Source organism: Carex rostrata, chromosome 4 (assembly GCF_964058835.1).
Source record: "Carex rostrata chromosome 4, lpCarRost1.2, whole genome shotgun sequence".
NCBI lineage: Eukaryota > Viridiplantae > Streptophyta > Magnoliopsida > Poales > Cyperaceae > Carex > Carex rostrata.
The window spans coordinates 9469767-9613945 of record NC_135921.1 but is presented as its reverse complement, the minus strand read 5'-3'; the positions used below and the strand labels follow the sequence as shown (position 1 = coordinate 9613945).

The 144179-nt window shown below is 35.0% G+C and overlaps 10 protein-coding genes and 4 pseudogenes across 15 annotated transcripts; 7 read left to right on the top strand and 7 right to left on the bottom strand.

Annotated features, from left to right (window-relative positions):
• Window positions 1–16097: 16097 nt before the first annotated feature.
• LOC144552605 (uncharacterized) lies at window positions 16098–16753 on the top strand. The gene has a single exon (XM_078300594.1). It carries the CDS (start codon window positions 16172–16174, stop codon window positions 16502–16504), a length of 333 nt encoding a protein of 110 aa, XP_078156720.1. The 5' UTR covers window positions 16098–16171; the 3' UTR covers window positions 16505–16753.
• A 1805-nt stretch (window positions 16754–18558) lies between these two features.
• Window positions 18559–23588, top strand: MAP1D (methionine aminopeptidase 1D). The gene is made up of 10 exons (XM_078301240.1): window positions 18559–18785; window positions 19192–19261; window positions 19343–19574; window positions 20220–20381; window positions 20466–20507; window positions 21235–21306; window positions 22034–22113; window positions 22266–22363; window positions 22579–22626; window positions 23278–23588. Exons 1-10 carry the CDS (start codon window positions 18674–18676, stop codon window positions 23421–23423), a joined length of 1062 nt encoding a protein of 353 aa, XP_078157366.1. The 5' UTR covers window positions 18559–18673; the 3' UTR covers window positions 23424–23588.
• A 2655-nt stretch (window positions 23589–26243) lies between these two features.
• On the bottom strand, window positions 26244–31450 carry LOC144553143 (uncharacterized). Its single transcript, XM_078301239.1, has 4 exons — window positions 30922–31450; window positions 28283–29613; window positions 27098–27285; window positions 26244–26620 (listed from the first exon to the last, which is right to left on the bottom strand). The coding sequence occupies exon 1, from the start codon at window positions 31354–31356 to the stop codon at window positions 30925–30927; it is 432 nt and encodes a 143-aa protein (XP_078157365.1). The 5' UTR covers window positions 31357–31450; the 3' UTR covers window positions 26244–26620; window positions 27098–27285; window positions 28283–29613; window positions 30922–30924.
• A 1920-nt stretch (window positions 31451–33370) lies between these two features.
• On the bottom strand, window positions 33371–36582 carry LOC144553142 (dimethylallyl, adenosine tRNA methylthiotransferase). Its single transcript, XM_078301238.1, has 7 exons — window positions 36210–36582; window positions 36042–36133; window positions 35813–35954; window positions 35227–35319; window positions 34990–35109; window positions 34595–34857; window positions 33371–33767 (listed from the first exon to the last, which is right to left on the bottom strand). The coding sequence occupies exons 1-7, from the start codon at window positions 36352–36354 to the stop codon at window positions 33657–33659; spliced, it is 966 nt and encodes a 321-aa protein (XP_078157364.1). The 5' UTR covers window positions 36355–36582; the 3' UTR covers window positions 33371–33656.
• Window positions 36583–42774: 6192 nt separating this feature from the next.
• Window positions 42775–51987, bottom strand: LOC144553151 (presequence protease 2, chloroplastic/mitochondrial-like). Of its 2 annotated transcripts, none has more exons than XM_078301248.1 (19): window positions 51595–51987; window positions 50934–51111; window positions 49982–50156; window positions 49745–49877; window positions 47886–47956; window positions 47674–47757; window positions 47390–47480; window positions 46777–47297; window positions 46466–46630; window positions 45749–45967; window positions 45538–45665; window positions 45258–45447; window positions 45074–45157; window positions 44880–44977; window positions 44501–44765; window positions 44245–44407; window positions 43978–44158; window positions 43192–43263; window positions 42775–43109 (listed from the first exon to the last, which is right to left on the bottom strand). In XM_078301248.1, the coding sequence occupies exons 1-19, from the start codon at window positions 51866–51868 to the stop codon at window positions 42968–42970; spliced, it is 3234 nt and encodes a 1077-aa protein (XP_078157374.1). In that variant the 5' UTR covers window positions 51869–51987; the 3' UTR covers window positions 42775–42967. The 2 variants fall into 2 exon arrangements, with proteins under 2 accessions (XP_078157374.1, XP_078157375.1); XM_078301249.1 differs by having other exon boundaries at window positions 50934–51105; window positions 51595–51975.
• Window positions 51988–52724: 737 nt separating this feature from the next.
• LOC144553141 (putative carboxylesterase 7 pseudogene) lies at window positions 52725–54175 on the top strand (annotated as a pseudogene). The gene has a single exon (XR_013511328.1). The product of XR_013511328.1 is annotated as a putative carboxylesterase 7 pseudogene (transcript).
• Window positions 54176–59929: 5754 nt separating this feature from the next.
• LOC144553140 (putative carboxylesterase 2) lies at window positions 59930–61468 on the top strand. The gene has a single exon (XM_078301236.1). It carries the CDS (start codon window positions 60097–60099, stop codon window positions 61351–61353), a length of 1257 nt encoding a protein of 418 aa, XP_078157362.1. The 5' UTR covers window positions 59930–60096; the 3' UTR covers window positions 61354–61468.
• Window positions 61469–65834: 4366 nt separating this feature from the next.
• Window positions 65835–67171, top strand: LOC144553139 (tuliposide A-converting enzyme 1, chloroplastic pseudogene; annotated as a pseudogene). Its single transcript, XR_013511327.1, has one exon. The product of XR_013511327.1 is annotated as a tuliposide A-converting enzyme 1, chloroplastic pseudogene (transcript).
• A 3703-nt stretch (window positions 67172–70874) lies between these two features.
• On the top strand, window positions 70875–72028 carry LOC144553136 (tuliposide A-converting enzyme 1, chloroplastic pseudogene; annotated as a pseudogene).
• Window positions 72029–72636: 608 nt separating this feature from the next.
• Window positions 72637–76459, bottom strand: NDC1 (NAD(P)H dehydrogenase C1). 2 transcript variants are annotated; one of them, XM_078301234.1, is made up of 11 exons: window positions 76261–76459; window positions 75883–76079; window positions 75592–75687; window positions 75163–75229; window positions 74878–75067; window positions 74675–74768; window positions 74365–74580; window positions 73541–73909; window positions 73354–73430; window positions 73150–73253; window positions 72637–73055 (listed from the first exon to the last, which is right to left on the bottom strand). In XM_078301234.1, exons 1-11 carry the CDS (start codon window positions 76355–76357, stop codon window positions 72916–72918), a joined length of 1647 nt encoding a protein of 548 aa, XP_078157360.1. In that variant the 5' UTR covers window positions 76358–76459; the 3' UTR covers window positions 72637–72915. The 2 variants fall into 2 exon arrangements, with proteins under 2 accessions (XP_078157360.1, XP_078157361.1); XM_078301235.1 differs by having other exon boundaries at window positions 75883–76076.
• Window positions 76460–92100: 15641 nt separating this feature from the next.
• LOC144553134 (uncharacterized) lies at window positions 92101–93947 on the top strand. Its single transcript, XM_078301233.1, has 2 exons — window positions 92101–92294; window positions 92341–93947. The coding sequence occupies exon 2, from the start codon at window positions 92345–92347 to the stop codon at window positions 93653–93655; it is 1311 nt and encodes a 436-aa protein (XP_078157359.1). The 5' UTR covers window positions 92101–92294; window positions 92341–92344; the 3' UTR covers window positions 93656–93947.
• A 6643-nt stretch (window positions 93948–100590) lies between these two features.
• On the bottom strand, window positions 100591–103389 carry LOC144553133 (C2H2 and C2HC zinc fingers superfamily protein). The gene is made up of 5 exons (XM_078301232.1): window positions 103227–103389; window positions 102576–102776; window positions 102075–102195; window positions 101189–101284; window positions 100591–101100 (listed from the first exon to the last, which is right to left on the bottom strand). Exons 1-5 carry the CDS (start codon window positions 103233–103235, stop codon window positions 100793–100795), a joined length of 735 nt encoding a protein of 244 aa, XP_078157358.1. The 5' UTR covers window positions 103236–103389; the 3' UTR covers window positions 100591–100792.
• Window positions 103390–110842: 7453 nt separating this feature from the next.
• On the bottom strand, window positions 110843–126550 carry LOC144553132 (putative dipeptidyl-peptidase 5; annotated as a pseudogene). Its single transcript, XR_013511325.1, has 19 exons — window positions 126374–126550; window positions 120555–120591; window positions 119642–119823; window positions 119290–119395; window positions 119131–119202; window positions 118886–119033; window positions 118281–118363; window positions 118141–118196; window positions 117879–118015; window positions 117684–117774; window positions 117537–117602; window positions 117003–117225; window positions 116161–116262; window positions 115957–116042; window positions 115202–115324; window positions 114919–114988; window positions 114734–114825; window positions 114460–114564; window positions 110843–111160 (listed from the first exon to the last, which is right to left on the bottom strand). The product of XR_013511325.1 is annotated as a putative dipeptidyl-peptidase 5 (transcript).
• A 2906-nt stretch (window positions 126551–129456) lies between these two features.
• Window positions 129457–137619, bottom strand: LOC144553131 (dipeptidyl-peptidase 5-like). The gene is made up of 18 exons (XM_078301231.1): window positions 137275–137619; window positions 134771–134952; window positions 134570–134674; window positions 134417–134488; window positions 134122–134269; window positions 133879–133961; window positions 133735–133790; window positions 132512–132645; window positions 132330–132420; window positions 132161–132226; window positions 131091–131313; window positions 130896–130997; window positions 130736–130821; window positions 130526–130648; window positions 130338–130407; window positions 130146–130237; window positions 129927–130031; window positions 129457–129815 (listed from the first exon to the last, which is right to left on the bottom strand). The coding sequence occupies exons 1-18, from the start codon at window positions 137445–137447 to the stop codon at window positions 129702–129704; spliced, it is 2025 nt and encodes a 674-aa protein (XP_078157357.1). The 5' UTR covers window positions 137448–137619; the 3' UTR covers window positions 129457–129701.
• Window positions 137620–144179: the final 6560 nt, after the last annotated feature.

Here is a 144179-nt window from a genome sequence, read left to right as displayed (position 1 = left end):
CTGTCACTTGAAACCCTAGTTATAATGGCACCCAAAGTTGGAAAAAATAGAGGAAGAACTGAAACCGAACGCGAAGCAAAAAGAGCACTCATTAATAATTTTTGGACGGCTGAAGCCTACGCGATGAGGAATTTGGAAAGATTGTTCTCACCCAGAAATAATGAAGAATTTCTGAGCACTCTTGATCCATCAATTAGAAAAATGCTGATGGAAGGCTGGGTGGACAGGGTCCCTCCACCTGGATGGGGACAGTGCTGCTTATGTGAGATGAAGGGAGATATCGTGGATATGTTCTTCTGTTATAAATGTGGCAAAGCTGTTCATCCCAATTGCATGGACCCGCATGCAGATCCGCTGAATGATGCTCGTCTCACTACGTGGGAGTGTCCTGCGTGCGTCCGTCGGGCTGAGGAAAAAAAGGGAGCAAGCTCGTCATCTCGCAAGGCTTAGACCCCAATTGAATGTTGTTGTAGTATTTTATGTTTTAACTGTAACGGTTTGTATAATTGTTATTTGAAGTGGTTGTTGCTGTATGAATTTTATGTTACCTTATTATATTGACTCGACGGTACTGTATTATTTAGTAATGTATTTGGATTTTATGAAATTTAAATTCCTGATATTTATTTTTGAACATGGGCTGCATTATTTTTGAATATGCTAGAAATAAGTGTATGTGTATGTGTATATTATACATATAGGTCACCAAAAAAATAAAAATAAAAAAAATCAAAGTTATAAAAATTTACGACATCACTTCGTAAATATATCAAATATTTTATTTTTTGGCATACAAATACACATATACCTAATATTTTATTTTTTGAACTGTTTAATATTTTTTTTTGTAAATGTAGTATGCCTAAATCTAGACGGTGGGGACCACGGCCTACGCCTGGAGCGGGTCCGGGTGGAGCGGGCCCGTCGTCTGATGGAGATATGGCTGGAGATGGAGCAGGATTTGAGCATCCGACTGGAGCGGGTCAGTCGTCTGAGGCTGAGCCTAGTTATCGCTGCCACGATCCTGACACCTTCAGTCCTCTTCTGTGGACCCATCATGTTAAGCACCGTGTCTCATTGGCATCTCTTGAGGTACGTGATTATTATGAGTAATGTATATAACACTAAAAAAATAACACGATTTGAGACTTATAAATTTATAATAAATACAGGACGATGGCTTACTTACGGTGTGGCACCGCAGGTCTGAGATTCCGTTTGTTCCCCATCCGTTGATGACCCAATGCATCTTGCAGCTTGGGTTATATCAGATTGCCACGATGCCACAGAGTAATATCAATCCGTATCTGATACACGGTCTAGCGGAGAGATGGCGACCTGAGACGCATACATTTCATCTCCCGCCTGGGGAGATGACAGTCACCCTCGGCGATGTGAGCGCCTTGTGGGGATTGCCTATCGATGGCGAGCCCATCGGTGGCGTCTCAGACCATCCAGACCTGCAGAGGATGATACCGGAGTTGTTAGGGTGTCATCCGAATCAGCTACAGAAGAAGTTCAACAAGAAGAAGGGGGAAGAGGAAGAGGCCCGGTCTTCTGGTTACTGTATTTCTCTGAAGTCACTCTGGTTACTATATTTTTTTCTTTCCTTTGTAATTATTTTATAATTAGTCTATGTTTACTGTACAATTAGTCTATGTTTGTGGTTCTGTTCAACAGGATGGACAATAGCGAAAGATGTACTCATGCTGCCAAATGTCACTGTAATGCAATACTTCTTTTGAAAAGAGTTGGTGTCAAATGTCCCATTGAAAATCCACCCCTTTCAGACGATGACTTTGTGGAAAATCCATATGGATATGGTCTGAAAAAAAATTCGGCAAGCACATCGTCGGGTGTCACCAATCAGAAGCCGGCGGCTAAGAATACTGCTGTTAAGAATTCGGCTGCTACGAAGTCAGTTGGTAAGAAGCCGACTGCTAAGAAATAGGATTTTAAATTCGTCAATTTAGTTTTTTCGTTGTGAGATGTTTCTTAATGTATTTTATCAGCTTGTCAGACAATTTATCATTTATCTCTGAATTAATTATTGAATATGCTAGATAATATAACTGTAGTTCTAAAGTAGTCTAACATAGTCTAACAAGTAAAGTTCACGAATACAATTAAAGTTCAATGATACAACTGAAGTTCACCATCTCTTCCACCCTTCTCGGCTTCTTCTTTTTGCAATTACGTCTGAATGTTTCTAGGACCCAGCTATCGTTTCTGGTTGCCTTGCTAAGGTTCTCCGCAACGTGTTGCATACACAACCTGTGCACACACTCGCCAGTATGTGTTGACCAAACGTATTCTTCACGATCAAAAACATATTTTATTCCTTTGTGCTGGTCTGATATTAAAGAGAAAAACTATGTTGGCCCAACCACCCGTCTTCTTAAAAATTGCATAAAGAATCCCCAGTTCTCACCATCCTCTTTCCGAACAATTGCAAACGCCAAAGGCAACAACTGGTTCTCAGCATCATATGCACATGCTATCAGTAGCCTCCCCTCGTAACGGCCAGACATGAAGCATGCATCAATGCTGATAACGGGTCTGATGAATGGCACAGCTTGGATACAAGGACCAAAAGCCCATGCTATGCCCTTGAATTATTGAACTCCCTCTATTAGTACTCCATTCTTGTCATAAATGGGGCCATGCCACCGCTGAAATACAGTGCCGGGATTTGTACTTGCCATAGCCTGGAGCAATGGTGTCAGATAGTTGTATGAATCCTTCCAACTACCGAATATTCTGCAAATCGCAAGTTCATGACCTCTCCACAACCTGTTATATTTTGGGATTACATGTATGTATTTGTGTCTGACGGCCATAGCCACCGCCTTGATGCTCATCGATGGATCGAACTTAATGTCTGCCTCAATTGCATCGGCAATTAGTGATGTTGTCAGGTTTGAATGGTCTGTCCTTGTGGACGCAGACTTGCATGTATGAGGTGGTTCACACTTTTTAATTATCCATGCTTCCCCCGAACCCGCAGGGGTTGCATAAAGGCGAAACTCGCAACGAGGGGCATTTTTGCATATCACCACCAATCTTTTTGATTCCCTTTTTTCTAATATACATTTCCAGTTGCCGTGAATGTGAGTCTCGTGGATTTTCTTTACAAGTTCATCTATGTTGGTATAGACTTGCCCTGGGGCAAGTTCACGATTGTATACAACACGAGGACCAAAGAAACTAATGTCAGCCTCTTCAAAAGCTGTGGTATCGTTGAATGTGGCGACAGGATGCCTATTCCCCCGACCCCTGATTGGGAATTTTTGTTCCCTGGACAAACCTGGTACATTTGCATCACCATCTGATAAGTCATCAGATTCCCAAATTCCTTGGTATTCATCTCCGGTTTCCATTTCTCTTTCCGGCATGGCATCAATAGCATCAACATCAATATTAGTATCATTTCGATTAACGGATAACTGTATCGGTACTGACTCTGGTATAGCTGGAAATGTAGGGATTATGGGTGTCTGTCTGGGCGGTGGTGGTGGTACAACTTTAGTAAACTCACGGGAGTTATGGTACCCCGGGTTGTCACGAGGGGAGTGGTGGTACCCCTGGCTGTCATGAGGGGAGTGGTGGTACCCCTAGCTGTCATGAGCCGAATTGTCATAACCTGAAGGTCCAGCAGGGGGAGCCCTAGAAGGTCCAGCCCCAGCCGCACTAAAAGGTCTAGCCCCGGCCTGGGGAACCCTCCTGGAATATAAGTCTATCATAGGGACCCCCCTAGACTCAAATTGTTGGTACACAGCCTTCCACAACTCCTCATCTGTTATAGGAAAACTCACAAAGTAAGGTCTACCCGCCCCAGCCCGTTGTGTGTCAATTCGGGTAGCCAATTCTAATTCATACCGGTTGGGGTTCACACCAGTCTTTTCATATACTAGTTGCTTAAGTTCAATAAATGTGGTTCTTTCATTAACATGCAAGCCGAATGAGGCATCTTTCGAGTAATACACGCCCTCTACACCCTTAATTAGCCTACCGCCCACGTACAGTGCAACCAGCATTTTGTCCTTAACAAACTACATTTAAAAAAAACATTCATAAGAATTACAGTATAATAGATTCATTATTTTTGGCAATTTAAAAGTTAATTATAATATTAATTAAAGTCTAATTTATAGTTTTTACAGACTGCGGGTATAATAATTCTTAATTAAAAATTAAACATAAAATAATTAAATAAAAAATAATATACCTGTAGCAATCGCCTCTAAATCTCTTAAAATCGCTTCAAAATCGCCAAAATCGCTCTCTCTTTCTCTGTGGTTTAATAAATGATACTGTGCTGGTAGCTTCACGGACTATATGGCAGCATACTGGACCGCCAGAATCACTGGCAGTCTGGTCCATAGTGGACCGCCCAGATCCCTGGCGGTCTGGTATGGAAGTGGACCGCCAGCGATCCTGGCGGTCTGGTTAGATTTAAAAAAAAAAAAAATTTCAGGTTATTTTGGTAAAAAAGTTTTTTTTTTGGGTTATTAATAAAAATGGCCGAGAAAAGTATAAATGTATCACTAATATATTGTGATTAATGGTTATATATACAAACATTGATATTCACCTTATGTGATTAGCACCATCTAATTATTTTAGTTGGAAACTTATGATATTGGTAAGGAATAAAGAAAGAGTGAGTCTATGGTACTATGCATATCACGGGTTGTTACCGTGCTACGGCTCTATATTCGAGTTTTTAAATCCTAACGGTCGATCCGAACCGTTCATCTTGTTCTCCATATTAATATGTGTTTGGGGACCAAATTTTACATTTTTTGAAATTTTTTTTACTATTTTTTTAGATATTTAGAAAATCACTTGATCTGAAAATTCTGGACCATCCAAAAACAGTGATTTTCAATAAATCTAAAAAAATAGTAAAAAAAATTAAAAAAATGTAAAAATTAATCTCCAAACACATATTAATATGGAGAACAAGATGAACGGTTCGGATCAACCGTTAGGATTTGAAAACTCGAATATAGAGCCGTAGCACGGTAACAAATCGTAATATGCATAGTACCATAGACTCACTCATAAAGAAATATCCAACCTTATTTTTTCTTTTTCCTCGCAAAACTTGTGAATGAATGAATAAAATTTTTGGAATATATAATATAAGAATGAACTGCAAACTTAGTATAGTGATGTGAACTTCGCTTCTTTACATACAAAGAGATACAAATTCAATTTTCACGAAAGCATCTAAAAGATGCTGGAGTATATGAGGACTCTTTAGTAAAAAAAAAGAAAAAAAAAAGAAATACATGATGCAAGAGAGACAATTGTTCTACAATAAAAATATCTTTGTAGGTAATTGGGCCAAAAATAAAAACAATATTTTCAAAAACAGACAAGGAAAGATTGCAATTTCTTCATATATTGATCCGTTCCTTTTTTATATGCTAGAATAGCTTTACCTTGAATTTTATAATTCAAGAGATGAGGCCAGAAAGCAAGGCAATAAAAGAACTTTAATTGTCATTATATGTTGTTAGCACCATGTAATTTTTTAAGAGACCATTTATGACGTTGGTAAGGAAAAAAAAAGTATCCAATTTTTTTGTTTCTTCCAGCAAAAATTATAGATAAATGAATAATTATTTTTGAAATACATAGTTAAAAAAATAAATCGCAGACTTAGTGTAGTGATAGGTTGTTAGTACCATGTAATTTTTTAAGAGGCCACTTATGACGTTGGCAAGGAAAAAAAAGCATCCATTTTTTTGTTTTGTTTCTCCTAGCAAAAATTGTAGATAAATGAATAATTATTTTTGAAATACGTAGTTCAAAAAATGAACTGCAGACTTAGTGTACTAGTGTAGTGACATGAACTTTATATCTTTGAGAGAGACATCAAATTGTCGCGAAAAGTATCTAACAATTGTTAGAGTGTATAGGACCATTAATAGAAAAAAAAAAACAAGAGAAAAAGTTTTTGTCCACCATCTGTCCACAACCTTATCCAACTCCCGTTCTAACTGTCGGTCCCCACCTTCTTCTAACGATTTCCTTAAACAAACCTTCATTCTTCACCAGCAATTCCTTTTTATAAATTTTTGATCTCTCCACTAACTCTTTTCTCTTCTAATCTCTCTCCCCGTTCTCTTCTCTCACCATTCTTATGGATTCAGATCTGATCTTGCCTCGTTTACACACTAGCTTTTGCCCCGTTTCTTTTGCATCCAGATCTAATCTTGACAGAAACATACTTTCTGCTCTTTCCGAAATCTCTCTTCCGATCATCAAATCATCACATCGACCTTTACTTCTGCCTCTAAAACACCATTGCAAGATCGAATCTGAAGAATCGATGAATAATCGATGCTAACTCGGTCGACAATGGAGCAAGAGGAAGAGAGGGACGAAGGGGCCCTTGACAACGACATTAACTTGCTCAGAGAAGAATGGTCTGGAGGATAATCGGGTTATTTTACAGTATTCACTTTGTAGTTTTACAGTATACAAGATTTAATTTTACTGTATACAAGATTCAACCCAGTGAACAGATTTTTATTGAACAGATAATGGATGTATGTATAGATTTAGAAATTTTACAGTATACATGGTATTATTTTATGGTTTATATTTTGAAATTTTACAGTATACATGATTCTTTGTAGATTGTAGTTTAAGCTGAAATGTAGCATTTTTTACATTTTATCTTACAATATACATGGTATTATTTTATGGTTTAGATTTAGAAATTTTACAGTATACAAGACTCAATTGAAAATTTACAGTATTATTTGAAAATTTTACAGTATACAAGATTCAATTTTACAGTATACTAGATTCAATTGAAAATTTTACTGTATACAAGATTCAATTTTATAATATACAAGATTCAATCAAAAATTTTACTGTATACAAGATTCAATTTTACAGTATACAAGATTCAATTTTACAGTATACAAGATTCAACCCAGTGCAGACGCTAATAACTAACTCTAACTGCCAATAACCGCTAATAACTAACTCTAACTGCCAATAACTTCCTATAACTGCAATTTCTGAAAGTACAGTTTGAAAATACATTTCTTTTCTCGTTGCAATCTTTTTTTAACTATCATGGGACCACTTCAAATAGTTGCTGGATGTTTCGTGATTAACTGATATATTTTTTGTGATATATTGTATAATTATAGCATGTAGAAGTCAAAGCTGTGAACAAATGGTGGACAAAAGGCTGTGGACAATTAGACGCTTCCAAATGGGCCAAAAATGAAAGTAATATTGTCAAAAACAGACAAAGTAAGATTTCAATTATTTCAGAAATTGATCCCTTTTTTTATGCTAGAATAGCTTTACCTTGAATTTTATAATCCAATTAAGAGATGAGGCTATAAAGTAAGGCAATAAAAGAAGTTTAATTAATTGCCATTACATTAAAAATCAATAGAAAAAAATAGTATGGGCTTTTGCATGGAATATATAAAACTTTGTCAAATTCCATAAGAAATGATATGGCACACAAACTACTTAGGTACATTAATGAATAATAAGTTAATGTTATGTTTGATTGTGAAGTAAGAGATGGAGTAAACCTCTTACGCTTAAGGAGTTAAACGAGAAATAAATAGAAGAAATAAGATCGAGTAAGAGATAAGTTAATCCGGAGTAAATTAGTTCATCTCTCGAAGTGAATTAACTTACTCCGCACTTCACCTGTAAAGTCCACTATCATAGATTTAAGTTTATTTTTCAACGTCTCATGCATTTCTTCATATGGATTAATTTCATACATAACATAAATTACCAAACAAGATATAAAATATAAATAATAAGATGAAGTAAGCAACTCAGAGATTTTTTTGATAAACCATAATTAAGAAAATGTTTTTTACTGATCCAGCATGATTGCTTTTTTTTTTTTTCAAAAACCAGAAGGACCGGAGCGCTCCTCCGGTCTTAAAATTTTTCTTTACTCAAGACCGGAGGGCTCCTCCGGTCTCCAAAAATTTTAATCTGTTTTATCCATTACAATTGCATGTGTCACAGAAGATCGGAAAAATTATAAACAAATCAAGACCGGATGGCCGGTCCGGTCTCTCCAAAAATTCATAACCAAGACCGGAGGGCCGGTCCGGTCTTAACTAATTTAGTTTGAATATCCTCTCCGTTATGTGTAAAAGATTCCTTTCACTTTATGGTTTGAGATTTACTCTCAACCGGTGCCTATTCGGGATTTTGCAGGGGGCTCAATATTATTTGTGCTTTGAGATTGGAGCGAAGTTAAAGGAATGGTCCAGATTGGTCCGGTCTTAATTATTTTTTTTAATACTTTATTTAGCATTTGTATGTAATTTGCATGTAGTATAAATAAATTAATTATGTAGTAATTGTAGTATAAGTGATTTTTGTAGTAATTGTAGTAATTTATATTTATTTTTCTAGTGTAATTTAAGTTTATATAGTTTAACTATTAATTGTAGAATTATTTAGTGTACATGCATGTATTAATTGTTGAATGATTTATTTTTTGAGTATAATTTAGATTTTTATAGTGTAATATTAGAATAATGTAAAGTAATAAAATGAATGTTACTAGTTAATTAGATTTTTATAAGATTAAGTTTTCTGAATTTATGTTAGACTGATGGGAGAGAAGATGATTTATAGCAAAAAAAAAAAGACAATAAAACGTGACTGCACAGTTGCCGCACCGACTCACCCAAAAAATAAAAATTGGTGAGAAATTGTGAAGACCGGAGGAGCCCTCCGGTCTTGAGAAAAGGCAAAATTTGAGACCGGAGGAGCGCTCCGGTCCTTCTTGTTTTTGGTTCTGGTTTTTGGTGAGAAAAAAAGGTGAAAAAAAAGAAAAAAAATGAGTCGCTGCACGATCCGCCGCACCACTATCAATCAAAAAGGTAGAAAAATATGAAAAATTGTTAAGACCGGAGGCTCCTCCGGTCTTGAGAAAAGGCAAAATTTGAGACCGGAGGAGCGCTTCGGTCCTTCTGGTTTTTGAAAAAAAGAAAGCAATCATGCTGGATCAGTAAAAAATATTTTTTTAATTATGGTTTATCAAAAAAATCCGCAACTCAGTCCTTTACTTTACAACCAAACATGACCTAAGAAAGCTTTTTTTTTTTTTTTTTTTTGAAGGGAGACCTAAGAAAGCTAGATTGAATAAATTGGAAAGGGTAATTTAGGTGACGAAGGGAGACAATAATAGCTGTTGAGGCACAAAAACAGAGATGGATTGGCACTGAATGCGATGCTTTTCAAGTGGTGTCATTTCTGTCTCTGTTTTTTTTTGGTACAGGTCTACAGGAGGAGGCTTATATAAATGGATTGATGCTCTTCATATATTAATTTTATTATCTCCAGTATTACCAAAATATATTGCACATGTCCATTAATAACAAGAGATAGTATATTTAATTGCAATATTCCAATACTTCTTGGAATATATACCATGGTTATTAATATATAAGTTTAACGGTGGAGACTAAATAAGTAAATAAATATGTTGACATTATATGTGTTACACATCTGCATATTGTTAGAGAATGTACCGGAATGATGTTTGATTTTTACATACATATACTATAAAATCCAATTATACAACTTGTCAAGGGCTCATTGCGCAAAAGGGTAATAGAGAAATAAATCAATAATTGAGAGAAACAGTACTAGTGATTGAGGTGGCAAAGGCTTACACAAAAGCCTGCATTGCAGCTAAATCGTGGGACAAAAAAGGAGGTGACTGCTCAAATCTTTTCATGCAGGACGAAAGGTTAAAGAGCTCTGACATGGAAATATTCTAAACCCTAGTCTTTGATGGGATAGTGTTTACAATCCCTTTTCCTCTTCCCTTGAACTCCTTGTATAACTTCAACCATTCTATCACAGTACAATCATGCATGCAATTCTGATGCTTACTTTCCATCTCTTGTCCTTTTACCATTGCAAGGAGCTTTAATTAATGGTTCTAAGGCTGGCAAAAAATTTCGTAGTCTGTGATTCGATTCGAGTTTGATTCGGGTTTGATTCGAGTTAATTCGATTCGAGATTAGTTCGAACTGAAACGAATCAAATTAGATTCGGATCGAAATTAATTCAAACCAAATTCAAACTAGGTTTGGTTTGATCAAAATGGGTTTGCGAACTTTTATGGTTCGAATCTCATAATAACATCAGTCGTTCATTTACCTGATGAAATTAGAACTCAAGATAGAGAGTCATAATTTAACCTAGCCGACGCTCCCTAGCTCTCAAAATATTGTTCTTGTACGATTACTTGTTTTACTAAATATTTCAGTTTTTGTACTTAATTATCTTTTTACGATTATTTGTTGTGATGTATTTTTTCATGAACAATTTTTCAACTTAAAAACACTCATTTCATACTTTGATATCACACTGAACCTCTTTTTTGAGTACCCTAGTGGCAATTGTAAGAGTTAATGTAGCAGCTATCAGTCTTGCACTTGTCTATGCTCAGTTGGGAGGATTATAGCAGCTAATAACTAATAAACTAGTCCATAATCCATTAGTGTGAATTCATGAAAGGTAAAAGAAAGCTGTGTGAATTGTCCCGCGAGAAGAAAATTAATGTATAAACTATCGGTATAACTAGGGTTGCTAAAAAAAATTTAGTTCGTAATTCAATTCGACTTCAATTCGAGAAATATGTAGTTTGCAATTAATTCGATTCGAAATTAGTTCGATTCAAAACAAATCAAACCCAGTTCGGTTCGAATCTTATTCAAATCAAACTCAAACTAGAGTAGGTTCGATTCGGTTTGATTCGTTGCCATCTAATCAATTTTTTATTAAGCATTTATTTATCTCTAGTGCCCTTGTGGATTATTGAGATTTGAGACAATTGGTAAGTGCGTTGTTACACTCTCCAGCACCAACATTTATTGCATTATGACCCACTTTTAATTTCTCACCATTATCTTGCTTGTCCTTTTACTTTTGTCGTGATTTATTGGATATTAGGATTTCTTTTCTTTTTTTTTGGTACGGTCGGTAATGACATTATTTCCATATTGAAAGTTTTTTAATCCACCTTATTATTTGTCATTTTTTACAGTTATAACAAGCACTACAGATTTATAATTAAACCATACATGCATATACAATCCAAATTAAAAAAAAACAAAAAAAATAAATAACAGATCAAGGACATATTATTTGAGTCTGAATTCTCTGGGGCATCTCAAATTTGAGTTTAGTTTCAGGCTGTCCAATAAGAATTTGGATCAATCTGATCTGAGATAAAACGTACGTAATCACTTTAATATTCGTACCAAAGCAGATTGAAAGGTCCGGATCTAAACTCAAGAATTGAGTTACCTTAGGTGATATGAATTCTATTATTGTTGGGCTTGAAATTAAATGAGGGAGAAAAGAACAACTGAAGAGGGGCCTGTGCCAGTGCCAGGGAATAGTGTAAGAGCAACAGTCATGAAAGGTTACATAGAGAAAGGACAACGGTAAATTTCATGCAAACTTTTTGGAGTGATCCAAGACAGCATGCATGCATGTGTATATATATATACCGTAGTAATCAATCTAGTTAGTTTTGAGTATGCATTAAAGGTCTGACCAATTGAAAGAAGAACCCTGAATGCATGTCAATGTCAGGTAACTCCTGTGCTTTCATATGGGCTATGAGCAACACCTTAAGAGAAGTTTCTATATGTTTGTTTCTAATGCAACTTGTAATCAATTCAGAAAATTATTAGGTATCTGAATTAGGACAGATAAAGTTAATTAATAGAACATAGTATAGAGCCCACAAAATCCTTCTTACGACAATACCAAGAAAAACAGAACACAAGTTAATTAGGTACCAATATTCCCTAAATAAATTAGTTTAGCCCATATTAAAAAAAGAAAAAATAGATGGGGAAGGATTTGGCTTTTCCTTGAAAATGTCCCTACCCACTAATTGCTAATGACATCCATAGAGCTCTGACAATTAAGTACCAATACATATATAATTAATATTGGTAGTATGTGTGTTAAATTTTAAATTATTTTAGACATTGACATAACTAAAATTTGTACTGTAAGGCAGAATTAATTTAAATTAAACATGTGTAAGGAATCAGTTTTTTGTCTTTTGCTAAAGAAAGTGTCTTCTGTATGGGAGGTCATTCAAATTCGGATGGAAAATTTCTTATAAATATTAAATATAGTTGGGTAGCTTGACTTTTAATCTTTACTATAAAATAATTATACTTGTGTAAATTGTTAATTGAGTATTAACAGTACTGATTAAACGCTTGTAAAATACTAGTCATGTCCTATACAATCTTGAAGTAATTTTGACACATTTAAGCTTAAACTATTCATGTGAAGAGTAATGATTGATTGTCGATGCAAGTCTCAACAGACTAACATTAAACGCATGTAAAATACTAGTCATGTCCTATACAATCTTAAACTTAAACTATTCATGTGAAAAGTAATGATTGATTGGGATGCGAGTCTCAACAAACTAAAATTATTGGCGATGGAATGAAATACCAAAACTCTAGATAATATAGAGTTTAGGTTAAAGAGAAAAAAAAAAAAAAAGATTCCAAATCTCAATGTAGTATATCAAATTTATATGCGTAGATTTAAGGGACTTATTTGCCAATAGTCTTAAAAGAACTTTTTTGTCCATCTAGAACTCAACAAGTCATATGTAAAAAATTACACCTTCAAGTGAACACATTACACTACGGTACAATGACATGACACATAATATGTGCACATGCTTTGATCACTCCTAAGAAAAAGAAAAAGAATAAAAAAAAAACATTGTACAACACATCACGCGCAAACTAACATAGTCACAGTACAATATGTAATTATGCTTAACTACATAACTATACTGAGGACGGTTCAAATGCCTCCATTTTTAAAAAATTAAATAACTCAAATTTTAAAACTTAAACGTCAAAATAAAACCGTTAGAGGTAATATATGTTATTTTCTCTATGTGTCCATAAAAAATTATCACATTTTGATTTTGCTTTTATATGAATCAATAAGTTGAAAAATCAACGTCTAGAAATTATCCACATTTGTATACATTTTTACAAGCTCAAGATGACAATCAAAACAAAGTTGAAATGCCATAATTTTTTACATGTGCATAGATAAAATGATATAGTTCATATCCAACGGTTTTATTTTGAATTTTAAGATTTAAATTTTGAATTATTAAAGTTTTTAAAAATGGAGGCATTTGAACCCTCCTCAACTATATTTGACCAAAATAACATAACGTTCATGTTATTATTTGTCTCAAACAATATTATCTTGAATTTGGATGAAATGTTAATAATTTATGTACAAATATGATTAATTAAGTAGCAACTAGTCTAAGAACACAAAACAAAATTAAGATAGATAGGTTGAGAGTACCATAATTTTCAAATAATATGTTCATGCATGATGCATCTCTTGAGATTCAACAGTTGAGATCGTTTTTTGTTTTTCTGAACAGTTCAGAAACTAAAAAAAAAAATGCATGACATTTTGTGCTGCAACTTGCAAGTATTAACTGAACTCATAGTGACAAACGAAAAGTTCAGGTTTGGTTCGGTGAGTTCACAAATTCATAATTCGGATATAATTTGGGAATGATTCAGTAAAATAAGGAAGCCCCAAAAAAAAATCTCCAAAGAAAACCCCAGCAAATAAAAAAAAAATTGGCCTTTTTTTCGCGAATAATATGTGGCTCCCGTTTTATTCGCGAATAAAACGTATTATACATTTTTTTGCGTTTTATTCGGAGTTCGGTTTGAAAATGTCAAAAAAAACGTTTAATACGCAAATATCTCGTATACTACGTCACTATGACTGAACTAAGAAGCTGGCGTGGCGCAAAAAATAATGGTGCATCATAGAGACTACAATTTGTAACGCCCCAAGAGAACTCACACACAGTAAGCTCACCTGCTCACGTGGTGGGTCCTGAGATCGCGTCTTACTCCAATTACAATAAGAAACCTCCTCAACTGGATCATAATAAAATCTAAGCCGTTGATTCAAAGGCACTACTTGCTAGAGAACGACAACGTAGATGAATTGTTGGATTTATGGTGTTGCGTTTCTTGTGTTCCTGCTGTAATAATTGTTTGCCTAAATGTGTGGCATACAGATTAAACAATTAAGCTTCACTTGGTTTCTGTCATAGTGACAATTGAATTATTTGAATTCGGATATAATTTGAAAATAATTTGGTACCACAAGAAAGCAAAAAAAAAAGAGAGGGAGAGATCATGTTTTATTTGCAAATAGTTCGCGATTTGCATTTTATTCGCTAATAAAACGTATAATGTGTTTATTCACGTTTTATTCAATGTTCGATTTGAAATATTAAAAATATATTTTATTTTAAAATTATTTGCGAATAAAACACGTACCTTGTTACGGTTTCTGCTGAGTATGCAACAACACAAAAGTATATTGTAATTCACCTCTGCGTGTATATATATAACACGACACAGAGAGATTCGCAGGCACAAAGAATGCCAAATATGCCACGGCAAGCTTTAGTTGAAAAGCAATATTGCCGAGCAATGATATATATTACCTAGCCAGATAACTCAAGACTTTTGTACTTGAAGAAAGATGCTGGTTGACTTGTTGCCACCTTCATCAATGATATCCAGAACACATTGTAGATGAAGAAAAGCTGTTTGTTGCCAATTTTATCTATGATCGATGTCAACTATCCAATCCAACGTGTAGACAGAAAGCCGGAAGATGAGTATATAATCTGCTAAATTTTGGGGAAAAAAAAATTGTATGCCTTTGTCGCCTAAAGAAAAAAAGATGCTATGATGCTCCTCGTCACCTCGCCTGAAAATCTTTTTGTTCGTATTTAAAACTTAAATTCTCATCTTGAATAAAGAATATTATAACAAATTGAACTTCTAGATAAATGATGATGAGCCTTATTTTTTTGTTGAGAAATACAAGGTTAATTCCTCCAAAAATATTTGGAAATATCGTAATTCTTATTTGAAAGATATTTTTTGAGAAACTTATTTGAAAGATATTTTCAAATGTCAGATCTTTCACCACCTTCATCTAATAATATTTTCTCTATCAATGTACCTTGGTTCCGTTGGATTTTCAACTTACTTCTCAGGAACTCTCTATTTTTTTTTTTTTTCTTTTTTTTTTCCAATGAGCAGACCTTCAAGAATTGAAATTGGCAAAAAAAAAAAAAAAAAAAATTCTACAACCAAAATTGGGCTTAAAAGGCTACTCTTAGACTGTGTGGAGTCACTATTATATTATGCCACTGCATTATCTCTTATTGTGGAGTATGACTAATATAACATCAGTGTCATTTCAGTCTATATAACATCTACTCTAAAACCTATCAAATCGAGTTCAAATGGTGAATCCAAACCGTTCAAACCGATATACTTCATTAGTTATGCATTTACATGTAAAGTTTATAAGTTTTTGAGTTTATTTGATATCAAGTCAAGCGGTCAAATGTATGAGTTTTTAAGTTAATTTAATACATTCATTTTTCAATTTTTTTGCCGCTTTATTTGAGACTAAAATAACTCGAAAATATAAAAAGTTTGCATGTAAACGCATCACTCATAAAGTAAATTGGTTTGAACGGTTTGGATTCGCCATTTGAACTCGATTTGATAGGTTTTGGAATTGGTGTTATATAGACTTAAATAACATTGATGTTATATTAGCCATGACATTCAAGTTATTTATTTATATTTAATAATGACTTACTCTTAATATAATGTAGACAGGTGCCATACTGGACATAATACGATCTGGAGATAATGGATAAAATAAATACTTTATAAATTAAGTTATAATTAAAAAATCAACAAATTGAATAAATTTGTGATTTTTTTAAATTTAGAAGAATAAATATCATATTATAAATTTTAAAGAGAAAAATATGTAATTTTCAAACTTTTTGAGAAATACACATGAAATTTCATCTAAAAAAAAATAAGAGTCGTATTGCTTGCACCTACGAAATTACCACCAAAATATTTGGGCCTCGGGCTTTTATGGGCCTTGTTTCTTCCGCTTTCATCCAGGATCCCTCGCCATCCAATCAACCAAAACCCCAGAAAAAACCTTCATTCATTCGGCCTCGCAAATCCCTCGTTTCCAGTCTTACTCTGACCCAATGGCGGCGACTCCTCCGCCTCCCTCCGGCGGCTACGCCACCTCGAACGTCCGTGCCAAACGACCTGGTTTCATGGCGCTCGCGATGAAGAGGAAGGACAGCTACATCCAGCTGTTTATCATGACCGGGATCATCATGCTGAGTGCCCGATCGCTCAGCCAGAAGCACCGTATCAACGATCTCTCCCAAGACAACGCTGAACTGCGCCAGGAGAGGGATGCTCTGGCCCACCGGATGTCCCACCTCAAGTCCGAGCTCCGCCGTGAAGCTGAGCTTGATAGATCGGGCGCGCTCACTTCCCACCTCACGCGACTCTTCGGCGAATCTGAGTGAGATATGGATAATAAAGGGATTGGTTTTGGTTTGGTTCTTTTTTTCTTTTGTAAGTTTTTTGTTTTCTTTTATGACAAAAAAAAAAAAAAAACTGAGGATTGTAGTTCAGATTGTGAAGAGAGCTTAGGTTCGATTTCAATAATGGAGATTTGGTGATGTTAGCTTGCTTAAATTCGGATGCTTTGTCTGCATCATGGTTTATATTTGCCATTTTGGTGAGAAAATTGCAATGACAGTGTTGATTTTTTTTTCTCATATTATTTTCTGAGATTAAAGAAAAAATAATGGAACGTAGTTTTTTTCTTCTGTGTTGCTTAAATTCAATGTTGTTTTTGCCACTTGATCCATGAGCCTTCTACGACTCTCCTCTCTCTGTAGCAATTGAAGGCAATTCAGGATGGGAGAATTTGATGACTCGTTTAAATAAAGAATCAAGAGATGATAGGAACAAATAAACATTTTCTTGAATTGATTTTTTTTCTGTAATTCACTCAAATCAACTGTTGGAGTCTGGTAAACAACAAGCATTCTAATTTAGATCTCAAAGACCCAACAAGTTCAGTAATCGGTTGGTTCGGTTGTTGTTTTATTTGAATTAGTTGTTGTCTTAATATGAAGATATGGACATAAATATTCTGTTGTTCCTTCCCACATATCCTTTGAATTATTATAGTAAATAAACAAACTAGATATTTTTTATTCCATCGAATTTAAAAGCAAGACATGATTACAATATCAATTGAATGTCATTCTTCCAATTTATTTTGATAGTTTAGATCTTTCTCATTAAATTTCGGACGAGAAACTTCACAGTTTACCCAGCCAAACTTTTCTTTTCCGTGAAGTGCCATTAGCATTGTACGCGGCTAAGCTAGGTAGTTGTCACCATTGAGCAGCATTGTAGAAAGGCTAAAAGAAGAATAAAATATTTGAGCATTTGTAATTGTTTGCAGAGGAGGTTTTCAATACCTCATGTTTTTCATACCTTATCATATCTCATATTTTATATCTTTTATTTTTAGAGTTCAAATTGTCAATTCGAACTGCTCAACATGATATCCATACTAAAAATATGTTTGAGGATGAAATTTTATAATTTTTTGAAAAAAAAATATTATTTTTTAAGATATGTACAAAATCACGGTTTATGTACCGTTCAAAAATAGTGATTTTGTATCTATCTTAAAAAATAATAAAAAATTTCAAAAATTATAAAATTTCTTCTCCAAACATATTTTATTATGGATATCATGTTGAGTGGTTCAGATCAACAATTTAAATTTTAAAAACAAAGATATAAAATATAATGTATAATGAAGTATGAAAGACACGAAATATTATAACTCTTTGTTTTTGCAGGAGGCTGAACTATGTTCTTAGGAGGGCTCACCATCAATTACTTGGGCTGTTTGCCTCAATTTGCAAAAATAGACTCAATTTGTCTGTTGTGTTTTTAACTCCGATACCATGTAAACTTTGCTAAAAAAAAGAAATCTCTGTTACTTTTATTGATTATGTTAATAAATATAACAATGCAATTATATATACACTTTGATAATATAGCCGTTGGAACTAGTTAAGGAAAGAATCGGAATTAATTAAGAGAGATTACATGGCAATATTATAGATCATCTTGAAATCTTCTGTAATCAGCCAGAATCGCCAGTGAGAGCAGTATTATCAGAGAGCAAATGTGTGTCATCTGAAAATTTCTACAATCCTTTGATATGTGTGAGTCTGTGAGTGTGACATGTGTCCCAAGAGTTTCATCTCTGATTAGTTATTTTTCAACAGATTCTTAGTACACTTGTCATAATAAAAGCAGCACTGACTCTCCAACCAATAGTCAGAGAAACTTTTGGGCTCTGTTTGCTACTAAACAACATGTTTTGCAGTATTTTGGGCTGCCGAATTAATAATGAAGAATTATGGGCCGCTTTACATTCTTTTGTTAGCCAGCTCGCGTCAGAAACCCATAAAAATCCATCTATTTTTTGACATTTTGTCGAGCGGGATGGATGGTGATAAACCTAAATCCATCCCATCACCCAAGACATATTATCTTTCTTACTTTTTCGACATTTTTAGCATTTTGTCAAAAGAATAGAATATCCACCGTTTGCCTCTTGTTCTCTGTTGAGAGACAGAGACTAGAGGAGGCCGCAACTCATGGCCATGGCGTGCTCGAACTCATGGCAACCTCGTCTCTGGTCATCCTTCATTGGAGACCGCTTCGTCTGCTCTGCTAAGCCGCTTCGACCCCTTCTCTCCTTTAATCCAAGTACCTTATTTTCCTTTTTGTTATCACAAACTTTCTATTTTTTTTAGGTACCGATCTGTCAAATTGAAGTTCTTAAAAAAATATGATCTGACGCTACGTTTAAACTTGTGAGCTCTAAATAGTCAATTGTGATCGCTCTCAATTTTCATTTATAAAGTAGTTCGAGGGTTCAAGGAAACATTGCATATAAGAAAAACCGTTTGTTTGATTTTTCTTGTGCTGTTATTTGCCATTCGCAAAGTAAAACTATTATAAGAAGATTGTTCAATCCAACCCAAAAAAAGAAAAATGCTTACATTTTCGGGTCAATTCTGAATAATACAGTTCAGTATTTGTTTCTGTTGATATGGGTATACTCTCGTTTCTCACTTGTGAAGTTTTATGCTAAATTTCTTCAAAATTACAGGAAATAACCGTGCATCAGTTCAACAAACAAGAATATTATGCAATTTGGTTGATATTCTCTTTAACCGAAGGTATAATTATTCCCCAACAACTTATTCCATATAGTATTTTGCCTATATTTGCCATCTCAACTTTTTTATAATTTAATTTAGTAATAAGGAGGATGACATATCAAATAGCAAGCGCAAGCGTCTGAGACCGGGAAAAGTATCACCTCACCTCACTGTCCCAGATCATATAATGAGGCCACCATATGCCAATTCGCGCGGGTCACCACAAATTTCAAGTGGGCCTGAGATCCATGACGAGAGGGGCATAGAATGCATGCGTGCGTCAGGACGACTAGCCGCACAGGTTTTGGAGTATGCTGGGACTCTTGTCAAAGTAATGTACAAGTTTTGATTTGTTATTTGTGTTTTAATTTTGATGAAATTGTTTGATTTCAATTAAAATGACATTTAGTTGCTCCTTTTATGTTCCTGGCTTGTCAAAATAAATCAGCAACTTTTGTCTCCTTCTTTTAAGCTCGTTTCAGGCCAAGTGAAAAGCTTACCATTTTACATAGATTATTATTTTCTGATATTGTCATTTTATACAATGTTTTGAAGTATCTGAAATATTTGAAAATTACTGGTTCAAAGAAAGAGCACAAGCAGAAATGAAAAGGTATATTCTGACAAAACATTGGCACTACCATGTATATCCCTATAGAATGAGAAATATCTTATAGCGCCATGTTTATCAATGGATAGTGAGATATATTTTTCCTCATCTGCATTAAGCAGTATAAAGGATGGCATATTTTGGTCATCTTTATATAAATATGGGTAAGGTCATATTGGATAACTTCAAATTTTGGAGGTATATGTTATATTGGCATGCTTTGTATGGTTATATATAATAGACTGATATGTAAATTTGCCGTAAAATGTATAAATTTTCAACACAAGCAGTTGGAGGTCAATGTACGAACTAGTGTTACGTTACTATGTGTCTTGGCAGAGTTATAACTATTGTTTTCTTTGGCAGCCAGGCGTAACAACTGATGAAATTGATAAGGCGGTGCATCAAATGACGATAGAAAATGGCGCATATCCTTCGCCATTAGGGTATTTTGGCTTCCCTAAGAGTGTTTGTACTTCAGTTAATGAATGTATTTGCCATGGTATACCTGACTCACGGCCACTCGAGGTAACTATTTTGATTTAATAAATTTCTGCATTTTTTTTTCCCGTATTATGTAATTTAAAGACTTTTCTTTTCTTTTTATTGTAGGATGGTGATATCATCAACATCGACGTAACTGTGTATCTCAATGTATGTTCCAGAATTACTCAGATAAATTTAAATCCTTTTGACTTAGTGGTTGACCTTTTGATTGATTAGATTGGGTTTACCATTTTTCCAATTATTAAAAATTGTTGGATACTAAACATCAAGATATCCATGCATTTTATGGGTAAGTCAGACTATTTAAAATGGACAAGTTAAAGTTAATTAACAAAATTAATTCAAAATGGAGTAGGGTTCAAATGCCTCATGTCTTTCGTGCCTCAATCATGCCTCGTATCCGTATCTCCGTTTTCAAAATCCAAACAACCAATTCAAAACCGCTCAACATTATCTCCATATTAAAAGGTGGTTGGAACAAAATTTTATATTTTCTTGGAAATTTCTCACTATTATTTTAGATAGGTACAAAATCACTGTTTTTTGGATGGTCCGTAAACTTCTGAAAAACAGTGATTTTGTACCTATCTAAAAAAATAGTAAACAAGTTCTATAAAATATAAAATTTAGTCTCCAAGCATATTTTAATATGGAAATCATGTTGAGCGGTTTGAATTGACTGTTTGGACTATGAAGATAGAGATAAGGATGTGAGGCACAATTGAGGGATGAAAAACGTGAGGCATTTGAACCCTACTCTGGTTAAATACTCTTCCATTGCTCCATTTTTTTTTTCTTTTTGTTTTGTTATGCTGCATTAATTTTCTTTCTTATTACTTCTGGAGTTCTGATCGATTAATGTTTTTTTTTGTAGGGCTATCATGGTGACACATCCGCAACATTTTTTTGTGGAGATGTAGATGGCAATGCTAAGCAACTGGTGGAGGTATCTTCAAAAGGACTTGTCAAATTTATGTTGTTGGTCCATAATATTTACTTCGTATTTATTAGTGGAGGAGGATTCTAATGCCTCCATTTTTTGTGTCTCCATCGTGCCATCATTTTTTAGACCTAAAATAACTTAATTTAAAACTTATGTCAAAATAAAACCGTTAGATATGATCTATATCATTTTCTCTATTCACATGCAAAAGATCATGACATTTCAATTTGATTTTGATTAGTATCAAGAGCTTGCAAAAATACACCGAAGTGGATAAATTAGGGACATTGATTTTTCAACTTATTGATTTATATATAACCAAAATCGATAATTTTTTATGTGCATGTAGAGAAAATAATATAGATTGCAGTTGACAGTTTTATTTTGACTTGTAAATTTTATATTTTTATTATTACAAAAATAAAAAATGGAAGCATTTGATCTCTTCACTTGTTAGTGATAGAAAGTCCTTGAGCCTTGTAATTGTAACTATGATGCTAGTTAAGAAATAGCATTTGGTCTGCTAGCAAAGGCAAACGGTCTCGGTCTCCATGTGGAAAGTCATGGGTTCGAAACTTGGATGGGAGAAATTCTTTGTTGTAATAACAAGGGTATAAAATTTGAAGGCTTACCTTCATCTTTCTTTCAAAAAAAACTATGATGCTGGTTTTGTTCTATACATTTCTGAACTCATTTTATTGGTAACAAAGGATATTTTACTTTTTTTTAGGTAACAAGGGAATGTCTACACAAGGCAATATCAATATGTGCACCTGGAGTGGAATTGAACCGAATTGGCAAAACCATACAGTACGTGCACTATAAAATGAATATTGCTCTTTGGTAGCATTTATCTAATTTTGTTTTTATCTGAAGATTATAATTTGTTTAATGTTAAGTCTTGTTTTCCCAAATATTGACAAGGCTGACAAATTTCTTTTGTTTTGCTTGTCATGTTTAAGAAATCATGCAGATAAATACAAATTTGGTGTAGTTCGGCAATTTGTGGGCCATGGTGTTGGTCAAGTTTTCCATGCAGAGCCTACCGTCCTACATTTCAGTGAGTATTAAAATCTATGCAAGCATTCCCCTTACTAGGTTAAAGCATGATCAATATTCCAAAAATTATATTAAATTTAGTTCCAATGGTGCATCAAGCTCTGCTGTTATTACTCAGCTGTTTGGTGATATTATTTTCATACTGTAATGCAAGCCTTTAATTCTGGACCCATCTATCAATTTTTTCACCTTACCAAGTAACGGTTAAATTTGCAGGAAATAATGAACGCTGGCGCATGGTGTTGGGCCAGACATTCACCATAGGTACCTTCTTTTATCCACTGTTGTAACCCGAAATTTTTATTAATAGGAAATATATTAAAAAAAATATAGAGATTAGAGAACGTTTTTGGTATTTTTCGAGATATAGGGAAAACGTTTTGATCTATCACGGCCTTTGGCCGTTATGGCTTATCACGGTCAGAATTAGCGTAAATCTCTACACTTACACTTATTAATTAACTTTAAAAAAAAAAAAATTCCTACCCATTATAGACTATCACGGCCAGGAATTTTTATTTTTTTATTTTTTAAAGTTAAATGGCTGCATTTGATGAATGAAATGGCTGGCATTCCTGGCCGTGATCATCAATAACGGCCAGGATTTTTTTTTTTGTTTTTTTAGTTATTAGTAAGCGTGGTGATTAGTATCGTTAATCTTGGCCATGATAAGCCATAACGGCCAAAGGCCATGATAGATCAAAACGTTTTCCCTATATCTCGAAAAAAATCAAAAGCATTATCTAATCTCGATATTTCGATATTTTTTTAATATATTTTCTATTAATAAAAATTTCGGCTGTCGTAACACCCTTTTCTTGTTCTTTTTTCTCTTTTTTGTTTGTTTGTCTTTCTTTACTCTATGGTTTGGAGTCAATCTAAAGTCTTTTTTTTTTAAATGTTTTTGTTTTACAGAGCCCATGTTAACTATTGGGAGCATAAATCCAATTATTTGGTCCGATGACTGGACAGCCGTGACCGAAGATGGGAGTCTATCAGCACAATTTGAGCACACAATTCTAATAACAGAAAATGGTGCTGAAATATTGACTAAATGTTGAGGGATGATTATATGGTGCTTTTTGTTTTTTCGGTTAGCGACATTTTTCTGTTTAGTAGGCTAATTTTGCTTGTACCATCGAATTTTCTTGTTGTTAATTCCTTGATTAATTGCTCTTCATGCAACAATACCTCTTAATATTTAATTTACAAATTGACATATGTTATTTCATGTCATAAAAGAAAATTAATATGCTTTGTTTAAATAAGTTTTGACAATAATGAAGAATTTGAATAGTCAAATTATTGAAAATTATGAATGTAGAATGAGGAGGGATTCGATTATCACAATTTTGAGTTACAACAATAATTTTTTACATTTTCAAAGTCCAAATTGTCGATCCAAATCGTTCAACATGATCTCCATAATAAAATGTGCTTGCAGATTAAATTTTATATTTTTCTTTTACTAATTATCAAGTATTTTATAAAAATTAATTAAATTTAGACTATTGAATTTTGTTTCGTAATGAAACAGGTGGAAATCCATGTTTCCAAAAAAAAACAAATGATTTAATCAGACAATGTTAAAATTTGATCAAGATCTTGTGAAATTTAATAATTTAGCCAGTTTGAATTTATCCTTTCATATTAACATGTACTTGGTGTGCAACAATATCACTAGAGTACTATGTATAGCGTGGATTGGTCCGTACTACGGATTAATATTTTTGTTTTCAAAGTTCAAATAGTTAATTTGAACCATTCAACATGATATTTATATGAAAATGTACTTGGAGATTAAATTTTACATTTTTCATAATTTTTTTACTATTTTTTTAGGTATGTAGAAAATCGCTACTTTTGAAATGATCTAGAATCTTTAGATCAAGTGATTCTCTACATTTCTAAAGAAAATCTAAAAAATATAAAATTCGATATACAACAATATTTTTATATGGAGATCATGTTCAATGGTTCAGATCATTTTTCTAAACTATAAATATTAATCCATAGTACGGACCAATATGCGCTATGCACAACACCATAGTAACCAAAGTAACAGATACAAACTTAGTATGTGTTTAGAGGAAAAAAAACCAGATGGTCCAAGCAAATTTACTTTTTAGGGGAAAAACATAGTCCAATCACTTGCCACCTCTGAAGGAGAGAAATGTCTTCAATCAACTATTCCAACAAATTAAGATTGCAATAGTTGTACAATCACATTTTAAAGCATATAAACATGTGTTTACAAACATTGAAAAATCTTCATTTAATAGATTAATTGTTCAAAATGAAGACTATTTTTTTTATTAAATATCAAAAGCTGTTAATTTGCATAATTAAAATTAACATGTGCATATAAACATGTGTTTACAAATATATTTTAAAGCATATAAACATGTATTTACAAACATTGAAAAATATGTGTTTACAAACACATTTTAAAGCTTATTCTTCAAACACATTTTAAAACATATAAACCTGTGTTTACAAATATTAAAAAATCTTCATTTAATATATTAATTGTTCAAAATGAAGACTATTTTTTTAGTTATTAAATATCAAAAGTTGTTAATTTGCATAATTAAAATTAACATGTGCATACAAACATGTGGTTACAAATATATTTTAAAGCATATAAACATGTGTTTACAAACATATAAACCTGTATTTACAAACACATTTTAAAGCTTATTCTTCAAACACATTTTTAAGCATATAAACTTGTGTTTACAAACATTGAAAAATCTTCATTTAATAGATTAATTGTTCAAAATGAAGACTATTTTTTTAGTTATTAAATATCAAAAGTTGTTAATTTGCATAATTAAAATTAGAACAAATTCCCCACCGCGTCCCCGAGCTAACTGGGTTTAAATTATACTTTAAAGTACACTAAAGTACTTATAACTAGTTTAACTAGTTAAAATACTTAATTAGTTAGAAAATGATTAGAGGACCGTTAACAATCTGGGAGACTAATTCGGGAATTGGTGATTACAACTGTTCCTAACAAACTGTCCACGAAATTAAAATACAGTACAAAAGCATGCAAAGCTAATGTTTAAAACAATCAAATTAAAACAACAATTCGTTAATTAATGGCAAATTAATAAATTATCGTTATTAGCGGACGGTTAAATCCAACTAAACCAGTTCGGAAACGGGCTCGAATTTGGTGGCTCGGGTACAAAAACATTTCTCTTTATAAAAATATGCTAAAAGCTTACAAGTATCTATGGATTGATTCTGTCGGTTTGCTAACAATTCTGTCAGTTTCTTTTTAGAATTTTGAATCAATATTTTAATTGTTCAACTTGATTCCTTTATTTAAAACAACGTTGAAATCAAGTATAAATGGGTCATCTTTCCGAGACTCAAACAACCCAATAATGATTTGAATACAAATCTATACATCTTTAATGGCATCAACATAATAATTTTTAATAATGAGTACCAGTCTACCAGAGCAGTTGAATCCTTTGATATACAATAATGTTCGCACATTATTTTTAGATCATAATATGCTATTAATTGTCAACATCATCAGATATTTATAATATCAACTTTGATATCAACATCGATATCATTTAGTTGTTCTTCAAACACTACAAGAATGAAACAGTATATGTAAAAATAAAAAATACTATCACCGAAGATACACTGATAAAGACGTGCTATATCTGAGTGTATTATTATTACCGACAGGAGTATTTGCGAAGATACCATTGACAAAAAATAGTTTTATCCTTGCAAATACTGTCCTATTCTTATAATGAAATTCTAAACTCTAAATCGGATGATCTTCTCTTTCAAAAATATTTAAATTTTAGAAATAAGTCGGTAACATTTTAAATGAAATTAAAAATTGATTCATTACCATAGCTTTAAGCCACATCATTTATCTTTTATTTCTTTTAGATTGCATTACAAATAAAACTTTATGACCTAAAATCTTGGGCAATGCTTTTGTTTTGCAGCTTTTGTTAGAGCACTCAGAGGTATATGGAAACTAAAGAATATAATACCAAGAGTACGAGTGTTTTTGTGGAGAATCCTACAGGATGGATTGACAACGGCGGTGGAAATGGCAAAAAGGTTCCCAAGGATACCGCCGGTATGTCTCCGATGTGGCAAGGAAAATGAATACACTATGCATCTATTATTCTTCTGTGATATAGCAAGGGCTACGTGGTTCATGTCTCAGATTCCTCTGAGAGTGGAGAATTTGCCACTAGATTTAGCGCAGGCACTGAAATATATAATGCAAACACTATCAGGTTCACAAATACCTATATTTTGTAATATTCTGTTGAATTTGTGGAAAGCCAGGAATGAAGAATTATTCTCTACCACCAAACCAACACCTACTAGAATACTGAAAAAGGCATGGCCATACACACACAAGGCTCACAACCACAAAAAACAAAACAAATAGGGGTAAAGGAGATTCATATAGCTCAAGGGGAAAGAATATTGATGGTAGATGGATATTGGGATCCAAAGTATGGAGCAGGAGTGGCAATGGTTGTTTACAATAGAAGGGGAGATCTAGTCTATGTCAGTTATGCGCATGTTGAGGTATCAGACCCTTTTCATGCTGAGACAGAAGCAATGTGGAGGGCTATGAGGTATATGTCAGAAGGTGAAAACAATGGACCTATCTGCATAATCTCAGATTGCAAAACACTGGTACAAGCCATCACAAAAAAGAATACGGAGGACCTACCTTCATGGAGAGCAAAAGAATTGGTAGAATGCTGTATCCAAAGGCAGACAATGAACCAAGAATACATGAGAATTGAGCATGCACCAAGAGAGGCAATGCAAACACCGCATCGTTTGGCTAACTGGGCGAGAAAATCAGGAAAAACAGCGTCAGGAACACCACTGCAGTGCTATGTAGCAAATCTGGAACTGGAACATACCATTAACCCACTGTTTAAAATACAGAGGTGATAAGAATGGAAAAGGACATAAGCGGTAATAGGAAGATGTTTTATTGTTTTCTGGTAAGCTGTAATAGGAAGATGTTTTAATGTTATCTAGTGTCTGTTTTTCAATTACCTTAAGGTGTATAATTTATGAACACCATGTAAGATCGAATAGATTATAATGCAATACGCCTACGGGCTTTCACTAAAAAAAAAAAAAAAAAGACCCTGCCATGTGGAAGGCACGTGTCAAGCTTTGTGGGTCTTATAGTCAGATTTTCACCTGCTTGGGTGCTTGGTACAAAATTTGATATATTAAAGAAAATATCAAGTTGTCTAAAGGGTTGGCACGAGTACGATCTTGCACTCTCTGCTTGAGTTAGGTGGAGCAAGTGCAACTGAAGCTGCTCTTGACTTGCTATAGTAATATTGTCTCTTTGTTAAAGTGAGGTCTTTTTTTTTAAAAAAAGATTGTATTTGTTAGATATCTTGCATTTTGGTCCCACTTTACACATCAGAAATATCTTGAGATTTGCATTTGCAATTTCAACGCCATTCAAGGTTATTTCCTTAAATGGAAATGTAGGGTGTAGTTGTCTGAATATATCTGTCATTTTTGTATCAAACAAATGAACATTGAATATTATTATCTCATAATACTCCTATCATGTTCATCTAAAATATATTATTACTTGATGCTTATGCAGTGGGGCAGGAGCCAGAACGTTAGATTACAAATTCCATTTTAACACAATGAGTACATTTTTTTAGTCGTTTTAACCCTTATACTTCATATGCATTAAATCCCCCTCTATAACCCAAATGAACTTTCCAATTAACATCTACCTGATTCAACCAATCCAAAATAAGCCTACAAGCAGAAGTAAAAGCCAATTTTGCCCCATTGACTTTACTGTGAATGAGATTTAAATTACATTATGCAAGATGGAAAATTTTTTCTGATGAGATTAGAATCATACCATCTTGTAGAGGCCATGACAGTATTATCTGTACGACATATATTCCAGGTGAGGTACAAAGTGCCAAAGCTATCTGTAAGGCATATAGCAATTCCTGAGTACACCAAACGAATATCGGAATGTGAGTTTTTATTCCCTACTAGACCATCATTAAATGATCAAAATCCAGCCTGTATGGAGTAGTGCACTTTGCAGAGAGCTTTTATAATTTTTCAAGAAACAAATGCACTGCATGCAATAGTGCACTTTGTGCAACATATACAAGTATTTTCTCCTTGTTTTCTAACAACAACAAAAAATAGTGCACTGTTTCAGCCCGTGTACACTGATAATGGAAAAAGGCGATAATACTGGGATATGTATTGATTTGTATTGCCTGAACTTAAGACAGCTGATAAGAGTACCAATTCATCAGAAACACCTCACGCACAAATATCAAGCACGTTGCTTAATACTAAATTGATGAGCAATTTTTGAGTCAATATGTAAACTCAAGTTGATATTTCATATTCCAATTCATAATGAAAAAAGTTATTTTCTGTGATCATTTAAACTGTTTAATAATAATCAAAATTACATTAATCAATTATTGTGTGGCTGGTGATATAGAGATACAGGTAGCAGTACATTACTGGTGCAAGTACTGTTACACCAGTAAGGTGTTTGGTACCAGTACCAGTACATTACTGGGGTAAGTACTAATTACCTTTTTGTTTTTCAAAATACTTGATAGCTTGGACTTGTGAATGATGCTCGTGTTTCATTTTGTTTTCCTCTACTATGCTGACATGGAGAGCTATCCAGTATTTGGGTTTATTTGGTGTTTGCTGAATTAGTTTTGTACATAATTTCTTGGCAGCTACAAGCTGCTAATTTCTTACATCAGGAAGCAGAGAAAAATGTGCAATTAAATAGCAACAACTAGACAATTTGCAAGAACTAAAAAGTCAGCAACAAACAAGACAGTTAAACTAAAATTGCCAAAGATTAGTAAATCTAGGGGAGAACTCAGTAAAAAAACCAGAAAAAATTACCTTGAGAGAAAACAGAAATTTGGGGTCTTTTCTACTTTGCAATTAGACTACACATCAATTAGAGATTACATTGATAAACTAGATTTATGTTTCATCTTCACTCGGAGTTACGCAAGCAATTATCATGTTTCCTCTACCATTATAACCATGTCACCTACTCTTTATCACATATTTGGCAGGTGAATTGAACCACTGTTGAGGTAACAGAGAGAATAGATAGTAAGAGGGTTGCTCACACGCTTGATCCTCGTCCGTGCCTCTTTATGAGGTTCTTCCAATATATCAATATCGATGGACCTAGTTAAGGTTACATAAAAGTTGTTGAATTTATTTCATTTAGAGCCAGGCCATATTTTAAAGGCAGCATTACATGACATTTTATGTATATATGCTACAGTATATGCTACAAATATCATATGATGGCATTCTCTTTATGTATATATAGCATATAGCATATAAATGATTTAAACATAGTTTATCCCAGGTATTATGCTACAGTATAGCACCCATTCATCATCAAAACTGGCGGTACGAATTAACGCCAAGAGTGACAAATTACTATGCATCCTCTTTGTTACCTTGGTTTTGATCACCTAATTGGACCCAGATATAAATCTCACAACATAGAGCCCTTCATGTCGAATATTCACAGCTGAGTCCAAATGCCATCAAAACTATTCCGAAAAAATCAGCCATGCTTTTGAATACAAAGTAAGTCATGCCAGGGGCGGAGACAAGAAATTTTTCATATGGGGGTCAACGATACAAGTCTACAAATTGTACATTATAATTTGAACTTTAATCTATTATTTTTAGAAGTATGGGGGGTCATAGTAAACATTAAAAAGTTTAAGGGTCAAGTTGAACATTTTTAAAGTTTGTATGTAAAAGGAATAAGGCTACGGTACTACACATTGCGCACACCGGTCCGTACTATGGCTCCATATCTCTGTTTTCAAAGTTTAAACAGCCAATCTGAACTGCTCGACAATATCTATATATGAAAATGTGCTTAAAGACCAAATTTTATATTTTTCAGAATTTTTTTAGATAGGTAGAAAATCGGTTGATCTAAAGATTCTGGAGTCTGGACCATTCGAAATTAGCAATTTTCTACCTATCTAAAAGAATAGTAAAAAAATTCTGTAAAATGTAAAATTTAGTCACCACACAAATTTTCATATGAAAATCATGTTGAGTGATTCGATTGACCGTTTGAACTTCAAAAACGAAGATATGAAGCCACAATACGGACTTGTCTACACTATATGCATAGTACCGTAGCCTCACTAGTGTAAAAATATAAAAGAATGTCATGCTAATTAATTATTTTGGAAAAAACAAGTATAGGGATCAATTGATCCCCATACCATAACGTAGCTCAGCCACTGAGAGGAACAATAACAAGAACAACAGCTTGACTTCATTTATCTTCTAATATGACGATGGAAATAACACTGGGATTAGACAATTTACAAAATAGCATCTAATTGAACAATATTAGAAGGTCCCTTAATTTGATTAATCACTGATTCACAATATCTCCACCTATCATCCCCATGCACACCAGTACACCGCAAAGAGATGCAAAAGTGTAATACTAACCGATCACTTTAACAATGGTTGCTTCTGCTGTGTTTTCTGGAGCTGAGAATTCGCAATTGCCAGAAGCGATCGGAGCTTGGCAATTGCCGATGCTTTATCTGGAGGACAACTCTGAAGCGCCACTTGCAGTGACCTTACCGCCGCATCCGGCCTTCTCGCGGCTAGAGCAGCACAAGCTGCCTTGTACGCCTCGTCAGCAATCTGTGCATCGTAGCTGGATGCCGGTGAGGATGTGGTGGGCCCCGTTCTTTCTTCCTCAGACGAGGAATTGGCGTCGGGTGGCGGAGGAGAGGAGCGGGAGTACTCGGTGGAAGCAATGGCGGCGTCGATCTCTGACATCAGTGCCTCGGGGGTGGAAGGGAAGGATCTAAGAGCGTCGAATACGCTCCATGAACGAGCGCCAGGGGATCTGATTGGTCGGAGATTGACACTCATGGGTGCACGGATTGGAGGTTCAAATCGAGGGATTATGAAAGGCGGTCGCAACTGATAAGTGATAACCAAGAACCAAGATGGCTTCCTCTCTGTCGGAATTCGTATCCTCTGAGATATCTTAAACTTTGCGTGACTTTATGGGAAATGCCAACCGTTTAAATACGTTCTACACGAATCTCAAAGCACATATAATACTGACCCCCTACATCACCCCGAATAGGCACCGGACACGTCGGTCACGCAAAAGTTGAGATATCTCAGAGGATACGCACTCTCTCTGTCGAGTGTCGCCTGTTAGGCAATTCAGATCCAGTGCAATACCTGACAGCGCAGAATTAGATCTAAATCGTCGGTTTTAATATTGCACGAATCTTAAAGCAAATCCCTATAATCCAGATGGCAATAGAAATAATTTTAATCCGGCAGATAGATCCTGTTTGGTGGGATGACTTGTCCCGGATAAAGATCCTTCTGTATTAAGGAAAATGTTTCGAGTCCGTTCCTACCTCCTAACAATTTTTTAGTGATATAATAGTAAACGATTACCGTGCACAGTAATGGAAGCAAAAGCAAATTATGCAATAGAAAACATTAAGCTCTTAATAAGGAAGATAAATAATTTAAATCAAATTTATAGAGAAAAATAGTTAAATACTATATTTATCTATAAGATAACACATGTAAACTCTAGTGTAGCGGTAAGAATTTTAGCACCAATAGAATCCAACTGGGTTCGAATTCCACCTTCAGTAGAAAAAAAAAAAAAGGGTGCAGGTGCCGTGCGTGGTTCAGAGGTGTGGTCCACAAGTGCGGCGCACGGTCTACGGGCACTGGGATCATATGCGGCGCGACCAATGCATACTTAAGTGTTGAAGCTCATAATTTGGAAAATTCATCTATGTGCGATCTGAAAATTCAACGGCTGAGCACCATTCCGAAAAAAAAAAACAATAAATCAGAACCCTTGCAGGATCTAGACATTAAGCTCTTTAATAAGAATGAGAGATATATCGTAGATCACTACTTTAAAAAAAATAGTAAATATATTTTACTAGTAATATTTAATACCGAATTATTATTTTAATATATAATCATTACATGTATGTTATTATGTAATTTTGTATCAAACTATTACATTTAGAAAAATATTGTTCTGATAGATGCTTATTTAGCTTCTTTTAATACATACTATTTTTTTCTTTTAACAAAAACTGGATACATACCCATCAAAATTTAATTTATGGTTATAGGTCCTGGACAGAAGTTGGATCGGTGGCTATCATCACACTTCTAATTATTATCAGATAAGTTTTGAGGATTCTAACTATATTATTGTTAAAAAGAACTAAATATGCATTAAAAAAACTAGCGAAATGTTTACAGTACAGTTTAATGTTAAAATTAAAATCGCACGGTTAGATACCAAATTGTTTGACTTTTTTATAGTCTCAATTTCGAGTCTTCTCAAGTCGTATTTTATTTGTACCAATTTTACTTTTTCAAAATAATGGATTTGGAGAGATTTTTTTAAAATTAGTTGGATTTACATCGTGCATGTAAAAATGTTATCCACACCCGCTTTATAAAATAATATATCATTGATGACGCCACATTACCCAATAGATGGTTTTCTAGTGAAAGCTCCACCGACCAACATTCCAATCATACGGAATTATTTTGCAATATTATACACATCCCACCATAAAACAAAGTCATGCCATAATGATTTCTTGAACGTGTTGAGATCCAAGTCAGCAATAACTATTCTATAGTGATCAGCGCGATCCTCGCCACACAAGGATAGCACAGCTGCCGGTATCATACTTAACATAACTTGCCATGTTAGACTGATTGATTAATTGACCTAATGAGCATCCCACTTTATTGGGTTATGAACTTATGATTCTTTTCGGATAAAACCAAGGGCAAAATAGGGCTCTTTTAGGCTATAGAGGAGTAATTAAAAATGCTTCAGGTCAAAGCGTCCGGTTCATTAACACAACGAAACAGTAGGTGACGAACCCACTAAGTTCTTTGCATTTTCACGTGCCAATGTCTCAAACAGCAATTGACACAACGACAGCAAATCACTGTAAAAGGTATCACCAATAATACAACAAGAAAAACTTTTCCAATTGAATAGCTCAGGAAGCTAATAATGCCTGTGGTAAAAATATACAGTGATGTCAAAAAAAAAATCAGGAATAAACTAAACTGAAGCAGATTGGAATTTGGCAAGAACAGATGACTTGACTATTAGTAGCTCAGCACTTGCCTCATGTAGCAAAAAATATCGAGCTTTAATTAGAGATCACACCAGACATCCAAGGCACGACAACAGGAGCGGTCGGATGTGAATCTCTATATGACTCAGAATACTTGTCCTTGAAGTTTATCCTCGGCTTTTCATCCTGCATGGGTATTGGTATTGCGGCTCTTCGTTAATTTACAAACTATAAACTGGACCAAGCATAATGCTATTATCAGCAAGTATTTTGACAATACAACACTGCCGAATCTTGGATCTGAGACAGAGAATAGACTGTTGTGCATCTAGGATTCCGGACCAGTTGCGAAAGATTCTATCTCGGGATTTATCATAGTACTGTTACAGCTCTCAACTTAGTATTTCAGTCGTCTTTGTGGTGGTACAGTTGTGCCATTATTGGATTCTAACCATCCATTTTACAATAAAAGTAGGTTTTTATTTGGTTTATAGTTTATACCCTTGGGAAGTTCAAGGGCATATTAATTCAGAAGTGCAATCACAAACTATATAACAGCTGATGTGAAGTCCCAGTGAAGTACGAGAGATCTATTTCTTTTCTTTTTTTTCCTTCCCTTTTTTTCAATTGCCATTACCTAATCCGCTCTCCTGAACCAAAAATACACTTTTTCCTTCTTTTTCAGTGTTATTTCGGCATTTTTCTTAGCCAGCAACTCTTACCATCTACAATTTTGGGAGTCCAGATCCTCTCAAGTAACTCGAATTTTGAGTTCAGATCTGGGCCGTCCGATCAGAATCCGGTCCAATCCGAACTGAGGTGGAATGCACAGGGCTCCTTTAATATTCATGCTAAAGAAGATAGGACAGTCCGGATCTAAACTCAAAATTTGAGTTAACTTGGGTAATATGAATTCCAATTTTGGTACTGTTCAGTCTGTAGTGATCGGACAACCTAACAATCAAATAAATAAATCCTATTGCAAATAGAAAGCATGAAAAAAAAACCATTACCATTTTCAACCAGCACTCCTGATGCTTATGTTCATAAATATCAGGTGAAAAACAGCCAAATTCAGAAGGGCAATAAACCCATATATTACACTTCATCTCTCCAGGCTTGGCATGTTTGGCCTGGTCAAGGCATGCCTGGCAACAATCAGCTGCACTCTCCTTATGGTGAGTGAGGCCCCACCTGACAGCTGCACCAGCATAATCAGTGTGTAATTCAGCATTGCACACTGGCTGTAGCGGTGGCCCTGGTATGATCTCTGCCTCTATTACCAGAAAAAAAAAAAATGTAGCAACAAAAATTATAAAGCAAGAAATGGTAAAGGTCACAAACATAAGATTTTAATTCAGGCACACATTTTAAAAGGCAGGAGAAAATTTCAAAATCTAAAAATAACCTTCGGGCTCATTATCAGGTTTATCATTATGTTCTGGATTTGTAACATTAGCTGGTATCCAAATACCAATGTCATCCATTAGTGTATGCCAGTTCAACTCCAGTGCAACTCTCAGCATATCTGTAGACATGAATAGTCATTAGATTTTTAACTGGAAGTATATAAAAAAAAAAGGCCAAAACTTAGATCATCATTTTCTCTAGGTTTTGGATTATTTCTTTCAAAGGAAGTACATACTTGCTTCTTTTGAGGAACTGACTAAATCTGACAAGTTCCTCTCGGAAGTCTTAAGATCGTTTAGCCTTTCAATACGCCACATCTCCACCGCTTCTATTGGGAAAAACTCAACAATTACATAAATTAGAGAAATGTATGTAACATGATTCTAACAGGTAATTAAATATTTAAAAACTCAGATTTTAAGAGTTTTTATTTACGAGAACTAAATTCAAAATAATTAAACAGACATTTGGAGCATCAAAGAGGGCAAATTATGTCCGCATAATTTAATTGGCTGTGTCATATCAGATAGTGCAGTTTCTCAACAATTTACAACTGAGTTTGCTTTATCTCATCAAAGGTAGAACCACTAGGGCCTAATCCAAAAACTACAAAAAAAAAAAAATATATAATACAGCAAATGTGAACTTTATAACTGAAACACAAAAATTGGTAAACTAGGTTTATAACGGCACTAAATCTGTAATGTTTCAGATGGTACCACTCAGTGGGAACTTAGTGACACCAGTCACTATCAGTATCAATCACTCGCTACATGAAATTAGAATTAGATTATGTTCCTACATGAAATTTTCAAACCAACCTATTTCATCAGTAGAATTGCTGCCTTCTCTCAAGCTTCTCAATTTCTCTATAATATCCCGAGCCACCTTTTGCTTGAGAGATAGTGGCAACTTTAATTTACTCTTCTCTTGCTCAGCCATCTCTTTTCTCAATCTCATCACCTGTTCAAGCCCAAATAACCAAAAAATCATACCCCTGCACCCATCGAACTGTAGAAAAATTAAAATCAAGTAGATACGATTACGAACCGCTTTTAGAAGCTCAGTCGGTACAGCCTCTTCGCGAATACGAATCGACTCCTTTATCCTCTCAATTTGCCCCTCCGTGTACTTCTTACTCACTGAAAACACATCAAATCAGCAAAATTAAGAGAAGAAAATTGAAAAACATCCGCATAAAAAAAAATTCTATTTTACCTGAATGGGAATTGCTGGCGCAGGAGAACCACAGAGATCTCAGGATCACCAGCGCAACAAACAGATTGACAAAACAGATGGCGATCGTGAACTTCTTATAAGAGCACGATTTCCCTCTTCCCCACGACGCAACGCCCCTCGCCATGCCTCCGGTCCGCCTCTGTCGCCGGCTTCATGTTATTGCGGCCGCTGCATTACGAACGCGCCGACAAGAAAACAGATTCCACAATAGAGACTTGTTTGAGAAGAAAAAGGGTAGCTGGAGTTGGATTTGGTTTGGTGCTTTCCGTGATGGGATTGTTCTTTTATCGCTTTTGATTAACAAGTTTCTTGGGGTTGCCGCGACGGGAATGGTGGGTGAGAAACTGAGAATCGTTAAGGAATTTATAAATCTCTTTTTGATTCGCATTTATAGTAAAAATGCAGTATCAGTGTGGGGTGTAAACGGATCGGATATTATCCGATTTCGTCCGGATCCGAGAAATTATATCCGTATATGAGCTATCTGTATGGAGTTAGGCTGGGGTGCTATGGATAGCAATATAGCATAGTGGCCTCTATGCTACGGCTCAATATTCGAGTTTTCAAAATCTAAATGGTCGATCCGAACCGTTCATCTTATTCTCCATATTAATATCTGTTTGGAGACCAAATTTTACATTTTTCTGAATTTTTTTACTATTTATTAAGTATTTTACAAAATTGTTGATCCAACGGTGGCTGCACAAAACAGTAAAACCGTTGGATTAGCGATTTTCAAAGTGGCTTAATAAATAGTAAAAAAATTCAGAAAATTATAAAATTTGGTCTCCAAGCAGATATTAATATGGAGAATAAGATGAACGGTTCGGATCGACCGTTTGGATTTTGAAAACTCGAATATTGAGCCGTAGCATAGAGGCCACTATGCTATCCATAGCACCCCAGCCTAACTCATCTGTATGTGTATACGGATCCGAAAAATTATAATGGATAAGCAATACAGCAAGACTTTTAACTATTTGTATTCGATCGTTTATATCTATAAACCTTTATGCAACAAATATTTATGTTATTAAATTACATATACATTACATACCAATAATTTATTAATCTGCATATACTTATATATTTTGATGAATAATATAACATTATTTGACTAATGTTTTAATGATATGATATATATTTTGTAACTAACAAACTTATTATGAAAAATATTATATCTAATTTATGAATGAAAAATAATATTTAGATGTTTTTTACTAGAACGTACATTATAATAATTTATTTTTTATTATCTAAATTATATAAATATTTGTATTTGTATCCGTTCAATATATGATTTGTATCCAATCTGATTCATATCCGTATCCGAGACTATCCATATCCTAAAATTATAACGGATACTGTTTGACCAATATCCGATTTGTATCTGACCGTTTACACCCCTTGTATCAACTTTTTTTTTTGTTTGGTTGGGACACGCATTAAGAGTGTGGTTAGAGATGGTTTTGACAGTGCAATTTTTGTTCATACAGCGCCACAAGTCATAAGCAACACTGTTCTGACTCTACTGTCTGTGAGCTGCATGAAGAAAAATCTGCTCTGTAAATATTTGTACCCTTAATAATTGCAGAGGAAATGGATTAGATTAGGAAGCGAGCAAAGCTGTCTAACTATTTAAGCAACTAAACAGTTTGGCAAAGCTGACTAACTATTTAAGCAACTAAACAGTTTGACAGTTTGTTAGCTAAGAGCTTATTATTGTATAGTAATAATGTCACGTAAAAGTTGGATCAACTATCAAAGAAAATATTTATCAGATGAACCAAAATTAAGTTTATATCCTGATAATGATATCATCATTATGAGATAATTATAGATGAAACTAAATTAATAAAAAAAAAACGAAGATTATGCAATCTTTCATTTTAAATTAGAAAGTTGATACTCTGATATATTTATGACTATTATCATCGTTGTTATTTTTAGGATCTAGTTAAAAAAAAAAAATATGATCTCGTCAAACAATCATTTTGTTCGAATAGATATTGATCTAAAATTGAATAAAAAAAATTAAGAGAGTGAAGTTCCAAAATCAGAAAAATTAACGATGTAGAGATTTTTAAACTGATTCGAACTGAATCAAACTATATATGTATTAATGACTTGGGTTTCAATTTCTTTTAAATTTTTTCTTATATACCGATTCGATTTAACAGTGACAAAAATGATAGTGATGAAAGTGACGACTGAATATATTTCTTAAAATATAGTTAAGAACGAAGGCTCAGTGTATAAATTAAAAATCTACAATATATTCCTTGGCATCATTTGGAGAACGAAACAAAATCAGGAGAAAGTTATCCTTTTCAAATCTAGTCACGCCGCTTCTCTTAAAAAAAATATCTGGTCACGCCGCTAATGGATTTTTATCGATTTTAAAAATTAAAAAGTTCGAATCAGTAGGAATTACACCAATTCAAACTTAGTTTTTTTTTAATCTGATACATAGATAGAGAGAATTCTTATATTATATCTCTAACAAAATATAAAAAGTTTTTCAAAAAATAGATGAAATGTTTCTATTATATATAGATTTTAAGTACTCTATCTATTTTTTTATAAAAATATTTTATGTTTTACTAGAAAAATTATGAAGGAAACAAATACAAATTGGTTTAGATCGGTAGAATTTCTACCATTCCAAACTTTTTTTATTTTTAAAATCAGTAGAAATTCTACTTATATTTCTACTAATAAAAAAAAATGGGGTACTCTTTTTGTTTCTCTGTTCTTTTATTTTAATTTCTATAGATAAAAAATTTCCAATATTGGAGGGTTAGAACCAGTGGCGGAACCAGGAATGATCGGTAGGGGGGGCCTAACCAGAAAATCCACGGCGGGAACAGTGGCGTAGCTAGAATTTTTATCAGGGGTAGGCAGAAAAAATATTATTAATTTATTATTAATATTATTAATTTATTTATTAATTTTTTGATTGAAGCTATGGTAATTTTTTAATTGAACAAAGTGTTGCCGTAAACTCGGTGTAAATCTAAACTTGGTGAAATCAATAATGTACACAATACTGAGCTCTTACAGTAGTGTAAATAAGTATATTAACCTGCTTTAAGTATAATATTAACATTCAAAAATTTATTTTTTAAATTAGGATGAAATATTTTACTAATAAAATATACTAATATAGTAATTACAATCATTAAAAAAAATAATAAAAAGCTCTTGCATTATAAACTGTTTAAATTAAATAAATTAATAAGCAAATTCAAATTTTAATTGAAACAAAAAAAACAGTAGTCAAACTATGGCTAAAATTTAAAATGAAAACGTAAATTAAATAGTAAATAAGAAAAGGCCCAATTATCAATTGCAAGCTTCAACAAAAAAAATATAAGATCTTAGCAAATTCGGCCCATTCAATTGAATTACAGATTTTTTTACTATTTTTTTTATTGTGGTCCCATCATGTCATACCTTTCTCCCCCACATCTCTTTTCGTTCTATTTTCAAAACAGCACTCCATAAAATAAAAACTCACAGCAAGTAGCCAACACAAATGAACGTTCCAAATCTTACAAAACTCACGAAATTAGACTGCGCTTCGACAGGGGTAGCCTGTAGCTTCGCCCCTGGGCGCGGAGAGAGACGGAGTCGGGGGTGCCAAGGGGGCAATACAACAGAATAAATAGAAAAATGTCAATGGAGCTCTGTATATTTTTCCAGGTCAAGGGGGGGCCAGGGGCCAGGGCCCAGGCCTTGGTTCCACCCCTGGTTAGAACTTTGAAGGAGATCCGATCTCTGTTTAGAAATTTTAGGGAATATTTTTTTTACTCCAGCGCATAAATTATATACAGCAGTATTTTAATTCTATAAATAATAAGAATTTATTTATCTGCAAACTAAAATTACTTCGAACGTTGGAGGATTAGAAGGAGATCCAGTCTCTGTTTAGAAATTTTAAGGTAAAATTTTTGAACTCCAACACATATATTATATACAACGCTACTTTAATTCTATATATAATAAGAATTTATTTGATCTGCAAAATAAAAATTACCTAACAACGTTAGTATCATTGCGGAAACTTTCATTAATAATAATAAGTTTTCAGTAATTGCAATTTTTGTAGTCTTATTCTCGAGATAATTCGAGTTTTCAAATCCTAACGGTTGATCCGAACCGTTCGTCTTGTTCTCCATATTAATATGTGTTTGGAGACTAAATTTTATATTTTTTGAAATTTTTTTACTATTTTTTTAGATATTTAGAAAATCACTTGATCTGAAAATTCTGGACCATCCAAAAACAGTGATTTTCAATAAATCTAAAAAAATAGTAAAACAATTTCAAAAAATGTAAAATTTGGTCTCCAAACACATATTAATATGGAGAACAAGATGAACGGTTCGGATCGACCGTTAGGATTTGAAAACTCAAATATAGAGCCGTAGCACAGTGCCAAATCGTAATATGCATAGTACCATAGACTCACTCAAACAAATTATTATAGTTTGTGTGTTGTCTGAAATCGAAACTTTTATCTTATAAATTTTACACGCAATTTGATGGTAACACATTAATAATTTTGAAATTTTTATTAATACCATTCTAAAAAAAAAATTAAACTATTCTGAAAAATTCAAAAAGTACCAAGACTGCAACGACAATTAGCGGCTCTATTCTTGGGGGCCGTTATTTGTCGTTGCAGTCCCTGCAAAACCTCAAAAAAACCAACAAATCGGTTGATTTTTAAAATATTTGCTTATTTTCAAAACTAGAAAGACTACAATATTTTCAATAATTCAAATATAAAGCATTTTTTTTAATAACACACCAAGAAATAGTTTAATTTTAACAAACTGAAAAAATCCTACTTGAAAAATATTTTGGAGTTCTTCTAGTAAATCAAAATTATAAGATGTTTTGTCTATTTCATTTGATGTTCTTTCTAACATATTTAATTTATTATTGTTCTTTCTATTTTTAAAAATTATTAAACAAATATTTTAAAATCAACGGAATGAAATGAATTTGTTGGTTTTTACGAGTTTTTACGGGGTGCAATGAGAAATGGCAGCCTCCATTTTAGAGGGCCGCCATTTTGTCGTTGTGGCTATGGTAAATTTGTGATTTTTTTTTTAAATGGTATTAATAAAAATTTCAGTCTATTATAGCCATAGTTGTCCAAATTGTAAGCAAAATACATCAAATATCAATATCACCGATACATTGATTGCACATTTATTGCGGATCAGCCATCCCATCAGGTGCCCACATCGGTTCAAAAAGGGCTTTGGTCCAATCTCATATCAATCTTCGTCTGACATTTTATGATTAAACGCGACATTAAACTAAAAGCATACGATTGCCTTAATTTGCTACGTACGACACGAGACTGGTAAGAACTAAGAACCGTCTACGAAAGGCCTCTGCGACTATTTTTCAGACCAGCCTTATATGTACGGAGTCTTTGAGATTTGTGCCAGGTTAAATAAACATCTGAATTTTATTCTACCAGGTCCTCACTAGATCTGAATTCATCGATGAGCAAGCCACTAAATAAATATCTTTAGATAGGTGCAAATAGAATTGCGATGTAATTTCCATCATTTGCGAACTTGGGATAACGCTTTGCACATGGAATCGGAAGCAGTTCGATAGGTATTGATCCAAATTCCATCCGATGTCAGATCTAAAGTCCGATTTGTATCAAGATTTGCATAAACAATTTTAAAATTCGTGCTTTATCTTGAATGATATTATAAATTTGAGCTAAACAATGTCTAATCTAAGGTTGAAAGCAAACCCATTGAGCAAGAGTATCCTCTCAGGTGCTGCATGTATCTAACACCTGTTTGGATGGAGAGTAGAGGAAGGAAGAGGAGGTGAAGAATAGAAGGAAATGGAATGAAATAGAAAAGAAGAGTAATATATATTTTTTTTTTTGTATTTGAATGATTAATAAGGAGAAAAAAATTAACTTTTATTTTCATGTTATTCCTTGTTTGGTTGATTTAAATTTAGAAGGTTACTGAAAAGTTCGGTGGTTATTATAGGTTTGTGACAGAAATCTTGTATGAAAATTATATATGTAAGATATAGAGTTAAACATCTGTGTTATTTTTTAAAAATATTTGTAATAAAATTTCTTTCCATCCATTACATTCCAAATTGAGAGGGAAACTGATTATATTAATTACAATAATATAAGGTTAAATCTTTCACCTCATGTATCATTCACCTCCGACATAATTTTGTCAACCAAACACGATTCGACGGAAAATTATATTTTATTTCCATCCCCTCCCTCCCTTTACTCTCCATCCAAACAAGGTGCAAGGGAAATTCTAGCCGAGCGATTTTTCAGACCAGCCTTATATGTACGGAGTCTTTGAGATTTGTGCCAGGTTAATAAACATCTGAATTTTATTCTACCAGGTCAGGTACCTCACTATATCTGAATTCATTGAGCAAGCCACTAAATAAATATCTTTAGATAGGTGCACGTGAAAAATCAAGTCTGATCGCGAGGTTTAATATTAAATAAAATATGAAATAACCAAAATGAAATCTTAAACTGATAATTTGCCTTGGATAACTGTTTCTTAAGTTCCCTTTCAGTATAGCTCTTTTCATTTAATTTATACCCTGTAAAAATGGGGATTTTTTTTAAAAGTCTAACAGATCAAAAGGTGGTCCCAACTCCCAACTTTCAATTGGAGAAATTACCTATCTAGCAACAAAACAAGCTATCTTCACAAGGCCTTCTTGATCTCAAAAAATCCAGGCTTCTCTTTGTGAGCAGCATCAACATCGTCCGGGGATGCAACAGCAACCACAACACCTTTCTCTTTGATTGACTCAATTGCATCGGCAAACTCCTTAAAATCCTTCAAACTGTTTCATGAAATGAATATTTTGTTATGCAAAAGATACACAAATAGGAGTAAAGAAGAAATATCAGAAGAGATATCCCTACCTAGTAGACAGAATTTCTCCACGCCTTATCTTACGTTCCTCATCTGTGATTTCCAGCAAATATCGCAACAAACTGTATAGGATAAGGAGCAAACTTAGTATGAGATTTCATTAGACAAGACATAAAACCTCCAATTATTATTCAGCTAAAATTTTTTATCAGAAGACTGGATGGAACTTCACGCAATATAATTATACTTCACAGCACATTAGTAACAGACTTAATCTAAAAGGAAAACCAGATGGTTATTTTAATTGACTTAACATGTCGGACTAAGAACCCATCAACTAGATTCCTAGCTAAATGGCCAGTCATATCTACTTCACACATCAAACTATGTTTAAACTATCCCAAGTTAAAAAATATAAAATATCAAGAGTGAGGTTATGGTAATGTGCATAGTGCACATTCGTCCGTACTTTGGACCAATATCTCTATTTACAAAGTCCAAATAGTCAATCTGAACCATTCAACATGATCACCAAATGATAATGTACTTGTAGATCAAAATTTATATTTTTAAGAACATTTTCATTATTCTTTTAGATAGATTAAAGATTCTAGACCATTCAAAAATAGTGATTTTCTACCTATCTAAAAAAATAATTCTTTTTTTCTAAAAAATGTAAATATTAGTCTGCAAGTATGATCATGTTCGACTGTTTAAACTTTGAAAATGAAGATATTAATCCAAAGTACGGACAAATGTGCACTATGCATAGTACCATAGCCTCACTCAAATATCAAGGTTCAACTTTGTTGTAAGAATAACTCCGTGTCCCTTACCTGCTGTAACCCTTTGCATCTGGCAGTTGGTACGAATCAACATCACCAATAGTGCCAATGATAGCCTTTGTAAGACTGTCTTCATCCAATTCGAGCTCTCTTAGAAAATCGGCTGTTCCATCGTATATATCCAGTGTTTTCAATAGATTTGGATCTCTGTATGACAAGTACGAGAATATTCCTGCCAATAGTAACAGCCTTGTTAGAATATGTCTACGGTCTACCAAGCAATTATCTAAAATTGAAAGCACAAGTTAGCACATGTACCTGAGTGGGTGTCAAAATCACAAAATCCACCATAGGCACCTCCACTGACCCTAACACGATCCCACAGCCATGTATTACCAATGTACTTGGAAATGACATATGCACTCCCTTTGAGCTCATATCCTGTTTCAAATATGTTAGCGGCTTTTCCTACATAGTTGACCTGAAAATGTAGCACATAGATAAATACTCGGTTAAATAAAATAAGAACAGGAATTCTGGGACTGTGTGTTCTTCACTCAATAAATGGGGTCACCTGAGTTGGCACAACAATAGCTTCATTCACTGGAGGGAGCTGATCAAGGAAGGAATTTCTCTGGCCAGAAGATCCACGAGGGAGTGAATCGAGAAATTTTGCAATGTAAAAGGTTGATTTTGTAAGATTTTTCCCGTCAGCAGTCATATTAAACAAGCAACCTTCCTTTGTTAAAAAAGACCTCCTTATCTCCTCCAGAGAAGAAGAAATGCTATCCCAATCTTGGTCAACTCTCTTCTCAAGGTCTTGTAAAAATTCCAAATAACTATACCAAGAAAATAAGAATCAACAGAAACATTTATTTTATTTTACGGGAAAATAGCTCATGCTGATCATAATGAATAAATCTAACTATTTTGTGTTAGGTTGAATTGTGTACCTAATGCCGCCCATCTGTTCAGAAATCCACCCAGCAGCATTCAGCTTCGCATCCATTCTTGCAGCGGCAATACTATGACCACTTCCTCTTATTCGGTTCTAGAAAAAAAAGGAGAATGAATATTAGTAACTTCACTTGAGATCATGATTGCATAAATTTTTCAATAGTTTGATGCAAACATTCACAATATGTACCTCCATTCTCGCTCTGCTTTGAGAAACAAACTGCTTAAACCGCTGCGGTTCCTTAAATTGGACGTCTTGAAGAATACAGCTCATCTACACACGTGAAAAGCAGTAAATTAAAAATAAGCTCACTGTAACACACACACAGGGAGGGGGAATGAGGGAGAATTGCAGAGAGAGAGAGGTGCTATACCAGGTTAAATAGATCCTCTACTCTTGATGCCATGGCCTTTCCACGTACAAAAATTTTGGTGCATGGATCAGCCTTTCCACGTACCGGTGAAGTCCAGGGATAAACTGAGATACCGCCGGTTTTTCTTCCAATGAGTTGGTTCAGCTGCACAAAATCCATATCTTTGGTACCCATCTCTAGCAATGATTGACTGAAACAAAGTATAAGAAGAATTTCAGCACATATGATTTTTGCATTTTCATGCAATGCATGAATTTTTTTAATTATTTATCTTTCTCACCAGAATAGCGGCACCAATTGGAGAAGCTCTTTCTTCAGCGAGCCCAGATCAAACACAACTTCCGAGTACACGACATCATTTGTAAAAAGATCATGCTGTAGAACCTTGACACCATCTATTTCTCCAACCTAAAAAGAAGAGAGAACTATTTTCCTGACATCATTTATAACTTGATGTTTCAACACCAGAAAAAAAAAATGATTTAACGTACCTCAATTGGTACATGGATTGGTTCTCTGGGGATGTCTTGCAATGACAAACTGGGAACACATTTCAAAGCTTCCGGAGGATCTGGAGTTTCTTGCTTCAAACGTAACTCCTCGGTGGCACGTGCCAGCTCAGCGAGGTCCTCTTGCGTCATGCTAGCTCTGACTTTCTCTAGAATTTCTTTTTCAGCAGCCTCATCAAGGGCAGATTTCTCAGGATCAGGCTAAAAAAAATTATACAATACATCAGTGCAACAAGAATCATCAAAAATCAAATCTTAATGGGCTTTTATATAAAATTTTCTAGCTTTTGCAAAATGTACACAAAACCAGAATTTGTACCTGTCTAAATCAAACATCAAACCTTAATGGGCTTATAGATAAATAAATAAATTCCCTACTATGTTTGGGCTCTTAGACATGTATCCAAATTACTTATTTTTAATACCCCTAAAAATTTTAGGGCAAGTAGCACTTAGATTGTACCAGAGTCAACTCATACTTCCAATTTTAACCTTCAACAATTATATTCTTTCGCGATGCATCAAACAAACCACAATATGGTCATAAATGCTCAAACAAGATTAGATAATATAGGTGTAACCCTAAGGGATAAGGCTCGGGGACTTGACATGGAAAGAATACCATGATAAACCAAACCTGGGAGCTTTAGGTAAGTAAATTAAGGTGGAAGACAACAAAACATTTTTTTTTGTCAATACCTGCATTTCTACCGTGACACGATGAGAATTGTTTAAGATGTATCTCTCAATAAGCGGTGAGAAAACAGCTTTCGATCCTTCCCCTGCAACACGTGCTTTCAAATTTTGCAATGGTTCTTGATATTTTAGAGGCTCGAAGGGATCCAAATCATAAATCCATTTGCCCTGAAATATTTGCAAATAAATAAAGATAACAGGCAACTGATAAAATGAAAAACTACATCAAATATTGTAGCCCTTGTAGTAAAAGTAACCAGTGTTATCACAATAAAACCCAAAACCATGCATTTAAGATAAAAAAAAATTCATACAATTGAACGAAGCATTAGAGATAAGCCACGCGGAAATGATCCAGTGTTATTCTCCCGGAGAGCAAACTCAATAGTATTCATCGATGCCTCAACTGCTTCAGAGGTGAAACCTTCCTCGGCTAAATCTTTCAGAGTTTTCATAACCAATTCTTCGACCTTTTTAATGTCATCTTTTGAGACACCTTTCAGACCTATACTGAACTGGGGTTGAAGCAACTCATCTTCCAATCCACCTCCAACAATCGCATCTCCCAAGCCGCTTTCAAGGAGAATTTTCCTAAGGGGAGATGCTGGGGTACCAAGTAGGAGATGATTAAGAAAGCCCAGTGTTAATTCAGTTTCTATGCCGAGAGGTTCCTCTGATAGAAGCCAATTGAGGCATACCATGTGCTTCTTTTCCAAATCAGCCCCTTCACTTGCCGGATATTTCTCCACTATCCTAACAGGCTCTTTGAACAGCTTCTGTGGGAAAACTTTCGATTCATTACAAGCAGAGCTCGCTTCAAATTGATCAAGGTATTCTAGAGAAGTAATAACAAAAAACCCATCAAATTATATAATAGTTAGCTAGACATCTACAGTAAAGTTAAAGCACAAAAAAAAAGTACATTACCACTTAAGATACGTAGTCGCTCCACTGGATCATCATCCCCATAAAACCATATTCTTGCATTACTAGGATGATAGTACTTTTGGTGAAACTCCTGCAGAAAATCAGTGAATTTACATTAAACAAAATATGATTATGATTAAATCAATTCAAAAATATCTTATGCATAAATCCTGTGTACCCCAAAAGAGATAATTATTTGGAACTAGGACTGATCTATCTATATCCATGTCCCACAAAAATATTTTTCAAACAAATGGATAAAGAAAAGTTATCACCGAACAAACCTTGAATTCTTCAAATGTGAGTTTTGGTATCTCCTTTGGATCACCGCCACTGTCTACACCATAAGCGTTTTCAGGAAATACTGCCTGAAAAAAATAAAAAGCTCTATCATTCGAAAAACATTTCTTGTTACCGTCAGTAATCATGGTTTGGGCTTTCAACTAGTATGTTGGTCATTGGCGAGAAAAGAAAATAACCATAGTAACTGAATTACCTGCTGACAGACCCTTCCAAGGACGTTATCGGGTTGAGAGTACACTCCTTTCATTTCATTAAAAACCACACCTGCAACAAACTTTTTTTAATATAATGGTAAGAAAGGGAGAATGTACAAATTGCCCTTCATTTTCAAATCAACAAACAAAATACCCCTCTTCGTAAATTATTAACAAAATGCCCTTGTGGGCTCCACTTTCTCTTCCCTTTTCTCTCCCTCTCACTTCTCCCCATTTACTCTCCATCATTTTTTATTTAAAATTGAGGGTTATGCAACATACCAACAAATATAAACACATTTCCTTGTTGCATAATTTGTCATGTTTTATTTAATAAACCAATCTCTTTATGCATTTTTTTTATTTCAAATGGAGGATTATACAATAGACCATAAAATATAAAACACATCAAGATTGATTTATTATTTAATGTTGGTGATTAAATTGCTTTCAATGTAAAAATTGTAATAAAATTATTTATTATTATGTTATTAATATTTTCTACTAGATCCATGAAGTCTGTAGCGAATATTATTTTCTTAATATTTTGTACTTTATCCATAAAGTTTGTAGGATGTAGCAGATATTTATTAATTTTTTTTGTTGCTGATTAAATTGCATTGAGATTATTTCGTAATGTGTTAAATTAGCTCCATGACATGAATTAAAATGAATGACACCCCCATACATTATTTGTACCAGTTTGAAATTGCAGTAGGAAAAAAAAATATTTTACCAGAAACGACAATTGAAATTTAAATAGTTGAATTTAACATAAGACCAGTAGTAAAAAGGGATGATTAAAAATATTATATAAAAGGGTGCATATAAATAATGATATAAAACGTATCTGTTCCTGCTCTGTAAGCTTGAAAAATGATATAACAAAAATAATAAACTAATCTTGATGTGATGAAGTACAAAATATTTGCGACAAAAAAATTCATATTTGCTACAAAAATAATAAACTAATTTAACACATCATGAAACAATCTCAATGCAATTTAATCAGCAACAAAAAAAAAATATCTGCTACATCCTACAAATTTTATGGATAAAGTACAAAATATTAAGAAAATAATATTCGCTACAGACTTCATGAATCTAGTAGAAAATATTAATAACATAATAATAAATAATTTTATTACAATTTTTAAATTGAAAGCAATTTAATGACCAACATTAAATAATAAACCAATCTTGATGCATTTTATATTTTATGATCTGTTGTATAATCCTCCATTTGAAATAAAAAAACTGCATAAAGAGATTGGTTTATTAAATAAAACACGATAAATTATGCAACAAGGAAATATGTTTATATTTGTTGGTATGTTGCATAACCCTCCATTTTAAATAAAAAATGATGGAGAGTAAATGGGGAGAAGTGAGAGGGAGAGAAAAGGGAAGAGAAAGTGGAGCCCACAAGGGCAGTTTGTTAATAATTTATGAAGAGAGGTATTTTGTTTGTTGGTTTGAAAATGAAGGACAATTTGTACATTCTCCCAGTAAGAAAGGTACCAAGGCAGCTTCTCCGCACAAATTGCAACGACCCCACAAAATGGAAAAACAAATGAAAAAGAAACCTGATTGGGATCATAAACCAAAACCAGCTCCCAACTACTTAAAACCAATATAGTTGAAAAAACATTGAAATGAACAAGATTCATGGCTTAAAAACACAATGGTGCCTAAAAAGGTACCAAGGGAGCTTCTCTCCCAAATGGCAACCCCTCGCTAAAAAAAACAAAAAGGAAAGAAAGAAAAGAATCTTTATTGGGATCATCAACCAAACCAGCCAACAATTACTTGAAAAATAAATATAGTTGAAAACATAATGAAAAATACGAATTCCGACCTTTATAGGATATCTCTTCATCAGGTTTATCAAGTTCATAATGCCATCCTTCCTGTTGAAAAGTTTGGAAATCCTCGACACATTTGGGAAATAACACAGCATCCAGATATACATCAACTAAATTATAGAAATCCTGAAAAATATATCATAAGATAGCGCAATTTATTTAGTAAACTCACAAAATGGTACCAGAACCAATTAGGAGATAAACAACATAAGAAGTAAGGACATACATACTTTGGTGTTTGTCGAGGCAACAGGATAGCAAGTCCGGTCTGGATAAGTAAATGCATTAAGAAAAGTGTGCAAGCTTCCTTTTAATAGCTCCACAAATGGTTCTTTCAGAGGGTACTTTCTCGATCCACACAGAACACTGTGCTCAAGGATGTGAGGGATGCCAGTTGAATTTTTCCTGTCAGTTCACAAGATCACCATGAAATTCCAGCTCAAACAATTCTCATTTCGCAAACTCATTATAAGAAAATTGTTTGTCCAGAAGCATATATATTATTAGCAGTACATTATGTCATATGCACAGCAATATTAGGGTGTGCTCCTGAGTTCGGGAGAAAAGGAAAGGAAAGTAACCCTGTGATCCAGAAGAGGGCACATAAGAGAAGGGGAGGGGAGGGGTGACTAGACCTGCCCAACCCTTGTTTACTTGCTCCAGAACATTATATTTTGAGGGGGAGAAGGAGGGGAGAGGAGGTGAACTCTATGTACAAACTATTCAAATTTTGCAACCCTCAAAACGGGGCATACAGGAGGTAAACTTTTTATGCTGCCCCTCTCCCCTCCCCTCCACTTGTTTGGAGCATGGCCTAAAGGGAAGGGAAGGGAAAGGAAGGACTTGGATGAGAGGGTAAGTCTGTACTACTCTCAAAATTGAAAGGGAAGAAATCTTGAAGAAATTAATAGTGAAACTGTCCCCATTCTAATCCATTAACTTACATTTGCCTTCTGAAATTTGAACCCGAGAACAAGGTTAATATGCCTTTTTCTCCCCTCTGCCGTCCCTTGCTCCCAAATTACTTCGGTTTACAAACTTGGGAGCAGAATATCACTGTACGGTCCATTTACAAGTGGCCGGTGATAATTTTGTTATCAAACAACAACTGAATTCGTGAAATGATTTCAAAAGAAAATTTACAAACAAACAAAAAACAATTACATGGACAGAGGGACTTACGGAGGAGTTCTAAACACAATGCCAAAAACCTTATTCTCATCATCATTTACCACTGACATGACTTCTGCGCCAGTCTTCTTGTGCTTGTAAAGCACAGCAGTTGATTTACATTCTTCAATTGTTTGCTCACTGATCTTCTCGAATCCATACTTTTCGGCAAAATCATATCCATCTGTATCTGCAAGCATCAAAATTGAATAGACATGTCAGATATCTCTCTTTCATCAACTGTTCTTTATATAGGAAAGTCATGAATCAAAATTAGCAACTAGACAGAAACCTAGGCTGCAACATTATTGGTAAATACATAAACAAAAGTAAAAACAAAAAACAAAAAAAAAAGGAATCCCTGGTTATACTCCTAATTTGGTGTTATCTACCTAAAAATATAAAAGTCTACATTGGGAAAGCTTATCGTACCACCATTTGTGAAGCAATCAACAGCTATAAAATGTAAGCATATTCTTATAATTAAGTTGTTGCAAAATGTATAATTTTATTACTTTGTGGTAAGTGACTCCACTAGAATTATAATTATCACTCAAATTTACAATATCAAGCCAAGGTTTGACTTCATCGCCAAATTATTTAAAACTTCATCACAGATAAAACAGTAACAAAATGATACTTAAACAATTAAACCATAGCATTTCAATATTACCATGAGATGTAGGAGAAGGTGAGGTGGATATGGCACGGGGTGAAAGATAGAAACGCCTTCTGACGCCAGCCGAACGAACAGCGCCTAAGGTCCATCGACGCAGGCTGCTGGAGGATGATAAGGCGCGAGACACGTTACGCTGGGATGCACGGAGGCTCAGGCTAGAAGAGGAGGAGAAGAAGAGACGAGACCTCGGCTTGGCCCGCAGAAGAAGACTGCGGCAAGCGACCGTGGTGGAGCACGATAAGGAGCGGAGCAACGCCACTCTCTCCATTCCGACGGCGCCGTACTCTAGCAGTTGTGCTTTTGGGACTTGTTTCCCAAGAGAGTGGTAGGCCTCTGGAGGGAGGGAGGGAGAGGGGATAAAGAATGGAGTCTGTCGTTACTGAAAACAACTGAGATAATTCGACTCGAATTCATATAACCTAAGGTAACTCAAATTTTGAGTTTAGATCAGGACCGTTCGATCTTCTTTGGCACGAATATCAAAGGACCCGTGCATTCCACCTGAGCCGGAGACCACAGAAGATCCGGACTCGTCCGACTGGGGGTGTGGACAGTGGAAACGCGAAAAACTTGTACTCCAAGAAGAACGAGAAAGAGAAAGATCTTGTGATATTTTCTGATTTTGTGTGGATGGATGGATGGATTAGGAGGATCGTGCGGCTCTGGTAGTCCTTTCAAAGAAAGAATTTACGTCCGGAAAAAGAAACAAGGAGAGGTGTAACACTATAGTCCATGCGGTAAGAGTGTAATTTTGGGCTGATATTTTATGGGCTTGAAATTACTTTTGTACACACATTTCCATAATTGTTTGAAATTGTAATGCTGGATGTGCAAGATAAATTATTACAAGCTAGATTATGTATTTATGTCTTCTTACATTTTGGGTCACATGATATATATATATATTTTTTTTTAAAAGGAGAAAGAAAAAAAAAGGAAGTTAGATCCTATCTGAAATGGTAATTTTAGCTTGATATTTTATGGGCTTGAAATTATATGGGCCTGTTCAAGTCCAGAAATACTATTTCTCACTTATCTTATTATGAAAATTCAAAAAGGATCATAATCAAGCTTTAATTATCTTCTCCGAGAACTGAGAAGAAGTCAACGTGCAAACAAATAAACAATGAATGAATAATTTAATACAGACACTACTTCTCCATCCGAGAATAAATTTTCAAACTAAAATAGCCAATGAGGAACGAATACCATCCTCGCACGTCGAACGATGCAACCAGGTCAACATATTCCTTGTTCTACCGATCCAATGCCTTTCTTCACAAATTTTAGCCAGAACTCTCTTCTCCACTTCAAAGATAAATAATGGTGAATCCCTCCAAAGCAGGGGCGAGTTCTATCTGTGCCTCGCCAATTTTTAAAAAATATATCCCTCTTGTCCTTTTATTAACTCTGCTTTATCTTTTTGCCAAGGATGAGATCAGTTCCTGGTCAGGTGATTCGAATTTTGTCGAATTTTCTTCGAAGCTCGACACAGAGCTGGAGTATGACTTCCCTCCCTTCGTCAGTCTATACAAGAGCGGTCGTGTCGAACGCCACTATGGCACCGTTGTGGTCCCCGCCTCGGCCTTTCCAATTCCAGGAACTGTTTCCAAAGATGTCATCATCAATGAAAAAACCGGCCTTGCTGCCCGTCTTTACATGCCCGATTTCACCAACGGTACCATGAGCAAAGAGAAACTCCCGATATTAATCTACATCCATGGTGGTGCTTTTGTCATTCAGTCGGCGTTCGCGCCGGTGTACCAGAAATACCTTAAAACATTAGTCCTCAATGGAAGTATTCTGATTGTCTCGGTTGATTACCGGTTAGCACCAGAGCACCGGCTTCCAATTGCATATGATGATTCCTACAAGGCGGTTAAATGGGTTGTGGCGAACGCCAAATCCGGCCCAGAGAAATACTTACTAGAGCACGGTGATTTAAGCCGGATATTTGTAGCCGGTGAGAGCGCTGGTGGGAACATAGCACATAACACGGTTATGCTAGCCGGGAGAGAGGGATTGGATGATGGAGTAAGAATCAAAGGGTTGGTACTGATGAACCCGTACTTCTGGGGGAAGGAGCCGGTGGGAAAGGAGAAGAGAGACGCGGCGGTGAGGTGGCGCATGGAGAGCACATGGGGGTTCGTATGCGGGGAGAAATACGGGATTGATCACCCGTACGTCAACCCTCTATCTTCACCGGAGGAATGGAAGAAGCAACTCACGTGCGACCGCGTGCTATTGACGGTGTCGGAACTGGATTTGTTCAGAGCGAGAGGCGTAGCGTATGTTGAGGGGCTGAAGAAGAGCGGCTGGAACGGCACGGTGGAGATGTATGAAACAATGGGGGAGGATCATGTGTATTATCTTTCCAAGCCGGATTCTGAGAAGTCTTTGAAAGAGATGGAATATGTAATTTCATTTATCAATCGTCCTTGAAAGTGATTTTGTTGAGGTTTTGCACGTAGATGGAGATTTTATTGTTGGAGTTTATGTTCAGCACTCTTCTTCTTGTTCTATTTTTTTCTTTTTTGAAACATTTTTGGAAGGCATCTCCAAATTCATATTTACAGAGGCATGATGTCCCATAGCCATAGCAGTGAAATTATTTGATAATATTTTTCAAATAAATGTAAAAATGCTCAAATAACAAATTTATGTGATGGACTCCAAAATTTATTGATGTAAGAACGAGCACAAAAAAGTAAAAATAGTTTTGACGCACACATTATCTTCAACTGCGATGAAATTTAAGATTAATGGTTCAATTTGTTTTCAGAAATTTAATTTTGAAATTTCAGTTAGTCCAACCGTCACAACATGTCTTTGAAATAATAAAAATGGAAAATTTATAGTGGGCTCATCGGAGTTAGATTTTTCAGCTATAGGGTCAAACATAGATGTCACATATAAAATTTTATTGGTACAAATAAGGATTAATTTTACAGTATTCGATAAAATCTGAACTACATAATTTTTTTTTTTCTAAGTACAAATTTTTTGAAAATTAATGACTCCCATTATAACTTACTTTATTCGTCTATGCTCGTACAAACTTTTGAAATAACCAATTTTCTAATCAAAATATCATAATATCCGAAATTTTCACATTTTAACTTGACGTTTTTTTTTCTTCCTGTGCTTTTAAATTGGCCTTCTGCATACAAAATTTTATGCAGTCAAGTTCATGCGGTTTTGAATGTCCAGTCCATACAGATTTGAAAAATGTCCATAAATTATTTTGCATTGAAAGAAATTAAAATATAATAAGGAGTATAAAGTACTAGACTAGACAACACTTTTTTTTAAGATTAGAGGCATAAGTGTTAGACAACTCTTGTGTATTAATTTGTCTATATTTCTTTAACAATACATAGTAAAATTGTATATGTACTTTTACATATAAATTTGCATATATTATATGCAGTGACTTTCCATATCTATGAACAAAACCGTATTTTAAAACACTGTTTTCTTCTATCTTCCTTTAATTATTGAATTACAATTTGACTAATATGTTCCTTTAATTTAAATTGAAGTGTTCTTTACTTATAATTCTCTTCCTCCTCTTTTGCACAGGATGCTCTCCTCCCAACACCTGAAATAAAACTAAAGAAAAACACCAACCAATTAAGAAGGAAACAAATGATGAGATCTGCACCACTGAGAACTAGCTATTCCACCGACTTCAGGGTTTAGACATCGGGATTTCGAATCTGATTTTTCTTTTGTCAATAACATGTGTTAGTAATTCGGACCAGTACATTCAGCGTGTAATAACAAAATTGAATTGATCTTCACTTCATCAGAACCATTTCTTCTTGAGAAAGACAATAATATGAAGAGGAGGGTTCAAATGCCTCCATTTTTTGTGCCTCCATCATGCCTCCATTTTTAAAAACTTAAATAACTCAAAAGTTTACAACTTAAATGTCAAAATAAAACCGTTAGATGTGATCTATGTTATTTCCTCTATGTGCCCATAAAAAATTATCACATTTTGATTTTGTTTTTATATGAATTAATAAGTTGGAAAATCAACGTCTAGAAATTATCCACATTTGTATACATTTTTACAAGCTCAAGATGACAATCAAAACAAAGTTGAAATGCCATAATTTTTTACATATGCATAGATAAATGATATAGTTCATATCCAACGGTTTTTTTTTATTTTAAGATTTAAATTTTGAGTTATTAAAGTTTTTAAAAATAGAGGCATAATGGAGGCACAAAAAATGGAGGCATTTGAACCCTCCTCTAATATGAAATGTCACTTTCATTGTTTGTTTCCTTTACTGGTGCAGATTTTATTCTTTGTTTGTTTCTTACTAATTAGGATCAGTGCCTAATTAGGTTCAGTGGTGCAGATTTTATTTTTTGTTTCCTTCTTAGTTGGTTGGTGTTTTCTCTTTTGGTTTTATTTCTTCAGGTGTCGGATGAGAAGAGCATCGTCTGCAAATTAAAAGAGAAGAAAAAAAATAATTAGAAGCAAATGACACTTCCATTTAAAAATTAAAGGACACATTTGTCAATTCAAATTATAAAAATAATTAAAAAATGACTATTATGATAGTATGATAATTGACTATTTTATGATATTACGATATTTTGATGAAAAAATTGACTATTTTAAAACTTTTTTTTGAGGGTAAGATGGCAACTTGCCATTGTACGATTTTCATTAATACGAAAGTTATTTACAATGTCCCAAGTAGGCAAATGCTGAGTAAAAGATAAATTACACACTAAATTTTTATTATTGACAGTTGGCTCCCTTAGTCCTATTAATTTACCCTAGCAGTGGTCAATCCACTGTCTAATCTCTCTTCTCGTTTCATTAACCAGGATATGCAATGACTTCGTCCTTTGGTTGAATATCCTGTTATTCCTCTCACACCAAATAGCCCACAACCCTGCCGCCCATATCGTATCCCAAATTTTCTTTCGATTAACATCGAAACCTCGAGAGACTACTATCCATAGATGCAAGTGCGAAATAGCACCCGCCACCAGCCGTTCACCATTGAATGAATGTAGTAGAGCCCGCTAGTATAGCGCCGTATATGCACACTCCCAGAACATATGAACATCCGTTTCGACCACCGTACCGCCACACAAGACGCAACCCTGTGTTGTCTGACAGCCTCTGTGCATCAGTTTCCCCCCTAGTTAGGAGTTTATTTTGCAACAGAACCCATAAAAAAACCTTTACCTTTGACGGGACTATTTTAAAACTTTATATGGACACACTAGGAATTTCTCTAAAAAGTAGAGAGAGATAAAAAAATAATAAGATACGGCCGTACGGTGAGACACACGGACACTCCGACACCGAGTGGAAATTAAAATTGTGAATTGTGAGTCTGTGACGGTTGGATCATTGATGCTGTTACGCAGCTCAACCATCCCCAAAATTAACTCTGCCATTAACAAATTCTCAGCCCAGTTTAACAAAAATAAAACTTAACAATAAAAACTAAACAAATAAAGAAAAGCCCAAAGGTCACTACACTACCACTTTGTTATTTATACACAATTTTGGACCGCATCTCTCTCTCCAAAATTCGAGCCCACTCTTCAGAACCGTCTCCTTCATCAAATGACCAAATTCTCCTCGATTCGAATCTGATCACGGTATAAAAAATGTAATATTTTTTCTGTAGCAGCAGGCAAAACGCCACTATTGATTCATTAAGTTAAGAAAAAATTTACAATTGTGTTGCTTGTTCCATTCTAAATATTCTAGTATTTTTCTCCGAGTTATCAACAGAGATAGCACTGTCCTTTCCGAAAACGATGGTGGGATGTCCCAAAATTTTTATTTTCACCATTTAAAAATTTACTAAAAAACCACAATTTTATCATAATTTTATTTTTAACACAGACACTACCTGAAATTGCAATTAGAATTGTGATGGCTGCAACTTCAGATTGAGTCCACCAATTTTTTTTTCTCCAATTTATGGTGAGCCCCACATTTTTTTGGTCCAATAATATTCAATCAAACTATTTGAATGGTCAAAGTTAATGAAAAAAAGTTGGTGGATTCAACGTGAAGCTGCAGCCATCCAATTTATAACTACAGTTTTACGTTGCGTCCGTTTTAAAAATAAAAAATTTCAGATTTTGTGATTTTTTTTTATTTATCATTTTTAATGGTAAAAATATAAATTTCGGTGGGATGTCGGACCTCGTTGATTTTTCATATTTCTTTTGCAAGAAATGCAATTTCAACAGTCTGATTTGTCAAAATGTTGAACTTACCCTCAATTTGACCAAATATCATTGTAGGCTGCACCAAAGAAAATAAGGAAATTAATGCATTTAAATCCACCAGCTTACATGTAATTGTCCTCGATTTCAACCTAAGGAAATGAGCGCAAATATACAGTGTCCACAGTTTCGGATGAATAATTTTTTATTTATTTTAGAAAAAAAAAAAGACCCAAAGAGCCCGTTTTATTTTAAATCAATCTGTTAAGTTACATAAAGACTACCAATTTTAATTAGCTAGCTATCATTCCACAAATTTTTCAAAGGCACGCTGCCTGATATAACCCTAGATTATCCTTGTTCCCATACCTAGATATAACACTCTCCCATTTAACAAAAAGACTGTCAGTATCAGTAACATCAGTATACCAACTCAAAATAAGAGAGCAACAAAGCTCTATTAGTATACTGATGATCATAAGAGAACACCAGTATACTGGTTGCTCTTCTGAACAACCATGCTCAATACAAAATTAAGTAAAAAGTAGTTCCACTTAGGCTTTTTCATCAGCTCTATCTTCTGAGACTCTTGCCAGCACAGTCTGAGAGTCTTCAGGAGACCACATCTGTAGTAGAATATCTCCAAATTCTTAACATGAACAAGCAAAATCCATCAGATGATTCAGATCCTCGAAATTGGCCTTAAGTGTGAAATATATATAGTTTGACACTTGCCTATCCATATTCATACCTAGCATATGAACAAGAAATAAAAAAGATGAGAGGAGTCTTCCTGTTGATGGCAGAATTGGCACCTAGCATAGTGACAAACGAATAGTTTGAATTTGGTTCGGCAGGGTCAAAAATTTATGATTCGGATATAATTCAGAAATGATTCGATATAATAAAGAAGCAAAAAAAAAAAAAACCCAAAACACCCCCAAACAAAAGTTTTCTAAAAAAATAAAAAAAATAAAAATTGGCATTTTTTTCACATTTTTCTCGCGAATAATTCGTTATTCGCATTTTATTCGCGAATAAAATGTATTATATGTTTTTTTTGCGTTTTATTTGGAGTTCGCTTTGGTAATGTCAAAAAACGAATAATACGCAAATCCACACTTTTTTTTACTAAATTAATTTTGATCAGTATCTTATCTTTTTTTTTTCAAAAGAGTCGGATGAACAATATATAAATTAATTTTCAACTGTATAAATTTGAAATATAACTTACATGCATGTAAATAATCATAATTTTATTTTTCTAAATTTTGATTAATATGATATTTTAATGTAAAATAAAATCAAAGCACTTCAACTAGCTTCTCGAAATTGCAAATATTTAGGTCGTCAATTTATTTGGTAGCTGAAAATACGGATCGTTCAGGTCTAACTTTTTAGTGATCATGCCGCACAAACTCAAGTAATGCCACCTGGCGTTGAATATCAGGTAACGTATGGTTTTCCAATCTTTCATAATTAAAATTTCTTAAATTAATATCCAACCATTAAACAATGATACTAATTTGATCAACAAGCACGCTGCCCATTTGTTAGTCCGCTACTCCGCTTATATACAATAATGGGTCAGACAATATTTTTTAATTTAGTTAAAATAATTAAAAATAAGAAATTTGTTAATAGAAATGTTAATATCTATTTAAATATCGTTTGATATTCTACATGCATTCTTTGAATATCACACTAAAATAATCTTGATTATTGTATTTCAAATTTTAAATAAAAGTTAATTAAAAATTGTTTAGCCGTGCCAGTGAGAAACTGATATTCAATAAAATATTTACATTATTTATGATTTGCATAAAGCAACAAAACCCGGGAGGCCGGGATCAACCTTATGCCCAGCCGCCCAGGCAATCGATTTCGGATTTAATAAAGTAACTCAAATTTTGAGTTTGAATCCGGACCGTCTAATCACAATCTGAATCAATCGATGCCTTCACTATTCGTACAAAAGCAGCTCGGACGGTGCCCATCCGAACTCAAAATTTGAGTTACCTCAGGTGATATGAATTCCAGGCAGTCGGCATCATGCAGCCCCGCTCCAAGACCTCCATCCCACTCAGGCAGTCACTACACTCATCATGTCTCTCTCTCAACACCGCTTTTTCTCTCTTTCACCCAATATTCTTCATTTCATTAGGTTTCACATCCGATGCTTCTACTAGCACACGTCATTCGTTCCCCAATTAGACCGTAACTAAAAACCCCATCGATGCAGTTCCATGTATTGTATTAGGTTAGATTTTTGAACATATGGTACTGAGGCGACAGATCAAATTCAAATCAAGTATGGATAAACTCATAAGAGAGCTTTCCTCTTTCTCTATCTTCATCAAAACCGCACTCTCCATTCTTATCTTCTTCTCACTCTTCTACATCTTTAGCAAGGATTCCATACCGGATTCAGTAATTATTCTACCATTGCGCCAGATCCCGATCAAAATCCCAATCGACAAACCAAAGAACAAACAACACTCGCCACAAATTAAGAGAAAATCTCCTTCAATTGAATCATTCCGTGAAAAGCCATTCTCAATTGTTGATCCAAAACTCAATGATGAGCTTGAGTATGATTTCTCGCCGTATGTCAAGCTTTACAAGAGCGGCCGTGTCGAACGGCTTCCCGACATCCCATTGGTAACGCCCGGTATAGACCCATTAACTGGCGTCAACTCAAAAGATGTAAAAATTGATGAAGCAAAAGGCGTGTCGGTACGATTATACCTTCCCAAGCAAGCAATTGGAACTGACTTGAAGCAACGCCGCAAATTCCCGGTATTGATTTACTTTCATGGAGGTGCATTTGTAATTGAATCGGCCTTCTCTAAATTTTATCACCACTATCTTAATGTGCTAGTATCAAAGGCCGAGGTGGTGGCAGTTTCAGTTGATTACCGTCTAGCACCCGAACACCACCTCCCGGCCGCATATGAAGATGCATGGATGGCTGTAAAATGGGCTTTGAGTAACTGTCGATCTGGGCCTGAACCATGGCTTCTTGCTCATGGAGACATAGATAGGGTTTTTCTGGGTGGAGATAGTGCCGGAGGCAACATTGCACATGATGCGGCAATAAGGGCTGGAATGGATCAATCCGAATCGGGTGTTAAGATTAAAGGGTTAATTTTATCAAACCCGTATTTCTGGGGGAAGGACCCAGTAGGAACCGAACCCGGTGATAAGTGGATAAGGGACACATTCGAGAAAAATTGGAAATTTGTGTGTGGTGGGTTGATGGGTATTGACCACCCGGCTGTAAACCCGCTGACGTGGATCGAGGGGTTGAGAAACCTCGGTTGTGAGCGCGTGCTCGTGACAGTGTCGGGCCGGGATTTTTTCAGGGAGAGAGGGCTGGCCTATGTTAAAGGGTTGAAGAACAGTGGGTGGAGTGGAGAGGTGGAGGTTTATGAAACCAAAGATGAAATTCATGTGTATTTCATTTCAGATCCGCTAGGGAAGAAGGCTGCCAAGGAGATGCAAGCTGTTGGTGCATTCATCAACCGTTTGTGAAGGTTTGTGGAGAGGAATTTTTTATTATGGTGGGTTCATATTTGCAAAATTTGAACAGGGGTTTGGGAGGATGGTTTGGTTGATTTTCGAAGGAAAACTTCATATTACTGTTTTGTTGTTTTGGTCTTCTATAGTTTTATTAGTTTAGATGTACAAGTAGAAACATAAAAATTTTGAAAAAAATAAAAAAATAAAATAAGAAAAGATGTGTAATATAGTGTTTACAAGTTTTTTGATATGGTCCTTTATTAGTTTAGACGAACAGGTAGAAACCTAAAATTTGACCCAAAAAAATATAAGAAAAGATGCATGATAGTGTGTAAAAGGAGCGGTTAGGTTTTCAAAAATATAATTAAATTTTCCGATGTAAATATGAACATATTGCTTCGATCGCTGAAAAAATTGAAATTTTTCGCACCCGATAACAAATTGAAAAAATAAAAATTGAAAAATTGTAAATATGAACATAAATGATGTAAACATTACCGTAAAAGAAATCCGGTGCAAGCGATGTACCCACGTTTACATTTTTTTTTTTCGGTATTGTCTATTTTTCGAAAACCTCCCGACTCCTTTCCTTTTCAGCAGATAATAAAATTTTATTTCTAAATAGAAAAATAGTGCCGAACTCGTGTATAAACTAGTAATTTGCCTGTGTTTAGGTACGGTCTATTACAGAAATAAAAACCATCATTAATGCTAGAAATTGCCTTAATTTAATTTCACATGCAATGCCAAGCATCACACTTCAGGTGCACGTGTACAACAGTACCAGAAAATAATTGAAAAACACCAACTAATGCACTAAAAATTATAGCAACTTGCTGCCAGTAATATTTCTTTGTTTAGGTACTCGCCAGAAGTTTAGCAAGTGGATATAAGGAAGAACAAAATGCATATAATGGGACAGAATAAAATCGAAATGATAACACGGATGTTTTCTCTCTTTCCGACAAACAAATAATAAGGTAGCCACATGCAATATAAATATTAACGAAAAAAAATGAAAGAATAAAGAGCAAAATAAATTCAGCTTAAATCGTAGAAGTTTTAAAAGAAATAATAAAAGAAGATTATTAAATAAAGGATAGTTCTAGGCTCAAGCGTATTTGATATTTTGAAGAATATGAGTTAAACAAAAAAAATTAAAATCTAGACGTGTTCTTCGTTTTTCTAAAAACATATGCATCAAATTCGGATGAATTCTTTAAACATTTAACCTTCAATCAAACAATTTAATTTGTAAGATAAGAGTTTTAAACAGTTTTATGACGGATTAGTGGATTACCAATCAAATTGTAAATTAACTCAAATTTGATACACATCGTGTTTATATACTAGAGCTATTTTTCGGACACGTCCTAAAAAAACAGAACATATACTGAAGAAATATTAAAATTTTAAAATGAGATAGATATTATAATTAGTTGAACCCTACACAATAATTTCAATAAAAAATCGTACAAATATAGTAATCAATTCATTCATTAGTTGGACCCCGCACAGTGGCGAGTCTAATGTGTAACAGGGGTAGGCACTTGCCTACCTCTGAATTTTTTTTTTTTTTTTTTTTTTTTTGGACCGGACTTTTTCACTAGACTAGCTACTCCAGGCCCAAACGGCCTCAATAACCCATAGCAAAGAAAAAAAACAAAAGAAAAACTCTCTCCGCTAGCCCTGTGCGAAGAAAAAGAAGAGGAAAAAAAGCCCTCCGCCTGTGCCCGCAAAGGGAAGAAACGCTCCGCTCTCTCCTGCGCTCTCGCCTTCATCCGCCTAACCTAACTAATGTGTCTTGTCTCCCGGCTCTGATCACGCCTCTGCCTCCTCCTCCGCGACTCCGCCCCTAGTGTTCTTCTTCACTGTCTAGTTAGTTTCTTAATTTATTGGTTTATTGGGAATAGGTATTGGGTAATCAGAGCTGTCAGCAGGAGATTCGCATTGCCATGATCGATTTTCCAGTAGCCTTAAAGCTTATTGTGTAACATCCGGTGATTCTTGTTGTATGCTAATTTCACTTATTAGATCAGTCAAACAAGCATCAAAACCTCTAAATTGTTTGTATGTTAATTTCTTTCTGATAAAGTCCCTAAAATATATGTAGCCCTTTCAAAAATAAATTTCACATATAACAATTGCATGCTATTTCATTATCTCAGTAGATGGTTCTAAATTTTACAAAACAATTCATCAGTAAAACCCCACAATTTCTGAGTGGACACAAATTAGTGTATTCAATGTCTGGAGGACATGAACATGGCATTAAGTTAGGATTACTTACTGGTATATTGTTTTCGGTTTTGTCAGAAATTTTTTTATTGAGTTAAAGACTTAGAGCATCTACATCCCTGAAATTATTAGAGTTTCTAATCTGACGTGGCAGTTTCTAATCCAGTTTCAGGAATGTGAGAGAGTTTCTTATTTAGAAACTATGCAGGAAAGTTTCTTATTAAGAAACTGTTTATAAACTCTATGTTGGCCAAATGATTGGCTCAAATTGTTTCTCCTTTTTAATTTGTTGCTGACGTGGCTTAATAGAAACTCTAAAATGAGTTTCAGGGATGTGAGCTTAGAAACTTTAAAAACCATAATTTCTAAAAAGTAGTTAACAGTTATTTAGAAATCGTTTTGAGTTTTAGGGATGTAGATGCTCTTAGTCTACTAGTTAGTATATTTCTTGCTATTTTTTTGAATCGTGTCTTTAATCCGAACCTGAACCCGTTAATTTATTCGAATCCGAGTCCAATTTTTGCCTACCCGTTACTCAAATCCTAGCCTCACCGCTGATCCCGCACAATAATAAAGCAACCCATGGAAGTGTAATAAATTGCATCACTTTTTCACAAAACGGTAAAAAGCGCGAACCATTAGATTTTACATATTATCAACGAAAAAAAATGATCAAACGAAGAAAAATCTGTTGTTGATGAAATGAAGTTGAGGTGTTTTGGTTTTGATATTTATATTTGATGTTTTAGACGCTAAGTTCGGAAGAATAAATCCATTTTAAAAGGATGTTTTAATTTTGGAGTGACATCTAGTTTTATGAGTGTAAGGATAAAATTGTCTTTTATATTTTATAATTTGAAACTCAATGTTGTATGCGGAAGGAGAAAATTCCAAAAAGTATAATTATTTGGATGAATTTAGGAATAACTTTATTGAGTCATTTAGCAACGAAAATAAATATTTTGAGGCATTTTGAGGAACCTTTTTTTTTAGAAATAAAAAAAAATCATATCTTCGAGAAAGGAACCGAATCACCGAATGATTCTTTTTTTTCATCAAAAAATAGGTGGTACCGCATAAATGGCGCGGTTCCAATAATTTTTTAGCAAATATGTAATTTAGATGAAATTTAACGTCTGGAAAATTATTGAAATCACAGTATTAATGCGCTCCCAAAAATCTGCACATAGTGAAGCTATACTATTAGCAGGGGCGGACGCAAAATTTTTGTCAGGGCGGGGCAATAATCGGATGCAAATAGCTTATCGGGTACAATTCAACATAACAAAAAAAAATACCAATCAATATAATAAAAATCCTAAATTACTTGAAAAAAATCAACAATTCAACATTTATAGGGAATTTGAAATAATCAACATTTTGGTTCAACTTGGCAGCCTCTGCCTTTGAATTAAAAATAAAATAAAATAAATAAAAATATTTTGGTTCAACTAATTTTCGCTATTTGGGATCAGCGCCTATTTGCACTCCGCTAATTTGTTTCGCTCAGAGTTTATATGGGCTACGTTCCGTCTATTAGAATTCCAGAATGGACTACAGGGGGCAATTTGAATTTCAGGGAGGGGCAGAGGTCCGAAAAGCAGATTTTTAGCACTATTTTTGAAAATCCAGCGGGGGGCAGCTGACCCCCCCCCCCCCGGTGCTACAGTGGATCCGCCCCTGACTATTAGGGCGTGTTCGAATTTTACTGTTCACGTGTGAAAAAAAAAATTCACTCTGAGTGAATTTTTTTTTTTCCCACGTGAACAGTAAAATTTAGTTCAAATTTTTTGCAATCTCATTCCTATTCCTATTCCTGTCCGTCTGCCGAACACGCCCTTAATGTGATTCATCTATTTTAAAAAAAAAAAATCAAGATTTGAATTTTTTTTAAATTCTAAAAAAAATCTGCAGTTTGATGCCTTGATCTCACTACCCAATGCTATATTGCTTAATTTATTCTATTTTAGCCGGGCCTTAAGCCCATAACTTTGAGATGTCGTAGTTTCCTCTGTGGGGTCTGTTCCGACCTTCGAAACCGAGAAGGCCCGTCCAATTCATCTTTTGGGTTTCTAGAAGCTTTCCGATTCGTTGTGGCGTCATTATTGCGACCTTCTGGTATATCTCTCTCTCTCTCTCACACACACACAAATAAAAATAAAATAAAAGGCCAAGTGCTTTTTGCGGAATTGCGGTGGTTATATCTTTCCAAACGAACGGACTGGAGGAGCTATAGTTCTTTTCTTTTGCTTTAATTAAAAAAAAAAGAAGCATCCCCTAACGTAAAGCGATCCGTGATAAAATCCCGTCACCTAATCATGCACCTACTTTGCCAAACAATTCCCATTTCATTTGTCTATAGACACATCTTCTGATCATAGCCATTCAACCAACTCCATACTCTTCCCAACCACAATCCATTATATACCTCCTCTGTTTTCTCAATACACCAGCTTTCTGTCATTCTTCTATTAATGGATCCTGACAAAGAAATTGAATTCGAATTCTTTCCTGTTATTAGAGTTTACAAGAGTGGCCGCATCGAGCGCTTTGCCAGCCAAACCCTCCCCGCCTCAGTCGACCAGGAAACCGGCGTCACCTCGAAGGATGTGGTGATCGACTCTTCCACTGGTCTGTGGGTCCGGCTATACCTTCCCAAGCTCACAACTCCTTCAGAGAACAAGCTGCCCGTCGTGGTTTACTACCATGGCGGAGCTTTCATGATCGGATCGGCTGCTGATCCATTCAGCCATAAATACCTCAACCATTTAGTGGCCGATGCCAATATCATAGCTGTCTCAGTGGATTACCGCCTCGCGCCAGAGCATCCTCTGCCAATAGGTTACGATGACTCAATTGCAGGTTTCAAGTGGGTAATATCACATGCCAGTGGAAGTGGTCCTGAGCCGTGGTTGGTCGATCATGCCGATTTTGGCCGTGTGTTCTTGACAGGTTGCAGTGCCGGTGGCAACATGGCTCACACTGTTGCATTGCGTGCCGGATTAGATGGGATTGATCCCGGTGTGGTTGTTAAGGGGATGGTTCTGATTCATCCTTATTTTTCGGGCAAAGAACGGATCGGATCTGAGGTAGGCCTTCCTGACGAACAATGGGAAAAAACCGTGGAGGTGTGGCACTTTGTGTACCCGGGCACATCCGGGCTGGACGAACCGGTATCAAACCCATTTGCAGAGGGTGCACCGAGTTTGAAAAATATGGTGTGTAAGAGGGTGTTGGTGTGTGTGGCGGAGCACGATTTTCTGAGGGATAGAGGGGTTTGGTACTGTGAGAAGTTGAAGGAGAGTGAATGGGATGGTGAGGCCGAGCTGTTCGAGTCAGTAGGAGAAGGACATGCATTCCATGTTATGAAGCCAACATGTGAGAAAACTGCTGAGCTGCAGGAGCGTGTAATTGCTTTCCTAAATAAGTGAATGGTGGTTTAGTTGTCCATTTGTGCATTTTTTCTATTTTCCAATTAATTCTGAAATGAACAGTTGCATCTCTAGGAAGAATGATTTGTGCATGATATTGCGTTTTACAAGTTTACAACCTGTAATATTGGAGAGCTTATATTTAAGCAAGGCATTTTCTTTAACATTTCATGGTCCGATACTTTTTTTTTTTTTTGGAATAAAGGCCAGGTACATGTGCTTTTTTTCTTTCTTTTCTTTTGGAAAAGGAATTCGAATATATTATATTAATTCTGCCTTAAGTGCTCATTGTTACTTACTTTTGGTTGGTATAACTGTCTCTCTTAAACCTTTTTTTGTCAAACCAAATCTTTACTTCTTGACATCCCTAGCAGTCCACCTAATAAGAATAATTATACTAATCTCCTCACCCCTCACCCCTCACCCCTGTCTCCCCTTTTTCCCCACACTATCTCTCCTTAATATTAACTTCCTTAACAGCCTCTATCCTCCTATTTATTCCGCTAATAATTTTCATTTATCCCTGCATTAAATTAGACTGTCATTTAATAACAATCACTGCATTAATTATGCTGTCCTCTAATAACAATCTCCTCATTAATTATATTGTCCTAAAATAACAATCCTTGCATTAATTATACTTTCCTTTAATAACAATTCCCGCTAACATAAAATATTTATGCATGTAACATAAAGTACTTATCCATATAACATAAAATATTTATCATTGATGTTTTACTAAAAGTTGCAGTTATGTCTGTGAAGTATTTATCCATGTAACATAAAATATTTATCCATGTAACATAAAATATTTATCATTATGTTTGAGAATTATTTATTATTGATGTTTTACTAAAAGTTGCAATTATGTCTGAGAATTATTTATCCATGTAACATAAAGTACTTATTTATGTAACATAAAATATTTATCATTATGCTTGAGAAGTATTTATCATTGATGTTTTACTAAAAGTTGCAGTTATGTCTGAGAAGTATTTATCCATGTAACATAAATTATTTATCCATGTAGCATAAAGTATTTATCATTATACTTGAGAAGTATTTATCATTATACTTGAGAAGTATTTATCATTGATGTTTTACTAAAAATTGCAGCTATGTCTATGAAGTATTTATCCCCGTAACATAAAGTATTTATCTATGTAGCATAAAGTATTTATCATTGGGTGAGGGGATTGTTTATTTAATGGTCTCCAGTTGTATGGGGATAATCCAAAAAGAAAAAAGAAATTTTGTGCAGGGATAACTGATAAGTATTTATGAGGAGATTGTTTATTTAATGATCCCTAGTTGTGCGGGGACAATTCAAAAAAAAAGAAAATTTTGTGCGGGGACAATTGATAGATTGATTTATTCGGTCATAAATAGAGATCATTGTATATGGATTAATACTTTGCAAATTCAAGATAAATACTTTGATGCCCCATGACTTTTTTGGCAGTTTGTGCATGGTTTTTTGTGGGGTTGAGACTGCGGAGATTGTTATCAGGATCCAAGCGATATGAATAATTATACAAATCCCCTCACCCCTGTTCTCCCATTTATCCCCACATTCTCTCTCTCATTTTTTTCCTTAACTGTCATTAATCCCCCCCAATTATTTTGCTCATAATTTTCATCTATCTCCGCATTAAATTATACTGTCATTTAATAACAATTCCCGCATTAATTATACTGTCCTAAAATAACAATCTCTGCATTAATTATACTTTTCTTTAATAACAATTCCTGCTAATAAATGTTTATTTCTTTATTGATGTTCAAAAAAATATTTATCATTATTGCCGACAAGTATTTATCACAATGTCTAAGAAGTATTTATCATTGTCTCTGACATAAGGATACTTTGATTTGATTAAACATTACTTATTAACAAGTTCAAGAACAAAGTCCAAGAAAGTATTTATCATTGTTTCTGACAAGTATTTATCATTGTCTTTAACGTACATATGTTTTATTGAAAATTGCAATTATGTCTGAGAAGTATTTATCCATGTAACATAAAGTATTTATCATTATGGTTGAGAAGTATTTATCATTGATGTTTTACTAAAAGTTGCAGTTATATCTAAGAAATATTTATCCATATAACATAAAATATTTATCCATGTAACATAAAATATTTATCATTATGTCTGAGAAGTATTTATTATTGATGTTTTACTGAAAGTTGCAATTATATTTGAGAAGTATTTATCCATGTAACATAAAGTATTTATTCATGTAACATAAAATATTTATCATTATGTCTGAGAAGTATTTATCATTGGGTGAGGAGATTGTTTATTTAATGGTCTCCAGTTGTGCGGGGATAACTTACAAGTATTTATAAGGGGATTGTTTATTTAATGGTCCTCAGTTGTGCGGGGATGATTAAAAAAAAAAAATTTGTGCAGAGACAATTGATAGATTGATTTATTCTTTCATAAATAGATATCATTGCATAGGGATTAATATTTTGCAAATTCAAGATAAATATTTTGATGCTTTAAGTTAAATATTAACAGTTTACGAAACGCTTATTAATGACTGAGCGGTCCCCCATGATTCTTTTGACAATTTGTGCGGAGTTTTTTGCGGCAGGAATTTTTATGAGGATCCTTAAAGATATATTAATTGTTTACTCCATACCCCTTCGAAGTTCGAACTGACAGACTAGGACGCAATTTCCTCTGGAGAGGTAATGATATCTGCAAGCCTATAAAATTGTTTACTGGATTGGAACAGGACGTGCGACTCAGAATAATGCATTATTGATCAAGTGGCTTGGGTTATTCAGAATGATCGAACATCAACTTGGTCAGGCGCTCTGCAAACTTTGTACTGTATACAGCAAATCTCCCATGTCACTGACACGAACGATCTGTCTTTCCTTCTCAGATCATTGACAGCATTGAAACCGTTCTGCATGGCAGCAATACAGTATGACCAGCAGTGCCAGTGTCATAGTTGGCGATGGGCCTCATCGGGGAGGTTCACAACATGATCGGCTTATCAGATTATGCACCACGGAGGGGTGACATTCCTCTATCAGGAGAGCATCGGAAGTATAAAAGCACTTACGATGGTTAGAATTTTTGTTTGGGTATTGTTGCAGGACAATCTGCTCACGAGACAGGTACTGATTAGAAGAGGTTGCAATATACTGAATGAATGTGTATTGTGTGCTTACGGCGTCATTGAGTTGAGGGACCATCTCTTTTGGCGCTGTATGTATGCTACACAGTTCTGGTTAAAGACTCCTTGGCCACTTAAATTTGGGAGAACTCTCTGCCTGAAATAGTTGAGGTTGTCTGGATCTTGCCAAAAGCCTATACTAATTAAAATCTAAATTAAATCCATGCTTGGCATGTCTAAAACCATAATTTTGATGTTTAGAAGACAAAAGAACTAGGTCCAGTGTTTCCAAACCATTCCTGGTATTTCTGAAATCATAATTTTGGTGTTTGGAAGGCAAAAGAACTAGGTCTGCTGTTTCTAAACCATGCCTGGTATTTTAAAAAAAAAATTGTGTGTTTGGAAGACAAAATAACTAGGTTCGGTGTTTCTGTACCAAGTCAGATATTTTAAAGCCATAATTTTAGCGTTTGAAAGACAAAAGAACTAGATCTGGTATTTTTGAACCATGCCTGATATTTTTAAAACCATAATTTTGATGTTCCTAACTAATAATACCTAAATCCTAAATCATGTATCATGCAAATACTAACAAATTATAATAGGTAAAAATTTTACAGATTCAAAGTTTAGATGACCAATCCTTCAATGCATAAAAAAATAGAGATACTCTTTCTTTTCCTCTCAAATTTTTTTTAATTTTTTTATAAATAAAAAATTCTCCTCTTTCAATCCAATATATACCTCCTCTGTTTTTTCAATACACCAGTTTTCTTTCATTCTTCCAGTAATGGATCCTGAGTCCTGACAACGAAATTCAATTCGAATTCTATCCCCTTATTATGGTTTACAAGAGTGGCCGCATCGAGCGCTTCTCCCGCCAAACCATCCCTGCATCAGTCAACCCGGCGACTGGTGTCACCTCGAAGGATGTGGTGATCGACTCTTCCACTGGTCTGTGGGTCCGGCTCTACCTCCCCAAGCTCACAAACCCTTCAAATCACAAGCTGCCTATCGTGGTTTACTACCATGGTGGAGCATTCATGATCGGATCTGCCGCCGATTCATTGAACAACTACCTCAATCGTTTAGTGGCCAATGCCAATATCATAGCTGTCTCGGTGGATTACCGCCTGGCACCAGAGTATCCCCTGCCGATAGGTTATGATGACTCAATGGCAGCTTTCAAGTGGGTAATATCACATGCCAATGGCAGTGGTCCCGAGCCGTGGTTGGTCGATCATGCCGATTTTGGCCGTGTGTTCTTGGCAGGTTGCAGTGCCAGTGGCAACATGGGTCACACTATCGTATTACGTGCCGGATTTGAGGGGCTCAAGCCCAGTGTGGTTGTCAAGGGGATGATTCTGATTCATTCTTATTTTTCGGGCAAAGAGCGGATCAGGTCTGAGGTGGAGCTTCCTGACGCACAATGGGCAAAAAATGTGGAGGTGTGGCACTTTGTGTACCCGGGCACATCCGGGCTGGACGACCCGGTATCAAATCCATTTGCAGAGGATGCACTGAGTGTGAAAATTTGGTGTGTAAGAGGGTGTTGGTGTGTGTGGCGGAGCAAGATTTTCTGAGGGATAGAGGGGTTTGGTACTGCGATAACTTGAACGAGAGTGAGTGGGATGGCATGGCTGAGCTGTTTGAGTCGATCGGAGAAGGGCATGGATTCCATGTTATGAAGCCAACATGTGAGAAAACTACTGAGCTGCAGGAGCGTGTAATTGCTTTCCTAAAGGAGTGAAAGGTGGTTAAGTTGTGCATTTTCTCTATTTTCAATTAATTCTGAAATGATCATTGCATCTCTAGGAAGAATGATTGATCAGCAATTGAGCAATTACTGTTGTTCTCTCTTTGTGCATGATATTGCGTATTTGAACCTGGTAAAATTGGAGAGCTTATATTTAAGCAATTAATCATTGCTGTTTTTTCTAAAGGAATGTTTTGTTATGTTAGTTGGATATGTGTTCTTTTCAGAAGCTTAATTTGGTGCAGAATGGCAATTTGCAATAGGTACATTTACAGCTGAAAGTTGTTATTTTCTGCATATTTTTTTTTTAAATTTAAATATAACAGCAAAAAGAAAATAATTTTATTGAAGAATTGGTAACCACTAAGATCCAGACGCGCCTGTCAGGTTGGTTGTTTACTGACTTCTCCTTGGCCATGGATGCTGGTTATTTAATTACTTCCCCGATATTTTGGCAAGTAATATAAAAGATTTGAATGAGCACAATTATGAAGACCAAATTTGTGAAGCACATGAGATTTAAGTATGAATGGTTTCCATGTGAAGTGGCTATGATAAGCACGGTGGAAAGGATTATTGGATGAAGCAAAGCACCGAGCACCACCAGCTTAAGTCTTAACTGTGCTTTGTAAGTACAGAAAATAAGTTCGACGCAACACTATCCGTAGCCTAAAACTTGCGTTATTCAAATTATAGCGATTTATACTGAATGATCTATAACGCACTTTGCTGTCTGCTGACTTTATTGGAATGATTACCATACCAAACAATTTAAATATATATTTTCTTGCTTTAGCCTCAGAAAAATTGACAGATAATAACGTTCTGTGCTACATACAATAAAGTGTAATTGGACATCAAGCATGTAATAAACAAAAAAAATTGCACCAACTGTTTATGGAGATGTTACATAGGTACCGGTATATCTGCACTCCGGTCAGGTAGACATAAAACAAAAATAATGAAAACCCAAAGAGTGTTATGCTCATAATAGGATCTAAAAATATTGATTTAATTTCCAGAGAGAAGACTTGTTATGGAGCTTTGCAAAGAGGCAGCAGAATCAATAGCAGTCTTTGTAAACCAGCTGATTCCAACCTTTACACGGTGTTCGTCTGTAGGTAATCTCAGTAGGTATGCAAATTTCCTTGCTGAAATAAAAAACAGAAATGAGAAATAAAAAAATAGAAATGGGGAAATTGTTTAAATAATAAAGAATGACAAAAATCAGAATAAATGAATTACCAGCATGTCCAATGGGGCCATCTAAGGTGAAACCCTCGATAAAACTTGGTGTTACTGCAGCATCATTCTTCCCAAGTACCATCATCTCACCTAAATTCTGGAACCTGAAACACAAACCAATGAATTTGGTTTTCTTTTTTTCTTTTATCAAAATCAAAATTTCCATTCAATTGGATTACAAAAGGTAGTGTCTAAATAACAAACCTGAATGGTAGAAGAGGACGGTCATTTATTGCTGCCCATAAATTCCAACCTGCAAAATCAGCTTGCTGAAATGCAACCTGAACAAACAAAAATAATTATCATTGCTTAATAATAAATAAAAGGATGAACATATCAAGGAAAACTCCCATCAAATAATTAAAAGAAGACGGAAGAGAGAGAATAAAACCTGAGCAGTGGCAGGGAGAAGTTTGCCAGATGGGTCTCTAAGAGCAGCTGAGTCACCAATTGCAAAAGTACGAGAATGCCCCTTTACGCGTAATGTCTCCTCTGTCTCCACTAGACCCCGACCATTCAAGGGAATTGCAAAAGGTTGATCCGGAGGCTGTAACCGAGAGATCAAAGGTGTGGACCCCACTGTCCAGAGCACCAAGTCTACCTCCAATGACTGCCTCTGAAGTCCTCTCTGGGCAGGTTGAAGTTCCAAAATATATTTCTTTTGTTTTATCATTGAACCGTCGTCAGAAGCACTGCCAACCTCCTTTATACAGCTAACGAAGTATCCCAAGAGAAGTTCAATATTTCGAGATTCAAGAACCTGGTACACAAAGGTTAAAATGTTAAAAAAAAAAAAATTAACCACTAACTTAGGAATATATAGGAATTAAAACAGAGGTTTTAATTCACACCCAAATCTCTGTTTTTGAAGTCCAAACAGTCGATCTGAACCGTTCAATATGATCTCCGTATTAAAATGTGCTTGGAGACCAAATTTTACATTTTTTGAAAACTGTTTACTATTTTTTTAGATAGGTAGAAAATCACTGTTTTTCCCAAAAAAACTCTGATTTTCTACCTATCCAAAAATAGTAAAAACATTTCCAAAAAAATTGTAAAATTTGGTCTCCAAGCACATTTTAATATGGAGATCATGTTGAACGGTTCGGATCGATGGTGTGCACTTTAAAATCACAAAATATGTGCGCAAATTAAAACAGAGGCTTTAATTCCCATGTAAAATAGCCCATCTCATAAACTAGTATTGGTTCTTACTTTTAAAGCAGCTTCCCTATTTCCGGGAGGGGCACTGGGGCAAATCGTCATCTGAACATTAATTGCTTGCACTTTCCCATTGCTTTGCAATCTTTCGGAGATAGTGGCAGCGAGTTCAACCCCGGAATAACCACAACCTACAATTGCCACACCTATAGGTAGTGAACCGTTACCAGAAATCCCTCTCTCCAGCCTTTTCAACTCTTTATCAACTCTCTGCAAATATCAAATTACGAAATCATCCTAGTCAGAAAAGGTTTCTCTTACAAAAGATGAAATTACAAAATCATAGTTGCTGAAATCAACTTACAAGAGCATCTTCCAAGGTCGAAAAAGGAATTGCATATTCCGCTGATCCGGGAACAACGTCAAGTTTCGGTTCAGTTCCTAATGCAAGAACAAGCCTGGCTGCCCACTCAAAACAATGCAACATCAGCCAAGAAAAAAATAAACAAGAATTCAATTTGCAAACATAATTGAATAAATGCTTTTGATGTTTGTAGAAATAATTACCAATCATATTCAATAGAAGTTCCACTTTCAAGGTCAACTGTTCCTGCAGAATTCAATGTACCATTGTTTGTTCGTCCATGGTACAAATGGTCACAAGGGCGTAAAATTTTCACTCTGTCTTTCACAAATAGTACACTTGTATTCTTTAGTAGTTCTGTAAATGTCGGGGCTATTTCCCATGAATCTACTTCTGCAAAAGAATAATGGAAGAATAGAAAGGTTGATTAGCTAATCAACACTAATAAACTAAATTGTATGAAAAAAGAGGCATTTCAAGTACTCTACCGCCTGTCAGTAGCTCATACAACATTGGCTTGAAAACAAATCTATCAGATTGATCCACCAAAACAACCTGGAAGAAGGTTCAATGTAGTAAATACGATATATATTTGTATATCAAATAGTATGTGGGCGGTTATAATAACATATATAAAGAAAATCATAACCAATCAACGCGGTCACAAGTTTATCTTGTTTTAAGGATCATGACAAGTATCTAAACTTAAAATAAACAGTCTTATGGGATGATGCAGATTGATCAAGAACAACATACAATTGTCTGATAATGCAATAATTTAGTAAAATAATGAAACAAGACAAAATGGAAAGATAAAACCAATAGCATGCTCTACCAAAAGAATTTACAAAAGAATATTAGGCATTTTTCCTTTTAATTCGAAAAAAAAATTATGTTATCTAAAAAGCTAACTATACCTGAGGTTTCCTATCATCAGGCCAGAAAAGAGATTCCAATCTTAGAGCAGTGTATAACCCGCCGAATCCACCACCCAGAATACACACACGTGGTCTCTGAAGGAGGGGGGACAAGCATTAGAGTAATCAATTATACATCTCATAGAAATGACTCGAATTGCTTATATGCAGATGCGCATGTCTGGTAAATTAAATAGAATAAAACAAACACCTTATTCTCTTTGCAAACATAATAAAACCAGTTACTATAAGCTTATAAATTATAATAATATAAACGAACAAATAACAAACCTTCTTATCTGGCCATATATAGGGTGACATTGATATCTCACTATTTGTTGTAGATTGATCGAATCCGTTATCTGTAGAACCATTCGAGGCAACATTGCATCGGAAGTTTGATAAATTTCTAGGAAAAACTGATAAATTCCCCCAAAATCTTTGTGAATTCTTCAGAACCGAATTGACCCGGTTAGTAGTTCCTGCTGCTGATAGTTAAACATTGTTTCTTAGCAAAGTTACTAGTGAAAAGCTCGTTAAAAATTAAGTTCTAATTGAAAGGTAGCTGTTTGGATACAAATAATTAGAACTAAAATTAAGTAGAAATGGAACCTACACACCAGTTCCGGAGGAATTTCGATTAAAAAAAAAGGACAATCGAAGTAATACCTCGGAAGAAACATTTGGGGCCCACGGTTCTGCGCACACCATTACTGGAACCTGGGGGCAGCGCTGAGCAGCTGACCGGCGTGACGTGGCTCGCCATTAAAGGAAAGCGGAGCGAAAACGAGAGAGAAAAAGGAGAGTGAAGAGACGTGGCTAGTGCCTAGCGGTATGGTAGAGATCGGTACGAGAAAACCAATCGACGAGGCCCAAAAGTGGGATGGAGAAAATACTTGAGGGTGTTTTCGCGAATAATTTTTTATGGGGGAAGTAAATTGTGAAGACACTATTTATTGGTGCAAGTTCTTTTTGAAGATTCAGCCCACATCACATAATTAACCCTAGCACTGAAAGATAGCTTAGATAAGGCAAAAGTAATACATGGCCTCTCCTTGGGCTATCGCCTCTCACATTAGATTTTGATTATAAGGCCCAACATATGATGCATATCGGTATCTATTTAAATTATAGGTCTGTTTTAAAATTCATATCAGGTTAAAACATATGATGCATATTTAATTATTATTGTTAATTACGATTGATAATTAGAATTATATGTTAGAGAATTAGAAAATACAAATAAGAATATTGGAAAGTATAAATTAAAGCATTATTTTTTATCGAGTACATAATTAGTTAATGGGTTTAAATCCGATTCGATATTTTTTTGCTCCCCTGATGAAAATTCTAGGTCCGCCCCTAACAGCATTGGATCTGAATGAAATATTCATGTAGAAATTTCGGTAAATATATTATCAATGTTATTTTAGTGTCATAACACAAGAGTTATATTCGCGTGTTCATAGATTCGAAACAACACTGTTTATATCTTAACCCGAAATTTCTTCTCTATGTATTTTTTTTTAACTTCAATTTAAAATTATCTTGTACTGGTAGGAACTAAGAGGTTCACTTCCAGATTGATTATGAAAACAGAAGCTCACATCATACATAGTTGTTCATCTGCTCACTTTTTTATTAGTCAAGAGGGTAAAAATAAAAGCCTTCCAAGTCTTATATTATTTCAAGTGTACTGCGTCAAGCGTTTGTTTAAGATGGCATGCATCCGTATCTGCTATGAAAGTTGGTATTTTTCAGTTTGGATCATCTAATTTTACAAAGATCGATCGAATTAATTCGCTGATAATTCCTGTAATTTTAATATATTTATTGCAGAACGGGCAGATTAAAGTAACAAATAAAACTTATTATTTTAAAAAATAATAATAATAACGAAAACGAAGTCATGATCACATGGCTCCTATACCGGTCAATGAAAACCTCGTTATTTTAACCATTTTATTTATCACTTAAAAAAAATTCCCATGCACAGTTTGATTTTTTTTTTTTTTAATTGCTATAGAAAGTCTTGCTCCAGTTACATTAGCAAACCTCTTTCTTTTCCTTTCCCTTCCCAGTGATTATCCTGCATTGATTAATAGTAAATATTGTTTAATGGTATAACTATACTGTATAAAAATTGTTAAAAAATTTCATTATGTCATATCATCAGGTGAGTTTGTATTTTTCTTATAAGAAATTTTTCATATGATTACTAGTATTTTTCTTTTTTATTATATAGATTTTAGAGTTTGCAAAAAATAATAACTGGTGTTCAAAATTTACTTGACTGTAAGATTCGGTTATGTACAAACAGAGATGGAGCCAGACTTTCAAACTATAGGGATCGATCAATATTTTTTATGGAAAATGGAGTCAATTTTAGTGTAATGACATTTTAATTTAAAATTATAAATAAAATTATACATATTTTTTTATTTTAAAATAGAGGTCAATGGAACCCATTATTTCAAGCTAAATCTGTCTCTGGTTACAAAAATAATTATTGATAATATTCAACTTATTTAAAATATAATTTTTTTCTTAACTTTGATCAATACAATAACCAAATATTACCATGCTTTGGAACGGACCTTTTTGCTGTTTTTACCAACATAAAACTGAACTTAAGATGTGTCCTTGTGAGTTTTCATATTCAAAGATAATAAATGTTGTTTAGCTAGCTGGTTTTAGGTTTACTCTCTTGTTAGAGGGTGAAGCTTTGAACTCTCTGTTATTAATTACCTGTCTGAGGCATCTTACAAGGCTGCCTCCTTGTAAGTTAAAATAATGAGTGAGTCTATGTTACTATGTATATTATGATTTGGCCCGTGCTACGGCTCAGTATTCAAGTTTTCAAAATCCTAATGGTCGATCCGAACGGTTCATCTTGTTCTCCATATTAATATGTGTTTGGAGACCAAATTTTATATTTTTTGAAATTTTTTTATTATTTTTTTAGATTTATTGAAAATCACTATTTTCGGATGGTCCAGAATTTTCAGATCAAGTGATTTTTTAAATATCTAAAAAATTAGTAAAAAGATTTCAAAAAATGTAAAATTTGGTCTCCAAACACATATTAATATAGAGAACAAGATGAACCGTTCGGATCGACCATTAAAATTTTGAAAACTCGAATATTGAACCGTAGCATGGACCAACCCGTGATATGTATAATACCATAGACTCACTCTAAAATAATTGTTATCTTTGAATTGAATATGAAAACATCCTTTATCCTATCCTATCCAATTTATAGGGTATTTAAAAAAAGTTCCATACACGCGTGCCATGAACTAGTGACGTCATTGCAGTCCGGTCCAGGAAAAATAGCAGCCCGGCCGGCTGCCCGGGTCAACCCATTCTGTGTTCAGACTAACAAACACGTGGTTGCGTAAAATCGGTGCGTTTTCAAATTTTAAAACCAGTCTGTATGTCGGTATCCCAATTGTTGGTACAAGAATTGATTGCGATCGCAAAAAGCAATCATTGTATTTTCAAGAATAAGAAATATAAAATTTTATATTCCACTTAATTAATATTGCTGTTCACTTTTGCTTTGCAGCACTAAACATATATTTTTTTTAAATATCGTAAAAACTGTACTATTTTTAAAAAAAATCAAACAAAATATCTTTCTTTTAAATTTATTAACAAAATATTTTTATAAGACCCACATTTATTCTCTTCTTTACTTTTTTTTTCTTTCTTGAATATGCATCATAACTACAAGAGAATATGTTACTTTTTATAGTTATTTTTTTTGCAATCATTATAATTTTAAATAAATTTCATCTAGTTGTAAAACTCGAACAACGCGCCAAATATTAAACATGAATAAGAATCTATCAAGATCTAATTTTCTCTCCAAAAAATCTATCACGTGAAATCGCCTGCAATCCTAAATAATGTTTGTGAATTTGTCAAAATATTAACTCCAATTGTATTAAATAAACATAAAATTTATATAGATACAAACAGAATTGTTGCTTGCAAGTTGCAAGTAGAACACAACATAGAGGAGGGTTCAAATGCCTCTATTTTTTGTGCCTCCATCATGCTTTCATTTTTAAAAACTTTAATAACTCAAAATTGAAATCTTAAAATTAAAAAAAAAAACCATTGGATATGAACTATATCATTTTATCTATGCACATGTAAAAAATTATAGCATTTCAACTTTGTTTTGATTGTCATTTTGAGCTTGTAAAAATGTATACAAATGTGGATAATTTCTAGACGTTGATTTTAACTTATTGATTCATATAAAAGCAAAATCAAAATGTGATAATTTTTTATAGGCACATAGAGAAAATAATATAGATCACATCTAACGGTTTTATTTTGACGTTTAAGTTGTAAATTTTGAGTTATTTAAGTTTTTAAAAATGGAGGCATGATGGAGGCATTTGAACCCTCCTCCACAACATATCCATTAACAGAAGAATCTAGGTCATATTTGATTTTGGAATAAGAGGTAGAGTAAACTCTTTACTCTATGTTTAATGAGTTAAATGGGGAGTAAAATAGGAGTAAGATGGAGTAAGAGATAAGTTAATTCGGAACAAGAGAGGTGGATTAACTTGCTCCATGCGTACTCCATCCGTAAAATTTATTATCATAGACATGCGTTCATTTCCCAACAACTTACTTCTTTATATGAATTATTTTAATCCACAACTTAAGCTATCAAACAAGGTATAAATTTTAAAGAATAAGGTAGAGTAAGTAATTTAATTTTCATTAACTTTACTCCACAACTAAACATGACTCTAGTGATTCGTTGTGATTGAGCGAAATTGTTGCTCAACATGAATTATGAGAAACCCTTTATAGAAAAAAAAAATGAATTATGAGATAACATCACCGACTCTACTAATATCACCAATTAAGTTTTCATGTACTCTCACCAAAATATTTTTTCATAATGTTCTTTGTCTTGAACTTTGGGCACATTAAATCTGATGTTAAGAGCTCTTGTTGCTCCACATTTACTTATCTCACCATAATTTTACTGTTTTAAGTTTGAATCCAGATCGTCCGATCAGAATACCTCTTTAAAATTCGTGCAAATATATGATAAATTGATGGAATTCAAACTAAAACAGGGAGTTACATTAGTTGATGTGAAATCAAAATCTGATGCTTGCTAATTGCTGCACTTTGTAAAGGCCAAAATGGAAACGCAACTCAAGAAGTCAACTAGCATCAAAATCAAATCAAAGAAACGGGGGATGTCGGGATGATATGTGGCATCACGATGTTGATAGCACTCTAACACACAGTCCCCCGTCTACTTATTTGTATTCACGTCATATTATTATTATTATTATTATTAAATAACATATCTTTTTTGGATTGCTCCGCAATATATAATTTTTTTTTTGAGTGAGTCTATGATATTATGCATATCATCATTCAGTCTGTAATACAGATCAGTATTTTTATTTTTAAAATCTTATTGGTGGATCCAAACCGCTCAATATAATTTTCATATTAATATATACTTGCATACCGAATTTTATATTTTTTAATTTTTTTAAAAAAATAGATAGAAAATCACTATTTTGGATGGTCCAGAATTTTCAGATCAAGTGATTTTCTACCTATCTTAAAAAATAGTAAAATAAAAAAAAATGGCCTGCAAGTACATATTCACATGGGGATTATGTTGAACAATTCAAATCAATCGTTATAATTTTGAGAACAAAAATATTGATTCATATTACAGACCAATCCATGATGTGTAGACTCACTCTTTTTTCTTTTCTTTTTTTTACACAAAGTTTCAAACAGGAAACATGTTGGTGTCATATATTTCATGTCTATATTGATAATTGTAGTAGGTTGCTTACAAAGCAAACACAAGTGCATCGGTGGTATGTAGTCTCATCGAGAGCATTTGTTAGTTTAATTTAAAAGATGGTCGGATTCATCTTAAATAATATTAATTGTCAATTTTAATTTAATGAGTTGAGAGTTCGCATTTCAAAAAAATTAGGCTTTCAATTTTTTTGAAATTTGTTTTTTGTCTCTCAACTTTAAATATGCATTACAAATCTTTTAACCGGATTTTGAACTTTAAATAGATATTAGAAAAAGTTTTCCTTTTTTTGGCGAGCGAGTTATTGAAGGAGGAGAAGACTTTTTGTTTGAACTGCGTTTATAACAGCCTTAAGACTTTTGGTGAAGCGAGCAAGGGGAAGTCAAAGTATGTCCACATTCATACGGTGGGACTCGGGGAAGCGTATCATCTGTGGAGCCAATTGCTGCAGAGTTTTTAATCTAGTCCGTTCGTTTCGGATCGAACGGATCAGATTAGATCTTGTCCGAATTACAAAAAAAATATATATATATTCTCAAAATTTGCAAGATCTGATCTGGTCCGTCCGATCCAAAACGAACGGACCAAATTAAAAGCTCCACAGCGATTGGCTTCGCAGAGGATACGCTTCCGGGACTCGGAACGTAAGGGAGTTTAGCTATAAGTCTATAACATTAGAGCCAGCGACTATTCCTTGGCAGTAGGGCTGCAAACGAATCAAACTTAGTCTTGAGTTTGGTTTAAATTAATTTCAAATCAATTTTTTTTATGAATTTAATTTTAAATTTTTTACGAACTTTTTTATGACAAGGAAGAGTGATCGTAGTCGCCGAAAGCGAGAGGTGAAAGTCGCCTAGGGTTTTAGAACTGAGAGCGAGGGTTACGACTTACGAGTTATAACTTATAGATGGACGGCCTTATATTTTAACTTTTAAATCATCAGTGAACATGAGTCATCAGCAGAAATCAACGGTTCACGTTATTTTGAATTCCGAACTAGAATAATTCGCAAACCTATTTCGAACGAATCAGGTCCAGTTTGAATTTGGTTTGAATTAATTTCGAACTATTTCAAATCGAATTTTTTATGAACTTTTTCGAATCAAACTCGAATCGAATCACGGACTACGAATTTTTTGTGCAGCCCTACTTTGGCAGTGCCCCAAGTATGGTACCTAAGTGAAAAGAGCGAAAGAAGATTTTTTTTTTAGTAAAATAGAGATCTTGGTCTCTGTTTGATTGATTAATGAATTGTTACATAAGTCATTGTGTGTCTCAGAGCAGTAAAAATGAAATAACTGATACATGGGATGCTTGAGTTAAGCTGTCTCCAAATGAAATAAACGAAAGATAAATCAAAATAAAGGTGCAGTAAATAAAATCAACTAACAGAAGGTGATTTCCTTCTCAGTCGAAGTATCCGTTATGTGTTATATTTGTGTGAACTTAAACTCCATTGCTGTGTTATATTAGAAAAAGTTCAATGCGACGGCCATACAAATGATATTTTTATTAAAAAAAAAACGTCAGAAAATGTATTATTTTGATGTAATCTGTGTTAAATCTGATAATGCTGATTTATAAATAGTTCATACTAGCACTAGCAAATTATTTCGGGTTTAATTCATGTAAATCAAGGCTCAATTGGTAATGCGCGCGCGCGCGCATAAATTAGTTTATGAGAAAGTAATAAAAGGCGACTGTGTTATCATTGCGGCCAGCATCAACGACCTTTCAACAACTACCTAATTACAAAATTCATGTTAATTCAATCTACATTTTGTGAAATTAGTTTTAAGTTTATTAAGAGACGAGGGGTGATAAATTGTGAACTTAGTGAAGTAGTACGAGTTTTCGTTTCTCAACAGAGAAATGTAGATTAAATCCATAATAACATTTAAAAAATATTACAATGTCCGAGATTTTCTAATAAAAAAAATAGATGAGGAATGATATAATGATAATCTCTATGGTTAGAAGTAATCTATAATTCGTGTAACTGTGTCTTTTACTCGGAGGTCAAATCTTATACATTTTTTAGATTTTCTTAAATATAGAAAAAATCACTACTTACTTTTTTTGAATGGTCCAAAATTTTTAAACCACGTAATATTCTACATTTATAAAAAAGATGGTAAAAAATTATTAAAAAAAATAAAATTTAGTTTAAGATATATTTTTATATGAAGAACGTGATTTGGATTGATTATTTGAATTTTAAAAATAAATAAACAAATTCATAGCACGGCCGATTTGCGCACTGCAAAGCATCATAGGCTCGTAGCCTCACTCTGTATTTATTTTGAATTTGATTTGTCTACTTTTCCAAAATTCACTTCTTCTTCTTTTTTCAAAAGAAAAAAAAAATTCTACATATATACAAACACAAGTCACAGCTAAGAAGTTTTTCAAATATGAGAATGCTGAATGCAACATGCTTTCTAACTTCTTAGACATATTAAAGATATTTATGCGGCTTCATGTATTTTTGTGAACATATCCAATTTAGGATCATTGACGACATAATTTGAAGAAGAAGAAAATAAGTGTTTTTAATAATGTTAAACAAATGGAGTTTGATGGACATATGTTAAACAAATGAGATGTGAGAATGATGGACAGATGGGGGTAACCATCGTAAAATTCATACAAAATTATGTAGATCATTAAACTAGGTAAATTTGTATCAATGCCAAAATAATGATGCTATGAAGGGCGGTTAGATTTTCAAACTGCAAAGGTTAAGCATGAATGGAGACCAATCATACAATATTTCATGATGAGAATAAAGAATAATTTTACAATAATCAAGACATTTTTACTATAAATTATATAAAAAATCATACATAAATACTAATAAAAAAAAAGAGAGATCAATTGATCCCCGTTCACTATATATGCCTCCGCCTCTAATACTATGGTATTATAGCGCACATCAGTATATACTATAGATTTATTAGTATCGTGCTCATGCGTTGCAACGGAAACATATTATAAGAAAACAAAAAAAATCATACAAAAACAATATAAAAACAATCACAAATTAGTACGCGCCTTACGGCAAATTTTTTTGTATTGTTTATTTCTGGTAACTTAAGTTTGTTACTTAATTAGATAATTGTTAATTATTATTTTTTTGAAGAAGTGGGGAAAACCCACCAGTTTCCATTGAAACTAATATGGTTTGTGCCTTTTCAATCTCTAGAATAGAGAAAGATTAGCCATACAAAATAACAGCCTACCAAACTAGCGTATAACATCTAAAGCATCATAGCTCCAAAAACAAAAGCGAACTACATGCAAACAACATTACAGAAAAGACAATATAGAAACATGAGCGATCAACTCATTCCAAGGCTAGAAGTAGCTCGGTGCCAAGTGTATGGATTACTTCTCTGTGATCTTGAATAGCTTGTATTGCCCCGTCCTCTACCATAACCTCTTCCTCTACCCCTGAATGAGTCATGCCTATATCATGTATTATCAAATCCTGACAAGACATAGAAGTAGTATTCATAGGCAAAATCAGATGTAAGGAAGGTAATAATGAATTAATAGTAGATGAGCACCAAAATGTACACAAAGAGATTATTTTTGACCCAACACTATGAAGAGAAGGAATAGGAGAATTTTGAAAACACAATTTGTTTCTCTCTAACCAAAGGGTCCATAATACCACACCTCTTACAAGTTCAATTAGTATTGGCTCTTTGAAGGGTATTGGTGCATTTAAAAACCAAATATCAGACATAGCTGACCCAGTAAATATAAAGTTATTATGAGCTGCAATCCATGTCCAAATCTGAAAAGCAAAGTAGCATGAAACAAATAAATGATCAGTAGTCTCAAAATCACCGCAAAAAGGACAAGATGTATCACCAGTCCAACCTCTATTTAAAAGATTTTCTTTTGTAAGAATTTTATTTCTTTTCAACAGCCAAAGAAAAACCTTTATTTTAAGGGGTAATTTGGATGCCCAAATAGAAGCATAGTCCGTATTGATAATTCCCCCATATTCAAGCCATATGTAGTAAGAATGAACAGAAAATGTACCACCCACTGACCATCTCCATGTAAGAGAATCAGAAGAAGTAGGGTCAGGATGGAAGACAGTAACTTGAGAGTAAAGGTTATTCCACTCAGTTAATAGAACACCTGTCAATTGTCTATTAAATCGAATATTAAAAAAACCATCAGAAAAAAGCCTCAATAACTAACAGGTTAGGGTCACATGCAATGGAATACAGATATGGATAAGATAGATAGAGAGGAAAATCTGAAATCCATCTATATTTCCAAAATAAAATTGTATTTCCATTACCTAATTGTTTTAAAAAGCCTAAATCCACAATATGAGATCCTTTAAGAACATCTTTCCAAAAAGGCGAACAATTAGAAGAAAAACCTGTATGTCCATATTTTGACAGAATTATGGATTTCCAAAGACCTGTTATTGTGGGATCCTGAAAACGCACCCACCATTTTGCCAAAAGAGATTGGTTTAGTCTTGATAAATCAAGAACACCTAATCCCCCTTGATTCTTACTCTTACAAACAGTTTCCCATGAAACTAAACAATACTTTTTCCTTACCGAATCTCCACCATACCAAAGAAAACGTTTCCTCAACTTGTCAATGCGCATCCTAATTTTCGTAGGCATCTTAAAAACAGATAACCAATAGATAGGTATTGCTGATAAAACAGAATTTAAAAGAGTAACTCTCCCTCCGATCGATAGAAGTTTTCCTTTCCATCCTTGTATACAATTAGTAATTTTATCAATAATGACTTGCCAATTAGCAATTGATGGCTTCTTATAATGCAATGGGATACCAAGATAAAGTAGTGGAAGGGAAGAGATTTTGCAACCAAAAATGTCAGCTAGCAGAGAACCTTCATTATCAGATAAGTTTAAAGGAATCATTTCAGATTTGGCATAATTAATCTTCATGCCTGAGAGGTTTTCAAAGGCAGTCAAATGCAATTTTAAAGCTTCTACCATTCGAGGATCAGCCTGTAAAAAAATAAGGGTGTCATCTGCAAATTGCAGATTCAAAACCGAACCAATAGTTGGAAACTGTCCTAAACCTTGAATAAAACCAGCTGATTGAATTTTTTGTAATGATTTATTTAAGACATCAGCCACCAGATTAAAAAGAAGAGGAGAAAGGGGATCACCCTGACGTACCCCTCTTTTACATTGAAAGTAAGGACCTAAATCTCCATTAAAATTTATACATGATTTCCCACTTAATAGAATAGCATGAATCCAACTTATAAATTGAGGACCAAAACCCCTAGCTTTTAGTATTTCTATTAAAAAATCCCAATTGACTCTATCGAAAGCTTTCTCATAATCCAACTTAAAAAGAACGCCCTTGATACGCCTCTTTCTAACTTGGTGAAGGACCTCATGCGCAGTGGCTATATTATCAGTAATTAATTTGCCTTTAATAAAGGCTGTCTGGGAAGGATCGATCAAAGATGAAATAACAGTAGACAACCTTTCAGTAAGCGCCTTTGTAATAAGTTTAAAACTGCAATTTATCAAACTTATAGGTCTATAATTTGAAACTAACTTTGGATCATCCTTTTTAGGTATCAAACAGATAGAAGCAAGGTTGAGTTTTGACAAAACAAGAGAATTAGAATGAAAGGCATGAAAAAGATTAAATAAATCTGTTTTGACTGTATCCCAAAAAGATTGGTAGAATTGGAAAGATAACCCATCAGGGCCAGGGGCTTTGTGGGGATTACAGGCAAAGACAACTGTGCGTATTTCATCCATTGTAAAAGGTAATTCTAAGTTGGATACTTGAGAAGCAGTCAGTTTTTCAGAAGATGACCAGAGATTAGGATCTAAAGTAATATCTCTAGTTGTAGTTGTACCAAGCAAAGATTTATAAAAATTTAAAACATGTTGTTTGAGTATCAAAGGATCAGAACACATATGACCATCTATCTCCAAAGAATAAATAAAATTCCTTCTCTTGCGAGAAGAGGCTATAATATGGAAAAATTTAGTATTTAAATCACCTTCTAAACACCATTTTAACCTAGCCCTTTGTTGCCAATACATGTCTTCATCCATATAAATCTTATGAAGAGATGTTTGACAGGACTTCCAATTATCTAAATCAACAGGACTAAGGTTATTAGATTCATCTAGCTCCTCAAAGATTGCAATTTGAGAAAGCAAAGTATGTTTTGCCCTACGTTGTGCTCCCATAACATTAGAATGCCAACCTCGTAATTTCCTTCGCAAAAATTGTAATTTAAGTTGCCATTGTCGACCAATATCAGGCAGAATTGTAAAGGAGTTCCACCATGTAATCAGTAAATCAGTGAAACCCGCTTGATTGAGCCAAATTTTCTCAAATTTAATATTACTCTTAGCATGAAAAATAGAGGATGAAGTTTGTAAAATGATGGGATTATGATCAGACATTAATCTTGGGAGGGAAGTTAATTTATGTGAGGGGAATTGGGATTCCCAATCAAGTGAACAAAAGACACGATCCAGCAATGCCTTAGATGAAGAATGTAATGATCTAGCCCAAGTAAAACGGCGATCGCTAAGAGGCAATTCTAGAAGAGAAAGTCTAGAGATAAGGGCATTAAATCGAGCACTCAAAACATGATTAAAAGAAGGGCCCAGTCGTTCAGTTCTGGTGCGAATAAGATTAAAATCACCACACAACAGCCAAGCTGTGATGCCATAAGTAGCAATCCTATCTAATTCGTTTAAGAAATCGATACGTTTGGCAGAAAGGACTGGACCATAAACTAAAGTATATTTCCATTCAAAAAGATTATTTTTGTTCTGGAAGTGAATAGAAATAGTAAAATCACCAATCCAACTATTAATTAATGTAAATTTAGAGGTATCAAATCCCACTAATAAACCACCAGATCTCCCAACTGATGGCTTCAAAATCCAGTGAGTGATATTAGAACCAAAAGAGTCAAGGGTTCGAACTTTAAAAGATTCATGTTTCGTTTCCACTATACCTAGAATGTCAATTGAATGATCTCTAATATAATCCCTCAGGACACGTCGTTTATTAGACATACCAAGACCTCTAGCATTCCAAGTAAGAATGTTCATCATAAAAAATTAAGACCCCAAAGATTGTGCATTAAGCACAATCTCGCTAATGTCAGTGGGAGAGGGTAATAGAAAATGGTTTTCGTTAACTTCATCAAACACAGAGACCAAAGAAGTTTTAGAAATAGTCCTAAATTTATTAACAACTTGGAGTTTGGTGGCCTCATCCGCACCTAAAGAGAAACCCCCAATTTCGTACATATCTATAACTTCAGAATCAGTTAAATGAGCATAAGGAAATTGATCTAAATATTTTTTTGTACCTGAGGCGGCAGCACGCCGGATTGGCTTATTGGTCTCATCCTTCGGCTCCGGATTGCCCATCAACTTGATTCGCAAGCTGCTTCGTGTTTCAGCTGAAGAAGCTCGGCTCTTCCGCTTGGTTGGCTCAGTAACAACAACAATAGGCTGAGCTGTAGGCCCATGCTCGTTAGCTGGCTGACTCAAAATGACCGGATCAGCTGTGTCAGAATGTGCAACAGGAGGTGGATCGTGTGAATCAGTAGCTGTCTGATCCCATGGGTCATGATCAAGATGATAAATATCACGAGGAATATCGGGATTCCTCGTGATAGAGGCATCAGGTAAGATCTGTAAGTTCTCAGCAGCAAGTGCAGAAAAACTATTACCAGTGGGAATAGCAGTAACCAAGGGAATGAGAGGATTAGAAGGTAGAGGGGGAGGTGGGGGAGGAGGGGGTAACACCTCAGAAGGAGGTGGGGGAGGTACCATAGTAGAAGGAAGGGTATGTGTTATCAGAGGTGGGGGTACCACCACTGAAGCAAGTACTGGCGGTGCCTGGGTGTGCACTGGTGGTGGGAGTACCACCGACTGGGGATCCTCCTCAACAAAGATATAGCAGTCATGATAAGTAACTGATCTATCTTCATCAGTAAATTGAAGGCGTCGACAAGAAGGTATCATAGAGCGATCCGGGACCCCAATTTTAATACGCAAAATTTCCAAATCGAAACAATCAAAGGATTGAGGGTCAGTGGCAATCCAAAAACCGCCAATATTTTCAGCTAACCTTTTTATCTCAGCCGGGCACCACAGATCATGTGGAACCCCAAGAACATTGATCCAGAACGTCTGTGGTTTGTACCCCTTTGAAAATCGAGCAAAAGAGTAAGGTTCAAGAGGAAATATCACATCCCCTAATGAAATCTGCTTATCTCGTAGAGCAATAGCTCGCCATTCCTCATCTGGAGGATCAATCAAGAAGAACCGAGGAGCAAGCTTGCGCGGAAACCAGGGCCAATCCATCTTATCAAAAAACCGTGCTCGAAGATGAGACTGAATGAATTGAGGGCCTCGATTTTGTTGATCAAACAGAACAATTCCTCTAGCAAGAGTGGCTCTGAAATTACGAGTCTCTTTATTGGAATAGAACTTCATAGTAGTACGAGAATTCAAAGCCTCCATTGGTCTAGGAGAAGTAGTGAGCAAAGAAGGCTTCTTGCAAGTGACAGATCGATGGCCCACCTTACCACAAGCAAAGCAAACTAGAGAGTTACGACATTGAGAGGCGAGGTGACCACGCTCACCGCAACGAAAACAAGATCTGAGTCGAGGTTTAGTGGTTGTGCGTAGAGACGAAATTTTACGAGAAGCCTTTGACGGAGAGATGGGAAGAGGAGGTTGACGTAGATAATTGTTAATTATATATGGACAATTTTCTCTTTATTTGTGGTGGCTTCTTTCTTAAAAAAAAAGAATCTATTTTTTTATGCTTTAATCAACTACAATATATTTGAAAGGGTAGATAGATGATTTTTTGAAAAGTCTAAATAGATATTTTTAAGGGTTTCAATTTGAAAAAGACAGAAATGTTTATCGAAGCGTTCATAAAATATATGTAATATTATTGAGCTACGTACTGTCGTTCAACTTTATAGAAGGCGCGCATAATCACGGTAAATTTGATCCTATTCAAAACTCACCACAAAGATTATAAGTTCAATTTATGTGCTTCTTTAAATTCTTAAGAATTTATGTGTATATAATTAAATCAAAAGGAGGATCAAAACACAAAAGCACATAATTAGATATCATGAATATAATCCGTCATTACTTTGGGAGTTTGGGTCCTATACCAGAGGAAATATTGACCCATCTAGTTGGATCACGCCATTAATTCTAAACCTAGGAGAACAAGACAACCATGCTTCACAACCTGTAGCCGATCCCACAACATTACTTATTATATTCTCGAGAATACAAGCACTCTGATGTTCTTTTCCAAAACAGGGAGCTGGTATTTTCATTTTAACTTTTGACTTAACGCAAATGAAATCCTAACTTCAAGCTCTATTTTGCGGTTAGCGAACATTTCCCTTGTTTTTCCGACAAAGCAGAGGGCATGGATCCTACCACGTGTGGAGAAAAATAAACAGAAAACAAAGAACATGATGACGTGACCAATCGAACGGGTCAAAATCCATCCGTCTGTCCAATTATAAAGATCACAAGGTTATATGGTCCAATATTGGATCTCACATTAAATGTTACAAAGAAAAATTAACAAAAAAGGTAGCTCATTGTATACAGTCCAATTGGATCGTGCGCAAATCTCGGCAAGATTCTATGGTCCAAAAATATAGTAAGATAAGTTCAAATCCAGTGCGGTACCCTACTGTGTAGAGTGAGATTTATATCTTTTTTAAACCCGGCATGAATCCTAAAACGGACTCTTATAATCCAAATAAGCACCGAATTTATTTGACTAAGTTGGAAGCTCATTCTATCAAATACAATGTTGTAGAGGATATGCACTCGTCAGATCATACGATTTAAATTCTAATCTCCTTGTTAACGAGTAAATATATTGACAGAATTATTTTAGCTTCCTGCAATTCATCAGGTACATATTTTCTATTTTGTACATTGACAAAATAATTTTAGCTTCATGCAGCGCATCAATGAGTGAGTCTATGGTACTATGCATATTACGATTTGGCATCGTGCTACGGCTCTATATTCGAGTTTTCAAATTCTAAAGGTCGATCCGAACCGTTCACCTTGTTCTCCATATTAATATGTGTTTGGAGATCAAATTTTACATTTTTTGAAATTTTTTTACTATTTTTTTAAATTTATTGAAAATCACTGTTTTTGGATGGTTCAGAATTTTCAGATCAAGTGATTTTCTAAATATCTAAAAAAATAGTAATTTTTTTTTTAAAAATGTAAAATTTGGTCTCCAAACACATATTAATATGGAGAACAAGGTGAACGGTTCGAATCGACAGTTAGAATTTGAAAACTCGAATATAGAGCCATAGCACAATGCCAAATCGTAATATGCATAGTACCATAGACTCACTCGCGCATCAATCATATATTTTTGATACACTGTATATATTATTATTTTAACTCTAGTAAAAATGCTTTGTCAATATCTTTCTTTTGCCTTCGAAACAACATTCTCTGCATGTTTGGGTTGTCAACTTCTTCCGTTACTTTTGTACTAATTATCACTTGAAAATTCGAATATCATAATCTTAGCAGGATCATCATAAACGCGCCGCACTTATGTACATAAATGTTACATCTACAAATCACAAGGGCTCATATGAAAATAACTATATTCTTTCTTTTTCTATCCATCCTTTGCTTTCCTATTCCTTGATCCAACTGTTTTCATTTCAATTAATTTAAGACAGTTCTATCCTGTTTCCCACCTCTTTTCTCTCACCAACATTCCTCTCCCTCTGCCCTGTTTCAAACCCCAACGCACGAAAAGCATCATCGTCAAAACAAGGGTGAGAGACAGAGAGAGACGAAGAGAAGAATTTAATCAACATCAAGCCGCATGGAGCTGTTGGCGCCGGTCAAACAAGAACCTCCTTTGATCACAAACTCACCATTAAGCCCACGCCATGCCGCCACAGCTACCGCCATTAACCCGTTCGAGTTCGACTTTCCTGCTCCCGATTCAAACGGCATCGCCAATCCATTTGAATTCCCACCACCGAGCCCAACAGGCCGGCCATCAAACCCATTCATCGATGAGCTGACCACAACCAGCCCGAGACGATCGATCAACCCATTCGACTTTTTCAACCATTACAGCAGTGCTCCTTCTAGCCCGACCCGAGCCGCTGCCATTTATGCCGAGTTCGCATCTGAAGAAGACACCTTCATGGCACGCGCCTCCTTTTCGACCCCGTCAAAGGTACCGTTCTATTGGGAAGAGAAACCCGGCACGCCTAAATCGCCTTTAGCCAACAGCGACAAGTCAACCAGCTCTCCTGAGTTTGAATTCAATGCGCCGGTAGAGGAAAGTGCACCTAAATCCGACCTGACGACCGCTGATGAGCTTTTTGAGGAAGGTAAGATAAGGCCTCTCAAGCCGCCACCTAGGCTTCAACTTTTGGCCATGGATGAATCACGTACCAGCATGAGCGCCAACTCATCCCCTCGGTCAACAAAAAGTTGGGCGTTGCGGTCCCCACGCACCAGGGCCAAGTCAGACTTTGACCCGTTTGCTGCCGCAATGATGGTGGCCACGGCTGATCGAGGGAGAGAGGAGAAGGTGACTCCTTCTCATGAACGGAAAGTGTCGAGGTCGCTCTCGCCTTCTCCGCTCGGTAGAGGGAATTTACTTGATGAGAAAATTGCTTCTTTCAAGTCTTCCATGCAACCTGATCCCCTCACGGAGACAAGTAGTACTGGTACTGGTACCAGTAAATCTTCATCTAATAAAAGTAGAAAGAAATGGCGGCTCAGCGATCTGCTTCTTTTCAGAAATGCATCAGAAGGACGTCACGCTGGTAACCGAAACAAAGATCCTATATTCCAGTATTCACCTTCGGGTATCTTCAATGGCTCCCCGGTGTCACCATCTCCAGGTACTGAGAAGAAAGCGGGCGGCAGTGACGACACTAAAAAGCACGGTCCGCTTGGTTTGAAAGGCATGAAAGGCATGAAAGGCATGAAAGGCGGCAATTTCTTTATGAAAAAACCGACGACTGGTAATGAGAAGCATCAACATGTTGCGACACTAGAGGATCAGAAGAGAGTACCAATCCGGCAAGGCGTATTCAGTTGCATGCGGCTCAACCCGTCGATGAACCGGTTGGTACGAGGGATGAACACACACCACTTGAGCAAGGGCAAGTGATTCGATGAATTCACAATATAGATATGTTTTGTTTTTTCTTTCTTTTTCCCTCTCTTTACAGATCGTGTATACTGTGTACTTCTTTGAATTATTATTTCCAAGTATTTTTTTTTTTTGGGTAAATACGTACGAGCTATATGTGGTTTTTACAGAGGTTGCACTTAATTGGGTCTAGATGTCTAGACTTTTCAATTGAAACTGTCAAGAGGTTGTCTTTTGAACTCCTTAGACGGGTTCTAGCCCAGGTCAGATTTCCTAATAAATCAATTTGGAAAGATATTGCTAGAAACTATTTATGTACTTATATCATTTTTTGTATTTATGTTTTTTTTGTTTGTTCTCTCTCTCTTTTTTTATAAATATAGTAGGATATTTCTCTTAATTTGTTTGCTTTTGTTGCTAATTAACATGGATGAGGAATACCATTTGTATTGGAGCTTCCATCATTATTTAAGTCGCTTATTTTTTCATTGGATGTTAATTATTGCTCTGTTTTTTTTTTTTTTAATTGTTCAAGATCTTCACGACATAAACAAAGAGGATGCTTGCAATGTTCTTAATTGACAAATTACACCTTTTTTTTTTCTTTGAGAATGGCAACATTGCACATTTGACATTTCAATGGGTTAATTAATTACTTGACGCCATAATTAGGATTGGATGAATTAAGAATAATTAATTTGATAATCTTGACAATCATAAAGAATAATTTATAGTTTTAAAATTCAACATTTGATATTGATGTTTACTATGTGCATATAATATATATTTCAATGATGAAAATTTGCAAGTTCTATCATTTATTAATTTTGTAAAGATCTATATATAACAATCTTTTTTTTTATGGTTATTATATATAACAATCTTTGATTGAATATCAAATTGCACACAAATTGTATGAAACTTGATACACAATTATTTTAGAAACTTCTTTTTAGCTTATTTTTAACATAATATATTATCAATATTTTCAAGTTAAGCCATTTATAATGGATCACAATTATTGCACAAAATAATTTTCATTTTGACTACACTTAATTCTTAAACAAGTGACGGAATTGAATAATAAAAATAAAATAAGAAACACTTTCAAATATGTAATAATTCTCACTTTTTAGCAGAAGGCTAGACCTAGACGCTTACATTCCGTTAGCTAGCTTTCCCATATAAAATGGTAACAATTAGATCAAATCAAGTCTAAAACCTATGCTATATCTAACCTAAATATTACTTCTAGCTTTAGGCGGAAATTTTATTTAGGATTCTTTTTAATTTGGTCCACTCAATGAGTAAGGTTCATTTTTTATCTTAACAAAAGTTTGAAATTTGAACAACTAGATTAGGAGGAATTAAACTATGTTTTAACAAAAGAAAAATGAAAAAGGGGCAAATTTAACAAAGGTGAAATGACATCGATTCGAAATAACAGTTGTTGTTGTAATCTTGACTTAGAATTAATCAGGTGATCAGTATCAAAAGGGCCATCCAATCAGTCAATTACCACTTTCACTACAGTTGTATGATTCATAGCCGCTGTAATATAAAAATGAATGATTAGTAACGGGACAAGTCATAGCAACACCTATCATCAATCACCACCTGGAATCCTGGATCGACATCAAATTTCAATAATTCACAAAAACTCTCAGTATATTTCTCTCTCTGTTTTTTTTACCTGTGTATAGTCTGCCGATTTTTTTATTAATCGTAAATAAAATAGAAAAATATTTTGTTTTGTTAGAAAATTGAAATATAGAAAATTAGGATGATTTATCCTATTCAGACACTGTAGCTAAACGGGATAAATCATCCCATTTTGTTAATCTTGATCCTAATTAGCGATCTAAATAAAAAAAAAAAAAAAAGCATGGACGGGATGGTCTATCCTATCCAGAATTTTTTTTTCCTGCTTAGTGGGTTTAAGAATTTGAATTAGCAGGGTATTAATCTGGACATAAAATCTTGTACCGTCCGGGGGACGAGATAATCAATCCCGTTTTTCCTATATTTTAATTTTCCGACAAAATGATTCCCTTTCGCAATATTTATTTTATTTTATTTTTGATTAATAAAAAAAGTCGGTATAGTCTGTCTTTACTTCTTGCTACTAATTATATATACATAATTAATATATCCTAGAAAAAAAGATATTAGTCATAGTTGGTGCCTCCACGAAGGCAGTGCTTTTCATAATTTTTTTATTTATAGAAATTATATAAAAATAATATAAAACCATAGATGGATTGCATGAATTTTGATCATATATGGAAGGAACATGAAACTTTTTTACGTTTCTTTAGGAAATTGTAAGGAACCGATTTTTTTCTCGATTCCTTTTTAGTGTTTGCGATTTCTTCTATAACATCAAATTTTCAAAATAATTTATCTATTATCCTATATTATTTTCAAATAATTTGTATAGATAAAAAATTCTGAGTGCTTTTGGTTCTTTAGGCGTAGAGTCAAGGGACCATATATCACCTAATCTAGCTAGCCAGTCTACCTCTTTAATTTTTATAGTTTCTAAATTTTAGATTTTGTTGACTGTTTCTTTGTTTTTCTTCGCTTAAAGGAGAGTGGACCTGGGTCTTTCTTCTCCCGCAAAGAAACAAAAGGATTTATATTAGTAAATAATACAGTTGATTAAACTAGAGCAATAAAATCGTGGTGGGTTGCTCGTTGGTTTGGTTTCTTTTGTATTCTCTGAGCAGCTTTTGAGAGTCGCACGCGTGATTCTTTGACTGCCTGCTTGTATTTTATATTTACAGACTGAGACTAGGTTCATTAAAAACAAAAGAAACAAGTTGAAGAAGATTAAATCATAAAAACGTGCCCAGCATACATGACATATCGTGGCAAAATCAATCTTACCGAAATAACAAGACGAGAGAGGAGAGCAAAATCAATCTTACCGAAATAACGAGACGAGTAGGATTGCATATTATAATAACTTTAGTTATAATTATCATATTTGAAGGATTTATGAATAATTAATGTTTTTATTCCTTTAAAAGATAGATTATTAGTTGAATTATTAATAATGACTGTCATATGAATTATTTGATTAGAAAAAATAGATTATGTTTTAATGATAGTTTTCCCTATTCTATTAAAGTTATTGGTGTTAAGATTATTTCTTTGATTCAATTTTGATGTAAATCGATTCTTTCTTTAAATTAAATCTTATAATGTCTTTTGATGTTAAGAATCTTCCATACCTCATTCTGTTGGAAGAGGAAATAAGTCTCGATACGATTCAAATTTTGGACATTCTGATGTCTCTTGCCCAGGAAATACTATTGGAAGATATGCCAGGTTCTGGCAATGACAACCCCCATATCCAATGTCTGGAGAAGAGAAGGAGGATGAAGACTTATTATATTTGTAGTACTTATTTTATACATGTTATGATGTTTTGGTATTTTCTTAGTTGTGTACATATTATGATGTTTTGGTATTTCCTTTTGCTTCTGCTTTTGTTTATTTGATTTAAGTATCAATTTTAGGTACCGGGTCATATATACTTTGGTTTCTGATTTTAATAAAATCGGTGATATATATCACTAATTTTCAAAAAAAAAAACGAAACAAGTAGGATTTCAAAAAATGTGACAACAGAGACTATGATATCAAGAAATATTGTTTCAGAACATGTATTATTATATTTGGTTCGCGCTTTGTTATCTCTTTCAATGTTGTATTTGATTCAGTGTTGTAAAAAACGTTCGTTTAGGCGATTAATTGGCTACTTAGTTATTGGCGGTGATCAAATTGTTATGGATTTTTTTAACTAATCGAATGATTATTTTCAAATATGACCGATTATTACTGATTAATCGCTTGACGATACCTTGTCTGTCCGACGACCGCATATTGTTATTTACAATACCGATTTGATTCATGCTAGATTACAATGGTTATTGAGATATATCTTTACTGCTTTCTAACTATTAACTAAATTTTGTCCATGTTAGTATATTTGTTCTTAACATGTGATGTGATAAAATTGTTCTTAATATTTCTTGTATTGATTATTTGAATCAGTATAAGTATCTCACTAAATTGTTCTTAATAATAAAATTATTATAGTTGTTGGAATATAAAATTTTATACTGAATAAACTATATAAATGCGTATGTTAAAACATTTATAGGTTAGATATTTGTTTTTATGAAATAAGTTAATACCATGAGACGGAGGGGAAGGAAGGAAGGAACAAGTGAGTTTCACAATGACATTTTGTTAAAAAATTTAGGAGGGTATTTTGAAAAAAAAGGACAAATTTTAAAATTTACCGAAATTTTACTGCCAACAATCCGTTAATTATTACGCAGATCCCAAATTCACGTCCGTTAATTGAACACTTTGTTCCAACAAGGACCTGAGCAAACAAGCATATTAAACAAGTCTTCTAACAAAACAAGAAGAACAGAACAGGTGCACTGGTGAAACATAAATCAAAGGCTTACCCTATTGGCAAACTAATTAATGCAGATCCATCCATAAACCTTATAAATGGTTCCCCGGAGATTATGGAGAATAAAAATTATTTACATAGTTAAAAATATATATATATATTTTACTGCTAACAATCCGTTAATTAGATCCCAAATTCACTTCCGAAGCTGCAGCGACAACAAATTTATGAAATTAAAAGTCGATCACTTTGTTCCAAGGCAAATAAGCATATTAAACAAATCTTCTAACAAAACAACACTACAGTCAAAATAAAACTCGATACCCTCTGACAAGTCCTCTGATTTCTAATATGCTACTGCAAAATTCTAGATTATAAGAACTACATATGTTATTAATTAATAACTGGACTTACCAAAACCAAACACAAGATAGAATTTTCCTCTCCTATTTTATTTCAGAAAGTTAGGATTGAGTAGTCTAGAGACTTCAAGAAAATCAATTCGATCTTTCAAAAAAAAGGAAACGACTTGTGCAGAGTTGTATTCATATCTAACCAAAATCGGATTTAAACTTCATTCAGTGCTATACAGTACTGATTTCTACACTTGACTTCGAACAAACTTTAATTAAAGAACTAGACCTCTATTATATTCAGTGACCATCATTTGAGTAATTAGGCATCAAATTATATTCTTTAAGCCTGACTGTGCATCTAAGCTGCATTTGGCACAAATTTGCCTCAAATGGAATCAGGCCCACTTGATCCCTTTAATATCCCTCTCGTATCGACCTCCCTATATCATATGCTTCTAACATAGTACCAGTCATCTTCAGTTTTTTCTCCTATGTTAAGCATGGAGTTGACAAGTTTAGGTAGACCTAACCAGAACATGTTCAAAATTCAAGAAGTGACTCAATCTCCAGCTCGCTCTATTTCGGCCAAGGCAGCACCGCAGTGAGATGGACTTGTTATATGTAGCATGTACCATAGCCCCAACCTGAGAATTAACAGGTCGAATAAAGCGGAGGAGTCAATCAAATTTCTCTGAGGAGGTGTACTGTTATGTCTGATTCATACCATGGCCGTTCCAAATTGAACTAAATTCAGAGCTAGCAATTCTGTGAACCTTTAGTTCACTTGCAATCAAAGCCAGGCCATGAACTGGTTTTACAATAAGAATGATACTGGTTGGCGAGATTTTGTTGAATCTCAACAACTCCTTCCTGTTTCCTTATTTGCCGATCCTTTGAAGTTAATAATACTCTTGGTGTTTTTTTTTTCTTCTCTTTTGTGGAATCCACCGACTCGGTGAGTAGTAACCGTGTGTGTAATGTGAATTTTGGTGCCCAAATCCGAGATTTTACTTGGATTAAATCTGCACCTTTTTTTTATGATGGTGTGATGATTCATAATCTGATCATAATTGCTGGTTTTCTTGCTGTTTTGATTGGGCATTCAAAATGTTTGACATAATTTTGTTTAGAGCATAATATGATATTTTGATCATACTAAGGTAGTACTGATGTTGCACTTGTACCAGACTGGTAAAGGCTAAATTTGCTGGTTTACTGGCAACTTTTCTGGTATGGTTCAGGTCTAGTTTGAAATTTTAATAGGACTTAACAAGTAGATAAATTTATATGCTACAGAAGAACAAAACCAGTATCATCCTTTTTATATTAAAAGAACAAATATTATTAATTTGGCAACCCAAGTCATGACAAAATTTTCCTTTTACTCTTACCAAATCTCTCTTCTCGCTGCTCACTTCATGCAAGGAAAAGATTGAAATCAAAATCAACTAAATTTTGTATCAGAAATGCCCTAAAAGAATGAAACCGCACGCTATAGAGGAGAGAGAGAGAGAGAGAACCTGTACTGCACTGAATCTTTGTAGATTAACCAATTAGAATTCACATCCTCTGATATCTCAAGTCATTCAAATTCTTTCTGCACGAATTAAAAAAAAAAATAGCCCTACATTTCGAACAGGTACTGAATATAATTTGATCCGGCTTAAGATAAATTAAAAATTTGATATATCAGAGGATACGGACCCAACCAATTAGGCCTTCGAAATAAAAAAGGAAGTGTCAGTTAAGGCCAATTTATGGGAACAACGGGCAAAAACCAAATTATTTATTGAAAATTAGTTAGAGCATCTACACTCTCAAGGCTTTTGCATTGAGAAACACTAGGTCATTAAAATCAGAAGCTACTCAACAATGAACGGGGTAAAGATATTGACAGATAAGGTTTTGCTTCATGCAACACAGACTGTAGAGTCAATATGACTAGTGCACTGCATGAAGCAAAAAATGCATTGTCAATACCTTTATCCAAAAAATGTCTGTTTCTAAGAAATACGTAATTTCAAGGTTTCTTTTGGGTAAGTTTGTTCCTATTACTCAACAAATAGAAAAAATATTGAACATGACACACCAAGTCACCAACAATCTTGATTTAGAGTGTATGATATAGCACATCAAACATGCAACAGTTTTTACAGTGCACATTAAATTAATGAGTGAATCTATAAAGATGAAGAAGACAATATCCACATATACTAAATTGTGCTTTATGAATTATGAAGGGGATAAGAGTTGAAAACAGTCTACAATTTGAAATGAACATTTTTATAATTCCTCCTCCCTCGAACTAGACAAATTCAAGACACAACATAGCAAATCCCTGCAACTAAATTTATCTTTACCAAATTAATAAGCCCTGTAGAGACCCAACAATGGCTTCTCCCGATCTTCAACTCTTTTCCTTGCCGCCTCTCTTGCTTTAATGGCTTCCTCTTCCTCTTTAGACATGGTTTTGGGTTTTGCATCGCCTCGCTTTCTCTTGTTAACAGCAATTGAAGACGGTGCCCCCTTTGTGTTTCTCGTGGGATTCAATTGTTTTGAAACAACCAAACCTGGCGCTGCTCCTGTAGACTTGGTACCAGCTGATGGTTGGCCTATATCAGGTTTAGTGACTTTGCCGGATTTTGATGCCTCTTCTAGAGTCACCCATTTACCTAAACAAAATTAAGGAAAAGAAAGGATTGGTACAAAAAATTTAGCAATAAACTAAGTTACTGTGACAAAAGTGATGTACATACATACCTAAAGCAGCGGAATAATATAAATCAGAATTCTTGTCGTAGTGAAAGCCATTCAATTTATTGTAATAATACCCAGAAGAAGAATCAAACTCCCAATCTGCAATGCAAACATTACAATATATATAAAAAAATAGTCATGCTTGATGAAAGTTTGTTCTAGAATGTAACATCAGCACCCAACAGATGTAAATGAAACTTAAATGTAGAAAATCATTTTTAGATACCAGTACACAACTCTTGCTTAGTAATTTTTTTTTTTCAATTTACCAGTACAAGACGGATGTTAATATCAGTTGATAATATTGTCTTTTTTGTTCAATGAGCAGGTTTCAAATGCCTCACATCTTTCGTGCCTCAAGCATGCCTCACATTCTTATCTCCATTTTCAAAGTACAAACAGTCAATAAGAATCGCTCAACATGATCTCCATATTAAAATGTGCTTGAAGACCAAATCTTATATTTTTTTGAAATTTTTTTACCTTTTTTTTAAATCACTGTTTATTTTTATGGTCAAGAATCTTCTGAAAAACAGTGATTTTGTACCTATCTAAAAAATAGTAAAAAAAAAAAAAAACCAAAATTATAAAATTTGGTTTCCCAGCACATTTTAATATGGAGATCATGTTGAGCGGTTCGGATTGACTGTTTGGACTTTGAAAGAGGAGATACGGATGCGAGGCACAATTGATGCATGCAAGACACGAGGCATTTGAACCCTGCTCTTGTTCAATTAGATTTGTTTTGTCTAACTAATATTCAATACACCAGATAGAAGACCTAACAAAGAAAAAAGACTGGTTGCTTGAGTGTGAGTACGAGTAATGCTGGACATGATCGGAATATTCACTAACTTGTTGCAGAAAAAATAAAAATAAAATACACTACCACTTCCAGGTTTTGCCGAACATTTAGAGCTATCTGCAGTTCTTTGACTAGTTTCTACCGTAGGACTACTAGATACTCCTTGAAAAGATGCCAGGTCCTTCTGGTAACTCTTTTTGGCTTTCTGTGACAGGAAAACAAAACAAGTTCAAACTAAAATTCAGAACTATTAACACTTAAAATTCAATTTTACATAGTTTTAGGTCTTTTTTGCACATACTTGTCACAAAATAACCAAGTACCCATAAATTCTGAGTACACGTAGTGAAAACCAATTTTTCAAATCAACAACAAGGGATGTGTTGTGCACTTGTGCTGCCACTTTTGCTTTTGCTTGCCAGAAGTTTGTTCTAAAATAAAATACCAAACCCCTTCCAGTTGTTTGTGCTGATGCATGGTATATAGATAGGCACTCTTTATTTCGGAATTAAGAGGAACAAAGGATGTGATTCGATAAAATTTACAAAAAAAAATAAAAATAAAAATAAAAAAGCAAAGACATACGGCTTCGATTTGTTCAAGGGCACGAGCAGCTGCCTTCTGTTCTTTCTCTTTCGCAGCACCTTCCTTTTGCATATTAGCAAGTCGCAGGGCAACAGTGTCCTTGTGCCGCTTCCCCAGCTCATGTGTTCTGATGCTTGCCGGGTTATTGGATATGTATATTTTGCAAAACTCGCACCATTTGTTTCCCTGACTAACCCAATACTGTAACAACAACATGTGCAAAAAGATCAGGATTGATACTATTCTATAAGTGTACCCTTATTACTTTTGCCCATAACACTGTGATACAGTAATAATCCCTCGTGTAAGGAGCTAAAAAGGGTACATGCATAAGTCTCCCCATAGACCCCCCCAACCCACCCCCACCCCCACCCCCACCCCCACCCCACCTCACCATTTGTGGTTATGTAGTAAAAGAGATCAATTCTGAGGGGTACAAATTTCCAGAAAATTGAGAGGAACCCACTCAATAATGGGTCGCTCAGTTCAGCGAAAAGAGAATTCGGACTAATTGCACAGACCTATCTAGAAGAAAAGAGAAATTCATACGAATTGCCACCATATAATACCAAGTCACAAAAGTAAATACCAAAACCTACAATTTTGTAGAAAAAAAATCTAATAAGAGCAAGAAATTAGACAGATAATTACCTCCGTCATGATGTTATGGTCAGGATGATGGAAGCAACGAACTATCACAGTGAAATTGGACAATAGTAGGGGAGGGATCAAACCCTAGCTTCGCAAAAGAGCACTATCAATCGGCAATCGCTCTCAGAAGCAATATTGTATGCGCGGAGCACGACGATAGACCGGGAGCGTATTTTGGTGTGCGCCACAGCAGGCCGCACCCGAAGTATGTTGGGCCATTGATTCGTTGGGCTATAGAAAGGTGTATTGGGCTTGGGCCTACGGTGTTCAATTTATATTTCTTTCTGGATTTTAGAACCAACTTCGAGTAATCCATTGGTTTGTGCTCGTCGACTGAAAACTAAAACTAAAACAAGTCTGCATTAAGAACTAGATTAAGAACTCGCAATTGACCTTATACTAATTCCACCTGTTGGTCTTTTCTCTTCGTTTATCTTTCTTGAATTTTTTGGTAGCGGTAAAAGAAATATTCTTAAACTAGTTAAAAAGGAAAGTATTTCACTGTTATGCAAGAATAGGCTTAATTAGAGTGTCAGCAATTTAATTATTACTTGGTAATTTTTTTGTGGTGTTATTTTGGAAAAAAAAAAATAGCAATGAAAATGTTGCAATTATGGAGGCTCCACACTTCGATGGGATCTCAATTTTGAGTTTAATAGCCTACAAAATTATGTCGATCTATATATGTATAAGAAATTTCTACAAGATTCAAGATCTCATTACCATAAAAAGAAGAGATTTTCATTTTTAACAACACATATAACTACAGAAATATTCTTTTAACTAATGGAATGCAGAAACTTTTGTTTCAGGGCAATTCCCGGGGAAGAAACGAGGCATGCCAAACTAATAAAACTAAACAGAAACTGTACAACAAATCAGCAGTTTAATTGAAGTTCTCAACCTTAATTGGAGTGATGTTATCCGCCAGATCAAAGTGCCCCACTAATCGTGAAAAGAACATCATTTGTTGCTCATATGTAAACTTGATGTTCTCGGCCTGTTTGAAAAGGTCACCAGATCAGAAAACACTATGAACAATTTTTAATGGAAAATAGCAGTGTTTTAAAATGCAGTTTTGTTTATGCATGCGGAAGGCCACTGCATACCACATATGCGGATTTTTATGAGGATTTTAAAATAAAAATTCACGTATATATATATATAGAGAGAGAGAGAGAGAGAGAGAGATATATAGGCTAATATCAAAACGTTTGCACCAACCCCTCCCATACAACCAAGTCGTTTTCCGATTTGCAAAGTCCAAACGACCGATCCGAACCGTTAGATGTTTAATCCATATTGAAATGTGCTTGGAGACCAAATTTTACATTTTTTGGAATTTTTTTGCTATTTATTAAGATGGTTTGAAATCGCTGTTTTCCAGTGGTGCAGAATTTTAATAAAAACAGCGATTTTCAAACCATCTTAATAAATAGCAAAAAAATTCCAAAAAATGTAAAATTTGGTCTCCAAGCACATTTCAATATGGATTAAACATCTAACGGTTCGGATCGGTCGTTTGGACTTTGCAAATCGGAAAATGACTTGGTTGCACGGGAGGAGTTGGTGCAAACGTTTTGATATTAGCCTATCTCTATATATATAGAGAGAGAGAGAGAGAGAGAGAGAGATGGGCTATGGTGCATTGCAATGCATAGGCCATGGTGTGCATTGGATCATAAATTACCGATTCAAAGTCCAAATGACCGATCCAAACCGTTCATCTTGTTCTCCATATTAATATGTGCTTGGAGACCAAATTTTACATTTTTTGGAATTTTTTTACTATTTATTAAGCCACTTTGAAAATCGCTGATCCAACGGTGACTGTTTGAAACAGTAAAATCAGAAGCCACCGTTGGATCAGCGATTTTCAAAGTGGCTTAATAAATAGTAAAAAGATTCCAAAAAATGTAAAATTTGGTCTCCAAGCACATATTAATATGGAGAACAAGATGAACGGTTTGGATCGGTCATTTGGACTTTGAATCGGTAATTTATGGTCCAATGCACACCATGGCCTATGCATTGCAATGCACCATAGCCCATCCCTCTCTCTCTCTATATATATACGTGAATTTTTATTTTAAAATCCGCATAAAAATCCGCATATGTGGTATGCAGTGGCCTTCCGCATGCATAAACAAAACTGCATTTTAAAACACTGCTATTTTCCATTAAATATATATATATAGAGAGAGAGTTAGGCTGGGGTGCTATGGATAGCATAGTGGCCTCTATGCTACGGCTCAATATTCGAGTTTTCAAAATCCAAACAGTCGATCCGAACCGTTCATCTTATTCTCCATATTAATATCTGCTTGGAGACCAAATTTTACATTTTTCTGAATTTTTTTACTATTTATTAAGTATTTTACAAAATTGTTGATCCAACGGTGGCTGCACAAAACAGTAAAACCGTTGGATTAGCGATTTTCAAAGTGGCTTAATAAATAGTAAAAAAATTCAGAAAATTATAAAATTTGGTCTCCAAGCAGATATTAATATGGAGAATAAGATGAACGGTTCGGATCGACCGTTTGAATTTTGAAAACTCGAATATTGAGCCGTAGCATAGAGGCCACTATGCTATCTATAGCACCCCAGCCTAACTCTATATATATATATATATATATATATATAGAGTACGGCTAACGCGCTTCCTCTAGCATATGGGCTGAAATGCTTCCGGTGGAAATTTGAAATTTCAAAATCCAAAAAGTCGATCTGAACCGTTCATCTTCTTCTCCATATTAATATCTGCTTGGAGACCAAATTTTACATTTTTCTGAATTTTTTTACTATTTATTAAGCCACTTTGAAAATCGCTGATCCAACGGTAGCTTCTGATTTTTACTGTTTGGCAAGCCACCGTTGGATCAGCGATTTTCAAAGTGGCTTAATAAATAGTAAAAAATTTCATAAAAATGTAAAATTTGGTCTCCAAGCAGATATTAATATGGAGAAGAAGATGAACGGTTCAGATCGACTTTTTGGATTTTGAAATTTCAACTTTTCACCGGAAGCATTTCGGCTCATATGCTAGAGGAAGCGCGTTAGCCATACTCTATATATATATATATATATATTCATATATTTGAATTTATTTTCACATAATGACATAACCAACAATAGTTTTTTTTGACTTTTTTCATATAAATTTTAATTAAAATACAATAAAATTATCAAAACCGCATGGAAGGACTGCATGGCCGCGTATTTCAGTCTGCATGGCCGCATATTCGGACCGCATGGCCGCATTTTTAATCCGCATATGCCCTTTTTTATTCCGCATGAGCGCATATTCGGACCGCATATGCGGCCGCATGGACATTCTGAGCAAGGCTGCCGACCGCATACGCATATGCGGCCCATGCGGCCGCATTTTAAAACACTCAAAATAGTATAGTTGGTGTTTGATTGAGGCATAAACTATGAAATAAGAAATTAGACAGATAATTACCTCCGTCATGATGTTATGGTCAGGATGATGGAAGCAACGAACTATCACAGTGAAATTGGACAATAGTAGGGGAGGGATCAAACCCTAGCTTCGCAAAAGAGCACTATCAATCGGCAATCGCTCTCAGAAGCAATATTGTATGCGCGGAGCACGACGATAGACCGGGAGCGTATTTTGGTGTGCGCCACAGCAGGCCGCACCCGAAGTATGTTGGGCCATTGATTCGTTGGGCTATAGAAAGGTGTATTGGGCTTGGGCCTACGGTGTTCAATTTATATTTCTTTCTGGATTTTAGAACCAACTTCGAGTAATCCATTGGTTTGTGCTCGTCGACTGAAAACTAAAACTAAAACAAGTCTGCATTAAGAACTAGATTAAGAACTCGCAATTGACCTTATACTAATTCCACCTGTTGGTCTTTTCTCTTCGTTTATCTTTCTTGAATTTTTTGGTAGCGGTAAAAGAAATATTCTTAAACTAGTTAAAAAGGAAAGTATTTCACTGTTATGCAAGAATAGGCTTAATTAGAGTGTCAGCAATTTAATTATTACTTGGTAATTTTTTTGTGGTGTTATTTTGGAAAAAAAAAAATAGCAATGAAAATGTTGCAATTATGGAGGCTCCACACTTCGATGGGATCTCAATTTTGAGTTTAATAGCCTACAAAATTATGTCGATCTATATATGTATAAGAAATTTCTACAAGATTCAAGATCTCATTACCATAAAAAGAAGAGATTTTCATTTTTAACAACACATATAACTACAGAAATATTCTTTTAACTAATGGAATGCAGAAACTTTTGTTTCAGGGCAATTCCCGGGGAAGAAACGAGGCATGCCAAACTAATAAAACTAAACAGAAACTGTACAACAAATCAGCAGTTTAATTGAAGTTCTCAACCTTAATTGGAGTGATGTTATCCGCCAGATCAAAGTGCCCCACTAATCGTGAAAAGAACATCATTTGTTGCTCATATGTAAACTTGATGTTCTCGGCCTGTTTGAAAAGGTCACCAGATCAGAAAACACTATGAACAATTTTTAATGGAAAATAGCAGTGTTTTAAAATGCAGTTTTGTTTATGCATGCGGAAGGCCACTGCATACCACATATGCGGATTTTTATGAGGATTTTAAAATAAAAATTCACGTATATATATATATAGAGAGAGAGAGAGAGAGAGAGAGAGATATATAGGCTAATATCAAAACGTTTGCACCAACCCCTCCCATACAACCAAGTCGTTTTCCGATTTGCAAAGTCCAAACGACCGATCCGAACCGTTAGATGTTTAATCCATATTGAAATGTGCTTGGAGACCAAATTTTACATTTTTTGGAATTTTTTTGCTATTTATTAAGATGGTTTGAAATCGCTGTTTTCCAGTGGTGCAGAATTTTAATAAAAACAGCGATTTTCAAACCATCTTAATAAATAGCAAAAAAATTCCAAAAAATGTAAAATTTGGTCTCCAAGCACATTTCAATATGGATTAAACATCTAACGGTTCGGATCGGTCGTTTGGACTTTGCAAATCGGAAAATGACTTGGTTGCACGGGAGGAGTTGGTGCAAACGTTTTGATATTAGCCTATCTCTATATATATAGAGAGAGAGAGAGAGAGAGAGAGAGATGGGCTATGGTGCATTGCAATGCATAGGCCATGGTGTGCATTGGATCATAAATTACCGATTCAAAGTCCAAATGACCGATCCAAACCGTTCATCTTGTTCTCCATATTAATATGTGCTTGGAGACCAAATTTTACATTTTTTGGAATTTTTTTACTATTTATTAAGCCACTTTGAAAATCGCTGATCCAACGGTGACTGTTTGAAACAGTAAAATCAGAAGCCACCGTTGGATCAGCGATTTTCAAAGTGGCTTAATAAATAGTAAAAAGATTCCAAAAAATGTAAAATTTGGTCTCCAAGCACATATTAATATGGAGAACAAGATGAACGGTTTGGATCGGTCATTTGGACTTTGAATCGGTAATTTATGGTCCAATGCACACCATGGCCTATGCATTGCAATGCACCATAGCCCATCCCTCTCTCTCTCTATATATATACGTGAATTTTTATTTTAAAATCCGCATAAAAATCCGCATATGTGGTATGCAGTGGCCTTCCGCATGCATAAACAAAACTGCATTTTAAAACACTGCTATTTTCCATTAAATATATATATATAGAGAGAGAGTTAGGCTGGGGTGCTATGGATAGCATAGTGGCCTCTATGCTACGGCTCAATATTCGAGTTTTCAAAATCCAAACAGTCGATCCGAACCGTTCATCTTATTCTCCATATTAATATCTGCTTGGAGACCAAATTTTACATTTTTCTGAATTTTTTTACTATTTATTAAGTATTTTACAAAATTGTTGATCCAACGGTGGCTGCACAAAACAGTAAAACCGTTGGATTAGCGATTTTCAAAGTGGCTTAATAAATAGTAAAAAAATTCAGAAAATTATAAAATTTGGTCTCCAAGCAGATATTAATATGGAGAATAAGATGAACGGTTCGGATCGACCGTTTGAATTTTGAAAACTCGAATATTGAGCCGTAGCATAGAGGCCACTATGCTATCTATAGCACCCCAGCCTAACTCTATATATATATATATATATATATATATAGAGTACGGCTAACGCGCTTCCTCTAGCATATGGGCTGAAATGCTTCCGGTGGAAATTTGAAATTTCAAAATCCAAAAAGTCGATCTGAACCGTTCATCTTCTTCTCCATATTAATATCTGCTTGGAGACCAAATTTTACATTTTTCTGAATTTTTTTACTATTTATTAAGCCACTTTGAAAATCGCTGATCCAACGGTAGCTTCTGATTTTTACTGTTTGGCAAGCCACCGTTGGATCAGCGATTTTCAAAGTGGCTTAATAAATAGTAAAAAATTTCATAAAAATGTAAAATTTGGTCTCCAAGCAGATATTAATATGGAGAAGAAGATGAACGGTTCAGATCGACTTTTTGGATTTTGAAATTTCAACTTTTCACCGGAAGCATTTCGGCTCATATGCTAGAGGAAGCGCGTTAGCCATACTCTATATATATATATATATATATTCATATATTTGAATTTATTTTCACATAATGACATAACCAACAATAGTTTTTTTTGACTTTTTTCATATAAATTTTAATTAAAATACAATAAAATTATCAAAACCGCATGGAAGGACTGCATGGCCGCGTATTTCAGTCTGCATGGCCGCATATTCGGACCGCATGGCCGCATTTTTAATCCGCATATGCCCTTTTTTATTCCGCATGAGCGCATATTCGGACCGCATATGCGGCCGCATGGACATTCTGAGCAAGGCTGCCGACCGCATACGCATATGCGGCCCATGCGGCCGCATTTTAAAACACTCAAAATAGTATAGTTGGTGTTTGATTGAGGCATAAACTATGAAATAAGAAATTAGACAGATAATTACCTCCGTCATGATGTTATGGTCAGGATGATGGAAGCAACGAACTATCACAGTGAAATTGGACAATAGTAGGGGAGGGATCAAACCCTAGCTTCGCAAAAGAGCACTATCAATCGGCAATCGCTCTCAGAAGCAATATTGTATGCGCGGAGCACGACGATAGACCGGGAGCGTATTTTGGTGTGCGCCACAGCAGGCCGCACCCGAAGTATGTTGGGCCATTGATTCGTTGGGCTATAGAAAGGTGTATTGGGCTTGGGCCTACGGTGTTCAATTTATATTTCTTTCTGGATTTTAGAACCAACTTCGAGTAATCCATTGGTTTGTGCTCGTCGACTGAAAACTAAAACTAAAACAAGTCTGCATTAAGAACTAGATTAAGAACTCGCAATTGACCTTATACTAATTCCACCTGTTGGTCTTTTCTCTTCGTTTATCTTTCTTGAATTTTTTGGTAGCGGTAAAAGAAATATTCTTAAACTAGTTAAAAAGGAAAGTATTTCACTGTTATGCAAGAATAGGCTTAATTAGAGTGTCAGCAATTTAATTATTACTTGGTAATTTTTTTGTGGTGTTATTTTGGAAAAAAAAAAATAGCAATGAAAATGTTGCAATTATGGAGGCTCCACACTTCGATGGGATCTCAATTTTGAGTTTAATAGCCTACAAAATTATGTCGATCTATATATGTATAAGAAATTTCTACAAGATTCAAGATCTCATTACCATAAAAAGAAGAGATTTTCATTTTTAACAACACATATAACTACAGAAATATTCTTTTAACTAATGGAATGCAGAAACTTTTGTTTCAGGGCAATTCCCGGGGAAGAAACGAGGCATGCCAAACTAATAAAACTAAACAGAAACTGTACAACAAATCAGCAGTTTAATTGAAGTTCTCAACCTTAATTGGAGTGATGTTATCCGCCAGATCAAAGTGCCCCACTAATCGTGAAAAGAACATCATTTGTTGCTCATATGTAAACTTGATGTTCTCGGCCTGTTTGAAAAGGTCACCAGATCAGAAAACACTATGAACAATTTTTAATGGAAAATAGCAGTGTTTTAAAATGCAGTTTTGTTTATGCATGCGGAAGGCCACTGCATACCACATATGCGGATTTTTATGAGGATTTTAAAATAAAAATTCACGTATATATATATATATAGAGAGAGAGAGAGAGAGAGAGAGATATATAGGCTAATATCAAAACGTTTGCACCAACCCCTCCCATACAACCAAGTCGTTTTCCGATTTGCAAAGTCCAAACGACCGATCCGAACCGTTAGATGTTTAATCCATATTGAAATGTGCTTGGAGACCAAATTTTACATTTTTTGGAATTTTTTTGCTATTTATTAAGATGGTTTGAAATCGCTGTTTTCCAGTGGTGCAGAATTTTAATAAAAACAGCGATTTTCAAACCATCTTAATAAATAGCAAAAAAATTCCAAAAAATGTAAAATTTGGTCTCCAAGCACATTTCAATATGGATTAAACATCTAACGGTTCGGATCGGTCGTTTGGACTTTGCAAATCGGAAAATGACTTGGTTGCACGGGAGGAGTTGGTGCAAACGTTTTGATATTAGCCTATCTCTATATATATAGAGAGAGAGAGAGAGAGAGAGAGAGATGGGCTATGGTGCATTGCAATGCATAGGCCATGGTGTGCATTGGATCATAAATTACCGATTCAAAGTCCAAATGACCGATCCAAACCGTTCATCTTGTTCTCCATATTAATATGTGCTTGGAGACCAAATTTTACATTTTTTGGAATTTTTTTACTATTTATTAAGCCACTTTGAAAATCGCTGATCCAACGGTGACTGTTTGAAACAGTAAAATCAGAAGCCACCGTTGGATCAGCGATTTTCAAAGTGGCTTAATAAATAGTAAAAAGATTCCAAAAAATGTAAAATTTGGTCTCCAAGCACATATTAATATGGAGAACAAGATGAACGGTTTGGATCGGTCATTTGGACTTTGAATCGGTAATTTATGGTCCAATGCACACCATGGCCTATGCATTGCAATGCACCATAGCCCATCCCTCTCTCTCTCTATATATATACGTGAATTTTTATTTTAAAATCCGCATAAAAATCCGCATATGTGGTATGCAGTGGCCTTCCGCATGCATAAACAAAACTGCATTTTAAAACACTGCTATTTTCCATTAAATATATATATATAGAGAGAGAGTTAGGCTGGGGTGCTATGGATAGCATAGTGGCCTCTATGCTACGGCTCAATATTCGAGTTTTCAAAATCCAAACAGTCGATCCGAACCGTTCATCTTATTCTCCATATTAATATCTGCTTGGAGACCAAATTTTACATTTTTCTGAATTTTTTTACTATTTATTAAGTATTTTACAAAATTGTTGATCCAACGGTGGCTGCACAAAACAGTAAAACCGTTGGATTAGCGATTTTCAAAGTGGCTTAATAAATAGTAAAAAAATTCAGAAAATTATAAAATTTGGTCTCCAAGCAGATATTAATATGGAGAATAAGATGAACGGTTCGGATCGACCGTTTGAATTTTGAAAACTCGAATATTGAGCCGTAGCATAGAGGCCACTATGCTATCTATAGCACCCCAGCCTAACTCTATATATATATATATATATATATATATAGAGTACGGCTAACGCGCTTCCTCTAGCATATGGGCTGAAATGCTTCCGGTGGAAATTTGAAATTTCAAAATCCAAAAAGTCGATCTGAACCGTTCATCTTCTTCTCCATATTAATATCTGCTTGGAGACCAAATTTTACATTTTTCTGAATTTTTTTACTATTTATTAAGCCACTTTGAAAATCGCTGATCCAACGGTAGCTTCTGATTTTTACTGTTTGGCAAGCCACCGTTGGATCAGCGATTTTCAAAGTGGCTTAATAAATAGTAAAAAATTTCATAAAAATGTAAAATTTGGTCTCCAAGCAGATATTAATATGGAGAAGAAGATGAACGGTTCAGATCGACTTTTTGGATTTTAAAATTTCAACTTTTCACCGGAAGCATTTCGGCTCATATGCTAGAGGAAGCGCGTTAGCCATACTCTATATATATATATATATATATTCATATATTTGAATTTATTTTCACATAATGACATAACCAACAATAGTTTTTTTTGACTTTTTTCATATAAATTTTAATTAAAATACAATAAAATTATCAAAACCGCATGGAAGGACTGCATGGCCGCGTATTTCAGTCTGCATGGCCGCATATTCGGACCGCATGGCCGCATTTTTAATCCGCATATGCCCTTTTTTATTCCGCATGAGCGCATATTCGGACCGCATATGCGGCCGCATGGACATTCTGAGCAAGGCTGCCGACCGCATACGCATATGCGGCCCATGCGGCCGCATTTTAAAACACTCAAAATAGTATAGTTGGTGTTTGATTGAGGCATAAACTATGAAATAAGAGGTTCATATTTTCTTAGTGGATATTTTCCACTAACCCTAAAAAAAAAGATTTAAACCACCACTCTAGGTGGCTTAAAAATTAGTCTCCCCTACACAGTGTTTTAAAATGCGGCCGCATGGGCCGCATATGCGTATGCGGTCGGCAGCCGCGCTCAGAACGGCCATGCAGTCATCCCATGCGGTTTTGAGCATGCGGCCGCATATGCGGTTTGAATATGCGGCCATGCGGAATAAAAAAATGCATATGCGGATTAAAAATGCGGCCATGCGGTCCGAATATGCAGCCATGCAGTCCTCCCATGCGGATCAGCAGCCACCGTTGGATCAACAATTTTCAAAGTGACTTAATAAATAGTAAAAAAATTCAGAAAAATGTAAAATTTGGTCTCCAAGCACATATTAATATGGAGAATAAGATGAACGGTTCGGATCGACGTTTTGGATTTTAAAATTTTAAATTTGGACCGTATGCATACAAATGCACATTAGTCACACACACTCTCTCTCTATATATATATACGTGAATTTTTATTTTAAAATCCGCATATATAAATCCGCATGAAAATCCGCATATGCGTCCGCATACCGCATATGCGGTATGCAGTGGCCTTCCGCATGCATGAACAAAACCGCATTTTAAAACACTGTCCCTACAAGCCCCAATGTCAGTCTCCCCTACAAGCCCTAATGGCAGCGCCTATCCAACTTTTTTTTTCCCATCGTCTTTAGTCAATATTATTTCTTTAATAGTTTAGGCTATGACATGACATAACCAACTTAGACCTCCGAAACTTTAGGTCTCAATCAAACAAACACCAAGGAACAAATTGACTAAGACTAAGTGAATACCTTGCGAAACCCGTGTTGTTCTCCTTCATACTTGACCAATGCAACAGGTACGCCCTTCTCCTTCAAGGCCTTGTTTATCTTTTGAGACTGATCCGGTGGCACAACCTGAATAATAATACATTTTCACAACAGCAAAATTATAACACTACTACATCAATGTCAGCATTATTCCAATTCCAACGTAAAATTTGAGTATTAAGTGGCACCAACATTGCTGGATTAAAGTTTACAGCATATTTCATTGCAATTGGATGAGTTAACTTTGTAATTATACCTTGTCATCAAGTCCTTGGAATAAAATCACTGGGCAGGAAATATTGTGGACATAGTTAATGGGAGACCTCTCAAGGAAATCCTTTTCGCTACCTGAATGATCACATATTAAGGAAAAAAAATAATTAGACTATCTGCTCAGAAAAAATAATTTCCTGTACTTTTGGTCATAAATATTTTTCTTACCCACAAGGTTCTTGATATAGTGAGATTCAAATTTGTGAGTCTCTGCACTCATCGAAGACAAGTCAGCCACCTGCATTTTTAGCAAACAACACAAGCTGCATACATCAAAATAATTTTTTTTCTTCATATTAAAATGAATATCTATTTAAATGAAGATTTCTTCATAATACTTCCAATAACCCATAAAAGCTTTTAAAAATACAAAAAAAAACAAATAGCAAAACAAATAACTTAAAATGAAAAAAAAAAACTTGAAGAAATTATTACAACGATGCTAGCTTACACCAAACAAGGAAGCGCCAGCTTTAAATGTATCCCTGAAAGCAAGGCATGAAAGAGTCGTAAATCCACCGGCTGACTTTCCTGTGATGCAAAGCCTTTCTCCATCAACTTTTCCATGCTCAACCTTGAAGAAAACACAGCCAATTTTTTAATTTGACGTCAAATTTTGACACCAATTACAATTTTTGGGGGAATTTCATGTATACCCCTCAAAAATCTCGAAATTACATATTTCCCCCTCTTCATAATATCATATTTACTATTCTTAGTTTAAAAAACTCACAAATTTATCTAATTTATTGACTTTTCTATTAAAACTCATTTTAAATTTATAAAGTACTCATTTCACCCTTTATCAAAAAATACAAATATGTAGTTGTGTAAGAAAAATGTTCTGTCTTTTAGTTGATCAGTTTCCAAGGACAAATGGTTCATTTTTCTACTAGTGACGCATACACGGTGGCCTTTAGGCATATGCTTGTGTATTCGGCACAACTCAAAAGGAAATGAATCATTTGCTTTCAAACCCGACTAATTAGAAAACTAAATATATCTCTTAAACAGGTTATAAATTTAAAATTCATTTTAATATAAAAGTCAATACATTACATAAATTTGTGAGTTTTGAAATTAGAAGGGTAAATATGATATTATGAATTTTAGAGGGAAAATACGTAATTTTGAGGTTTTTGAGGAGTATATATGAAATTCTTCCAAAAACTTTTCCCCAAAGCTTTGTCAAGAATGAAAATGTACCAAGAACTTAGCACAGCTGCAACAATCATTCACATCCACAACACCCCACTGTCCCAAGAGCCTCTCCCGATATGCCCTCCCATAACCTTCAATAATGCAAGCAATTTATCAAGCTATTTGTTCTTTATTGTCCAAAATAAATATGGAAAATATTTGAACCAAGAAATAATAAAAAATATATATGTAAAACGATGAACAACAGACCAGTGCTTCCACCATAGTTAACATCCAAAAATGCCCAACCTCTGCTTGTCCAGTACTGGATAGAGAGATTTAACACTGAGCGTGTTTCACCTGTAGGCCCTCCTGTAAAATAATTTTAAAACATTTAAGAAATATTATAAAGAGAACTGCCAAGACATAATGATTTAGTTGTTAACAAAAAATAATCGGAAGTCATTTAGAAATATCTTCAAACATGCCTAAAAACCTTAAGCATGTTTGGTGCAGGCTTAAAGTTAAGCAGGTCCAAGTTGGTTATTCCAAGTTAGGCCGACCTAAGCTTTTTTTTTGTTTGGTGGAGGCTTAAAGTTAAGAAGGCCTAAGTTAAGCAGGAGAGAGGAAACATCAAAAACCTTCACAGCAGGCCCCACAATAAAAACAAGTAGGCCAGTCTAAAGTTAGGACTACGCCCGTCTTAAACTGGCCTGACTATTCTGTGTTTGGCGGCCTAAGCAAGGACTAAATCCCTTATTCCTCGGTTTAGTCCTTAACCAAACAAGAACTTAAGGACTAAATATCAGCAAATCTTATATACTGGCCAGTTCAACTGTCCTTTCTTCGAAAACCAGAAGTTATTAAGATTTTATTCCAATTTTTAAGACCAATTAATAGATGACTCACAATTGACCCCATACTATTCACAAAAGTTTTGCACTTTTGACCCCCATACTTGTAAAAATGAAAAAACTAAGCTACAATTATGACATGTAATTAGAGACTCACAATAATGATCCGAGTAGAAAAAATTCCTACCTCTGCCCTGAAAATATATATTGCTGCATTAATTCTGGAAATACTGCATTATATACAATGGAAAAAATTACCGTGTGCTCTGACCAAGAGCGGGGGTTTTTCATCTGATGGACCTCGAAAATCAGCATTGGATGGAGGATAAAAATAAGCATATGCACTCTGACCAGAGACCTCTGTGGGGAACTCAATTACCTCAGTGAAACTAAAGTATGATTTGTATTTGGATAAATCAGGTGAAGAAGACCGAACAATGTCAAACTCTTTTACTTTTGATAATTCCTTGTCCAAGGTTACCTAAAAGAGAGTTAAAAGAACTTCAGCTACTTAATGAATAGTTACTGATCAAGTATTCCTTAAACAAAAAAAATAGAAATAATACAAAAGAGAGAAGAATTGATTATAAGATATTATTTCTAGTTACACCATTACCCATATTACACTTTATTTATTAGTTACTAATTAACCTTTTGGTTCTATTCAATTTTCAACGGACATGATTTTTTATTGACACAATGACATGAGTGGGTTGATTAACTTCGATAACTCATTAACTATTCAAACCCCTACTATATATCCATGTAACTTCAGTTTAAGATCAATCTAACCTTTGCAATTGACAATGGCTGACTTGGTGATGCACCTTCTACGTAGTAGTAGTCCTTTCTAGATACCTGAATCAAATTCACTCTTAAGTTAACACAACTAAAGCTGCAGCTCCATAAATAAAAAAATAAAAAATGTTTGGGACATACAATGTTGTATACATCAGAGAAGGGAATATCAAGCGTTGAAAAAGAACCCAATTCAGGATCTAGAATTCCAAGGTATGATCGGCCTTTTTGCCTAAACAAGTTACAATTTATGAAGAATTTCAGGAGTATGCAAAAATAATGTGAAACCTATAAGAGGGATAGGATAGGCAATTATACCATTTTAATGAAGTATACCTGTAACTACAGACAATGCGATAGTTTTGACCATCATTCTTGAGAAAATCATAGCTTTTAAAACCAAATATCCACGTGGGCCTTGCAAACTCAGCACTCAAAGAATAAACTGGAACTACCTCATTTTTATGTTCAACCTATATCCAGGAAGAGAGACATGCATGTGTGTTTACTGTCAAGTGAATCTATATAGTACTATAAGCATATATGCTTGTGCAAGCTTTTATATTCCTATAGAAAATTTTGATCATAAAGGACTTGCCCATTTGTGTATGTTCCAATATCCATTGTTTCTATCAGTAATAAAGAACAATTCCCCTGAAGAAATTACATTTATAGTCATGAATGTGCTCATCAAATAGTAATCTAATATTAGCTGGAAGTATGATTGTAATCACATACCATTTGAAGACCACTTGGGCTCAGTAGGGGACTCCACTAAATCAGGATCACCACCTGCTATACAGACTCGTTTATTTATTTCTCTGCAAAACCATTGTTTCTATCAGTGGGAATGAGATTAACTGTAAAAATTATATCAAGACAACTCATTATGAGTATAGTTCAGTGAAAGCATTAGCATCCATGACTGTATGCTTCAATTTTGCTATTAGCTTGATTAGTATACTCGATTTTTTTTATTTGGAAATAAAAATTTATTTGTTGCTGGAAAGGGAAAGAATCGAGTTGATTTTCGAAAAATAGACTCAGTGCAAGCATTTTTCTAGTTCAAACTACTTGCACCAGATCATTGCTGCGGTGCAAGAATTTTTCCGGTATAACAAGTATACCAATTTTGGAGCCAGGTCAGAAAACAGCTTACACCATAGCAATGGTCCGGTGTAACAAGTATCCCTGATTTTGCACTGAAATATTGGCCCGGTGTTACCTATTTTTTGAAAATCAACTCGATTCCTTCCCTTTCCAGCAGAAAATAATATTTTATTTCTAAATAAAAAAATTCCTTATACTCTCTGCTATAGGTTATAAATTTAAATGCAAATTACCCAGTTTCAGAGAAGCAGCCAACCCAAAGTTGTGATCTATCCCAAGGCATGTTTGGGTGACTCCATTCAATCCATGTCATCCGTTTACTGCTAGGGTCGACACGTGGAAAAGCATAGAAATCACTGCCCACAATCAACTGCATTGGCTCTACAATGTGCAAACAATACTCCAAATGAAGAAGAATTAATAAACAAAAGAAAAAAGAAAATCTCATTAGTTTTTTATAACAATTATGCATTAGTACCTTGAACATCTCCATCACCCAAGGATAAAGTGGCAATTGTAGTAATTGGGTTTGAGCTGCTCTGGCAACAATCTGCAAAACATTAAAAGTAGGAGATCATGTCAAAGTTGTACCTTATAACCAATAGCAGAACAAACTTGATTTTGCATGTTTGAATACCTTCCATAACAGTAAGATAACGATTGAAATGAGGATCGAAGGCGCCATCAGCATAATGTACTAATGGCCCCCCCATAATCTGGGGTAAGAGGAACCGGCGAGCTACCTGCATACACAAATAAATATATGTCACTCATTAGATTTTTAGCTTCTGAGAATTTTCGATACATGGATAGTTACCAAAAAATCAAAGAATTCCATCTCCAAACTTTGGTTTCTCTTATTCTTATTTAAATATAATATAAATTTCTTAATCCTTTCTATAAGCATAGAATGGTGGTTTCATCTTTTTATAAGCATGGAATGGTGGTTTTTTCTGTTATTACAAATATAAAAAGTGCATCAATCCTACCTCCAATTGAATGCTTGTATAGTCGTTGATCTTCATAGTTTGAGAAAATAATGACGTCATCTTTAATTCCAAAAGCACCCCCACCATATTCTTGGGCCCGAGTCCGAGCATCAAAATTTTCTGGTATAAGATCCACAGGTGCATGCTCGGAGACTTCTGGCTCCTTAACTAAAGCTGCACGTCTGAAAAACCATTATAACTAAGTTAAAGAAGCGAGTAAATTTTTATTTTCAGAAAAAAAACTTAAGTACCATAAAGAACCTATCTACCTCTCTGGCTCTCTATCTTTTAAAGAGTAAATTTCTTGTTAAGATGCTAATTAAACTTTGCCTCCTATCACAATAGGTGACTGAACTTTGATTTGTTATACTTAAGTCGCTATATGTTAGGATTAGGCTCATATTGAGAGGGGATTCTCTTCTACTCTGTGTTAGATCTTGGTGTTCTTTTATACATGTTGTATATGTAGCGGGTGGCGCAATTAGATGCTTATAAGGCGGTTGAATATTTCTTTGGCCCCTAAAAGATTTACAAATTACTTCAACGACATTTCATCTATGGATTTTTTTCCAACAAGGGAAAGTTTGAATTAACTCCCAGTGAATTTACTTGGTCTTGGAAGGCTTCATGAACCTTATGCCCCCAGTGCGATAAGCTTAAAATCTGCTAGTATAAGCAAAAGGATACATGACACTCAACCGGATTGACTGGAAATAACTACTTAATTAGCTTAATTAAGTATATATATCATGTGCATCGGCAATGTAATTTTAGACTAATTAAACTGATGAAATCCTGAGGGAATCGACACTTTTGCTTTTCTATACGAAATTGTATTGCATGAATATATATATATATATTTTTTTTTCAGAAAAAGTATTGCATGAATTGAAAGAAGAGCAGTATAGCGTACCCTCTTTCCTCGGGGCGGGGATCAATCCAGACTAGGCTACTGCAACGAAATGAATCTGATTTGGGTGAATTAAGAGTGGCTGTTGGGCTATTGGAGGAGGAAAATAAGAGAAGGAGATGCGGGCAAGAAGGTCAGCAAGCTCGGTCAGATGAGTTTAAAAAGGAAGAGAGACTGTGACTGGGACCCACAATTAAAATAAGGTCCAGAGTAGTTAGAAGAAATAATCGCTTTAGTGTTTCAGTTCAGACAGCGCCACTTCAGCTTATTTTGCATATGTGGCAGTCATGTGTCAAGTGGAGATGTAACAGGAGTCAATTCTTTACTATTTTTAACAAATTTAGTTTTGTTTGAATCGTCTATATAAGACAGATGTAATGATGGTTCTGGATATCAAGAAAAGTATCAAATTTTACGGAAAATTCTAACCTTGTTCTTTACCACTTATTTTCTCCGTATTCTCAATTTCCACCTTAATTCCTATCGTTCTTCATTAGAACTGATTCAATTTGGTTTCAGTCAGCTGCAGGAGATATTCTTGTAGCAACTTGGTATCAGAGCTGCAAGATCGCAGTTGGGTGTGCAGGTCTGAGTGATCAAGATTCCGCAAGAATGCCGAGATCGAAGAGAAATGACCATCCAGAGGATGAGGAACCTAGTGACGTGGCAGCCGTCAATGAGAGACTAGCTCATTTCACCAAGGAGACGCAGGCATTGTTTCAAATCAGAGATGAGCGTATTGACCGGGTAGACGGGGCGATTAGAGAAACAAACACTAAACTCGATGCGTTAACCACAATGTTCACTGAATGGATCTCCAGGCAGCCACAAGAAAAAGGAGAATGTAGCAGCACATCCGTGAGAGGACGTAAGCACGTCAGGAGAGACAATGATCGGGAGAAAAGCATCTCACCGGGTTGGGAGAGAACTGATGGGCCTGAGATCAGAAGAGAGACCCATCATCAAAGGAATCCACAACATGCACAAAAAGTTCATCTACCCCGATTAGATTTTTCGGTTTTTGATGATACTAATCCCATTGACTGGTATGAGGATTGCAATTTCTATTTTGAGGTATACTAGACATCTGAGATGTACAAAACCAGGATGGCATCCATGAATTTTCGTGGAGATGCCAAAGAGTGGTATAGCTGTTACCGAACTGAAAACCCTAATCCTCCATGGCAAATCTTGGTAGAAGAAGTCTTTGAGAGGTTCAAACACTACAACAAAGTAGACACTTTTTGCGAGGGAAAAAAATGCATTTATAACGGTCGTCCGTCGCAAAAAGAAAAAGCTGAACAATGAGAGTAGTCCGTCGTAAAAAGTCACTTTTTATCATTGCGAAAAGTGTCTCATTCTTGTTGTGAAAGCTAGAAGCAGTACCAATCCTGTGATGCAATTCAAGAAAATTCAGCAATCTGGTAATGTGGAAGAGTACATCAGACAGTTCCAAAAGGCCAAATCTAGACTGGTATCTGAAACCTGCATTAAACGAGATTATTTCTTTGTGTGGAGTTTTGTATGTGGGCTGAGAGAAGAGTTGCAAAATCCAATCAACCTCTTCAAACCTAAAACTTTGAATGCAGCTTTTAACCTAGCTTTGGAAATGGAAGTGGTAGTGAAGAAACCCAATTACCTCAAATCTCAACCTTTTCAGCCCTTTAAGATCACTAAACCAATTGATTTTAGTTCCAAGAAATGGCCTGACACAAACCCAAATCCAAAACCACATAACAGCCTCACTATTGAGCAAAAGAAAGCAATGAATTTGTATTATAAATGTGGGGAGAAGTGGTTTCATGGACACAAGTGTAGTAAGAGTCTCCATATGTTGAATGTTGAGGAAGTAGAACAAGATCTCTTGAATGAAGAAGAGGAAGAGTACATGGAAGAGGAACCCATTGCTACTCTAAACAGTATCAGCAACTCGAATCTGAGTCAGACCCTCAGATATTCGAGTTCCATGCAAGATATACCCATCTGTGTTCTGATTGATACAGGAGCTTCACACTCTTTCATCCACCCTAAACTGGTCCAAAGTCTCAACTTGCCTACTACCAATACTACCCCTCTAACAGTAAGATGTGCTATGGGAAATAGAGTGATTTCTAATTCTGTGTCAGGGAGTTGTTTTTGCACTACAAGGGCATCTATTTTTTAGCAAATTTGAGGTTGCTAGATTGCCAAGGGTATGATGTGATATTAGGGGTAGACTGGATTGCTAGTATGGGGGACATAACGATGAATTTAGGAGAAGGAATGCTGACACTAAAGAAAAATGGCAAGAAGATCAAATTGGTCAATAAAGGAGATGCTGCTGAAATTCAAATGTATGAAGGAGAGATTGATATATGCAAAGAATGGAAGAAGGGGAGTCAAATGTGGTATGGGCAGCTGTTCAAGCTGGAGGAGGAAAATGTCTCCAAAGATTCAGTTTTTCAGCCTTTAATTGAGGTTGTTTTGGCTGAATTTCAGTCAGTTTTTGAGGAACCCAAATCCCTTCCTCCCAAGAAAATTATTGATCATAAAATTGAGCTCAAACCTGATTCTAAACCATTTACTCAAAGGCCTTACCGTTTCTCACATTCCTAAAAACTTGAGATAGAGAAAATTGTGCAAGAGCTGATCCAAAATTCATTTATTCAACCAAGCACCAGCACCTATTCCTCTCCAGTGCTTTTGGTGAAGAAGAAGGATGGCTCATGGCATATGTGCATAGATTATCGAAAGCTGAATGAGGATACAATAAAACACAAGTTCCCTATCCCGATTATTGATGATTTACTTGATGAATTGCATGGGGCCCACTTCTTTTCCAAGCTGGACCTGAGATTGGGTTATCACCAAATAAGGATGCATGAAGCTGATGTACACAAGACTGCTTTTAGCACCCATGAAGGCCATTACGAGTTTAAAGTCATGCCTTTCGGGTTAACTAATGCTCCTGCCACCTTTCAAGCCCTCATGAACAGCCTTTTTAAACCTTATCTCAGAAAATTCATTCTTGTATTTTTTGATGATATTTTGGTGTATAGCAGGGATCTTGAATCACATATGCAGCATCTCAAGCAAGCTCTCCAGGTGCTGCAAGCAAACCAGCTCTATGTGAAGATGTCAAAGTGCTCATTTGCTGTCAATCAAGTGGAGTACTTAGGTCACCTGATCTCCAAGGAAGGGGTGACAACTGATCCCAACAAGATAGAGATGATGATGCACTGGCCAGTACCACAAACAGTAAAAAAACTTGAGAGGTTTCCTTGGGCTCACCGGCTATTACAGAAGATTTGTGCAGGGGTATGGGGTAATTTCCAAGCCATTGACTGAACTGCTCAAGAAAAATGCATTCAAATGGAACCATGAAGCTCAGAAGGCATTTGAGGAGTTGAAGAAGGCTATGGTGTTAGCTCCTGTACTCCAACTGCCTAATTTTAGCCAACCTTTCATAGTTGAAACTGATGCCAGTCAGATTGGCATAAGAGCAGTTCTAATGCAAAACAAGCGGCCTATTGCTTTTTTGAGTAAGAAGTTGGGAGTAAGAAGCCAAGCACTATCAACCTACGAGAAAGAGCTTCTAGCTCTTTATACTGCTGTCACGAAATGGAAGCATTACCTTTTAGGATCTAAGTTCATAATCAGAACTGATCAGATCAGTCTAAAATACTTGTTGGAGCAAAGAGTGAATACGCCTATGCAGCATAGGGGATTAAGCAAGCTGTTAGGTCTCACTTACAAAATAGAATACAAAAAGGGGGCAGAAAATAAGGTAGTAGATGCACTCTCAAGAAGAGAGGGGCAAAATGGTGAAGAACTCGAAGAAAAGAGTGAAGTGATGGCAGTGACGGAGTTAATACCTAAATGGGTACAAGAAATAAGAGCTAGTTACATGGGGGATGAGTGGAGTGAAGGATTGAAAAAGAAAGTGAGAGAAGGACCTCAACAAGCTGAGGATACAAAATTGTTAGAACACCAAGGGGTATTATACTACAAAACTAGAATCTGTGTGGGAGGTAGTGGCAATTGGAGACAAGAAATTTTGAGAGAACTGCATGCATCTTGCTTAGGAGGTCACTCTGGTATTGATGCCACATATCAAAGGGTGAAGAAACAGTTTTTTTGGCCTGGGCTGAAAGAGGCAGTGCATCAGTATGTACAGAAGTGTGGGAATTGCCAAATAAACAAAACTGACCATACGGCTCCAGCTGGTCTTCTCCAACCCCTACCAATACCTAAGGGAGCATGGATGAGCATAGGGATGGACTTCATTACTGGTCTTCCTAAATCTAAGGGGTTTGAGGTAATCATGGTTGTAGTTGATCGCTTTACCAAATACACCCATTTTGTGCCTTTATGTCACCCTTTCAAAGCATCCACTGTAGCTCAAGCGTTTATGGATGGGGTGTATAAGCTTCATGGTCTACCTAACAGTATCGTATCGGATAGAGATCCAATTTTTACAAGTCGATTTTGGCGTGAGTTAATGGCTAAGCTAGAGGTTCAGCTCAACATGAGCACGGCATATCACCCTCAGTCGGATGGCCAAACCGAGAAGGTGAAACAGTGTCTAGAGGCCTATCTACGTGGCATGGTGTACGATAAGCAAGGGAGATGGGTTAATTACTTGACATTGGTAGAATGGTGGTATAATTCGAATTATCACAGTGCTATCAAAGTTTCACCTTTTGAAGCGCTATATGGTTACCCTCCTCCTCAGCTGGGTTTGGGTAGTGCTCCAAGAAGCCAAGTCGAGTCAGTAAATGATTACTTGAGAGATCGCCAGACAGCTCTTGCTCAATTGAAGGCGAATTTGATTAAAGCTCAAGAAAGGATGAAGCGGAATGAAGATAAACACCGTACCGAAAGAAGATTCGAGGTGGGAAGTTGGGTTTACCTGAAACTTCAGCCCTATCGACAGATTTCAGTGGCTGGGATGCGCAGTCCAAAACTGAGTTCAAAGTATTACGGGCCTTTTGAGGTTGTTCAAAGGATCGGTACTGTAGCGTACTGGCTTAGCTTACCACCTAATTCGGTCATACACCCGGTTTTCCATGTATCCCAGCTAAAGGAAAAGCTTGGAGATAACCAGGTACCTTCTCCAATGCTGCCCGTGCTTGGTCCAGAAGTCAATTCAAATCTGAAACCTCAATTGATTTTGGCCAGAAAAATGGTGAAGAAGGGAAACGCAACAGCAGCTCAAATTTTGATTCAATGGCAAAATCAATCTCGTGAGGACGCCACTTGGGAAGATTATGATCGAATTGCTCGCCAATTTTCAGATTTTATTCGTGAGGACACGAATTTGTTTAAGGGAGGGGGAGTGCAACGAAATGAATCTGATTTGGGTGAATTAAGAGTGGTTGTTGGGCTATTGGAGGAGGAAAATAGGAGAAGGAGATGCGGGCAAGAAGGTCAGCAAGCTCGGTCAGATGAGTTTAAAAAGGAAGAGAGACTGTGACTGGGACCCACAATTAAAATAAGGTCCAGAGTAGTTAGAAGAAATAATCGCTTTAGTGTTTCAGTTCAGACAGCGCCACTTCAGCTTATTTTGCATATGTGGCAGCCATGTGTCAAGTGGAGATGTAATAGGAGTCAATTCTTTACTGTTTTTAACAAATTTAGTTTTGTTTGAATCGTCTATATAAGACAGATGTAATGATGGTTCTGGATATCAAGAAAAGTATCAAATTTACAGAAAGTTCTAACCTTGTTCTTTACCACTTATTTCCTCTGTATTCTCAATTTCCACCTTAATTCCTACCGTTCTTCATTAGAACTGATTCAATTTGGTTCCAGTCAGCTGCAAGAGATATTCTTGTAGCAGCGACCATCTTCAGCAACGGCGATTCCACTGAGACGCTTCTCAGCATACGATGCCACGTCAGCAGTGATCAGAGATTTCCATGAGCCGTACGGTGCTGTTGTTTTCTCGGTATAGGACATCTGGGGAAGGTTGAAAAGACAGCGTTGTTAGCAGTGGACAAATCAGTCAGAGAGGAGGTAATGGAGCAGGTATATGAATATAGGATATGATAATCGATAGGCAACTGTTCCCAAGTTCTATGGAGTTTCGGTTATAACGGTTTCATTTATTCCCTTGTCAGTTTATTTTCCTGTTCCTTCTGCTACTTTTACCCTATTAGCCGGATCCAATTCAGAACCGAACCGAATCTGAACTGAAACTGATCCGGATTCGATTAATTTGGATAGGGTATGGTTTAGAAAATATAACCGGTTAAATTACAGGTACGGTTACAAAATTAATAATTTAATATCCGAACCAGAACCGATACTGTAATGGGTAGGATATGAATTTTATTTAATTATTCAACCCATAACCAAACTCGACCCAGTACTCGTATAAATACCCGATAAAATGATAATACCATTTCTTTTATAATTATTTAATATAAAAACATATATTAATAACTATAAAAAGACAATCATTTGCAGTATTTTCTAATTTTTTAAATGAAATTTGTTGCTCTTTTCGCATAGATCATTGAAATCAAATGTTACGTTCATCTTTTGTCTATAAATTTTTGAAGCTAATTAATTTCTTTCTTGATCTCTTTGTCTATCATACATCTACCTTTCTACAGAGATCATTGAAATTTATTATGCTTTTCGCTGATTAAAATAAATTGGTATTAATATTTTATTCATTGATTTTTGAAACCATAGAATGAAATCACCATCTTCAATATTTTATTTTCTAAAATTATCTGATCACCTTCAATATTTTGAATCAGATTTTAATTTATATTATAATAATATATTATATTTGGATATTTAAGAAATTATAATTATATTTAAACGTAAAGGGTTTCTCAAATGCTTGTGAGTTGCGACATGTACCCGCTCCAGATCCAAACCCGCTTCAGATCCAAACCGGACCTGGTAATCCACAAACAAGCTATAGGTATCTATCTACTCGGAACCAAAAGACTGGACCCAAAATATCTACGGGTAGATAGGTATCCAGATCCAGATCCGACTCGATTTGAAACTAATAAGTATATGGATCAAAATTCAGACTCGAACACTTTTAGGGTACGAGTCCAAATATAATAGTATCTGAATCCTACCCAACCCAATAGCACCTCTACCCTTCACTTTTCAATTTTGTAATAATTTTCTTTAATTTATATATCAAAATAAAATTATAAATATGATATATTTTATTTTTTTTCTACATACACTACATTTCGATTTTCGTTTTACAAAAATTAACAAGGACAAGCTCTTGAAATTTATTAAACAAAATTAAAATATCGTAATCTTTTACTTGTACAAAGAGAAAACAATATAGATCATATTTAACGATTTTATTTTAACATTTAAATTTTAAATCTTAAGTTATTGTAGTTCTAAAGATGAAAGCATAATTAATGGAGGCATGATATAGATCATATGTAACGATTTTATTTTGATATTTAAATTTTATATTTTAAGTTATTGTAGTTATAAAAATAAAAATATATAAAGACACGGCATAGATTATATTTAACTGTTTTATTTTAACATTTAAATTTTACATTTTAAGTTACTGTGATTCTAAAAAGAAAAACATAATGAATACATAAAAATAGAGACATTTGAACCGGCTGTGGCTAATTTGCTACCGCGTTTTATTTATTTTGTGATGTCCAAACAACAAATCCAAACTGTTAGATGTTTAATCTATACTATAATCTACTTGGAGACCAAATTTTACATTTTTTTGAATTTTTTTTACTATTTATTAAGCTGGTTTGAAAACTGCTGTTTTCAATGTTGCAGAAATTTACTGAAAACAACAGTTTTCAAACCAGCTTAATAAATAGTAAAAAAATTCCAAAAAATGTAAAATTTGGTCTCCAAGTAGATTATAGTATAGATTAAACATCTAACGGTTTGGATTTGTTGTTTGGACATCACAAAATAAATAAAACGTGGCAGCACCGCCGGCAGCAAATTAGCCGAACCCCATTTGAACCTATAAACTAAATTTTTCATATTAATATGATAATCAAATTAAAGTTCAGATTAATAAATTCGGTTGATCGAACTATTCTGGTAGTCGATTTATATTTCTAAAAATTGAAAAACTTTTAGTTAAACAAATTACTATTGGTCGAACTGAGCCGATCATGAAGTCATGAACACCTCTCTACGAAGTACAATTCTCCACGGCAACGCTTTATAATAAAAAAAACTTGGGATGTTAACAATGTAACAGTTACATAATAATTGATCGTACAAGGTGTTATATTTAAATAGTTTCGCACTAGACTTAAAATATTAGGTATTTAAATTTGCCTATCATGTGTTTATAGTTGAATTGTTAGGATTTTATATAGTCCATCAAAATATAAATAAAATATAAACCAACAAATATTAACGTATAAAGTTCTTGACAAGTTTTTGGAAATAACAATATTTATGCAATTACATTCTATATAATCTAACATAATATATTTTAACTAAAAATAAGGACACAATTTATTAAACAACAATAATCATAATAATAAATGAACAAAATATTTTTAAGCAAAATAAAAGATAAACAAATCCAACAATACAAAAGTATGATTCATTTTCAATAGTATGTTATTCAAAACATAATTTAGAGTTCTAAAAATTATGAGAATTGCAATTTTGATGATATCAGGTTTTAAGTTTTAACTGGCATATATTTAAAATCCATAACCGATGTGTTCTTATGAGTTTCCAATCTTGATTTCAGCATGTTTCTACCTTCATTTTTTGCGACTCAGATTATAATATATATAGCATTTCTATGATCATTGGTTACTCTTTTCATTTTTTTTACTTGCATAGGAGAACTTTCCTATGATCTCAAGTTCTTACTGTACAGAAACTAGAAAAAAAAATCATTTTAATAGAACCAAAGAGAGATGTAATCAACAAAATGTTCTATCAGATTTTTATTTTTCTTTTGAGAAAACTTTTATTTGAACAGCCGGGGGTAAACATAGAAAGCATATTCTCTAGGGTACTGCATGGTAGAATAAGTTCCCAGCTGAGCCGAGATAATTTCAGTAAGGGGTCCGTTTTAAGATTCGTGCTAGGTTAAAAAGGACGATGCAGATCTCATTCTACACGGTAGGGTACCCCACTGGATCTTAATTCATCGAAAGTAATAGACAGTTAATCAACATTGTCAATTTTAATCGGAGTGATATCATCAGCGACATCAAAGTGGCCGACTAATCGTGCAAAGAACACCATTTGCTGCTCCAGTGTAAATTTAATATTCTCAGCCTGCTCCAAGACAAGGAATTGTCATCAGTTCAGTAATCACCCATCTAAAAGAAATCTAAATCTGTAAAAAAAATAGTTAACACAGTATAATTTGCACATTTCTTTAAGTACCTTACGAAACCCATGTTGTTCCTCTTCATACTCGATCAAAGCAACAGGCACTCCTTTATCTTTCAATGCCTTGTGAATCTTACGGGCTTGATCTGGTGGAACAACCTGATTAACACCATTTGCAACCGATCAAAGTATATAAATTAATGAAACATCCACTGCCAGGAAGAACATTTATTTGGTTGATTTTGTCAGAATGAATTGTTCGTGTATTCATACCTTGTCATCGAGTCCTTGGAACAAAATCACTGGACATGAAAATTTATCAACGGAGTTGATAGGAGACCTCTCAAAATATTCGTTTTCGCTCCCTGGAATAATCCAAGGAGAACTTAGAAATGTTGAAAAATTTAACAGACTGAATTAACGTACATCACAAAAGTTTGGTGGAAATATACTACTATTGCATACCTACAAGGATGTCAATATAGCATGATTCAAACTTATGTATTTCAGCTGTCAACAAAGACAAGTCCGCCACCTGCTCTTTTTGCAAAATGAGAAGAGTTTGTAAACCAGAAAATAATAGAATATAAAAAGGTTACATTTTTTAAGATTATTTTTGACATGTTAAAAGATTACATTGGATGGTAACTTACACCATACAAAGAGGCACCGGCCTTGAATACATCCTTGAAGGCAAGACAAGCAAGAGTTGTGTATCCCCCAGCCGACCTGCCCATTATAGAAAGTCTTTCTCCGTCAACTTTTCCTTGTTCAACCTTAAAAAGAAGCACGAGTTGACTGTTCAAATTCAGATTTCAGTCCTGAGATTCACACTCTACAAAGAAGCTTTATACAAAGCCTACCAAAAATTTAGCACAGCTGCAGCAATCATTCACATCCACAATGCCCCATTTGCCCAAGAGTCTTTCCCGGTACTCTCTCCCATAACCTTCATAAATGCAATGCATTTATCAACAATTAGAAATCTTGTAAAACAGGTGACGTAAACGATACAATGCTAACCTGTGCTTCCGCCATAGTTAACATCCACAAATGCCCAACCTCTGCTAGTCCAGTACTGGATATTTAGGTCTAATGTACTACGTGCTTCTTCAGTAGGTCCTCCTGTAAAATGTTTTAAATATCAAAAACATGAACACACGTACAAAAACAAAATTATTACAAGAATTATCTTATAGAAAGAGTATGGTAAATTACCATGGGTTTCGACCAACAATGGTGGTTTTTCATCCGACGGAGCTTGAAAGTCACCATTAGTAGGGGGGTAGAAGTAAGCATAGGCATTTTGACCGGTGATTTCTGTAGGGAACTCGATGATTTCAGGGGTACTAAAGTACAGTTTGTTTTTGGTTAAATCAGGCGAGGATGACCAGACAATGGAGAATTCTTTTACTTTCGATAGCTTCTCATCCAAAGTCACCTATCAAGGATAAAATACAATTTTCAGCACAGTTAACCAAAGTTGCACATTACTCTACCTCCTAATGATTGTTGTATCTCACAAGTAACATTAATTTGCCCACCAACAGTATCTTGACCCTTAACTACCAAAGCATTATAAATATTAGGTATTTTCCCCAAGGAAAAGGTAGATATCAGGATCTGGGTCAAATATTTGAGCAATTTGCCTATTATTTTTAGTGGAAACCACAGAATTATACGTAGGTGGTTTCATAAATGTAAAATTTGCAAACTTTTTCTTATCATTTGCATAGGACCCAAGCAAAAAGCAATGTTCGATAGCAATCTAATCAACTCTTTTAATAAAAAAAAAATAATAAAGAAGAAGAGAAAATAACATTTTGTTTAGTTATTAGTTAGTCTCGTCTAACTGACTGACTCTTATTCAATCTTTTATTCATTCAATTTCAATGAGTTCAGTCAAACTTTCCTTATTTTTTTTATATAGATTTCTGTTTTTATATTTTAAAGGAAGAGATTCAACAGTAAGTTCATATCAGAGAAAAGTAATCAGTTATTGATATTGGCAAATGCAACTGAGAGAGAATTGGCCACAGGGTCCATTTTAGACAAAAAAGAAAGAAAAGAACAGTTGATCCAAACAAATGCCCTGCTATTTGGCATTTAAGGAATGTAACAAATAAAGTCAAAATTTGAGCAGGGCACTAAACAATAAAAATGCAAATGAGTTGAAAATTGGCATTGACATTTACTAAAAAACCAAGAATAAGAACATTAATTTTCACTCAAAAAGAGCTATTGCAACTTGTGCAATCTGAGGAGTCAAAGTTCAAAATAAACCTAACCTTAGCAATGGACAAGGGGTAACTTGCAGATGCACCTTCCACATAAAAGCAGTCCTTTCCAGAGACCTAAATGAAATAAAGTTGAGGTAACTGAACAATATAGGACATTAACTGATTTATAAAACACACGCACAATGTCCCAAGATAACTAGAAAGTTCAGGAACATACAATGTTGGAGACATCAGAGAAGGGAATGTCGAGCAATGTAAAGGAACTGGATTCATGATCCAGAGTCCCAAGGTATGATCGACCGTGATGTCTGCACAAGATTTGTCACAATTCATGGTTAATATACCCCAAGAAATGCAAAAGGCAAAGAAAAGAAAATTGGAACAAACAGTTCGCAATACCTGTAACTGCACACTATATGATTTACACCACCATTCTCGAGAAAATCATAAGAGCTAATACCAAATACCCAAAGGGGCCGAGTGAACTCAGCATTCAGCGAATATACTGGAACAGCCTCATTTTTGTCTTCAACCTATCTCCAAACAGGCACAGGAAAAACTACTTACATGGTCTTCTTTTCTAACATCACTAAGTCTTATTATAGAGTGGCAATGGGTAGGCTCAAAACTTTCCAAAATAAGGTGGAACCAATCCAACCTGCCAAGGATTACAATGATTCCAGAAGCACCCAACCTGACCTGACTAAACTAAAAAATTAGATATTGTACTTTGGTCATCGCTATTGGCATAAGTTGTGAGTAGTAGGCCTTGGGCCTAGTTAAAACACGAAACAGTTCAAATCCCAGTGCGGAAAAGAGGTGGTTTTCTTATATTCTCCCTCCAGTTCATACAATAGACCTAACCTTGAAATTGTTTTTCCTTCCAGTCTACAAACATCCTAATTTTTAGTTTCCCTTCTACATCTATACAGGCAAAAGGTAAAACAGGTTCATACGGATGGTGACCTATTAAACCATACTGAAATGTGTCAATGTCCTAAGACCTGACTCAGACCCGACCGAATAGTCCGTTGGGCCAACCATAAAGAGGTTTGAGTCAGGTTGGGTCAAGAATCACCATCTTTATGATGATGTGGCAATGGGTAGGCTCAAAACTTTCCAAAATAAGGTGGAACCGATCCAACCTGCCAAGGATTACAATGATTCCAGAAGCACCCAACCTGACCTGACAAAACTAAAAAATTAGATATTGTACTTTGGTCATCGCTATTGGCATAAGTTGTGAGTAGTAGGCCTTGGGCCCAGTTAAAATACGAAACAGTTCAAATCCCAGTGCGGAAAAGAGGTGGTTTTCTTATATTCTCCCTCCAGTTCATACAATAGACCTAACCTTAAAATTGCTTTTCCTTCCAGTCTACAAACATCCTAATTTTTAGTTTCCCTTCTACATCTATACAGGCAAAAGGTAAAACAGGTTCATACGGATGATGACCTATTAAACCATACTGAAATGTGTCAACTCAGGAAAGACCTGACTCAGACCCAACTGACTAGTCCATTGGGCCAACCATAAAGAGGCTGAGTCAGGTTAGGGTCAAGAATCACCATCTTTATGATGATCAGGAAATGGTAGTTTATTATATACTATCAGAAACTTTTACCCATTTGTATATGTTCCAAAAACCACTGCTTCTGTCAGAAATGAAGAACAGCTCTCCTACAAGTTTACATGTATCAATCAGAACTCTCACATTACATATGCCAGACAAAATGGAAAAGGTTTTCTGTTATATGATAGCACCCACCGTTTGGTGACCATTTGGGCTCAGTAGGAGACTCCACTACAGTAGGATCAGCACCAGCAACACAGACCCGTTTGCTTATTTCTCTGTAAGAGAAAGATTGAAAAAGAAAAGAAAATCAAAATCGGTAATTGTATGCAACTCAAAGCTAGACAAGGGTCATGCTTTGAGTTTAATAAGATGAGTTAGTTCCAATACTATGTCACAGAGAATTAAATTCAGTAGCTAGTTAAACTGTTAAAGTACCCGTTTTCAGAGAACCAACCAACCCAAATTTGTGATCTATCCCAAGGCATGTTCGGGTGGCTCCATTCCATCCACACTATCCGTTTTCCTCTCGGATCAATACGTGGAAAAGCGTAGAAATCATTGCCACCAATGAGTTGCTTCGGTTCTTTCAAATCCACACACACAAAAATACAAAAACAAAAAAACAAAAAAAACAAAAAACAAAACAAAAGAAACGAATAATGAAGTCAACCACAAGTTTTCCTTTAATTATTCAGGTAAAAAGAATCTATTTACTGTAATTTAGTCTCACCTTGAATGTCTCCATCTGCAAATGGTATAGCAGAAATTGCAGTAACTGGGTTCAAGCTGCTCTCTCGACAATCTGAATTTTTTTGAACATCAGATGCTACAATTGACGATTGTAAGCAGAAATGAAACTATGTAATTTCATACATTTACTCACCTTCCATTATAGTAACATATCGATTGAAATGAGGATCAAAGACCCCATCAGCATAGTGCACTAAAGGTCCTCCATAATCTGGAGTAAGAGGTACCGGAGATGAGCCTGTTGACAAAAGCATTTCAAGAAATTAAACTCCTTTGAAATTTTGCTGTTGCTTGGAAGCAAATTAATCCATAAGGAAATTTTTATCCCCTCTACCTCCAATCGAATGCTTGTACAGACGTTGATCTTTATAATTTGAGAATACCAAAGTGCTATCTTTGATTGCAAGAGCGCCCCCACCATACTCTTGCGCCAGAGTCCGAGCTGCAAAATTTTCGGGTATAAGATCCACAGGCCCGTCTTCTGACTCTCCTGGTTCCTTAACTACAACTGCACGCCTGTAGCATTCCGAATATCAACAAGGTTACTGAGTTTATATATTTGACTGACAAAAATGATGCCAAGTTTTAAGAAGCTGCTATGCTAAAAAAAAAAAATTATCAAAATCTTTGCTCGGAGAATAGAAAGCATCGCAGTAATGGACCCAATAGTCCATACTATATTACAAAGTAGCTAAGGACTGGAAACATCCAAAGTATCATTTTAAACATTTTCACAACTTCAAAATTGCCCATTCTAGAACAATTGTGATTAGCTTTCTTCAAAATGAAAAACTTATACTGTATTATAAAGTAGTTGTTGTTTATCTTTCTAATCAAACACCAACAAGGCTTATAATATTAGTTGGCACAAGGATTTCCCAAGGTGGCATTCACACATTTCTGACAAGCATATATTAGAATTAAGATTAGTACATGCTGCTATGTTTTCGTCATCTTCACTTGTATCTTATAAATGTGTGTTTCCTAAATTATTCTACTAATGCTGACGGTCATGTTCGGCAACAAGGCTTTAGCCTCCTTAGAGTGGCTTTAGTTTCCTTAGTTGCTTAAGCTAGACGAACAACAATTCCTTAAACAAGCTTGGAGCACCTTTCTTAAGTTTCCTTAGAGCAAATTCTTAAGCCAATAAAAACCCAGGCTTAGGGAAAAGTGCCTCCTTAGAGCTCCTCCTTAGCACCTTTATACACTTTAAGCTTCATTACTCTAAGCCTTTGTTAGCCGAACATCTCCTCCTTAGCACAGCTTAAACTCTTAAGCTGCAACACTCTAAGCTTCGTTGCCAGACATCACCGACAGGTGTAACTTGCTGTTCTTAAGCTAATTGGTAATAAGGGGTTAGACAGAAATTTTTGTTCTTCATTTAAAACTTTGTTAAGTTGTAGATATAGTCATATATGCCTTTACGAGACTAACTACATGGAGAGATCTTAATAAATTATGTTTTCAGAGGGGTATTTGCAAAAGTTTGAGATCTTGAGGCTATCTAATTATCTCGGTTTCCCTATATCGGACAGATACCAATATCTAATGGAGCATTTTTCCAATCAATCGGAACCATTGCCAACTGGTCCGGTGCTACTACAGTGTCGACAACAAACTCGAACTCAAACTTGGAGTAGCAGGAGGATGGCGCTGCACCTGATTTTAATCATTGCTTTTGTGTTGTAATATCTTTTGCTTTAGATTTTGTTTCGCCAGTCTGTATTTTTGAATTAACTGTTGTCGTTTTTTTGGGTGGTTAATGCAATTGACGAGGATGCTTGGTCCAGTGGGGGAATTAGCATCCTCTGAGATATCTCATATTTTGCGTGACTTTTTGGAGAATCTCAACTGTTCAAATACATTCTACACGAATCTCAAACCTCAAATAATACTGGCACCCAGCGTTATCCCCGAATAGGCACCGGACACGTCGGTCACGCAAATTATGAGAAATCTCAAAGGATACACACTCCCAGTGGGGCTGGCTTCACACTCCGGTGTTAGTGGGGTTGAGAACCAGTTAGGTTAAGGATTAATGATAGCTAGTTAGACATTTCATAAGTAGGATAGGATGGTAATTTTTCTTTCTTTTTCCTGTATGTACTACTAGAAAATATCAGTTTCCTTTGTCAGCATAAGAGATAAGCCATTATAAATAAAAAAGATATGCATTTCTAAGAGTGTCAATTTATTTCCTTTCCCTAAAAAGTATATACCAATATTGATAATTCATTTACTGTTACAATTTTTGCAGCTTGTTGGCTTACTTTTTGTACAGCAGGTACCAAGATATGGAAAGGGTAGAGAGATCAAAGTTAAGCATATAACTTCTCCAATAAGGTTAATTTAGTTCCACAAATAGCCTATCCAAGTCTGGTATTAGTTCTTCTGTAGTTGTACTTAAAAGAGATGCACGGAGAATTATAAACACTTCCATAAGTTGATGCATGGGCATCTGTTCTTTCCTTTTTTTCAAAAGCTAGGGTATGCTGCAGTTTGCCCCAAAAAGCATCTGGAAATTTTGAGACTCAGGCAGAAAAGATATGAACGGTCCAGATTTTCCACATATCAACTCAAAATTTTGAGATATCTCAGGGGATGCGAACTTCCCCTCAGGCAAGTTTCTTTAGTGCTATAAAGGAGGTTCAAATTGATAAGACTTATTTTCTTTTTTTGATGGTTGGATAAGACTTAATTTCATTGACCTGATAATAGCATCGACTAAAATTTAGATGACTCAAAAGTTGACAATCCACAAGGACAAGGGTCGCCATTGTTTTGACCCCGAACAACATTTGGAAAACAAGAAAAATATAAAAATAACACAGTGGGTACCCTTTCTCCTCCGGGCGTGACTCGATCCAGACTAAGCGGCCATCTCCAGCTAAGGCGAACCCACCGAGACGCTTCTCGGCGCCGGACACTACATCGGCGGTGATCGGAGACTTCCACGAGCCGTACGGGGCCGTCATTTTCCCGGCGCCGGTGTTCTCCACAGATGAAGACATCTCGGAGTGGGAGGAGATGCAACCAAGTCGTTTGATTAGGAATGGACGGTGGATACGTGAGAAAGAGAGGCGGAGAGTGGATGTCAGAGTCAAGAGTGGTCCACCGAGATATGGCTAATGCCATTTATTAGGCTTGAGTGGGGTTTTGGTTGGGTTTTTCTGTTTATAATATTTGTCGGAGAATTGTTTTGGAGGTTGGGCGACGTTATCTATTTAATGAGGCCTGTTGTGATTCAAGCTGCCTTACATGGACCTAGTGTATTGAAAAAACCGAGGGTCCAGATCTGAACCGCCTGAACTATGGACCGGACCCGGACTGACCTGATCTTTGCTAGACTCTCGGACCGGACTAATCCAAGAGACAGGTCTAGCAAGGGTTTGGACTGAATTTTTCCACTAGACCGCCCAAATCCGTTTTGCACTAACCCGAGACTCGACTAGATCCGGACTGGACTAATCCGAGATCCGCCTAGAGCTAGATCGAACCAGACTAAACAGAAATAGTCCACTGCTTTTTAAAAAAAAAAAAAAAATGATCCAGACCGGACCAACTCGTGTGAATTTGGACTATATATCTAGCACGGATTTGGGCCAACTCCTCCAAATTAGACTCGTCGGACCTGACCCGTGCGACCCCCGGACCGTGGATCGGCCGAGTTCAGATCGGACTGATCCAACCCGACCTGTTTTTGAAGGATTTCATGATGCGGCAAGGCAATAAATTCAAAAATTTTGACCCTCTTACAAGTATCAACGCATCTACTTTATTATGTTAATTCTATTAAAGCAATTCAAATGTATGCAAATGGATATCTACTTATTCGTTTGTCGAAACGGCCTCCTAGTGTTCACCTTGAACTAAACAAAGATTAGAAAGACCTTGCTAGAGATCTTAATCTAATCTAAGCTGAAAACCTAGTTAATAACCCTTCTTGTTCTTCTAATAATTATTCATTAGAAAAAATAATAATATGAGAGGAAGAGGCGGTGGCTAGGAGGAAGAGGAAGAGAATGAAATAATTTTTCAGAAAATTACTTGCTTAATGAATACCTTCTCTACCTCTCCTTATATACAAATATAATAAAGTTTCCATTGTGTAACCTTCTTAGTATAATTCTCTTTATTAAAAGAGCTAACCCTAGCTGCTGCTACAGTGCACGCTACAGTAACTGATATGGTACCAACCTCAACTCATATTAATTTTGAGTTTTAATAAACTTATATTATAACAATGTTTTGCACATTATTATATTTATGTGTCATGTATATTATACTATATAATATGCATCATATTATACCAAATAATATATATGCACATTTCTCATAAATTTATCTTCGTTCTAAGCAGTCATGATATTTATTTATCACATGTATAACAATATACATCATATAAATAAAATATCCTTCTTGTTTCTCATTCAATTGGTGTGACCTATATAGAGCCGCTAGAATCCATATAAGGTTGAAGAAGGCCTAATGGATGGCCGAAAGTTCTCTATCTTTAGCCTTACCTTACGGCCCGAAATGGGAGTTTCAAATGCTAGGACCCTAGGTATAAAAAGGGGTTAGACTTGTCACCATAAACGATAAGCGGTATTCTAGCTATACATTATAGTTATCCAAATAACATAGATGTAAAGTATCATTTTTACAATACATGATCCTGTTCGCACAAAATATATGCTACAAAGTTTCGGTATAGAAAGCTATACCTTTTAAACTTTTGTTATACTCTGTCAAATCAGATAGCAAGTGTACTATCCTATCGATGAGTATGCTCAGGTATCGATCCACAGGGACGGAAGAAAATGACCGGACTTATCCTAAAATTACTTAAGATTATAGAAGTAAGAGAAATTGGTTTGATTTAGTTCTAACAATTCTACTGATTTATGACAAGTTTAAAAGACAATAAAAGAGAATTAAAGTTGTTTTCAATTGATAAAAAGGCATTTCCAAGGTTCAGATTTCATTTCTGTTCAGCCCCGAGGCATACGGCCCGTACAGATTCCCGTACGGTCCGTAGGGGACCCCGAGTTGATGTTGCAGCTACTGTTTTCTGTGTTGATACTAATGTTTAGGGTTTCTATCGACCAGATCTAGATACCTAACCTCAACTTTCGCATTTTGGCCTAGTACCCGATTACCGGACTCAAATACTTCCCTCTTAGATGCGTTAAACCTCAACTTTAGCATTTTGGCCTAATTTATCTAAGTTACTTGTTGATTTACTAAAAGTATCCAAGGACTTTCGCCTCAAGGAAAGTTTCACCTTTCAGGTACTCCTTGGTTTCACCCTACTTCATATACTTTATTCGGTTAGATTAAATGTCATAGACTTGACTCCTAACACTTAGATGTGCGCATTCATCTAATGGGATGACTAATCAATTCAAGCAAGCACAAATAAAATAATCAAAATACTACACAACAAGGTAAAAACAAAACATTAAACACAAAATCCAAGTAGCATGCAAACAAAGCCAAACTAGAAACTACATCTTAGCCCTAGAAACAAAGTAAATTAGCTACTCATGTTCACAAGATAACACAAATAACAAGAGATGAAAGAGTTCATGACAAAACAGTGGAAAATCCGAAGATCCGTTGCAAACTCGCGTTTTTCACTTCTCTTCCTCTTCTCCTCCTCTTGTCTTTTGCTCCAAGAAAAGTTGTCCAAGTTCCAGTGAATGAATCTCCTTTTTTTGGTGTGGAATATCTCATTTAATGCCTCAGATCCCGCCCCCAGGGGCTTCCTTTTCGGCCTCCTTAAATTATGCTCATTTCAGATTCCAGCTGGATTTTCTGAATTAGCGTCCTACGGCCCGTAGGGGACCCCTGTTAGCTTGTAATAATCTAGAAGTCAATAATACGATAATTTTGATTATATAAAGCTTTGTTCATGAATTGGATGATTAATATCATTTTGTTGCCTTGAGTATTATTGTATTTATGAATCATTTCGAGTTCATGACTGGAATTGTGAAACTTCATAATATAGATGATATATACTCTAAAAAAAGTCACTGACCAAGGTAATTAGCAGGAACATTAATTACCACGATAAGGTTAGTATGTGGATTAAATGATGGTCAAGTTTTACAGACCATAGACAAGGAGTTGTCATTTTAATCACATAGATATATGTTCCAGGAACATGATATCTGACAGACCCCGAATGAAACATTATACGGAATTGTGTTCGTGTCATTAATGCTTTCATTCAGTGTTAAGTTCTAAAGTATGAGGTATTCATCTTTCCTACTAAGAAATGTATATGTGTGATTGTTATCAAACGCTGTTGGTAAAATGCAGTTATAACGGTAGCTCTTCAGTATACATGGCTTAGCTGAGGTAGTGATGGTTTACCAAAAGTACTATTGTCCCTCGTATCTCTATACGAGCTATAGCATCACTGGGCCCCTTGATAGAGTAAGATTATCAGCGCGCGGTATGATTACAAGAGTAATCATATTTGATAATTTGCTCAAGATCAAGAAAAGATTAAGTTTACAAGGATGACACACACCTACCTTGAAACTAATCTGATAGCTATGTGACAAAAGAATTAACACGAGTAAATTGTTTACTGGATCGTGATATTGTACTGTACAGCATCATCTGTGTAATTGGATGGTCATGATGTGTTGCCAGATGCCGCTCATGATTATAGAAGTTAAAACAGTTTTAACTCTATTTACCAACATAACACAGATCCTATTGGGTCACACCATATAGGAGTTAATCGGAGAATCTTATTGTGATTGATTATAAATTGGTTATGATCAATAGTAAGATGGTTATAATTAATTATACGTGTTATAATTAAATTATAAATGTTATGTGAAAATAACAAGCAAAAACATTGGTTAATTTATAAACGTGTGTGACACGTTGTATAAAAGTTAACCGGTTAATTTATAAATGTGCAGGACACGTTGTATAAATTACTGAAACAACAACCGCAAGAAAAATATATATAATTGTTCAGAATAATTATACGAATATTATTTGTATTCGGGCCGAGGGCATTCGGGTCTTTTCAGATTCGTCCTTATCCGCATGACATGTTATCGATCCTATCCAGATGACACGTTATCGATCTTATCCACATGACATGTCATCCTTATCCATTCAATGACATATCTTGTAAATAGGCATATGTTGAGGAGTATTTCGGTCTTTTGTGAACCTCCTCAAAAGCCTATAAATAGAGGGGTGCATGTAGAGAGAAAAACCACTAATTCTCACGTATCGTTTCGTGCAGAATCGAATCGGTATTTTCTCTCTTTCTCGGTTTCTCTCCCAAATAGTGTTTCGGTTGAGAAAAGAAAGTTATACGTAGTTGACGTATAATCTTGCGGGTTGTTGTTGAGTATATTTACGGGATCGATAAATAGTGTTTTACCGAATTTCGCGGTATGTCAGTTTTGCTTATTTGTGAAACTGAGTAACCGAAAATTCGTGTTTACAGGTTTTCGTCTTTTTCTCTGTGAATAGTGTTTTTGCAGAATTCCGCGGTTTACGGTATTTCTGTCAAAAGAAATAAACCGCTCTCTGGTTAGTCCTGGTGGATAACCTATAGAGGCACCATACGTTTGGTGTTCCGAGTAGAATCATTCCCGTGATGTAGCTCTACTCGCTCGGTCTGCATTCCAACTGTGATTTGGAAACAAGGTATAAATATGTTATATTAATCTATTTAATTGGTAAGTAGATTAAAGTTTTAGAAATCAATCATGGAGTAGATCTGTAAAAGGATTAAATTGGGTTTTGATGCCAAATGAATACTGAGGGTGGACCGCCTTGGAAAGTTTCCTGACATGCCCCGTTTAATCCTTGGCTTAAGTTAGAAGTAAAAATTTTTGTTTTACGTTCTTTTCGCAACTTAAGCCTAAACGGGTTTTGGTTACCCCGAAACCCAACAACCCCGTACGGGCCGTATGCCTGTGCTTTGTCTTGGAGACTTTGTGCCTCTGTTGTGGAACCTTCTGTGTGGTTGGGCAGATCTTGTACGGTCCGTAGGGAATGTCATACGGACCGTATGAAAAGTAGCCAGATCCAGTTTTTCGCCATTTTTCCTGCAAAATACCAAACAAAGCATAGGAGTACCACATTTCATCAAAATACAAGTACAAAGTCCACTTTTATAGGCTTTAAAACATAGGTTTTAGTGTAAATCAGGGCCGTAATTAAGATATAATATGGAGATATCAGATCCTTTAAAGTAAGGCTACAAATAATATTGCTTGTGTCCATTCCTTGCCACATGATATTATGAATAATATACAAAGTCGGACTGTGTCATCTTTGTATTATATTCGTTTCTTGGTCTCTCAAGTAAATTATAAATATATAACTGCACTTTAGTTATATTGCATGCATTATAATTATACTTTACCAAGGGGCCCATAAAATATCATCACTCATTATAAATAAGGGGCAATGATACTATTGACATATAACTTTCTCCCGCACAAGTTATATATAAGGAACTAATATTTTTATCACCACTTATGATAAGTAGCTTTTAATACTAATTTCTGTGGTGGGCATCGTTGTCAAAATTAAAAATTAAAAATTAATTATTTAGAATGACAAAATTAAAAATTATTTGGAATGACAAAATTAAAAATTAATGAAGTTTAGAGTGGCATTAATTATTTGGAATGACAAAATTAAAAATTAATGAAATTTAGAGTGGCATTATTATAATTTCAAATTTCGCGATGACATTTTTCAAATTTGAAAGTTTTAGAGTGACAGATAACCAATTTTCTCAAATATTAAATGTGATCTTGTAGCATAATGATTAAAATTTCACTCTCTGATTGTGGAGATTTGAATTAAATTTCAGCTACCACCTATTATACATTTTAGGGTTTAGTCCTCCATTCTAATTTTCTAATTTCACTCCTCAATTTACTGCTCAAAAATTGAAATTTGAAACTCGATCTATTCGAAGTTTTTACTTCGCTAAAATATGTAGAAACTTTCTAATATACTAACACCGACTTGTCTAAAATATTTGGTCCCTTATTGAACTTTTTCTTAACATAAGATGAGACAATGTTTTTTTTCAAGAAAAAAAAATTAACCCATTTTTAATATGTACGTTGAATTTTAAACTTATAATCTTCCTTTAATATTTAAGTTCGCTTCCGATAAAATTAAGCTAGTCTCCTGAAACTGAAAGAGTACAAAACAACAAATACAAATGCATCTAACTCTAGTTAATTGTCGTCTTCTGACTACGCCTAATCTCTTTTAAAAAAATTACTCCCCCCTTTATCAGTAAAATAAATACCAACGCTGTAAAAAATTAATTTAACGTAATAATATGTTGGATTTGGTGAGATATGGCACGCAGAGTAACAGATCTTGAATTATGATAATCTTTAATAGAAGTCAGGTGGCCACTTTCAATTCTAATTTCTTATAAGCTTTAATATATATAACAGTTGATTTTGACATAGAGGACGATAATTTGACAAATTTGCAACTTTTTAATTAAGTTTAATCTAAATTATCCACGTGTCTATCATGTCTATAAAATAAGTCATTTGATGTATTTTTACAGCATATTAAGTGATCGATTTGAATTTTTTTGACTTTCTATTTGTTCAATAACATACTTATAAATTCACTTTCTAATTATTTTATCAACTATGATCACCGTTACACTCCAAACCACTCCGATTGACCTACCGTTGTAACGATCATCATCACTT

Coding starts and splice junctions, on each gene's coding strand:
- LOC144552605 (XM_078300594.1), top strand. CDS start 16,172: ATGGCGGCGACTCCTCCGCCTCCCTCCGGCGGCTACGCCACCTCGAAC.
- MAP1D (XM_078301240.1), top strand. CDS start 18,674: ATGGCCATGGCGTGCTCGAACTCATGGCAACCTCGTCTCTGGTCATCC. Junction 19,262..19,342: donor GATATTCTCTTTAACCGAAG/GTATAATTATTC, acceptor AATTTAATTTAG/TAATAAGGAGGATGACATAT. Junction 20,508..21,234: donor ACGTAACTGTGTATCTCAAT/GTATGTTCCAGA, acceptor TTTTTTTTGTAG/GGCTATCATGGTGACACATC.
- LOC144553143 (XM_078301239.1), bottom strand. CDS start 31,356: ATGAGTGTCAATCTCCGACCAATCAGATCCCCTGGCGCTCGTTCATGG.
- LOC144553142 (XM_078301238.1), bottom strand. CDS start 36,354: ATGGCGAGGGGCGTTGCGTCGTGGGGAAGAGGGAAATCGTGCTCTTAT. Junction 36,134..36,209: donor CGCCAGCAATTCCCATTCAG/GTAAAATAGAAT, acceptor ATGTGTTTTCAG/TGAGTAAGAAGTACACGGAG. Junction 35,955..36,041: donor CGACTGAGCTTCTAAAAGCG/GTTCGTAATCGT, acceptor GGGCTTGAACAG/GTGATGAGATTGAGAAAAGA.
- LOC144553151 (XM_078301248.1), bottom strand. CDS start 51,868: ATGGAGAGAGTGGCGTTGCTCCGCTCCTTATCGTGCTCCACCACGGTC. Junction 47,481..47,673: donor TCACATTTGAAGAATTCAAG/GTTTGTTCGGTG, acceptor GATTTTCTGCAG/GAGTTTCACCAAAAGTACTA. Junction 46,631..46,776: donor CTCTAATGCTTCGTTCAATT/GTATGAATTTTT, acceptor CAAATATTTCAG/GGCAAATGGATTTATGATTT.
- LOC144553140 (XM_078301236.1), top strand. CDS start 60,097: ATGGTACTGAGGCGACAGATCAAATTCAAATCAAGTATGGATAAACTC.
- NDC1 (XM_078301234.1), bottom strand. CDS start 76,357: ATGGCGAGCCACGTCACGCCGGTCAGCTGCTCAGCGCTGCCCCCAGGT. Junction 76,080..76,260: donor CCCCAAATGTTTCTTCCGAG/GTATTACTTCGA, acceptor TTTAACTATCAG/CAGCAGGAACTACTAACCGG. Junction 73,910..74,364: donor ATAGGGAAGCTGCTTTAAAA/GTAAGAACCAAT, acceptor TTTGTGTACCAG/GTTCTTGAATCTCGAAATAT.
- LOC144553134 (XM_078301233.1), top strand. CDS start 92,345: ATGGAGCTGTTGGCGCCGGTCAAACAAGAACCTCCTTTGATCACAAAC.
- LOC144553133 (XM_078301232.1), bottom strand. Junction 102,196..102,575: donor CCCTTGAACAAATCGAAGCC/GTATGTCTTTGC, acceptor TTCCTGTCACAG/AAAGCCAAAAAGAGTTACCA. Junction 101,285..102,074: donor TTCGGCAAAACCTGGAAGTG/GTAGTGTATTTT, acceptor TTTGCATTGCAG/ATTGGGAGTTTGATTCTTCT.
- LOC144553131 (XM_078301231.1), bottom strand. CDS start 137,447: ATGTCTTCATCTGTGGAGAACACCGGCGCCGGGAAAATGACGGCCCCG. Junction 134,270..134,416: donor TGCAGATGGAGACATTCAAG/GTGAGACTAAAT, acceptor TGGATTTGAAAG/AACCGAAGCAACTCATTGGT. Junction 130,822..130,895: donor TAACTATGGCGGAAGCACAG/GTTAGCATTGTA, acceptor GCATTTATGAAG/GTTATGGGAGAGAGTACCGG.